Source organism: Euprymna scolopes, chromosome 7 (genome assembly GCF_053919585.1).
Source record: "Euprymna scolopes isolate OS-2025 chromosome 7, ASM5391958v1, whole genome shotgun sequence".
In the NCBI taxonomy this organism is placed as follows: Eukaryota; Metazoa; Mollusca; class Cephalopoda; order Sepiida; family Sepiolidae; genus Euprymna; species Euprymna scolopes.
In genome coordinates, this window is record NC_136488.1 from 40,156,680 (window position 1) to 40,300,858 (window position 144,179).

At 32.8% G+C, this 144,179-nt stretch overlaps 1 protein-coding gene and 1 pseudogene across 4 annotated transcripts; both read left to right on the top strand.

Moving 5' to 3' along the window:
* The first annotated feature begins 15,814 nt into the window (after positions 1-15,814).
* LOC145279689 (prolyl 4-hydroxylase subunit alpha-1-like) lies at positions 15,815-121,217 on the top strand. 4 transcript variants are annotated; one of them, XM_080130966.1, is made up of 13 exons: positions 15,815-17,240; positions 62,007-62,158; positions 69,943-70,104; positions 74,047-74,207; positions 87,676-87,727; positions 88,743-88,936; positions 91,193-91,366; positions 92,292-92,362; positions 93,185-93,284; positions 94,223-94,276; positions 104,069-104,131; positions 110,499-110,567; positions 120,538-121,217. In XM_080130966.1, the coding sequence occupies exons 1-13, from the start codon at positions 17,071-17,073 to the stop codon at positions 120,703-120,705; spliced, it is 1,590 nt and encodes a 529-aa protein (XP_079987092.1). In that variant the 5' UTR covers positions 15,815-17,070; the 3' UTR covers positions 120,706-121,217. The 4 variants fall into 4 exon arrangements, with proteins under 4 accessions (XP_079987092.1, XP_079987090.1, XP_079987091.1 ...); XM_080130964.1 differs by lacking the exon at positions 104,069-104,131 and adding an exon at positions 105,148-105,213; XM_080130965.1 differs by lacking the exon at positions 74,047-74,207 and adding an exon at positions 81,296-81,456.
* Positions 121,218-131,081: 9,864 nt separating this feature from the next.
* LOC145280495 (U2 spliceosomal RNA) lies at positions 131,082-131,208 on the top strand (annotated as a pseudogene).
* Positions 131,209-144,179: the final 12,971 nt, after the last annotated feature.

A 144,179-nucleotide genomic window follows, 5' to 3' on the forward strand; every position in this document is an offset into this window, starting at 1 on the left:
ACACAGGTTAGATCTGGCAATACAAGACTGCTTTGTGGCCCACTGCGCTGCTGAGTAGTCTGGTGGCTTATCAGCCCAGCTCTGCTCAGACATAATCTTCCGCACACTTCACCCTCCAGACCAATTTGGCGCACCCGCCCATCCACTGCTCCTTTCACCCTCCCTTTCCAGATATCACGTTTCAGCCGCTCGTACTAGGTTCGATCTGCCTCAAACTTGCCCACACCTCCCCGCAAGGTCCTTCTCCACGATCCAAAGCAAAACTCTCCCAGGTTCTTTCATCTGTTTCACATTTTTTTTAAGGTGGACCTAAAACAATCTTTGAATCTCATATTTTCAAATATATATAGTTATGTATACATACACAAACCCAAATATATTTACCGATGTTTCAAAATCCTTTAATATTTATACTGATAAGCATCTGGAGTCTAGCTTAGGAAATTTATTATGCGATTAGATAAAATCTCAAGAGATGTATATTCGAAGCACACATACTGGAATAAATGACCAAAAAGAAATTCACTAGATTAATTCAAACAGACACTGAGAAGGCAAGGATTCCAATGAATTATAGATCTATAACCTGCCTACAACCCATCTGGAAAATCTTAACAGCACAACTTAACCAAAAGATTTGCCACTCACTTAATAACTGCAGTTTTCACTCCAAGAAACAGAAAAATGCTCACAGGTGACAAGCTAGAAAAATAATCGGTGCAAGTACACTTTAATTTGCCGGAAGTATTTGTTTTGTTTTCATTTTAGGAAGACTTACAATTCTTAAGATTTCTAGTTTATTTAATTAAAGAAATTTACGTTCAAAACAAAAAAAACGTTCTGTAAAGAATACCCTCCATGCATTATATAATATTATAAACTAAATGTTATAATTAGTTGTGCATTTGAACATCATTATTTTGAAATAGAGGTGATTACATTTCATTTGTAAATTTTAAATATGATTTATTTTAAAATATACTTGCTAATTTTTTTTTTCAACAATTTAAAGTAAATTTTTTTTTTTTTAAATTCATGATTTAATGTTTTTCTGTTGTGAGATACTTTGTTAATTTATTGAACTTGTTTTGAATTACCAGAAAAGTTTGGTTAGAAAACAAGCACTGATTTTGAATTTTCTTCCCTTTTTCGCTAGTACAACTCTTCCAAAACTAAACACAACAACAACAATAATAAAAAAAAAATACTTCCAACGAGTTAAACTACAGTTGTGCTGAATAATCTGGTATACATCAACACAGAATTACTGAAAGAAATAACAAATAAAATAAATAAAAAAAAAAGAATATAAAAATAACAGGAATCGACTACAAGAAAACATGCAATACAATATCCACAGCATGGATAAATGAATGCTTAAAGGTGTTTTAATTACTTGACAAAACTGTCAGCTTTGAAACAAAGCAATGGAAAAATGGAGACAGGAACTGACAGCTGAAGGACAGCACTAGGTAGCAGGAAATATATAGAGAGAATTTTTCTAGGAAGACTTCCTTTATTTCACGACTGTTCATTTGTTTTTAATGAGTCATCACTTATCAAGACTCAAAGGCAAAACGATTACAGAGTTTATCAGACAAAACTAATGATTGCTGGCTGAGACTATGTTGTAGTCAGCTGGGAAGTAACTCTGCAGTATTCTGTTCCACAGAGTAGCAGTTTTAGAAAAGAAACTTTGCTCAATGAAATTCCATTTAGTTTTACGCATACAGAAGGAGAACGGGAAATTACTGAAAGTGGTTGTTGTGAATGCTTTTCCAGATGAACCATAGATTGAAGCTCAGTCGAGTACCTATTATGAAAATAATGATAGAGCAAAGAAAGACTAGCAAAATCTCTTCTGTGAAAATGATATCTACCCACTAGATTTCAAAGTCAGTTTTGTACTTTTTCAAGTCAGAAAAGTGTGCTCTGAGTGGCACTTCTGACAGATGTGCCAACAGTACTCCTTCTGAAGACGTATATGACTCGGGCAGGAAATATTTTCTTGGATGGTAGAATGATCCAACCAGTTTTCTAATGACCTTATCAAGAGATTTGATATAAGTCTACCATTTCAAGTCTGAAGCGAAGGTGAATCCCAGAAGATTATCAAAGCAGGGGTCTTTCTCAAAGAGAGAGCCATTCATTTCAGTTTTAATTAAATTAACAAAGAGACCCTAATACTTACAGTCTTTTTCACTTTAGTCAGAATTTTTTTTCATTCTCATAGTCAGTATCGTCTATCTCTACAAAGCCACCCTTCGCCCATGTATGTTACCACATCTGTGCTGGTGCATCAACCTCTTGGACAGGATTTTAAAAAAAGTCTTTAATCTAATAGATTCTACACTATCTAACAAGCTCCAACCTCTGTCCCATCACCGCAATATTGAATCACTGTTCTTGTTTTACAAGTATTTTAATGAAATGTGCTCCAACGAATGTATTGTATTGATGCCTCCTCTACGAAAATACCCACTAATAAATCGTCAAGCAGTAAGACTCCATCTTTTCACTGTAGAGGTTCCCGCCTCGTTTTTGTTTGTCAGATGTTGGTTTAAGGAATAACATCCGAACAATGCAATATACCTCACCACTGCATAACAAACTCCAGTCCAGATTAAAGTATTACTCATTTTTACTGCCTTTCCATTTTGTTCCTTTTCTTTCATTTTTTTTAAATTTTTATTTTATGAATAAAGTAGAGAAAAACCTGCTGCACATGGTGTTGCAGTCCTTAAAGGAGCAACTGGGTTAATGAAAAAGAATTTCAAAACTATCTGGCGAATATACCCAGTGAATCAAGTGCAAAAGAAATACAAACAATAGCACTGAAAGGGACGTTTAGAATCTTAAAAAGATCTCTTGGTTGGAGTAAATAAACTTATGGAAGAATATTTGGCATCTGGTAGAATGCTCTATCCCCAGGAAAAACAAAGTGATAAGAAAATTGAAGAGGGCGCCATGATCTACCAAAATCCATTTAGCATGTAGATCCAACATTCTTCCATTTATCTATTCAATTTTCTTCCAGTGTAGATACAGGAAACCGATGTCATATAATATAACCTTTCGATTAACATGTCAAGCTAAACCATCCATCAACATTTATGCTGTTATGTAAGTGCTTGGCTATTGCGCATTATCTATTCATATTTATAAGCTAAAATACCCAATGACTGCCCAGATTTTATAAACTACTCATAAAATCTTCCCATCTATGGAATACATTACCAGGGAACTGCTTCCCTGCAGACTATGATATAGTCATCTTCAAGTCTCATGACAACAACTACTTATCAAACGGGTCCTCTTAAGTAATCAAATTTTGTCTATTCTATTTATATTCCTTTTATAATAATTGTAAACAATCCAACTAACAATCTCATTAACCTTCATCCTTGATTGGTTTTTGGCCTTAGTAAGTGATAGGGACATAAAGATGCCCAAGTTCGAAAAGATGCAGCTGAAGAAGACCGAGGGTTAGATGCGATAAAACTTTGTAAAAATAACAATCCAGATGAGAATAGTAGTCTGAAAAATCCAAATATTGAAAATCACTAACCGCCATCTAAAAAATTCTGAAACATTTTTTTTATAAACAAGTCACAATGCTGATCAAGGTAAGGGTTATTGGGTTAGATAGGTAGATGGTGAACTACCAAAAGGTATTTGTAACAATGGTTCTAACTGGTGGAGAAACTGTTTAAGAAGACGGTTCAACAAAGATTTGTTTACATTGGATTTGAAAACGGCAATGTTATAGTCAGCTGGGAAGCAGCCCAGTGGTACTGTATTCCAGACAGATGGTTATAGGAAAGAAATTTACTCATTCAAGTTTTGCTTAGTTCTAGATACACAAAGGGAGAAAGAGAATTTATTGACAGTGGTTGAAGATAGACAAGATATTGTTGTAAATTTTTTATAGGGAGGGGAGGCAGGAAGGGCATAGAATTGAGCTCAGTTGAGCATCTGCCATGAAATTAACGATAGAGTGGAGAAAAACTAACAACGTCTCTTCTTTAGGCTGTAGGATGGAGGAGATTTCAAAGTCGGTTTTGTACTCTGTCAAGGCAGGAAACGTGCTAAGAGCGGCACCTCTCCAGATGTGGCAACAGTATTCCATCTTAAGATGTATTTGAATCGTATAGTGGTTGATGATTGTGCTAGGAGTGAGATACTTTTGAGAGCAGTAGAATGGCATACTATCAAATCGTATCGATTTGCATAATCATATTAACACACCGATTCTTGTTGCGTCACTAAAGTTAAGCAATGTTGAGCTTGATCAGTACCAGATGGGTGACCATTTAGGAATACCAGGTGCTGTATGTAAGAGGACGTCGACAACTCTTTGCAAGAGCTGCAAAAACCTAACATCATCATCTCACCTGAAGGGGATATACATACAACTGGGGACCACTGGTGAATTTCATACTTTCATGAAACTTCCTCCTTTGGAGGAAACTGGTTCAACCCACATAGAGCAAGTGTCATCAGTACAGTAGTCAGTAAATAAATTTTCCCCGCTGATATTTTTGTAGATGATATAGACTTTCTGATAAAGTAGATTTAAAAAAAAATGTTTTCGTTTGCATAGAAATTGCAATTTTTTTTTCTTACTTTGTGTACATAGTAATTGGCTTCATAAAATAAATAAATAAAAACTGAACTTAAAAGTTTGACTTAATTTTAATAGTGTTATAAAAACAAAAATAACTTCTAGTGCCAAACTGGCAAACTTTTAGGCATCAGCTGCTAACTGAATATTTCTTCTTTATTTAAAAGACTAACACAATTACAAATTAATAAAAGAGTCAAAGTGTGCCTGCTTTACGTCTTTCATTCAAAACTTCTTTCTCTATCTCTATCCCCTTCCCTCTTCCCTACTAAAAAAGTATTTTTCTCCTCTAAGCAATGATGTAACAGGTACTACACTTTAAAATATTTTTAAAATTATCAAAAATGAACATTTACAACAAATTAGGTACAAGACCATTCAAAAGTGTGAGGAAAATGGGTTATTGATCGGCCTTAATCACAAATACTTACAAATGTCTATCCTACTCTTAACTAGAATCATCTCAGTCACCATAATACAACATTTACACTAGCGTCCTTCCTACTTAAGATATCCCAAAATTTATTTGAAAATTTTAATTTTTCATAAATATAAATATGTACACACAAAGATTTCCTTGGAAGAAAACGGAGAGTGGAGAAAAAAAAATTTCGTTAGTAAGACCCTTCCAACTATTTCTAAATAATAGAGCACCCAGTGTTTGTTTTTCGGTTTGTTCAGAACCGAAAACAAGGAGGTCAGTCCCAAAGTGGGCGATGCATCTAAGTGAGAGAAAACAGACAAACCAGAGAATAGAGTTTGGATCATGAGTAGTGCCCTTCCAAAAGAAATACAATTTGGGAGAGGCCAAGAGCAAAAAATTTAAAGTGGGGAGTGGGCGTCTTGGAGGATTTCTATTAGCGGGGGGAGTGGGGGGGGGTTCATCCACTCAACTAATTAGGAGGCTAAAACTAACTCGGAGGTCTGGGGTTCAAAAGGACCAGGAATTATACCATACTTCAGCAGAAAGCACACACTTATACTTTAATCATTTTCGTATGCACAAGCTTGTTTCTTGTATTCAATTAAAAAAAGAAACAAAACAAAAACAAAAAAACAAAGAATGTAATCTTTTCCTATTACATTTGTTGGGGTAAACACAAATTCATGAAAATAGATATCGAGTTAATTTATTTACAACCGTAGACTTTATTTCAAACGAGTAAAAAACATCTATACATTTTTGATACAGACAGTACATTTTTAGTGGAAAGTGTATAAGACCAGGTGTGTGTGTGTGAGTAGAATTAGATGCTATGATAGGCGTCAGAGATTCAATGATTCTAAGCCCAAGGAAATAAGTTGCTTAGGGTATGGCAAGTCTGTGATGGAGTGTGTTCACTTGGTTGTATGTCTAAGGGATCACTTTTTTAAAATACATATTACGATCGGACGATTCCAATATTTTTTTCCGATTTTGATACAATTATCAATTCTGTTCTAAATCCCTAATACCAATATAATTACTGATCCCAATTCTTTTAAAACTGAAAAGTTGTTGTTTTTTTTTGTGGTGGTGGTGGTGGGGGGGGGGGGTTACCGGAAAAAAAAAGTAATATATTCGTAAACGTAAAAATATACTTGTGAGGATGATCTATAGATTTTAGTTTTACTGATAGTTTAAAATCAATAAATATTTATCATTTCATCATTAATACAAGCCATGGAAAATTAAGTTTTAAACAAAATCAAAAAGATAAAAATAATAAAAAGAAACGTTTCCAATTACAATATCCTAAAAGCTCCGATTTTTTTGATTCCCAATTCCGATTAATGATCCTAACACTAACACATATACATATATATATATATATATATATATATATATACTCCCACACATACATATATGTTAATAACAAACAAATTAACACAACATTTTAGATATTTTTCATTATGATTTATTTCGTCTCACCAGGATCAGTGAGCTTCCTCAGACGAGATTTAGGCTAACAGTATCTGAACTGAAGATATTTAATAAAGATATACAAGGTGGTGCAAAAGTCGGTACAGAGTAATAAAAAAAAGGAAAACACGTGCATATTATTTACTGCATTTATTGTATAAACATGTAATAAGAAACACTATTTTTCAGATACAAAAATTAAATTTCTAATTGAACTAAAAGAATAAAAGAAAAAGAAAATGATTAAAAATAGGATGTGTAGTTTCTCATCCAAAGTGTGATATCAATTAATAATAGATATCGAGTTAATTTATTTACAACCGTAGACTTTATTTCAAATGAGTAAAAAACATTTATACATTGTTGATACAGACAGTACATTTTTAGTGGAAAGTGTATAAGACCAGGTGTGTGTGTACATGCGCATTTGTTGATCGCTGCGATGAGTGGACTGAGATTAACTTGTTTTGTTTAATGTTGTTACAGAGTTGATTCATGGATTAAAAGTTCATTCATGATTTCATAACCTGGAAATAAAGAGCGATAACCATATATGTTTCAAACTAAAACAGTTGTGCATTGTGTTCGTGTCTGCGCTGCATATTAAATAAGGCTAGATAGTAGTTTGACAACACGTCTCTATACATCCGATTTTGACCTTTAGCTGGTGCTTGAAGAAAAAGATCAGATCCTGGCCAGCAAAATATTCACCTCTTGGTCATCTCTTAGATGCGATGCCCACACTACAGCTAGGATCACAAGAAACACCATTTGTCTTTCCCTAACACAGGTACTATACTTATATATCCTAGCTTTAAGGCTAAGAATGTGTATCTTAGTTTTAGTTTCACACCAAAGTTTCATGGAAAAATAAACTACTTTAAATGTCGACTGGATTAATTTTATTCTTGGCATGCATTTAACAACAACAGCCCACCTTGAACATAACACCACAAGGAGACGGATTTTTCTTGGAGAAAAAAAAAAAAAGCAAGCATAGGAACTCTTTCTTTCTCTAATGATGGATTTGATATGGTCTAAAATTAATAAATGTTTCAACTTTAAAAAAAGATAAAAAGAAAAAGAAAATATAGAAAAAAAATGTTTTTCTTTCTTTTAATAACATTTTTGCATCTTATTGTGTTCCAAAAAGCAGTTTTGTCTCTTTATTCAAAGTTTTTAAATTTTTAATGATGCTTCCAAGTGCTTTAATATCAATTTTTATATATTAGATGTGTGCATATTTTGTATATAATAATGCTGAAAAAGAATATATCAGCTTTGAGGTTTGTGGGTTTGTCTGCTGCAATTTCTGAACACACACACACGCCCTTTATAGTATAAACTAGCTGGCTTTGCCAGATCGCTTTGCAAATTTTATTACTTAAAATACTTGAGACCAAAAAAAAAACGTTTCATTCATAAGTTTCTTGTAAACATAAGTAATTTGTATAAATAGGTAAACATTAAAATCTTGGTAATGTTGATATAAATTTATTTATCTTTTAAATAAAGCCATAACGAAATAAAAAAAAAGAAAAAATCGATTCGTCTGAGCAATGGATTGGGCAGGGGTGGTAGCCTCCAATTTTTATTTACAATTTAGGAACAGGAAGCAAATTGTTGAAAATCAGATCAATTCTCCTAAAGATCGGAAAGGAACTAAACACACATGTGAAACATTTTGTCTACAGGATCAAAACAATCATTGTTTACAGCTCAGGTGTTTTACATCTCATCGAAAGTGCATGTACACTACATCGGATAATGTGCAATCTCTATATAAATAAAATGAACTCATTTTTTCCCGTCTGATTTTGACATTAATAGAATTAAAAATCAAGATATTTCATGCAAATATAATATGCACAAACGGCAGAACAATATCTGAGGTGTGTTATAGGCTTATTATTTCTCAAATTCCTCGATAATCTTAGATTTCTATACTTTTTCTGCTGAGAAGTCACGGCCAAAATCGGTTAAGATCAATGGAAGTGGTAAAATATTTTCTCTCTAATAAATTCCTCCTCCCCCTGCCACCACTTAACACCGTTTGGGGATCGTTCACAAGGAACAGTTGAGAAGAGAACACCGGTTTCGCTTCGTAGTTCTTTCATGTGAACTTATTTAAAATCACTAAACTAAGCTGCAGTGCTCTGTGGCGTAGTGGTTAGCGTGCTGGACAATTCACATTATATTTTCACGTTCGCGCCGACCTACCGTAGTCGTTTTTTTTTTTTTTTTTTTTTTTTTTTACCTAAACAACTGGAATGGACTTTTCTTGGTGGCCGAACTGTTAACGTTGCAGATGTTTTTTTTTTGTTTTTTTTTTTTCACACTTTATTTTCCTACTTTTACTCATGACTCCGGGTTTGATCCTTCCTACTTACCTACCATAACATTTTTTAAAACTCCCCCCCCCCCCGTCCCGGAAACAAACACTCGGGCAACGCCGGGTACCCCCGCTAGGAACCCGGATGTACTCATATTTATTACATCTATATGCACATATGTGCATCTTTAATCATACACAATAAATGAACAGTGTATGATTAAAGATGCACATATGTGCATATAGATGTAATAAATATGAGTACATCCGGGTTCCTCCTTAGAAGAATATGATTGGTTGGTTAAGCTATAATATCGACTGGTAGAGCTGCCTGAGAGAGACGTTGAAAGATACACCAAAAGCCTCATGCTAAAGAGTACTAACTCTGAATGAAGACTCCAATAAGATGACTTAAAAAATTATTACTAAAATACTGTAGCCAAGATCATTCAGCTGATTCAAAAAAATATATCCATTTCGCATGACATATCATATATGAAGGAGATCATCAGGTGTAGTTCTGGCAATTTTCAGAAAGCATGAAGAATTTACAAAATGCAGTGTCTCAACAGCCAACAAATGCTTGAGGCAGTTTATTCACTGTTTTAGCAATTCTGAGCGTGAAAAATGTTTCGGAAAGTTATAAGAGCTGTGCTGTCTTGTTTTTTTTTTTTTTTACTTGGAATGTATGTCTGTATGTGTTAGATGCATGGAAGTAAAAAAAAGTGGTTGTTGTTGTTGGCGGCAGGATGGTTAATGATTTTGTGTGTTTTACAAAATTAGATGATATGATAGAATCATTGAATCTCTGACGCCTAAGCCCAAGGAAATAAGTTGCTTAGGGTATGGCAAGTCTGTGATGGAGTGTGTTCACTTGGTTGTATGTCTAAGGGATCACTTTTTTAAAATAAATATTACGATCGGACGATTCCAATATTTTTTTCCGATTTTGATACAATTATCAATTCTGTTCTAAATCCCTAATACAAATACAATTACTGATCCCAATTCTTTTAAAACTGAAAAGTTGTTGTTTTTTTTGGGGGGGGGGGGGATATCCGAAAAAAAAAAAAAATGTAATATATTCGTAAACGTAAAAATATACTTGTGAGGATGATCTATAGATTTTAGTTTTACTGGTAGTTTAAAATCAATAAATATTTATCATTTCATCATTAATACAAGCCATAGAAAATTAAGTTTTAAACAAAATCAAAACGATAAAAATAATAAAAAGAAACGTTTCCAATTACAATATCCTAAAAAGCTCCGATTTTTTTTGATTCCCAATTCTGATTAATGATCCCAACACTAATATGTATATATATATACATACTCCCACACATACATATATGTTAATAACAAACAAATTAACACAACATTTTAGATATTTTTCATTATGATTTATTTCGTCTCACCAGGATCAGTGAGCTTCCTCAGACGAGATTTAGGCTAACAGTATCCGAACTGAAGATATTTAATAAAGATATACAAGGTGGTGCAAAAGTGGGTACAGAGTAATAGGGAAAAAAAGAAGGAAAACACGTGCATATTATTCACCGCATTTATTGTATAAACATGTAATAAACACTAATTTTCAGATACAAAAATTAAATTTCTAATTGAACTAAAAGAATAAAAGAAAATGATTAAAAATAGTATGTGGAGTTTCTCATCCAAAATGTGATATCAATTAATCGTCTGCTAATCTAAAACGGTTCTTAGTTTACAGGTAACAACTCATAAAATTTATTATGATTTCAATTTTATAATGAAAATAAAATCTGCGTTTTTATAAACAGTATTTTCTTTCCAAATTATTAAATAATAAAATCATTGTTTTTAGAAACAGTATTTTTTCAAAATTATTAAATAATAAAATATGCGTTCTTATAAACTGTATTTTTTTTCAAAATTGTTAAATAATTTTTTTTTCAAACAGTATTTTTAAGATAAAAATTTTACAATGTAACAAACCTATTCTTCTTTCAATTTAGCAATTATTCTTTTTCAAATTAAAAATTTAGAATTTACTTTTCTCCTACAGCATAGTACTACCGTATCCCATAAAGTATATTCTCAAAGAAATTGTTTTGGGGCCATTGAGAGCAGGTCTACAAAATCGTATTTGTATTTAACAATATTGGTATTATAGGCTCATCAGCCATTAGTCACTATGCGAGTTCCTGGCAGTACATACTGATCAATTATTGGTAATAGTGTTCCTGCATCTCGCTTTTTCACAGACACCACTATTGTCAGATTTGTATTGTGTCCGCCCATCCCAAAAACACACTGGCCATTTCGATTCATAAATTTGCTTTTATCAATTTCCACAGTTTGACCATGTCTGCCCATCTCCAAAGAGTTGTCAAGAAAATGAAGTAAGCAAATGTCTCAAATGAAATTGTACCAATCCACCATAGCGTGGGTTGATATGCCATTTTGCACACATTTACCTGAGGCTCTTCCATAGATCACCAATATATTACTCCAATAAGCTTTTCTAATTTGACATAAAAATCCCACACCTAAAACCTTGTTCCGTAAATGATTTAGCTGCAGAGAAAGTTGTGAAGTTTACGAATCTGTCCAAACCAGAACAGTTTGTAAATTACAAAATATCCTACTAAAATTATAAAAATAATTTGAGATTCATCAGTAGAGCTGGCAAAAGTCACAGGTGCCAATAAATATTATGTAAATGTTGCTAAAGATGATAGTAGAATATTTTGCCTTGACTTCCAAAAATCTGTGTCGAACCAGATACTGAGAAATCAATAGGTTCAACAGAGGCTCTTTTCTTGTCTATATTAGACCCTTGTATTGAGGAGACAAAGCACTGTCAAACTAGATCAAAAGCAAGGTGAACACTGTTGTTCTTGACATAGATCAAAGTAGGATTACCACCAAATATGATACTTTTCACAAAATAAATTGTGAAAAGTATCAAATTCATTAAGATCAGACTCGTTATCTGAGGGTCTCAGGATGAGGAAGCAGATTAGATTCTCCCACACTTTGATAGGGATGGTATTGTAATTCTTTTAATATAAAGACGGCATTTCTTCAAGACATGCAAACTAACAGACCAATTTCATTTACTACCTCCATATGAGGCTGTCAGTAACCGGGGCAAATTTGGAAGCTCTTAAAGTGTGTATATGTTCTGACTGCTGCCTCAAGATCCAGGTATCTTACAGTGAAAGGTTCGTTACTGCCAGTATAAGCTGAGGTGTCAAAGTATGGATCACACTACCTTCACATGGTATCATAATGGTAAATTTGCAAGAGATCATCTTTATACATGTCGAAGATTTTTGTTAAGATGGCTATTCAAGATCTGTTATTGTAAAGATCAAAAACTCTTTTGTAGTGAAATCTGAAGATTCTTTGAAGTTCAAATACCTTGGTTTAGATGTTCAGCAACACAATAATTAACTATTGTCTCCCATGACAGGTATGTGCAATATCTGCAGACTATCCCTGTATCATCGGCTTTCAGAGATGGAAGATGGAATTCAACAGAGGAGACAACCATGAATAAGCATATGACAGGTTGAATTGGATAGCTATACAGACTAAGACTGGTCTCAGCTTTCATGTCAGCAAACTCCCTTCATTTATGAAACAAGGCACAGTAGAATGCATAAGATTAAGCCAATGAGAACATCAAGAAGCAATCTTCAGTTTTCCTAATCTTGGCAATCTACTTAAGATTCATATAGTGGTTTACAGTAATGTGTTTTTTGTCAATTTGGAAGGTGATGGTGATGGCTCTCAATATGGCTACATTAGTTTTGTTGTGGGTAGCAACAGTAAATACTTTCCAATCCATTAACAATCAAGTGAAATTAAAAGAATTGTGGAAAGCACACAAAGTACAACATCTTTAGCAATTATGAAGCACATACAGTTTTATGATATACTAGCAGGCTACCCAGCGTTGTCCGGTTGTAAAATACTCTTAAATATGATCATCTAATTTATGCAGATTTCATATCTATTATTATAGAGTCAATTAATTAATATAAAGTAATGATTTCAAAAGTTTTTAAACAAATGACTTGGGTGCCATCAGCTAGAATTGAAACCAAAACATTAAGCTCTCCAGCATTATTTGCTACCATCTGAGCTAGGTCCACATGCATATCAAAACTTTAGAAATTAACGCATTTAAATGTATAAATGTATATTTGTGCAGGCATAGAGAATACACATTAAATCAACTTACGCTTGCCAAGTTCCACTTTTAAATTATAACCGCTTAGCAGGTATGTTTTGCTGGCTAAAAACTAAATTGAATTTGTACTACAGGTCTGAATATATCAAGTTTCAAGTCTGTAGACCTAAAATTGACAGAGTAGTTTGGTTGAGAATTCTGTACACACATACAAGGTCACATATTTATATAAATATTTTGTGGAATTTTGTATATTGACATTTTATTGAATATTCTTGTGATTTGCATGATAAATAATAAAGTGTATAATGCCACTCATTCCAATACCCAGATTTTTGATACACGAAGAATTGTCATTCTTGGAGAAATGTTGAACAATGAAGCTAACTCAATTGGCGACTATGAACTGTTAATGCTATCTCAATTAACAATGACGTCACGAAACAATAAGGTCATCTAATGTGCATAGAGACAAGCAAGTAAGATTCATAAAATTGCAGAGGGAATTAAACTCCACCTGTTTTATGGATAACGCTATTTAGTGTGAATAGGGACAAGGCAACAACCAAATAAACGAGCTCCATAGTTTTATTATATAAATTAGTTAGAATATAAGTAATAGAATTAATCCCTGGATTTGTATTCCTATAACGTCTTTTTGAAGAGGAAAAAAATCGAGTCCACTTTATTAATATAGAGATAGGTTACTGAGAATTAACAATCTTGCATTAAAACAAAGAATTCAAGCAAAAGAGAATAAATAGTAAATCTCGGTCTTTTGCTAATTTTATTTTCCTACTAAACGCCTCGCAATATAATGAGTAAATCATAGATGCAAAACTATTATAGCATGATGTTGATCTATCCTATTTTGAGTGTAGATGGACTCTTCTAGAGACTATGAATAAAGTTACAATTAAATGTCATGGCAGTTATTGGTGGCAGCCTTTTTGTTACATACTATTTCTGTGAATACAACCTTGTAAATATATTGTAGCAACAGTGGCAGTTGTGAACGACTGCAGCAGTTCATGGTTTCTGAGTTTGAATCTGTGTTTTGCTTATAAGCTCAGTCCTGATTGGTACAAGCATTTAACTTTTCTTCTGGTTTATCCAATCAGAGACTATCTTTCAGGCAAGCTGAGAAGGTGATAGAAGTTAATAAAAAGGATTAATACACGGCTTACTTTCTCTTTTCTTGATCAGAACATGTTACCAACAACAACTCCATGTGGCTCAAACTAACCCACAAATTTCTCTGTTGGGGAGCAACTGGGCTCGACTTTGACAAGAAGATATATAATCATATAATCTATCACGGCTACTGCTGGACTGACATCAACACCTGTATATGGTAAATGAACTCTTTTTTTCCTCAAACAAAACTTTATAGCTTATTGTCTTCTTCCATTTTTATGGGCTTATTCCATTACTAGCACTTCTTTTTTTTTACTTCCTCTTTTATTAACATCTTAAAGATGGTTCAAGAAAGTTGCTTTAAAGTTGCTTTGTCTTTCTATTCTTCAATACTCTGTTGTCTTAATTATTATCATCACTTCAAGGTTACAACAGAAATATAGTAGATGCTCGACTGAACTCCAATCTGTGGCTCTATCCTGTTAAACATTCACAGAAAAAACTCGTCCAGCTACAACCACTGCAAAGAACTTTTATTTCTTCCTCTGTATACCTAAGACCAAACGGAACATCCATGAATAGAATTTTTTCCCAAGAATTTTGTATTTGTGGAACATAATACTGCGGGACTGCTTCCCAGTTGACTACAGCATGGTCTTCTTCAAACAATGTCAACAAATGCTTGTCGAGCTGTAAGTAATCAAATGCGACCACCCATTGTTTTCAATCCTCTCTTAATATTGATCATCATCCGACAATCTCATTAAGTCTTATTCTTGATTGGCTTGATAAGTGGTAACTCATCAGTATTAAAGAACAATAAAAAAAAAAATAAAAAAACAATACATGACATGACACAAGATAAATTTTACAGTAAAAAGTCCAGCTCCCCCACCTATTTAGAAAAATGGGAGCACTTTGGACAGGTATATAAAAAAAATTAGCCATGTTCACAGCTGGCGGCATTTTCTAGTGAAAGCGTCTCAAACAACAAGGAATGAATGCACCCTCCCCCTTTCTGGGAGGAGGAAAAGCATAGGAGGATGGCCAACGGAGCAAAAGCAAAACATTTTTTATGACTCCTAAGGTCCAATAGGCTATCAATTCTGATTAATTTGCCAGCGTAAAAAAAAAAAAAGAAAAAAAAAAGAAAAATGAACGATAGATGACAAAACTAAGATTGCTTAAAGAAATGCGAAACAATGTCGTCTGCAATTGGAAGTCACACGAAACGAAGATGCGAAATGGCATCTCTCTCCGAGAGGAATGCCAGTTTGTATATAAAATTGTCAATTCTGGCTCGCTAATTTTTTAATAATAGAAATGAGATTTTTATTGTTTACAATTATGATTTCTGCGTGGTGTATATACTTGAAGGTTATATTGCTCAATCACCCATAAATAAGTTCCTTTCGAATTATAGTGTCCTCCCTCATTTCGTTGCAGTGGAGTTTTCCTCTGTTGAAAGTTGTCAGCCCTTCTTCGTAGTTGCATACAGGCTTGGGCGTATTCCTCGCGAGCGTAAGAGTGAAATACTATCTGATCGTAGACCAGGCACAGTAGTAGACGAAGAAGCTCGGGGGGGGGGGGGGTAGACGTTATTCGGGTAGCGCTGGCGGGGTGGGGGCATTTTCTACCGCTGCTACCGCCACCACCACGGAGCAGAGCAGCACATACATCCAAACTATGTGGTGTGTGCGCGATTGACGGCACGTATTTCTCAAGAAAACGTCGACGTTAGCAAGAAATACTTACTCTATAGAAAAACCACCACCACCACAACCGCCACTTTGGGAGATCCTCTCGCCCGCCTCCTTCTTCACGCATTACTATTTAGTGAATGTTGTTTTAACGTTTCTTTTACTATCCAAGTCTCTCGTGTCTCCTCCCACTCATCAAAAGTCTATTTTCTTTTCCTTTTTTTTTTCTTCTCTGAACCATAACCTAACCAAATCAGAAATCTATTTCCTTCTTATTTTGTAGAAAAAACTTCCACTTCTGTGCCATCTATCGTATAAACACTGCTACAGAAACTTACGCACTGGCGCACATACACACTCTCCTTCGGTTCTGCTTCAACTGTATTTAAAGAAAGGACACTACGCACTAGAACCGTCATTATTATTTTATTTTGTATAAATAAGAACGCACAGAGAAATTTCTTTGAAATTATCATTATTATTGGTGTTCGAGTCAGTATTAAAACTCAGGTTGCCCGACAACACTTACATATATACAGTACACACATACGCGCACGCAAATATTACTAGAAATTCGAGGCCAGGGGATATAAATACATGTATATACGCGGTTAGTTTCCTCTTGTGTTGATATCCGGTATAAAAAAAATAGTTGCCATTCTTTTCTGGCGCGTCGCTCGGCAAAAGAAGGGAAATAAATATTTCTGTATTGGCAAAATAGAATCGAAGAAAGACTAATTTTTTTTTCCTCTGCATGCAGGACGACTGTTGACATTTCTTGTCTTGTAAACGCTTCCTTTTTCTTCTTTTTTCTACCAGTAGAAAAAAGTAGTTGACAAGTGTTAACCCAGAGATCTCTCCCTCTTCTTCACAATTCCAGAAATGGGACATTAGAAAAGAAAAAAAGCGCTGATTATTCATTGTTGTTATTAATAGCAGCGACTGAGCAGATCGTATAAGGACGAAATAGACTTCTCTTTCTCTTTTTTTTTTTATCACAAAAAGAAAAAGAAAGAGACCTCGCAAAAAGCAACTCTTTTGTCGCGAGAGATTTTTTTTTTCTTCTCTTTTACAAAACAAAACTAAACTCCGTCCATCATCACTCGTCGGATGAATTTATCTCCGTGTAAGAATTTTTAATTTCTTGAATTTCTAACCAACGTGTTGGAATTCATCGTGATTTTAAGAACAATGTTGTTACAGAATATTTGTTTGTTTGCCTTGTTGGCGCAACTCGTTCGTTCAGAACTTTTTACAGCAATGGTCGACTTACAACAAGCACTTCATGCCGAACACGACATTGCAGAAAAACTAAAAATGTACATTAGCCAAGAAGAAGCGAGATTAAAAGAGTTAAAAAGGTAAGAGAAAGATTTTCCTTTCGCAACTCCTTACTCTCGTCCGTTTCATTATTGCGTCCTTCGAAATCATGGCTACTTCGTCTTTGTTTATGCAGAATACGGACTGTGAACCGTGCTTTTTCTTAGATAGGATTTTCAAGTTAAATTCAATTTTTACACTATCTTTCGGTTATTAAATTGTTAGTGAAAGTACAGAGTAGTTGTAAAACGAAATCCCCTTTCCATATTAAGAATGGGTTTCTAAATAATGTTATTATTTCAGCACGGTCCGTATTCCAAATAAGTACCCTTTTCTTTTCACTTTTTCACGTGATTTTTCATCAATTCCTGGGGATTATATTATTTGACACCGGTTCTGTCGGACTTCGAGTCGCCCATTATTCTGTTTCGCATTATTATTGTTATTAACTATGTTTAATCGGCGTTGGCTAGGTGGTGGAGGACTGGAGGGTTTAAAGAGAAATAATTTCAAAATATAGTCTATTTACTTCTCTATCCACGAAGACACATAGTCAGTTTTTAATGTTAGGAAAAATCCAGCTCCTAAAAAAGGGGCGCTGGCTGGATTGGTAAACATTTTTTTAATTGGCTCAGTCTAGAAGTATTTCTATTTCATTGATCGAGGTCAGAAAAAATTTAAGTGTAACAAACACAACAGATAATCCACTTCGCTTTTAGCCATGTTTACAATTTTTCTTAAATAGTATTTTTTTTAATCGTTTAGATTTTACCCTTTCATTGTCAATAAATATTCGATTAAATAAAAGTATAATAAAAAGTCTATGTATAATCATTAACGTTAAGTTATGGGCTAGAAACGCATATACACGCGCGAGGGAGATTTTAATCCTTTAATCGAAGTCGCGTTCAACAAAATCCTAAACGAATTTAGAGTGTGCGTTCAGTTTTACGCAATAAGAAGTTCGTCATTAAAAAAAAAAAAAAATTATTTCAATAAGTATTATACAAAATAAAAATGATAATTCAATGTGTATTTGCCAAAGTTACGAACAGGCGATAAACATACACACCAAGATCTTAGCTGGTTGTTTTGTAATTTGTCGTTCGTTGGTTATTTGAACCAACAAACACTTCCTTTTTTTTGCTTGATCAACCATGATTCCATTTCAAATATATCAAGTCCCTGTCATACATTTGATAGTCTAAACATATATGTTTCCTTTTCTTATTTTATGACTATACACCATAAACAATGTAATGTTTTTGAAATGAACTCCGTTTAACACGTAATTTAATTAAATTAAAATCAAAACGACCTATTAGCAAATAAATTGGATTTCAATTCAATATCATTTGTTAATCGAATAAATCGACTCGTGTAATTCGTAATGTTTACATTTGACAATGCTGAGAATGACACTTCTGTCAATTATTTAAAAAAAAAAAAAGAAAAAAAAAACAACTCTTTTTTTATTTTAAGCAAATTCTTGCAAGGATTTAAGTAATGTAAAATGTTATATTTTAATGAATAAATTATTACTTATTTTCAAGTAGTGATAATATTTATTGTTTAGCTTATATTTTTGTTAAATGCACTAATTCGGATTTCCAACTTGAAAAACTGGAATCTAGAAAAAGAAGTACCTGTTGTTGGTGACCTAAATTAATTTTTTTGCTTCTTACACACACACACACACACACACACACACACACACACACATCACAATGAGGAAGATCGAAGGATCTGTCGAAATTTATGTGCTTTTGAAAGAAACATTCTGTTTTTTTTTTTTAAAAGACTTTGTATTCCTACACGTCAACACATAAATACAGAAAAGATATAAACATTTATATATTTTTCGTATTGATTTTTTATTCATACATGATGATTGCAACGTCTTATCAGACGAGTGCCACTCCCCCAGACATTTAAAATCCATGAGCCCAAACGTCTGAGGGAGTATCTATACAAATATGATGTTACAGAGTCTTAGCTTTGTACGACAGCTAAGTCTCTCTCTCGGTTCAAAATGTTGAGATCCAGCAACAAGCAAGAGCAAGATAGCCAGCAACAAACTGCAGACCAGCTTAATGCGGGTACTGGTCTTCCGCTTTATGGTTTTTTAAATTAGAGATTTGCTTCTCCAAATTCATACATACATACATACATACATACACATATATATCTGTACAAGGATGTGTCAGGACAACCTGACATGAGGATATATGTAAGATCTCATTATAGCTAACCAACACTGGCTTTTACGGAGAATGGTGCACCTTCTCCAAGTGATTTTACCTCAAGTAACAGCATGAAGCTGGATACTCCACCAGACTAGATGAATTCTTGACCAGGAATTCAGTAAGACTAAGAGACCAACAGAAAGATATACTATAACATATTTAAATGGTCAATTCGGGAGAGGAAGATTATGTTCTCAACTTCTTTACTAAGTGTTTAAGAAGTTTAATGGAATATTTAAATATTTATGTATCTCATCGATCAAGTGTTAACCTCAGGAAAGGAGCCCCTTGATTTCTGAGAACTTTAACTGAAGTAAAATGAAACACATAAGCAAGAAACGCGCGCGCACACACACACACACACACACACACACACACACACACAAAAAAAAAAATATATTTTAAGCCATTTTTAAAAAGTTTTATATCACAAATAAGAACAGGAAGATTATTTGAAAATATGTTGATTTAAAAATACGGCCAGAATCACTTTGACCCACCGGTAAGATTATCTAAGTGACGTAGAACCATGCCAACATTTAGATGAGTGACCATTAAAGAATACCAGATGCTACTGGTAAAACCCTATTCTAGTGGCCTTTGTAAACTGAAGATCGATACCAATCTACAACTAGACTATTCGTTGTGATCTGCTATGGCCAGACACCGAGTGGCGATGATATCAATTTCAAATTTTCAAATGTTGATTTAAATAGTAAGTCTGTATAACGAGAAATTAGAACTTAGAAATTTATTTGAAATTCAGTATGATAGCTGTGTATTCTAGTTTTGATTAAGTTAACCCTAACAATAAGTTATTTGCAAAGAAAAAAAGGGCTCTTTATGGTCCTATTTCTTTGTCTCCCTACGAGGGTAAAGTTAGACATAGGGTCGGCTTTTAATGTGAAGAAAATTCAGCTCCTCCAAAAGGGGCACTCTCGATTGGAACAAAAATAAAAATTTCCTAAATTTGTAGATTTTTCCTTCATTAACCGAGGACAGAATAGACTAAGTATGGCATCAGAACACTAACAGATACAACACTTTGTCCCTAACCAAACGGCCAACATTTAATGCGACAAAGGGCGATAACTTATGTTTTTAATTCTTAAATATTATGATTTACGGTTTGTTTGTTTTTTATTTATTTTTTTTTCCCCAAAAAAAATATTATCTAAATAAAGGAAAACAACTTTTTCAATTCAAATGCAGGTTTGTGTGGTCACTCACAAAGAAGGAAAATACGGAAACTGTTATGAATTTGACAGGACATGTTTCCTTTACACTTGATCGAATTCATGTGGGGGGGGGGCGAGAAAAGGACTAGTTTTTTTTTGTTTTTTTCTTTCTTTTTGTATTGTTCTAGAGAAAAAAATATTAATTTTGTATCTGGGGTTTAGTTCATTAATATTTCTGTTCGTAAACACACACAAAAAAACTTGAACTTAAAAGAAAAAAAAGACAAAAAATGAGGGTAAAAAAACTTATTTTAAAAAAGTAATTCTGAATTTTTGAATTCTTATAAATGGAATTTCGAAATAAAATCATATTTATTAGTAGAGGAGGTGCTTTAGGTATTTGACTCCTATACTCCTCAGCTTACATATTTTTAAGCAGGTCAGTTTGCTATTAGACATCGATTGTACAACGAATAATACCGATTTCAATAATTTTTTAACGTCTCTATTTACCTGCCTTCAAATGAGGGCAAAGTTCGATACAAGATCTTTTTTCTTTTAGGTGGGAATTATCCAACTCTCAGGGATACTCTAGATAAGGCAAAAATAAAAATACCTCAGTGAATTTCTTTTTTTTTTTTTTTTTTAATTTTAATCCATTAACCAAGGGCAGAATATACACTATACTTGAATTATTTGTTTTCAAATAAAAAATATATAATTCATTTATAAATTAGACATAAGGCCATCAAAAGTATAGTGTTTGGTGGTCATTCTCTGTCTATTCTACTCTTAGCTAGCCAACACAATACCACATTTATGCTGCCCCATAGCCACAATGTTGCATCTCTGTACTTGTAAGACAAGTAATTTAATGGAATGAACTCATTGCACTTGCATCTCCTCGATGTACATACTCCCGACTAACCTGTCAAGCAGCAAAATCTCACCCCTTTACTGTAGAGGTTGGTAGATGCCAGAAAGCCTTCTACTATAATAATTTCTTCCCTCGGACTGCTACACTTTGGAAGTCCCTTCCTGTTTCCTGCTTTCCTGACTGTACTAACCTGTAGAAATTTAAATATAATGTGAACAAACATTGTGCTTCTTAACTCCTTACATAGTGCCCCTGTAAACATGATACCAAATAGTAGTACCTTACATCCAAGTGGCAATTTGCCTGGTTTAGAGTGAACAACAGTTAAAAAAAAAATGTAAAAGGAGCCACTTTACTTAAAATATCATCAATTCTAAAACTAAATTTTTGTCCCTGTCTAAATAACATGGGATTTTCAAAACTAAAGTCATGTCGATGTTGACAACTTCCTTAGCTTTTTTGCAAGCAGCAAAGTAGAGTCTTATTTTTCATATTGCACTTGATCTCTTCTGTCTCCAGTCAATCAAGGAGAACTGAAAGATAAGGTGAATTTTGCTTTTTTGGTATCAATTCAGAGTGTCTCTTTTGGAGGAAGACGAATTTTCTCCACATTAAAAAATCAACATTGTGTCTAATTCTACTCTCATAAGGAGGCAAGTAAAGAAGGTCAATAAACGGAATAGAAATTTGCACTCAACCTACACTGCATTGAAAACAATGTTTGAAATCATCTAATTGTAAGGTGAACTTAAAATGAAGACCATATCAAAAATGGTAGACTTCACTTCAAAACTTGACCAAAAGAAAAGTGCTTTTTTTTTTTTTTTTTGTGCTAAACATGAAACTCTCTTTTCTGGAATCTTCGAAATTTCTGTAGAGAAAGTGTTAAGCCTCATCCCACCAACTTCGTCCCTTCCTCCAGCCTCAAAAGAAAGAAATGCTAAGTTGGCAGATTTTTTTTTTTTTTTTTTTCTCTCTCTACATCAGCCGGTCGCTTTTCTTAAGAAATCCACGTCATTATTTATAGGAGAGAAAGAGGGAGGAAGATGTAGATAGATTTCTTAAAGTAATATATATATATATATATATATATATATATATATATATATATATATATATATATATATATATATATATATATATATATATATATATGCCTTAGAGAATTGTTTTTCATTTTATTTATTATCAACTTTAAGAAAATTAGTGAGGTGAAAAAAATCGAAAAACCAAATGATTTATTTTGTGCCAACCAAAATTGGCCATGTGTGCATTCTTCCTCTCCCTATATATATATATATTGTACACGTGTAAAGTGTTTACACAGCGGAAGTGACGAGGTGATTGGATTGAAGGAATGGCAAAGAATTCTTACTCAATACTCTCAAGTATCTTTCACTTATTTTCTTTTTTGCCAGTTTTACACAGATTGTAAAAGGCATCGCTAAACATTTTCTCACCATTTTACAAAATGTGTCAATAATAATAATAATGATAATAATGATAATCGGTTTGATATCTGTTTTATATACTGACATGCATTGGGCATCTTTTAAGAAATTGATCTCCAAACTAACCTATCTCTGGCCATGTCTTTATCCCTCTTTCCCCTCATATCGATTTTTATCACTTCATCCCATGTTTTCATTGTAAACTGAACCTGCTCCCTAAACTGTTCTACCTTTACTAATCCATTCTTTAAACGTGACCATACCATCAAAGTCTTACACACAACTCCTTATACTGTTGAGATTAAATCTTTTGTGGTTATCAGAATTAAACCCGTTTTCATTATAAACTATTTTTAAAGTAATATGTCTATATATATTTATACATTTATTCAATAAATGACAACAAATAATAATAATTAATAAAAAATGTGTCCTTTTTCAAAATCAATATGCAAATATCAGATTTTCATTGGATGTTCTGCTGGCTTAGCAGGCTGAGAACATACTTGAGGCGTTTCCATAAATGATAAATTATAGTTGCAATATAACAAAACTATATAAATGGATAAAATAAATCATCTAAAAAAAATATCCATTAAATTTTGTTACTTTATCTTATGTTTCAGTGGAAGGCTGTAAATGACAAAGTTCTCTCTGATTCTCTCTCCTCTGATCTTGAGCGCGTGGTTCAGTGGGGGAAGATGTGGCTGGTTACCTTTAATGCATCCAAAACCAAACTCCTATCCTTACATCATCAACGCTCTGATCCCCATCTGGCATCAATTGTGATGGATGGCTCTCGTCTGGGTGAGGCCCCGTGTTTTGACAAGCTTCTGGGTTTGACCTTTACTCCTGATCTGAAATGGAACACGTACATCAAGTCTGTTGCCAAGGTCGCTGGAAAGATGGTGGGGTCCTTCTACCGCTCCAGAAGATATCTCACTACGGATGCAATTCTCTATCTATATAAAAGCCAAGTACGTCCAAGGATGGAGTACTGTTGCCATATCTGGGCCGGAGCTGCTAAGGACAGCCTATCCTGCCTTGACAGAGTACAAAATAGACTTCGTGGCTTAGTGGGGGATGCCCTTTTCTCTACCCTGCAACCTCTCTCTCACAGAAGAGACGTTGCGAGCCTGTCCTTGTTTTATCGTTATTTCCATGGCAGATGCTCGTCTGAACTCCAATCTCTGGTCCCCCCTCGCCAATTTTTCACGAAAAACACCCGTCTAGCTGAATCCACTGTGAAAAATTTCCCCCACTCTATATCTGTGCCTAAATCAAAACGCAGATTCCATGAACAAAGCTTCTTTCTTAGAACTGCACGCCTGTGGAACTCTGTTCCGTCTGCCTGCTTCCCTCCGGACTACAACTTGGTTGTCTTTAAGTCCAATGTTAACAAATTCCTAATGAACCGCCCCCTTAAGTAAACATTTCAGCAAATTTCCTCACTAACGTAATGTACTTGCAATAACCCTTATCCCCGAGTGGCTTCCGGGCCTTGATAAGTGGTGATCACTGTGTAAAAAAAAAAAAAAAAAAAAAAAGTGTTACAAATAGAAGAAAAATAACTAAACTAGTAAAAGAAATCAGGGATTTCAATTATAAAAAAGTATATCAGAATCCTTAGGTTAAACTACTTTACTAGAAAGAAAAATGAGAGGTGACGTAATGGAGACTTTCAACAATGATCAGATTATATTTTTGGCATAGTTGTTAGAGTCTTTGCTTATGAGCTTGGAGACCAGATTTCAATCTTTGGTCGAATCATACAAAAGACTCAAGAAATGGTACTTGATGCCCTCACTAAACACTCAGCATTATAAAGTGAAAGATCAAGGCTAAGTGAGTAATCCTGGGGAAAGATATGACGCCCTTCCCTACATCTTGTTGTAGTAGCCAATGAAAAATAAACCTTTTACTTGCGCTTGACTATGGTCAACCACTTTAGTTTTTTGATACTTTACATATGGAATACTCTCTAAAATTTTGCCACACAATTGAAATTTATTGACAAGAAAGTTTTCAAAAATTAAATCTACCAAAATTATTATTTTTTTTAAATAAAGCAATATATTTGAAACGAATTGGCTAATCAGATTTTTTTAAACTATTGGTGAAGAATATTTTAAGAGTGAATGAATAAATGGTGCTAAAAAATGAATTTATAAGGACATGGGAGGGGTTATCTGTTAAAATATTTAAGAAAATTTGATCTATATATTCATGTTATAGATTTTGTGAAATTGAAGGAAATTAAAGTTGTAATTGATTGTTCACAAACTCCTGATGAGGTTTGGGAGATAGATCCTCATCCCTTTATATATTCTGAAAATATATTATCCATGTTACCTGGAGAAGTGTATTTCATTTTGATCAAAGGATACAACATTATCGTGGCGTCTGCATTGAAATTGACATTCACAAAAAGGGAATATGTCTTACTTTATTTTATTTATAACTTGAAATAATTTTTTTGTTGTTGTTTCATGTTTTCAGATATAACCTTCCACCACAGTTTTGAGTCAGAGACACAATATAGCCAACTCCTCGTTGTGAATAAAATTTTATTTTTTAATTTTAAAAAAAAAAAAATCACTTTAAAACTGTCTTTTAAATATGTTCTTTAAAAAAAACTAACAAAAAAAAAAATTATGTCATTATAAAACAACAATATTTAAGAATTAGATATTAGAATTACATTTTTCAATTTTATAAAGGACAACTGGACTGGTATTTTTACAAAATGTTTTTTCTCCTGTTTAATTTCTGAAAATTATTGTCCATATAAATATCTTAGCCAATCAGAAAAGAGATTTATTTTAGCCAACCAGAAGAAAGATTTAATTATATACTTATGGCTGACAATTCTTTAAATTTTTACAAAAATCATGGTAATGAGCACTGTATTTTTTTTTATGTCTTTAATGTGAGATTAGGGAATCACATCTAGTTATTTCTCTTTGGAAAGGAGATTTTTATTCATGATAATTCTATAGACATCAGAGATTTCTAGAAACATAAATTTTATGAGTAAAATTGAAAAAAATATAATCCATGAAGATGCATCCATTTAATCTGCAAGCTTAGCAATGAAAAGCCTATTTCAAACCAAAATAAACGTTAAGTTAGCTAACTGAAACCGCAAGAAATTTCATTACCCCCCCCCCCAAAAAAAAAAGAAAGTACATACTATATGATGACACCAGTCTCGACTTATACAAAACAAAACGGTCATGACAGATCCAAGAGAATAGAAAACCAAGAAAGGAGAGCATTTCCGAGTGTGGAAAGTATTGGAAGTTTGGGAAAGCTTATAGGCTCAGAGAAAACCAATGTTGTTGCCAGTGATAAATCAATGGTAAGCAACTGTTGCAATAAAGCAAAATCAGTTACAAATTCTATCAAAATAGATGAAGAGTGCTGGAAATCTGGGATGACTTTGAGAATGCTACCGGTTATTGTCAGTGAGTAATTACTAATGATGATCTGTTTGAGAACTCCTGGTGAGTACATAATAAATAATGATGATGAAATCATTGTGTGCAGTACTCAAGTGTACTACAACTCATCAAAAGTATGTATAGTAGATAAGGTAATGTAGGATTATCGGGAAAATGAACTGTGTATGGCGCAAGAACCAACAACCGATGCAATAAATTTGTTCCATGCTATAGTAATTCTAAGTGTGAATAAATTTTTCCAAAATGTTTCATGGGGAAGTGGTGCTACTTTCTGGCTTTGTAGGTATGTCTATGTATGTTCAACACGTGCAAATCAAAAAGCTATTGTGGGCTGTTGTTGGCGAGATGGTTACAAGTGTTTACTAAGTTCCTACTTACTTGCCTCTCCACGAGGGTAGAGCTAAACACAAGGTCGGCTTTTAATGTGAGGAAAATCCAGCTCCCCCCCCTCCCAAAGGGGCACTATGGATAAGAACTAAAAAATTGCCTCAGTCTATAAAGATTTCTCCTCCACTGATCGAGGTCAGAAAAGGTGACGTGTAGTTTCAGAACAGATACTACACTGATCTTGGCCCGGTTACTAGACACTGTATCCGTTGATGAATCCAAGCTCAGAAGAGCAAAGTAGGTTTCTGATGGTAGGAGAGGGAGGGGCGAACTATTTACTGGCTTGCACATCTCTAACCGGTTTCCAAGTAATATTCTGAGCGAAAAGGAGCTTCCAAGCGGATAATACACATTCTGTGTGGTCGCATTATAGCTGTATACAGTTTTAAATAAATGCCTGCCGAGCAGCTAACAAAAGTTTTGCTGGGTTATACCAAGACACCTTTGACTTTCTTGATAATTTTAGACATTTAACAAATAATGGGTTCCATCTTGAGAGAAACTAGATGCACCTGCAAGAGTTTCACCTGTGTGTGTGATTGTGAAGTAAGGGTTACGCAATCCCAATCACACCTCTCCTACGTTGGCACTGTCTGATTCCAGTGGCAAGGAGAAATCCAGGACGACTGGAAACAATGCCAAGATAAGCGGAGAACACATGATTTTCCCAAATGGTCACCCATTTTGAATACTGATCAGGCTTAGCAATGCTTAACTTTTGACATCTAATGGGAACTGGTTTGTCAGCGTGATCATGCAGTGTTTCGGGAATATTCTGAAGTTCTTGCAATTAAAGACAGTGTCGTTTTTCAGTTACAATTCTATTCAGCAGACCCCACTCACAATTAACAGCTTCCAACTGATAAATCACACTAATCATGACATCGTATCAGATGAGCGAACTTATCATTAATCAGAAGGTTCCACATTTGATACAAGTTAAGAAGGAGCCATAGTGGGCGATATCCATTACAAACCTGCTCCAACTTTTGTGCACACCCAGTTTTCTGCTCTTCTCGCATGCCAATGCCAGATTAATAGACTGCCATTCAACACACGGTTTTATTTATGACTTTACAACTGCTTTGGTTGTAAGTGCTCGTCTGAGCTCCAATCCATGGTAGCCTTTAAGTCCAATGTAAACAAGTTCTTTGTGAGCCGTCCCCTTTAATAATCCAAATGCTATCCAATCTACAACATTAACGATTACTAAACTACCACCTTCATTAACCCTTATCCTCGAATGGCCTTTGGGTCTTGATAAGTGGTGACTTCCTTGTAAAAAAGAAAAAAGATAGACTAAACTTGTCTTACAAATTAGTCTATTTGCCTTATCTAAGGATGAAACATCTCATTTATAGCAGCAGCACAAACCTCCCCTTTCCTCATCGCTCCGAACAATTTTTGTGGCCCTCTCATCAGTTTATAGATTGTTTGATTCCAATCTCACAAGTGTCAATTGGCAGAGTCCATATTCTCCTGTTAACGATTAGAATGTTTGGGCCTCCACTTGGCTAATGTATCTTTTACCATTCCTCTTTGATACGACCACTATTAGTTGTCAATGCAAACCTGAAGATATGCCTCTAATGGCAATAATTCTCACTTTCTTTCCAACATTCATATTTTCGCTTGTGATTTTGAATCACAGTCATTAAGGAAAACAAGTTTTGTTGGGCGAAGGGGCAGCCATTTATTTTTTTATCAAACGTTTGAGTTCTTTAGCCATAATATTTCACGTCTGAATTACTAGTTATTTCAACTTGAAACAACAAGGCATCCATTTTGGACATTTCTTGGAGAAGGAGTTTGATGCACTATGGTAGTTCAGATTAGTGTTCGCACAATTAATTCGAATCAACTCCGGAATAGGTACTGGAAAAATCTGCGCCTAATTTCCAATTCCGCAAACGATATTTTAAATTTATTTGTTTAAAACTTAATTTTATATCACTAATATTAATGATAAAATAATATTTATTGATTTTAAATCTACCAGTAAAACAAACATTTATAGATTATAATAAAGAATTTGAGTAAAATGGCACTAGAAGAAATGGCATGGTACAAATGATACAGATAAAAAATGGCACAAGTGGATAAATGAATTGTTGTTTTCTAACACTTATCGTTGACAAGTTTTTGACCTTGAAGTAATTATTTTTTAGCTACTTGCATCAAGTGGCTTTATGCCTTGTATGGAGCAATTTCTATAAAAAAAAATAGGGGGAAAAATGACCTATGTAAAAAATGTAGATAAAAATATCAAGAGTTTTTTTTTTTTAATCTTGGATATAACAGATAAAGTGAAAACATGAAGTTTGTCAAATTCAAAAGAAAATTATATCTGCATTTAAAAGTAGATGAACATTGTCTGCTATATCAGCACTTAGAAAAACAATGAAATCATGCTTTTTTTTTAAGGTGATTTTAGAATCAGAATCAAAAATTTAGTATAGAATAAGTAATTGCATCAAAATTGAGAAAAATATTGGAATCATCTCATCGCAAGTTCAGATACATATGCACAGATTATCTGCTAATCTACAACAAGGAGACCAAATCATAAACCTGCTAGATAATCATTCACCGTTTTTATCCAGACAAAGTCACTGGGCTGTTAATTGGTCACGTGCAATGAGCAAATCTGGAGTGGAAACATCAGGTGTCACAAACTTTTTCTATTTTGTTTCATAGATACGAGAATAGTTTTGCAGTAGTATAGTCTTGATATTCATCTTCATTAGCATTGGGACGATTAATAGGAATCAGAAAAATACCAGAACTTTTGAGGGTATCGGAATCAGAAAAATTTGTACCGATTATCCAATGCTAAAAATGATTCTTTTAATTGTTTTTTTTTTTATTTGATTTTGTTTAAAGCAAAATCTACTGTTGGCAGTAATGATGAAATAAATATTTATCGATTTTAACTTAACCAGTAAAACTAAAACCTGTAGATCATCTTCAACAAATGTATTTTTACACTTGAGAAAATATCTGCATACTTAACCTATGATTTTATGGTAATCGGAAATAAATAACTCTGTTAAATATTTAGAGATTCATAAAGAATCAGAATTGATAATTGTATCAGAATCAGGAATTTAGTATGGAATTGGTAATTGTATCAGAATCTTCCCATCACTAATCGTCATGCAAAGTTTGCAGGTCATGCTATCGTACTAAATTGACTGGTTTATTTGTAGGACCATCACCAATCTCTGGAAATATTTGATAATCAAATATTTTTCCCATGACAAAGACTGGAAGAATCCGATTAGCCAAAACTAGTTTATAGATAGTAAACAAAGAATCTGGTTGCCTTAAAATGTCAGTCTTAGAGTCACACATCTTGAAAGAATTAAAACTAAAAATGTTATTTGACTGAATTAATGCAAAAAAAAAAACAAAACAAAACAAAAACGCTGTAGTATGGTGAAACAAAGAATGGGAACAAGAGAAGATGGAGAAAAGTTGGTAGTAATGAATGCAAAAAATTATTTTTCAGTTAGTCATCATCATCAGTTTAAGGTACTTGTACAGTTTCTGAAATATTTAGAAAGCTATTCTTAACATGGAGAATAGGAAAGGCATTTTAATTCTTCTATAATTTCACTTAGTAATTTAATAAACAAAAGGTATAGTAAAAATTGAATTTAACTTAAAAATCCAATCTAAAAAAAAAATAGCATGGTCTGTAAACTGCATAAGCACCCAGTTTAACATCTATTTTGAATGATGGTATGTGTTGAACCAGTGTAAATAATAACAGATTTTTCTCCAAGAATACATTCGGCTAGAATACGAATAATTTCTTTCTGTATAATATATTTTTTTTTCAATCTTATAACACTCAAAGACCTTTAAGGTGTTGGCATCCAATTCATAAAATCATGTAGACTTTTTTTTAGACTGAAAATGATATTTTCTTTAATCAATTTTTTTCTAAACAATTATATACTTGCTTGTCATTCTGTCTCAGATATGCAAATTATGGTAAGTTTTTTTAGATGTAAATGGAGTATTGTTGCCACATCTGGGATGGTGCATCTACCATTAGGTCTCTCCCTCTTGGATAGCGTCCAAAATGAGTCTTCAGTCTAATAGATCTCACTTTATTAACCAAGTTCCAACTCCTGTCCTTTTTTTTTTTTTTTTTTTTTTTTTTTTTACACAGTGATCACCACTTATGAAGGCCCGGAAGCCACTCAGGGATGAGGGTTATTGCAAGTACATTACATTAGTGTGGAGATTTGATGAAGTGTTTACTTAAGGGGGCGGTTCATTGGGAATTTGTTAACATTGGACTTGAAGACATCCAAGTTGTAGTCCGGTGGGAAGCAGGCAGACGGAACAGAGTTCTACAGGTGTGCAGTTCTAAGAAAGAAGCTTTGTTCATGGAATCCACGTTTTGATTTAGGCACAGATAAAGAGTGGGGGAAATTTTTCACAGTGGATTCGGCTAGACGGGTGTTTTTTGTGAAAGATTGGCAAGGGGGGACCAGAGATTGGAGTTCAGACGAGCACCTGCCATGGAAATAACGATAAAACAAGGATAGGCTCGCAACGTCTCTTCTGTGGGAGAGAGGTTGCAGGGTAAAGAAAAGGGCATCCCCCACTATATTGCATTCCTGTGCCCGTTTTACAAGTATTTTAATGGAATGTGCTCTGATGAACTCATTGCACTTGTGCCCTTTCAACGTACATATCCTGCTTAGCAACAAAATCACACCCCTTCACTATTGAGATCCCTAAATGCCAGAAAGCTTTCTACTCTAATAGTTTCTTTCCTCAAACAGCTAAACTTTGGAATTCTCTTCCTGCTACCTGCTTCCCTAGCTGTACTGATATACATAAGTTTAAATGAAATGTAAACCAACATCTTGTTAATCTTTTCTAGGCATGGTCCCAAATAGTAGCCCCTTCTGTCCAAGTAGCGATATGTCTTGTTGGAGTGAACGTGAGCAAAAAGAAAAATAAATAATTTAGCCGAACATTCAACACAAATAAAATAGATTTAATCTTTATACAAACTTTGATCATGCACTAAATCCACTTGTTTACATTGACAGTAGAGCAATGAAAACTGTGCAATATTTTATTTCTTTATGTTGACTGTTTTCTTCCTAGACATAGCCTTGCTCTTTTCAAGACTAAGGCCAATAAGCATTTCCTGTCTTTGTGACAATCATTTTTTATTCTTTTTAACGCTTTACATCAAGTAGCTGTTTGGAGCGATTTTCATAAAAAAAATTTTAAAATTATCAAAGCTCAGAAAATACTAGAAACAATAATAAAATTCTATAGACAATAAAAGCTCAGCATTTAATGGCCGCCAATACAAGTTTGTAGAGTTCTCATGTTCTTTTTTTTTTGTTTTTTATTATTAATGATTAACCACTTACCAAGGCCAAAAGCCATTCAAGAATAAGGATTAATGATATTATCAGTTGTTGATGAACAATACCATGAGAGGATTGCGAACAATGAAGTTTGAGATACACGGGGTAGGGAAGCAAAATTTCCAATATTTTGAGGAAGTGAAAGACTGAGAAATTAGTTTCTCGAAAGTCATGAAAATTTATTGGCCACAAGAAAATTTACATAAAAAAAATGTTTCTATTCTATGTGTTCTTTCCTCCCCCCTCAATAACTTACACATTTCCTGAAACTTGCACAAGTCTTCCTCAAATATTCCAGAGACAACTTTTCTGATTCTTCTTTAATATATATATATATATATATATATATATATATATGGAAGTTTTAAATAGCCAAGAACAATGCGGAAAAGACCGGAGCCACAAGAGGAAAGAAAGGAAATACAAATAAACAAATAGGCATGTATGTCTGAGTAGAGAAGTGCTTCAAACATACTCGTCTATTTGTTTGTTTGTTTTTCCTTTCTTTCCTCTTGTGGCTCCGGTCTTTTCCGCATTGTTCTTGGCTTTTTAAAACTTTCATATATTTCTTTACCAGCAATGCTTCAAGCAAACTACCATTTACTTATATATATATATATATATATATATATATATATATAAGTAAATAATAGTATCTTTAATATAGTTGACGTTGTCGTGTGATGTTGTATTTGCAGTATGTTCTAAAACGCCCTGAATCACAGTCCACAGGATTTGGATCTGGACTAGAATGCGACCGTAAACATTCTCCAAAATTGCTGAAGTTTGATTTGCAGAAATCTTGTATTTTTCTAGTTACATTGTCTGAAGCTTCATCTATGTCCATACGTAATTACCCTCCGGGTAGCTTGCTTTAAGCAATGCCAATACCTGGTATTTCAGAGTCTTGTAATAAATTGATTTTTTTTTTCATCAGTTTTGTTTTTGCATTTTCTTTCACACTAAAGTCAAAACTTAGCAGGATGTTGTGTTCTTGCCCACTTAGCCTGTCGATTTTGCAATAAATCTTGTCATTTTTGCAGTTCAGAACAACATCAACAGTTAATCTCTTTTTTTTTTTTTTTTTTTATTACATTTTCACCCCAAACAAGCCACATTGCCACTCTGGTGTAGGGGGCTACTATCAGGGGCAACAACTACTGGCGTACTATGTTGGGATTTGGGCAGCAAGATGTCGGTTCACGTTATACTTGAACTTCTGCATGTCAGTACAGTTGGGGAAGCAGTGGCCTGGAATGGAATTCCAGAGTTTAGCGGTTCTGGAGAAGAAACTACTGGAGTAGAAAGATCTTTTACATCTAGGGATCTCTACTGTGTGGGGGTGGGATTTAACTGCCTGTCGCGTTTGTCGAGGGTGTCTACGTCGTGGGGGCACAAGTGTCTGCAGTTCGCCAGAGCATTCACCATTAAAATACTTGTAGAACAGGCAGAGGGATGCAACATTGTGTCGATGGGACAGAGGCTGAAGCTTAGATGCAAGTTCAGGGCCCATCAGATTTGCGACTCTCTTTTGAACCCTGTCCAGGAGTGAGAGACTAGTAGCAGATGCGCCAGCCCAAATGTGATAGCAATACTCCATATATGGGCAAATGGTGGCCTTGTAGAGGTACAGGATACTTTCGGGTGTTAGTAGTTTTCTAGCACTGTAGAGAGCCTACCTTCTTCGCAGCGGCCCTGGCAAGGCTTTCAATATAATTGTTCCAACTCCTGTTTCCTGTGAACGTTAGGCCAAGCAGTTTGAAAGATGTACTCTCAGACAGGGAGTCACTGGCCATTGCTATTGGTGGCAGAGAAGGTTTCTTGTAATTATTAAAGGAAACCAGTTTAGTCTTGGCAGCATTGAATGTGACCATCCATTTTTGTCCCCATTCAACTACAGATTGTAGGTCATCATTTGAAAAGAATCATTACAATGAAAGACTGTTCCACTCAGTAATCTGTTCAATGCTATTGTCTTGAAATCAGGTGACACTCATCTGATAAAAACTTGTATAATGTCTAACAAGCATCTCCAACTACAATTTTTGTCTTTATTTAAATTCTTTGATATTTAATTGTATAAATTTGAAACTTACACAATTCTATTAATTTACTTGCTGGCAATCCGGCGTTGTTCGGTCATACAATACACGTATCATATTTTAATTTATGCAGATTGCGTATATATTATAGAATCAATCCTCTATTGATTATTATATAAAACTAGGAATAATTTGTCCGCTGGACTAATTCACAAAAATAAAAAAAATAATGATTGTGTCATTCATCAAATTCTGTCTGTGTTTGTTTACAATATCACTTCAGCTGATATTAGGACTTGATGATGAATACTCTGAAAAAGTCACTTCTGATTAATGTTTAGTTTTAAAATATCAAAATGAAGAAATGATTTACAGCGATTTTAAATGGTATCTCTTATCGTAAATTGAACTCATTAATAAGATTTAAATAAAATGGTGAGGTACATCTGGGTTTGAACAGGGGATCGTTCGATCTGTAGTCGAATGCTCTACCACTAAGCTTTATCTTTAGATTATAATAAAACTCTTTTTTTTAAAAGAAGAAATGGTTTGCTGAGATTTTATTGACCGGTGTAACGTAAAACATTCCTCTGTAAAAATTATCAGATTTTTTTTGATTTTCGATACTTACTGTATGAATTTAAAAGGACGACCAGAATCTTAAAAAGATCTCTCAGTTGGATATCTGAGTGAGTGAGTGAATATTTGGCATTCGGTAGGATGCTCCATCCCCAGCTTGAACAAACTGATAAGAAAAAGTAAAAAAAAAATTTTTTTTAATTAACTTTTTAAAGAGAAAGAAACTGTATAGAATATTTATAATGAAGATTATATTTAACGAAGTTTTTATGTGAACACTGAATATTATAAAATAGAAAAAAAAATGAGTCAACACAAAAATGATAACTAGAATCAAAGTGTTTTTCAGAGAATAATACATGTTATAGAACATGGGCGCTTCTATACTATCGGGACAAAATTTCGGAAATCGTAATACAGAATTTCACATGAAAACAATGATATCTACGTATTCCTCGTATTTTTAAGATGATTATATCCAAAAATTACGAAAATCGATGAGGTAGAAAATTATTTATTAAAGAAAATAAAAAATAGAATTTGATGAAAACGATCGTAAGAGACAGGAGAGTTCAAAAGGGAGATAATTTTCCGTTTTGATTGAAATAAGATGGCGGCAATTTTTCACCTGCTAACGCGATTAAAGTTTCAGTAATTTCGACTGCATAATTTGGAAGCTACCAGTGTAACTTATTAGAATTAAAAAAAAAAAAAATCAGTTAAAAACCATTGTTTTTTATTTGAAAACTCCATTTATCGACTACAAAATTTTGTCTCAATTCTGTAGAATTGCCAAAACATGTATAAACGGCAGATTGCTTTTAAATTGCCAAGTGTACACATCACAGGAACTACAAAAAACAATGTTACCATCATCTTATCATGCAAAGACTATAATTCTAACTTGGTAGTTTTTGTTGTATAAAAATACAATCTCTGGCTATTTTCCAGGAAAATTTGAGTGCCATCATTGCTACCGTGTAGCAGGGGTGGCAAAATTTTCATGTAAAAAATGTTTAGAATAAAGATAAAATCTTTTCTTCACACCAGAAACTATTTTGTATTTGTTTGTTTTTTTGTTTTTTTATCATTTTTTTGTTTTTTTCATTTTTTTAAGTTGGTAGTATAAAATAGGCGATTTTTTAATTGATTAAAAAAACCAGCAGTTGTGGAAGAGGTTAGAGTTAGGGTTGGGAAATAGTGCTGGTTATCTTGTTTCTACTTGCCATGTGAAGAAACGCGACTGGGACATACGTAATCTTAGTGGGACTCTAAATTATTGGGGGGTGGGGTTAAATAGGCTTATAATTTCTAAACAAAATATAAATGAATTTGTTGATATTGTGAAAAACAGTTTTTTCTTAAACTGCTTCAGCAATTTCCAGAATCAACCTAATTCGGTGCTTTTAGAGACAGGGTCTTTTTTTTTTTTTTTTTTTTTTTTTTAATTGTTTAATTGTTCGATTGATTATTTAGCGTCCTGAATTGTCTCTTGCAAAATTTATTTATTTATTTGCTTATTTTTGCTTAGTCAGTGTTAGTTATCCCCCCCTAGATTAATGACCCCGATGGCATAAGCATCATGAAAAATATCTACCTCTACTTCTGGAAGCACTTTCATCTGTTCAGCATGTGGCATTGTGGCATCAGTATGGATCATTGGACGATACAGCTATAAGAGAACTTACTGGTAGTAGAAATAAAATCAAACAACCAAGAAAAAATTAGGTTGTGTGTGTGTGTGTGTGTGTGTGTGTGTGTGTGTGTGTGTGTGTGTGTGTGTGTGTGTGAAAAATTCCTATGTGATTCAAGTTATGAAAGTTCTTTATTTTCTTTCTTTGTGTTTACTTTCATTCACCAAAAACTAAGCATATTGTATAAAGAGCTACGGTGGTGGGGCCATATTTACCTGCTCGGTCAGCAAGGAAAAGTAACTGAAACAGCATTAAAAACGGAATTGAATTGACTGGTATGCAATTTTAATGAGGTCAAATAGAAATACTGCAGTTAATTTTTACTGTGAGGCAGTTTTTTTGTGTCTATTTACCCAACTTTGGTTGGTTTTGTTCCCAAGATGCTGGTTGGTGGGGGAGGGGGAGACCAGCTCCACATAAAAAGGGGATTGCCCAAATTGAATAGCTATTGTCTGATATAAGGGGTTTCCCCTGCATTGATCAAAAGCTGATTACTTTCTGGACATTCCCAGCGTGATTGCCGGGAACTGCACCTTCGCTTCAGATCAGTTTCGCTTTTATACGAAAAAGCCGAACGAACACGTGAGAAGCCGAAATAGCAAGAATTTTATAAAAGTTGACGTAAATAAATCTAGACGCGATGTGTGTTCGCAAATCATACATATTATGATCTAGGGGGTATATAAAAGTTCTAAGACATAGTAACCCCCCTCCCCCCACCTGAGAAGCCCGGCGAAAAAAGCCTTTCTTGAATATACAAAAGTGAGCACGCCGCATTTGCCTTTTATATATATATATATATATAGATTAGATTAGCGGGTGTTCCCGACGTTGACTGGGTGTTTGGAGGTGTGTGTTTAGCACAAAAAAAAGTGGTAGTAGGCAGGTAGGCTCGAACCCGTGATGCAAAGGACAAGAAAGTTATCGCTATGCTATGACGCGACAGGAAGTGAAAAGTGTTCAAATTAGTGATGTCAATCAAAAAGTTGACTTGCAGAAATGGATAGTTAAGTGAATGAGTTTTAAGTTAAGAATCAAGCAGGTGCAGAAATGAAAGTTGCTTTTATAGCTGGCTGAAGGCCAGGTAAGCTTCCCACTTTCTGCTGGTTTTATTTAAGCCGATTACCTTCAAGACGTCCCGGCCAGAAGGCGTTGACCTTGCTTAGATTATTTGACTTTGGTTCAATTAGTTTTACTTTTATAAGAGAACTAGCGGGAGGTACCTGGCGTTGCCCGAGTGTTTGGAGGTAAATCAAAACTCCGGGGGGGGGGGGGGGGGTAAAATAAAAAAAAAAGTTTTGGTAGGTGAGTATGAGGATCAAACCTGAAACCTTAAGGCAAAGTTGGAAATTAAAGTGTGAAAAAAAAAAAAAAAAAAATGTGCGACCTTAACCATTGGGCCACCGCGACATACTAACGGAAACACGTTTGAATTTATTTCATTACTTAGAATTTGCAGGTGCACGTTTTAATGACTTAATGAGGTCAATTTTAACTGCTAGGTTTTTATTTTTATTTTCCCAAGATGTTGGGGGGGGGCAGCTCCCCTTGTCCAAATTGAATAGCAATTGTCTGATATAAGGAAAATATTTCCACATTGATCAAAGCTGATTGCTTTCAGACATTTCCGGCGATGGCAACCGGAAAAATACCGCCAGAATTAGTGTTGCTTTTATTATAGGAAAAAGCCTAATCCACATGCAGCGAGCGAAAACTGTTGAATATTTATCTTCCCGAAGTCGAGCAAATTAAATAGACAGGCGAGCTCCGTTGTTAACTCGGAGATATTATGATTTATATGTGATATAAAAAGTTTTAAGAAGTTGTGAGCCGACCGAGCGCTTCTCTGAAAAAAGCCTTTCTTGGACATACACAAAAAGCGAACATACGTACACACATTTTCGCTTTTAAATATATATAGAAGACAAACACCGGGAACCAGGTATTTTTTCAAAACTTGATCAAATAAAAGATAGAGACAACATCCGTTTTCGAATCAGAGATATTATAATCTAGGGAGTATAAGGAAACTTCTCCAAAATAGTGACCTATGCAAGAAGCTTGGCGAAAAAAGCCTTTCGTGGACATACAAAAATGCGGTCACCCATTTTGCCTTTTATATGATAGACTAGTGGGGGTGGCTGGTATTGCCTGGGTGTTTAGGTGGTGTAGTACGTACCCCGAGGCGGGGGGGGGGGGGGGAGAAGGGGTTGAAGCAACAGTAGCGGGGGGGTCTGTGTAGGTGGTGTAGTAAGGAACCTCAGGGATGGGGGTGTAAAAAAGTGCTAGGAGCGGGGGAGGGAAATAAAAACAATAGTAGGCAGAGATCTTTAAAAAACAGAACAAAAAAAAAGTGGTAGTAGGCAGGCTCAATCCCATAACGCGAAACAGAATAAACAAAAAAACAAAAACAAAAAAAAAGTGACTACTTAGCCGATGTCTCCATAGCCCACCCGGAAGTTCAGAACGTTGAAATTAAGCATAGTCAATCGAAAAGAAGACGATGATTTGTTATAATGTCGGCAAAAAAAAGCAATCCTTCTTTGTAGAAAATTGCTCAGTTGAGAGTGAAGGAATGAATGCTTTTGGCCAATTTACCGATATTCGTCATTCGAAGGATGGAGCTTTAAAATGATACCAATCTCATCAGGATCCACTGCCTCTGTCGAAAGTTTTTGTGCGACATACAAACCCCCTCACACACACATTTTGCCTTTAATATATTAGACTAGCTGGGGGTGCCCGGCGTTGCCCGGGTCTTTGTCGATGTGTGTGTATGGGGAAAAAAAAAAGTTTTGGTAGGCAGGTAGACTCGAACCTGAAGCCTTGAGGCGAAGTTGAAGAAGAAAACATGATACGTTACCGCCACGCTAAGAAGGCAGAGGAAGTGAGAATGGTTGAAATTAAAAGCTTAAAAAACGTCTGCTTTTCTACGTCACGCATCATGCCATAGAGAAATGAAATCATGCAAAGCCAGTTAAGCTTTACACTTTCTGCGTATTTGTTTGTTTCCCCAAGATGTTTGGGAAAACCAGCTTTCCACAAAAAGGGGAGTGCCCAAATGAATAGCAATTGTCTAATATGACGGGTTTTCCCCGCATTGCTCAAAGCTCATTGCTTCTGGACGTGCCAAAAACACATTTTGCTTTCGATTTTTAGTTTCGCTTTTATACGGAAAAGCCAAAGAAACAGGCAAGAGTAAGAAATAGCACAAAAATAGCATGTAAAAGTCGCTCACATATAAGATAGAGACGACCTCCTTTTGTAAATCAGAGATATTATAATCTAGGGAGTATATAAAAAGTTCTAAGTTGTGGTAACCCCCCGAACGCCCCCCCCCCCCCCTACAAAAAACCCTTTGCCGGACATACAAAAAAATCGCACACACCACACACACATTTTCGCTTTTATATAATAGATGTTATCAAGACATACACACATCTTTTAATGTTATTATGTAAAGGGAAATAACTAAGATTTTTTTGCACAGAGTTATTTCCCTTACATTTTCCTTTAATCGTGTATGTGTATGTATGTCCAGGGAGAAAGAGAGGAAAGAGGTTAAGTGAAGAAGAAAACGAGGAGAGGGGGAAAAGAAAAGACTATGAGTTATGTCACAATTTTACTCCGGGCAATGCCGGGTAACCCAGCTAGTATTATATAAGTTTTAGGTGTAATAATAATAATTTAAATGTTCTCTTGGCTTTAGACTTGGGAATTAAAAGTAAGGTTGTTAAAAGACAACACGAGATATCGGACGATTGTATTTGATTTGGAAAGAATCAATCACTTATAAAATCGACATCGGTGTCAGAAATATTTAAATAGACGCACATGTTGACTTGAACATTGTTTTTACTGTTAATTTTAATACATTTTCTATGACAATACATTTCAGAAATGTAATAGGTGCTCATTGTTTAATACATATGACGCATATTGCAAGAATACAATCAACTGAAACAAATCCTACCCATACACAAATGACCTAACACTTTTATTGGTGTCTTTTACATAAACTATGCTATTGACTATAATATAAATCATAAATAAAGTTGTTGACAGTATATTCACCATGGTTTTATTTTATTTTTTAATTTCTATTAATAAAACGTCATATATTAGTTAAACTGTTGACCATTTCTAATTTCTCTTAATACTCAAATTACTATATTTGTTTACAATGAATGGGATGGCTAGTTTACGCTTCTGAAATTTTGAGATGATGATTCATTATTCATATTATTTGGATTCTTCGGACTACTGTTCTCATCTGAAGTGCTATTTTCACAATGTTTCAGTCGATGTAACTTCCAACCTTCTTCAGATGTATCTTGTTGAATTCGGAAATCTTTCTGTCAAACGTGAGAATCTACATATGATTTTAAACGGAACCTTTTATTTAATCCACGGAGGTAGCATACTTGTGTTCCATCAGCCATGACTAGGTAGAAGTCTTAAGAAATTCGTAATTGTATTTTTGATGGTCATCTGCTCTGGGGATTGGACCTTCAACCTCTAGAAGAGTAACTGTACAGCTGAATTTTACCAAGTAATTTATCCACTATGCCACGGGTTTTTATTGTATAGATAGTTTGATTTTTTTTTTTAAATCAGTTTTAATAAACAATTTCAGAGTATCAATTTCTAATTCTTTTTTTTTTTAACATCTATTAAGAAAAGCGACATCTTCAAATCAATAAAAATAACTAATTTTATTTTCTCTTTATTGAATTCAATATTTTTTACAATGAAAAAGGAGTAAATGGAGGAGTTACCGTTTTGCTCTAACATTTCATTCTATGATCAAGATATTCAGAGCAGTTGTCCTCGTCACCCTTTTATATGATTGTGAAACATGGATCCTATATAGAAGCGAGGTAAAAATGCTAGAACACTTCCAGCAATTGAAATTAAGGCAAATCCTCAACATCTCTTGAGAGAGAGCTACACCACTAACATAGAAGTGCTGGGCAGTGAGGCCTCGATCATGCACTATTGCCTCTGTTGGATAGGACTCATTCACAAGATGGATCCCTTCAGGCTCCTCCCCTAAATTCTATATGACCATCGGGACCAGACTATGAGGAGCACCTAAAAGTGTTACAAAGACCAACTAAAGTGCACCCTGACACTTACCAACATCAGTTCATCCTTGTGGAAAGAAACTGCCAAGAACCAAACAGTGTACAGGAGGTCAATACGCAATGGCCTCATTAACTTTGAGGAAAAAAGGAGAGAGAATAAATAGACGAGGCGACAAAGGAAAAGAGAGTCCTATAAACAACCCCATCTTCCCCCCATCCTCCTCTGTAAACACTGGCCGCGGCTATTCCACTACCGATTGAGCCTCATAAGTCATGTATAACATAAACCTTCCAGTTATAGTGTTGAAAAAGCTTCAACCAGAACTAGCACCCATACTTACAAAACTGTTTAAGCGTTGCCTTAAGGAGAAGTGCTTTCCAACACCCTGGAAAACCTCATCAGTATGCCCTGTATTTAAGAATTCAGGTGAAAAGTCATGTCCCTCTCACTACAGACCAATAAGTCTCCTGTGTGTCATGAGTAAGTTGTTGGAATCCATATTAAATAAAGAAGTAGTCAACCACCTCAACAGAAACAACCTTCTTAGTGACATGCAATATGGTTTCCATTCTGCTAGATCTACAGCAGATGTGCTAACGGTTATATCTCATAGGATTAGTGAATCTCTCGACAAGGCTTCCTTTCTAGGGCAATTGCTCTTGACATATCAAAGGCCTTTAATAAGGTATGGCATAAAGGCCTACTTAACAAGATTTCCAGTTACGATATAACTGGAAAGGTTTTCTCAATCATTAAATCATTTCTCTCTAATAGGCTCATAAGAGTAGTCGTTGATGGGCAGAAATCAGAGGCCTAGAGTATTAATGCTGGAGTCCCTCAGGGATCCGTCCTAGACCCAACTCTCTTCCTGATCTACATCAATGATCTCCCAAAACACATATTTAAATCATTCGTTGACATCTATGCTGATACGAACATCTATGGCAACACATCAAAGGCCGTAAATGACAAGGTTTTCTCTGATTCTTTCTCCTCTGATCTTGAGCGCGTGGTACAATGGAGGAAGAGGTGGCTGGTTACTTTTAATTCATCTAAAACCAAGCTCCTATCTTTACATCATCGCTCTGATCCCCATCTGGCATCAATTGAAATGGATGGCTCTCGTCTAGGGGAGGCTCCATGTTTTGATAAGCTTCTGGGATTGACCTTTACTCCTGACCTGAAATGGAACACGTACATTGTCAATGTCGCTGGAAAAATGGTGGGATCCTTCTACCGCTCCAGAAGATATCTCACTACTGATGTAATTCTCTATCTATATAAAAGCCAAGTATGTCCAAGGATGGAGTACTGCTGCCACATCTGGGCAGGAGCTGCTAAAAACAGCCTATCCTGCCTTGGCAGAATACAAAATAGACTTCGTGGCCTAGTGGGGGTTGCCCTTTTCTCTTCCCTGCAACCCCTCTCCCACAGAAGAGACGTTGCAAGCCTGTCTTTGTTTTATCATTATTTTCATGGCAGGTGCTCGTCTAAGCTCCAATCTCTGGTCCCTCCTCGCCAATCTTTTACGAAAAACACCCGTCTAGCCAAAACCATTGTCAATAATTTTCTCCATTCTTTATCTGTGCTTAAATCAAAATGTAGATTCCATGAACAAAGTTTCTTTCTTAGAAGTGCACACCTGTGGAACTCTCTTTCATTTGCCCGTTTCTCACCTGACTACAACTTGGATATCTTCAAGTCCAATATAAACAAGTTCCTGATAAACCGCTACCTTAAGTAAGACACTTCATCAAATCTCCATTACTAATGATTACTACGATATTATCCCATTGATTACTGTACACGCAATAACCCTTATCTCAGAGTGGCTTCCGGACCTTGATAAGTGGTGAAAAAAAAAAAAACCCTCAACCGCAAAGACAGGACTCATGTCAGAACTTAATACTCGGATACAAGTGGGAGTCGATGATAATGCGTTAGAAACTCTCAGTTTTACATAATAACTTTTGAATATGGATGTTTGAATGCTTACATTAAAAAAGAACAAAAGTATTTTTAAGTAATTTTGTTAACCACTTGTAGAATTTGTGTAATGAAAGAAAATAAACATTTTTTGTTTTGTTTTTTATATATTAATATTGAAATAGGATTTTGCATTTACTCCCCCACCCCCATCTTTTTACATATTGCTTTTGAGATATTCATGAATGTAGACATGAATAAAGTATTTCTCAAACATAATAAAATGAACTAAATTTAGAAATTGGCTCCACCAAGGTGATAATGCATTCTTACAGTACACCCTATTTTATATAGATTTTATTAATCAACCACATTTTTTTAAACATACTAAATAAATTGCAGCATTTTTCTCATTTCTAAGCATCAGGGATTTTGAATACTTTTAGAAATGGAAAATATTGCATAAATAATAAATCCCCCCCCCAAAAAAAAAACATGCCATGACCAGAAATCATAACTGAAACCTTGAGATTTTCAGTCTGACATTCTACCAACTGACCTATTTCGATTATAAATATAACTTTACCTTAACAAAATAATTATAGTTTTGGTGTTATATCATGTATTTATAACTTACGTCATGTTTCAAAGCATGAATTCACACCTAATCTTATAATCTATAAGCTATATATATAAAAGCGAAAATGTATGTATGTATGTACGCTTTTCCTCGATGTCCACAAAAGGCTTCTTTCAGAGAAGCGCTTGCTCGCTTCGCAACTTCTTAAAACTTTTTATATCATCCATAAATTGTAATATCTCACAGTTAACCACGGAGCTCGCCTGTCTATTAATTTTAATGACTTTCAAACGTTAATTATTCGACATTTCCCGCATCGGCACGCTTTACATTCGGTTTTCGGTATAAACAAAAAGCGAAACTCGACTCTAATCACAGGCCAAAAGCCAGTGGTCTCAAGAGAGCTAAGTAACGTTTGGTCAGCTTTCATTTCGAGACGAGAGAACAGGTTTTTAAAAATAAACAAACCGATTTATTGACCTCATTAAAAACTGTCCCGCACAAAATGCCAACTGCTAAATAGCTATCGCCGTCACGTCAATCAAAAATGCGCACCTGTTTTTTTTCACACTTTACTATTTTCCAACTGCGCGTTGTCAAGGCTTTGTTTTTCATGGGCACCTGTTTTTTTTTTCACACACACCTACAAACACCCGGGCAACGCCGGGTACCCCTCGCTAGTCTTAATAAAAAATGAATTAACAGGTATTGGACTATAAATATAATTTAAACAATTACCTTAATAAAATAATTGTAACTTTGATGTCACATCATAGATTACTGATTCAATAGTGTTGCAAATTATTTTAATCGTCTAAAATTTATTTTGCTTTAATTGCATATTGGTGTAAAAAGACAATTTAATATCTAATATATACTAGAATTTGAATGGGTAGGGCCCATAATTCTCTTGTTCCAAATAAGATTATTGTAATTAAATAATTTTAAGTTTTTTTTTTTTTTATTTAAACTAATATTTTATAATTTGTACACACTGTAAGAACAAAAACAAACAATACATTTTATAAGATGCCAAAAAATACTTGTAATATAAAATAATCCAGACATTCAACTCAAGAAAACTAAAACATAGAATTATTTTTAGGCAGAATCACGTGACTTAAAATTCAAATTTTTACACTGATAGACCTAGGGTTAGTTTAAGGGTGTGATCCTAGGAAGGCAAATCTCTAAAATTTGCCATCTTAAAAGAATGGATATCTTTCTCTTGCTCGTCAGAATTGATGGTGAAACTGTTCACTCAATCCATCATGAAAATTATACTCAGTAAGAATCAACTTAAAATGTTGATCAAACATCTCTACTCTTAACAAGTCTGCTGACCTCTTCCAAAAAATTTTCCAATTTTAACATAACAAGTGTCAATAGACAGCGTAAACGTTAACCAGAACATCAACTTCCAATATAGATCCTCACTACGAGGTCTCCTTCTCTAACATCAGTGGTCTACGTTCCAACCTTCCAGAAGCTTAAATCCAAATCACAGGAGACCCACCAACCTGATCTATTGTTCCTGTGTGAAACTGGCATTGGTCCGTTTGATCTATTGATCATTTTATGATTAATGCTTACTCAAACGTGACAGCGAAAAATATAGATAATTCGAGCATTAAACTCAATGAAACTGAAACCCAGAATTGTCTTTAAGAATCACATGATGTAAAATTCAAATTTTTACACGACTAGATTTTGAGTTGGTTGAAGGGCGCAATCCAAGTAGGGCAGATCTCTAAGATTTGCCGTCTTACAGAATGGTCATCTTTTTCTAGCTCATCAGAATTGATGGTGGAACTGTTCACTCGATACATCATGGAGATTATACTCTGTAGAAGTAGTAAGGATCAACTTAAACATGATTTACAGGTTGGAGAAAGACAACAGAAGGAGCGAAGCATAAAAATAAATAAATAAATAAGCTTGTCAAAGAAGAAAACTGTATATTATACCAAACCATTGTATTTTACTTTTCATACTTATTTCACATGTAATAATAATAATAATAATAATAATAATAATAATAGTCCCAAAGAACTTGAAAAAAAAAAAAAAAAAAAAAAAGACTAGGAGAAATCATAATTAAGAGGAAGACTGAGATTACACAGCAGACGGTGACGCTGAAAACCACTAAAATCTTAAGGAAAACCCTCGAATGCAGAAATTAACCCACATGAGCTACAAACGCTGACCAACCATATGGAAAACTGAAAAAAAAGTAAAACAAAATGATAGAGAAACCAAAAACCTGAAACCACAAAATTCTAACTGCATCCCCCTCCCCTCTTAAAAAATATGGTAGTGTCCGCATAGACTGACACTACACCAAATAGTCATGAAGAATCAAGGAGGACAGAAAGATAGAGGCGAGAAAGCAATAACCAGGTCTCTACTGGATGAGTGCAAAGAGAATTGGGACCTTGGAGAGGCTTGTTGCCACCCAAATTCCAGTGAAGACCAAAGGTCATTGCTAGCAAAAAAGTCAGTGATAAGTGTCTGTTGTGATAATGCAAAGAAATTTGTAAAGATTATCGAAAGAGGATAACAGTACTGGAAATCTGAGGAGATTTGTTGTCACTCAGATTCCAGGGAACACCACTGGTTGTTGTCAGTGGGTAATCTCTGATGATGGTCTGTGTGAGAAGTCTTAGTGAGTACAAATAATAATATTCGTTTTAACATCCGTTTTACTTGTTGATATGTGTTGGACTAAAAAATTACTTTTGTAGTGAATTCATGATTAAGTGAGGCAAAATTTTTATAGTCCGAATGCTCTTCTTAACATCAACCCAGTGAAGTGATGGGAAGTAATAATTTTATAGAGACATTATTTCTAGGAGACTGCCCACTGAAGTTAAAGAGCACTTCATCTGCCTTCTATATATATAAAAGGCAAAAAGTGTATGTGTGTGTGTGTCTGCCAAAGGCTTTGGGGGGGGGGGTCGCTCGGTGGGGTCTCTCATTCTAAGAACTTTTTATATACTGTCAAAATTATAATATTTACGATTTACGGAGGGAGGTCGCATCTATCTTTCTATCTTTTATTTGAACAACTTTTACACGCTATTTTCTCAATATTTCTTGGTCTACACATGTTTCTTTGGCTAGGATAAAAGCAAAACTGAATGTAGTATAAACAAACTCCCTGGCACTCATGCTTGGGACATCCAAAAAGCAATGAGGTTTGATCAATGCGGCCAAAACCCATCATATCAGACAATTGCTATTCATTTTGACACTCCTCTTTTTATGGGGAGCCGCCCCTCCCCCATTTTCCCCTACATTAAAAACAACCTTGTGTCTAATTTGCTTTCATGGGTGGTTTAAAAGCAATGCCATTTCTGTTAGTCATCTTGACTACATTAAATTTGAAGGCTTTTTACTTCTGGTCGGGGAAACAAAACCAAAAAAAAACTGCCTCGCAGCAAAACTTAAGTGCGGGATTTCATTCCCTCTATGGCGTGATGTTTGACATCATTAAGTTCACGCACCCGCTATTTAACTTTTTAATCGTTAAATTAAAATGCTTTTCATTCCTCTTCCTTTGTAGCCGAGTGGGTAAGATGCCGTTTTATTTTCCCTTTCTTTTCCACCTTCGCGTCAAGGCTTTGGGTTCAAGCCTAGTTTGTTACCAAAACTTTTTTTTTCTTTTACACCTCCAAAACATGCGAGCAACGCCGGGCACCCCTGCTATAAATATAAAAGCGAAAATGTATGTTTGTATGTATGTGTGTGTGTTTGTCTGTCTGCTAAAAACTTTCGACAGACAGAACAAAAATTCACAAACTCGGTATCATATTGAAGCTCCATCCTTTGCCCGAAAAATATCGAAAAATTGACCGAAAACGTTAATTTTTTCACCCCGAAATCAACAATTTTCTAGGGAGGGGGGGTCAACAAAAACCGTCCTCTCGTGATGACGACTGGTTCTACGCATGCATCAGATGACGTCATGACCTGATTTAGTTTAAATAGTTGAAGAACTCACTAAATTTCATGTACGTTGTGTTAGCTCAGTTGGTTAGCGCGTTGGTTCATTATCTAAGTGTTTTGGGTTCAAATCATGGTGTGAGATTTTTTTTTTTTTTTCGATCTTTTAAATTTAAATATTGAACCAGTGTTATTTAAGCCATTTTTCATGTAACGTTTGTTTTTCTGGGTTTTTTTTACTTCGCTTATTCTTAGGTTTTCATTACCCCCACCCCACTGACCACACACACCCAAAAACACCCACCGATTTTTTAAATTTTAATATCGAAACAGGTTTATTTAAGCCATTTTTCATGGGTTTTTTTTTTAGGGGTTTTAACGTTTGTTTTTCTGTTTTCTTTTTTGTTTTTTCAATTTGTAAAATCATTTAACATCATTCGTTTGCCTTATGTTATTTTTTTTTGTGTTTTTTTTTTGATGTTTCGATTACTTCCCCCTGGGTAACCCCCCCCCCGCTTTCTGTTTTCTTTTTTTACTTCGCTTATTCTTAGCTTTTCATTAACAACCACACACACACCTACAAACACTCGGGCAACGCCGGTTACCTCCCCCCCCCCTTCCCTGCTAAGCAGGGTTTCTTAACGTTCGTTTTTCTGGGGTTTTTTATTTCGCTTATTCTTAGGTTTTCATTAACACCCCCCACCCACCGAAAAACACCCGGGCAACACCAAGTCCCCCTCGCTAGTCTATTATATAAAGGGCAAAATGGGCGTGAGCATTTATGTATGTCCACGAAAGCTTTTTGCATAAATCTTCTCGCGTCGGTTAGATTCTGCAAGAAGTTTTCACATACTTCCCAGATCGTAATATCTCGCATTCGTGAATGGACATCATCTCTATCTTGCCGTTGTCTTCAGTGTTTGTCTTTTTTGTATAAATAAAGCAAAACTTATTGGAATGCAACCGCCTGGCCTCCAGGGTGGGTAATATCTGTTCTGTTTTTGGTCCTTGGTCAATGTAGAGGAAATTCTTCATGCTAAGACAATTACTATTATTTGGATACTGTCAGAGTGCCCCCTTTCGAGGGAGCTGGTTTTTCCCCCCACATTAAAAACTACCTTGTGTCTAATTTGCTTTCATGGGTGGTTTAAAAGCAATGCCATTTCTGCAAGTCATCTTGACTACGTTAAATTTGAAGGCTTTAAACTTCTGGTCGCGTCATGGAGTAGCGGTAAGACATCAGATTTCCTTTCACTTTATTTTCCGCCTTCACATCACAGGTTGGAGCCTGCCTGCCTACGACACTTCTTTTTTTTTTTTTTTTTTTGCTCTACACGCACCTCCACACACCCACGCAATGTCAAGCACCCAGGCTAGTTTAAATATAAAAGTAACGTTAAAGTAAAGGGCTAAGATACTCAAAAAAAAAATTACTGTCAGGATAACTAGCAAAGCCAGTAAAATTGTATTGAAAGAAAAAGGACGAGTTAAGTGAATTAAGCATCTGAGAAAATGAGAAAGCTTATTTAGACATTTATAAATACTGATAACAATAACAGAAAAACCGGAAATGGTGAAAGAAAGTATAAACATAAACAATCAAAGACAGTATTTGGGTTACGAATCTCCACAACATGTATTTATTTTTCAAAAGATCTTTCACATATCAAATCAGTAAATATGAGAATTACTACTAAATAATTATTAAAAAAAAACAAAAAAACTAGCAGAAGGTTATGAAAATGGGGTGCGAGTGTAAAGGGATAGCTTTAAACTTTTGGGGTATCAAAGCTAAAAAAAACCTCCTCAAATGAATATGAGGGGGCCTTAGTGGGAATCTTTATTCAAACAAAACGTATGAACACTAATTAGGGTTCTCCATTATAAATGACCCCCATGGGGCTTCACCTTTATTGGTATGAATGAGAGATATAACCCATAAAAACTTCCTTCTCCCCATGGTGGAGTTATCATGGCAAGTTCGGTAGCTCTACAACAAACGGTGTGAGTGTGCATATAAATAAGTGACATTCCTGGAGCCCCCACCTGTTGGAGTGGTGTAACTCATCCAAACCTCTCCTCACCCCGTGGTGGGTTATCATGCCATATTTGGTAACTTTATGAGTGTAAATCAAACGGTGTGAGCATGCACAATGTTTCCAGTTATAAGTGATCTTCCTCTGGGGTCCCACCCCATTGATGGGGGTGAGCAGTATAACCTATCAAAACCTTCTCCTCATGGTGGGTTATCTTGCCAAATTTGGTAGCTCTATGTGAAATGATGTGAGCGTGCACAGGGTTTCCCCCCTGGGCTCCCCCCCCCCCCCGTTAATGGGGGTGACTTTATTATACCTGTTTTTGCTCCTTGATACCTCTTCTATCATTGTATGTGATCAGTTTAGTATAATAGTAAACCATATAGAAACCTATTCTGTTTACACACAGACACACATACAACTTTATTATATCCGGGGATGGTGTAACACCTTTTATAATCTCGGGAGGAAATTGTCTCCCTTCTCAAAAACAATACAAAAATGGAGTCATCAAGTGGAGCAAAAAATTTAGAATGGCTACTCTTTTGAAAATATAAGGCTTGCAGACAGACAAATAGCAGGAATACAGCAAATGGAGGAAATGAAATGCTAAGTATATATGATCTTATATATATTTATGTTGATTAAATTATTTAATTTTTAAATATTTTTTTTAGAATTTATTTATAAGAGAAAGCTTATGTGGAAGAAAAGAGAATTGAAAGAAAAATAAAAAAAAAATAAAAAGAAGTGAGGGGATAAAAGAAATATATTCTATCTTAGTCAACTACAATGTGGAGATAAGTATTCTTTAAATTGCATCCATTTGTTCTGTCATAAATGGGCGTAGGTAGTCTGTTTATTTGTTTCTATTTGTGTGACCTTTCTTGGGAGAAGGGGCTTTGTAAATAAGAAATATGATGGTAACACAAAACCAATACGATACTCCTGATAATTGGTTCACTTTATATTATTTGTGCAGCAATTCTTGTGTCACATCACAGATTACTTCCTTGATAATAAGGATGAAGTAAAAGATAAGCTCAAATGTATTGTTCAGGTTTTTATCATTTATTTCTGGAAAAATACAAAAATAAGCAATTAGTCACAAAGCCAATTCAAAGAATGGGGAGCAGAGGTCTGTAATTATCCTTGTCACTGTATCTTTTTACTTGTCTAAGGGGTATCCCTAGCTAAATTTCTCACTTGCAACAATTACTGCTCCCAAATCAAATCGATTTTTTTATATAAATATATTTATAACAAAAAAACTTAATAGTTTTTATTTACATCTACATATATAAAAGCGAAAATGTGTGTATGTTTGTTTGTGTGTATGTATGCTTGTGTGTCTGCTAAAAACTTTTGACAGACACAACAAAAATTCACAAACTTGATCTCATATGAAAGCCCCACCTTCCGGACAACAAATATCGAAAAATTGGCCCAAAGTGACCATCAGAAGTACGTCAACTGATCGATTTTCTGCAGGGGGGGGCCCAAAAAGTGACATTTTAATGTTAAACATTACATATTTTTAAATCGATTTATAACTGCCCCCAAAAATATGGCCGCCAACTCTTCTACATAAAGTATACACGCGGCCGTTTATTTTGGGTCAACTTGTATTTAAAACCCGCTGAGTCATGTCACGTGATCTTGACGTCAGCAACCTCTAATGGCGGTCTTAATTTACAGTTTAAAAATGTTATCGGTAAAAAAAAATTAATTAAAGCTAAACTATGAACTTCTACGCTATGGCAACGTTACCAAAGTTATTACCACATTAAAAATAGTTAGACTCGATAGTTAAACGAAAAATAAGCCAAACATGTGAAGGAAAAAAAAAAAATACGCTTACAAAAAATATTAACGAACAAAGTTTTTAAAAATAAAAACAGCCAGACGCCATTTTCCAGTCTTTAGAGTAAGGCAGACGGAGAGAGAGAGAGATTCGACAGGGGGAGGGTCAACAATGCATGCGTCAGATGACGTCATGACGTCGTGACCTGATTTACTTTAAATAATTGATAAACCGAATAAACTTTATATACGCCACTTTAGCGTAGGTAGTTAAGGGTTGGTTCATTATCTAAACGTTTTGGGTTCGAATCGTGGTGTGAGATGTCTTTTTTTTTTTTCGATTTTTTACATTTAAATATTGAACCCTGTATTATTTAAGCCATTTTTCACGTAACGTTCGTTCGTTTTTCTGTTTTAATTTGTGTTTTACCCCCCTCCCCCGCTTAATTAAAACATTTTCTTTTCTTACTTCGCTTATAACAATGCTTACATCGTCATCGTCGTAACGCTCGACGATTTTCAAACATCTTTCACTTCTGGCTGGCCGATTTTATTTTCAAACTTCGCCTCAGGGGTTCGGCTTCGATCCTACCCCCCCCCCCCGGCTTCTTTTTTATTTAACACCACACACCCCTACAAACACCCGGGCAACGCCGGGTACCCCTCGCTAGTCTATATATATAAAAGCGAAAATGTATGTATGTATGTATGTACGCTTTTCCTCGATGTCCACAAAAGGCTTCTTTCAGAGAAACGCTTGCTCGCTTCACAACTTCTTAAAACTTTTTATATCATCTATAAATTGTAATATCTCAGAGTTACCCACGGAGCTCGCCTGTCTATTTAATTTTATTGACTTTCAAACGTTAATTATTCCACATTTCCCGCATCGGCACGCGTTACATTAGGTTTTCGGTATAAAAAAAAAGCGAAACTCGACTCTAATCACAGGCCGAAAGCCAGCTGTCTCAAGAGAGCTAAGTAACGTTTGTTCAATGTTGACTTCGTCATATCAGACTGTAGCTTTCATTTTGCTCCTCCTAATAAACAGGGAGCGGATTTTTAAAAACAAACAAACCGATTTATTCACCTCATTCAAAACTGTCCCACACAAAATGCTAACTGCTAAATACCTATCGCCGTCACGTCAATCAAAAACGCGCACCTGTTTTTTTTAAACACTTTACTATTTTCCAACTGCGCGTCTTGAAGGTTTCTTTTTTTTTTTCACGGGCACCTGTTTGTTTTTTTTTTCACATTTTCGGGGTTTTTTCACCTCGCTAGTATAATTAATAAAAAGAAAAAGATGATATCACTGGGGGGGGGCAATCAAAAAAGAAAGAAGTTGTTAGAAGGCCCTCCCAACCCTTGCTAGATGGCAGACCGCTCACTATTTTCTAGCTTGATGAAAGACCGAAAACAAGCAGGTCGATCCCTAAGGGATTTGACGAACTAAGTTTGGGACAAAATAAAAGATGGGGAAGTTGTGGGGAGGGACACACCAAGTTTGGGGAAAGAGCCGGGGGGGGGGGGCAGGCAACTTGGAACATTCAACAGCAGACAGCAAGCTTAAGAAATAGAAAGTTTTTGAATAGAGATGGAAGAGTAAAAGGAGTACCTTGGGTTTAATTTCAAAAGCCTTGTTGCTTTCACTTCCCTTGATTTTGTCTTTTAGTCCTCACATTCCCTGAGCGATGTTTCTCACAAAGAGGAAAAAATTGCTGATTTCTGGTTTGGTTGTTGTTTTCAGTAAGTGGTATGTGGAGATTTTTTAACCTTTCATAGTAAACAGCATCATTCAGCAGTCAATTTATTTATCTCATTAACCTTTATCCTCAGGTGGTTTTTGGCCTTGATAAGTAACGATTCATTAGTTAAAAGGCTCATATGCATATTCATCACATGTTTGAGATTAAATGTCGATTGTTTTGTTATGTTATCATATATGGTCATAAAATATGCAAAAATATATTTTAATTCATACAGAAACTGAGACACGATATGCTTCTTGTGAAACTGTACACATAACTATACATTCTGTTGAGTATTCATGCAAGTATTGTTTTTTTGTAAACAGTTCACTTCTTATAAGTAAACAAAAAGAAAGAAAAATACTCGAGCTGATAACAAAACCAAAACCTAAAGGTCAAGTACGATAACCATGAGGCCAACTTTACACAATCTTTAAAGTGTTTTCAAACCTACTTATTCTTAACGTTAGGAACTGTCATGTGAACGATTCACATATGCGCATTTGTGAAACAGTTGACAAACAGATAAAAATCTGATGACCCCCACGTGCCAATTTTTCAATTTTGATCCCTTAGCATTCCTTTTCTTCTAGATAAAAACCAATTAAAGTTTTCCACATGTCTGAATACCCTTTATACCAAATTTCAAGTCTGTAGATAAAAAATTCGTTGAGTATATAGGTGAGAATTGTCCTCACACACATTCTCACTTTTATATATATATATATATATATATATAGATAGATAGATAGATAACGTATGTAGGTAACAATGTACGAGTGTCTGATAGAGAAGGAAAAAGTGAATAAAAAAGACAAAAATACAAAGTTTATTGGTGAAAGCATTTCCGTTAACTCTGTGTAGCTTTTAATTAAGCTTTGAATTTCTCTTTTTCAAAACCCACCTACAAGATCAGACACAATCAGGACAAAAATATGGTCATTGCAAACAGGTTTTCCTTTGTACTATTGTCCTTTATTGTGAGTATGCAACATATTGCAGCGATTAAGTTTGCCTTGCTCATAGTGAATGATTGCCTATGCGTGATGAAGAACTGTACACTCTACAAAGTTATTAATATGCATCAGCATATTAATAACTTTGAACACACACACACACACACACACACACACACACACACAAAGTGCCTTTTATATACAAGTAGAGATAGAGATTCCATAAGTGGTTTAAGGATGAGGGGAGGGGTGATCACTCTGTATTGCAAAGTAAATCAACTACTAAAGAAGCACCATTTCAACTATTGTAAGTTATTTCCTTCAGTTCAACTTGACTTATCATTTAATTGCGACTTTAAAAGACGAAGAAATAGGTTATGTTGTTGCTTGTTTTTGATTTCTTAATATATGAAATATAACTGAATTTAGAAAAATTACTAGGTTTACATATTCAGTTGAATCTGTCATTATGTTTGTATATAATCTAATATCCATGTCGCTTGACAAATCGTCACCAAACTTGGTGAAAATATTGATCATGGTTGGACTTAGAACTGATTTAATTTTGCAATATCTTATCTTGGCTATAACTTTGGTTCTGATCATCGTATAGCCTCACTACTTGATTCATATTGTAGCCAATGAAATCCTACATTTCATATGACCTTTGACAGTGATTTCCAAGAGTTTGGTAAAGTTTGACATTTTGTTAGAATTTCAATGTACGTTGTCAGGCAGAGGTATACAATTTCACAACTGACTTCAAACTAAATAGCAAAGAAATCATAATTATGTCATCACAAAAATCCACCAAATCATACCAGCAATCATTGGCATGTAGCAGTGCATTATGGATAACCAAAACTAAGAAGCATAAAAACAAAAAAAATTGCTTAAATTTTGTGCCCATCATTGGATGTCAATATTTTAATGATTTAACTTCATCTTGCATAGCTTGAATAAAGCAACTCAGCTTGTTTTATATTTTTTTTAGATGTGTCCAAAAATATTTATAAAATGTTTGGTACATCTGTCAGTCATGCTTAACTTTAAAATAGATTTTTCTGTGGCAGATTTTTCTTCTGGACCCCCCCCCCTCCAACTTTTATATTCATTTGGTGACATTTTTTCTTAGTTTTGTTGGTATATGTGGCAACACCAGACCCAGGTATATTTTACCTGTGATCCTGCCACAGAGATAGTATCCATCTATCTCATTTGTAGAAATAACAATGCACAGTTGCACACATTGTATGTGCTAAATGTTTTCAATAAAAAAAGTTAATCAGTATTTGTTTCAATGGCCTATAACTTTCTTTTTGGCCTATAACTTTTTTTTTTTGGCCTATAACTTTTTTTTGGCCTATAACTTGGAAGCCACAAGCGAGTGGCACACTCGACGTGATTCCAACCACGACAATGTCAGACAGAAACTGGGCCATTTCAGTGGCTTTTGGCTATCAGACTGAGGCAAATGTTCTGGGTAGTCCTGGAAGGTTCACCCTCCCAGGCCTTGCCTTTTGGGGTAGCAAGTTTATGACTTGTTGTCTGAGGCGTTCTCACCGGGGAATGCTGATGGGACTACTCAGACTTATTTTTGCATGACTGGAGTGCTCCTCCTTTTGGGGTGTTGGCTCACTTATCCCACCGTCTGATTTTGTGTCATACTTTCATGGTGGAATAAAAGTAAACAGAGGAAATGAAGCATTTTGGAACAATGTTTATAGGAAATTTTGGTGCTTTTCCAGAATTACCATTATATAAAAATAACAAAAATTAAGATCTGAATAATGTACATAACCCATAAACAAATATTGCATTTCCAAAATCCCAAATTACATAAATTGTTCAAATAGTTTCATTTTTGTAAATAAGATAATATTTAAGCTGTTAATGGGAATTTGTAGGCATAACAACGAAAATCTTTCAAGTTTAAATTGTGTTAAGTTATCTTCCTTATTTCTTGAGACTATTTTCAAAATGGTGTTGCAAGATAGTAGCTCTTTGGTTAGCCATACAATTTGATTTATTTTATTTAAAAAATAAACTACTTGATCAATTTATATGATTTTTAGAATATGATATTTTCGTTCCTTCATGGATATGTACATCATACAGATTTTTCTTTATTTTCGTTTAATAACGAATTATTAGAAATAACAATGCACACTCGCACACATAATAAAAAGAGGAATTATGAATAGGCACTGAATTTTTTTTCATTATTTACACATATAGAACATAATCTCAAGGTTATTCCATCGATTTTTCAAACATCTTTTTAAAAACAAAAACTGATGATTACTATTGGACATTTTTTTTGTATTTTGCAAATTATTTTCATTTTCTTTTTTTACTCAAACTGATACTTTCTTAGATACAATTTGATATTAAAAAAATTTTTTAAAAATAAAACAAGAATCATAATTTGGTAAATTCCGAAAATCAATGACTAATTATTGATTTTTTATTTATCTTTTCAAGAACCTATATAGTTCCAGATAATCAGGCATTCAAATCTCATGTAAGTAATTTAATAGAAATGCAACCAATGTATTGTGGCCTTGTAGTAATTAAGACAAAGTGGTATAATTATCAAAAAGTGTATTAACAAGCAATAAGAAATAAACTCACTCCACCTGAAAGAAGGAATAAATGTCAAAGGCTTCCAAAATGACCCAGTTTCTAATATAATTGTCTAGATTAGAACCTTGACTGCACATGAATGGCATGAAGCGCTACCCACTAACATGTTAAATGCAAGTTTCTGGGTAAGTCCATTATTACTAAAATGGTTAAATCGGTTTACCTCTTAACAAAAACTTATTTGACCTTGAGGGAATTTTAAATGATAAATTGCTCTCACAGATCTGAGGCGTCACCTGAAAAATTGGAGTTAAATTCTGTGGATTCCTTAAAGAAACATTTTTCAGTAATAACCTATTTTTACTATTTACAGAATATTATAACTATCAAAATAAATGCGATATAATTAAACAAAAAAAAGTACTCTTATAGAGTTTCACCTGCAAAATTGGAATTGTTATTCTAGAGAAAGTGTTTAGATTCCTGCAAGATGACATTCATAATCTGAAGCAGTTTAGAAATAGTTTTTTTTTTTTTTTTTTTTTAATAAAAATATCTTGTGGTGTTTGTCTTCCCGCCTCCCTTTAGATTTGTTATTTCTCTTTTTGTTCGTTGTTGTTGATAAAATATGCAGACTTCTGTAGCTGTTCTTCATCTACAGACCTCTAGTGGATTCTATCCTAATACTTGCGAAAAAAAAGTCTCACTCATTGGCTTAATTTATTAAACAGATATCAACTGACTCAGATTCTCTCACACACACACACACACACACACACACACACACACATGATGAGGTATGTTAGACAAAATTCATAGTCGTTATAAAATGAAAAAAGATATAAGTAAAACAACAGGCTAATAAAACAAAAAGGAGATTTATCCATGGAAACATGTCATAACAAATGAAGGCATTGATTGGGCATCTAAGTTACAATCTTTCATAGGTTGTAAGTTCAATCCTTACTACAGGATAATTTTTTTATGAAAATCGCTCCAAATCAGGCATGAAACCATTTGATGTAAGGAGCTACAAAAATGAAAAACTACTACTCCATGGTCAAAAGTTAGTCAACAATAAGCGTGAGATAAGTAGATTCTGATCCAGAAAACAGCAATTCCTCCTCCTTTGTCAGAAACCTCGCTCACAGAACGTAAAGATTTAAAGAACCAAACAGAGGAAGAAAGACTTATGCGACTGTCGAAAGTAAACCTATGGTTCACTTTCTATTCTTCTAAATAATTTTATATTTAATTAACATTTTTACCTGATCATGGCTGACAGAACAAAAATAGTCTCATGGACTAAATAAAGAGTTCAGTTCAATATTCCATATAGGTTACCAATTTTGACATAAAATTCCCTAAGTTTGGAAAGATTTACCTGAAGAATATCAGAAGTTACATCGGCTAAAATGTTGTGAATATAACAATCAAGATAAAAATAGTTGGCTGAATAATCTAAATAATACAAGTTCTAGTTTCACTCAATTTAACGCATAGCAGTATCATGTTTTAAAACTGCATTGAAGTATTTTGGGGATATTCTGAATTTTTTTCACTTATTAAAGAGTCCAAGAGCGTTTCAATATTATGAAGCAATCCTGGAATTGTAAAAATCTCTAAATTTTGCACTAACTTTTTTTATATCTTTGTAGAGAATTTTGTGGAATTTATACATTGTGTAATTGCTATAATATAGAGGCCTGTATATGTTTTAGCAATCTTTGGGCATTCTTTACACCCAGACAACTTAATAACTACTTATCTACAATTTTTTTTTATTAACAATAACGCCTGTTTGTTGCTTGATTTTTTTTTTTAAGTTCCATATTAAGACAATATATACGAATCACCTAAAGCTCTCACTTCGCCATTCTTTTATTTGTTTGTGTGTCTTTCTTAAATGTTTTTAATTTTATGCTAATTTTAAATGTTTTATTTAAATCATTTCATTAAAAGAATTTGTTTCAAATTATCTATCAACATCACTGTTAATTACCTCTTAAAATTTTTCATGAAATAAAAAGTCAAATATACAGTAGCTTAATTAAAATGCTTAACCCTGACCTCACTTTACAATTATGATCTACAGTACCATACTAAAATTTGATTGGATATAATTTGCTGTTTGGGATTTTTCTTCTTTTTAATGCGTCCAAGTCAGGTCTGTCAGTTGTTCTACTTGAGTTTGAAATCGCATTTCAGGCAGATTAAAGAAACACATCTTGAAAATATCTGTTCTTGTTTATCACTTTCAGGGTTTTTTCTCAATCCTAGACATTGCCAGAAAATTTTGTCACTAAAAGAAATGCAACAATTAAATCATATATATATATATATATATATATATATATATGATTGTTGAGCTGGATTAAATCCGACGATATGAAATAAAATGGAGGTGGAAGGACCTGGATACTCAACGTTTCGCCCGATTTATGCGGGCTTCTTCAATGACCATCCCTCTTGAAGAAGCCCGCATAAATCGGGCGAAACGTTGAGTATCCAGGTCCTTCCACCTCCATTTTATTTCATATATATATATATATATATATATTAGTGATGGGATTTCAATATTTTTTGTACTGATTTCGCACTAAATTCCCGATTCCAATACAATTACTGATTCTGATTCTTTATAAATCTCTGAATATTTATTTTGTCCCAATTACCATAAAACTCATAAAATGTGCATATATTTTCTCAAATTTAAAAACACAATTGTGAGAGGGGAGAATCTTTAGATTTTAGTTAAACGAAGTTTAAAATCAATAAATATTTTTATTTTATTATTACCACCAGCAGTGAAAGATTTTTTCTTAAAGCAAAATCAAATAAAACAAAAAAATAATAATAATTAAAGGAATCGTCTTTGGCATCAGAAAATAGGCACCAACTTTTCCGATACCACAAAAAGTGCCAACTTTTCAGATTCCGATTAATCATCTCAACACTACTAAAAGATTACCAACCTGGGAAAGGATAATAAAATTAATTTCTCAAACAGAACAGTTTTACACCACTTTTATGTCTCTTTACAAAGATTAAAAGAAAGATATAATTATAATGTTACTTCACTTTACGTTTAGAATCCTTATTCCAATTTTGATCAAAATTCATTAATTCTGGTTCTAGGAAATGTCTGAAATTTAAAAAGAAATTGGAATTTAGGGAAACTTGCTTAATTTTTGTCTCATGACTATAAATAAAATAATTCAATACAAATCGGTTATATTTAAATTTTTGAAAAGCGATCATGGGACAAAATTTAATCTGAGAAAATTGAAATTTATCAACTGAGTAGAGCTATGTCAGAGAATGTATAGCCAATTTAGAAACTTGTCCATAATTTACTTCCAAAGAAAAATGTGGTAATGATCTTAAGAGCATGTTTAAAAGAAAAAAATCCAACAAAATGAAAGGAAAAAATATCAATACTTCTGAAAAAAAAAATATATATATATAAACTTTTAAAACATTTTTAACTCAAACCGTTAACTAAGATAAACTTTACACTTAATACCCAGATGGCTAATTATATAAAAATGCATGATACTAGATCTTTTATGAATTCCTTTTTTTTCAACATTAGTGTCACGCATATTTCTTTCTAAGCAAAATAAATTTATATTTTTCAGAGTAGTATATGCACAAAAAATGTCGATATTGACATAATAATAATTGATTGTTTCTGCATGGTAAAACAGGTCTGTAAAAAATGTGCCGAAATTGTGGCATGCCAAAAGAATTGTTTGGTAATAAAAATAAATATTTGGAACTTGGAATGTAGCTATACTGTTATTATTTTATATGTGCTCTGTTATATCTAACTATCATTGAGCTTCTAAACTAACAGGATTGGTATACACAAAGAGTGTGCAAGCACTTGTACCCCCCTCGACGTAAATACCCCTCGACAAACCCGAGAAGCAGCTAAATCCCACCCCTTCACAGTAGAGATCCCTAGATGTAAGAGAGCCTTCTACTCCAGTAGTTTCTTCCCTACAACCACTAGATTTTGGAATTCCCTTCGAGGTCCCTGCTTCCCCAACTGTACTTACATGCAGAGGTTCAAGTGTAACGTGAACCGACATCTTGCTGCCCAACTCCCTATATAGTACCCCTGTGGCTTATGTCCCTGATAGTAACCCCCTACAATGGCAATATGTCTTATTTGGGGTGAAAATGTAATTTAAAAAAAAAAAAAAAAAAAAAAAAAAAAAACGTGTGTGTGTGTGTGTGTGTGTGTGTGTGTGTGTGTGTGTGTGTATATATATATATATATATATATTTATATATATATATGTATTGATGATTCACCACTTTTCAAAACTAAAATCCACTCCTATATAAGGGTTAATAACTTATGAGGTTGATTTATAACAAATGTTTGACATTAGATTTATGGAAGACCATATTGTAGCACTTAAGGAAGTAATCTTGTGGCAACATGTTCCACAAATAGGAAGTTCTTGAAAAAAAAAAAAAAAAAAAAAAAAAAAAATTGTTGAAATTCAATTTTCATGTTAGGCACACTGATGAAGAGAGGAAAGTTCTTTACCATGATCGTGTCTCCAATAATCTACTAATTTTTGCTTTTGTGATATTTTTAGTAATAAATCTGATTAACCAAAACAACTTTTGTTTGATTAATGAAATTCTAGAAAATATTTTAATCTCAGTATAAACTTCCTTTGATATTTGTTTCAAACTGCCCATAAGAACTATTGCCTGCACTATTCAAATGTTTGTAAAGATTTTCTTGAATATAAATACTTACATTTTCTTCTTTTTTTATTTTAATTTTCAGACTTGCAGAAGATTATGAACTGCATAGTGCTCATGCTTTAGAAAACCCAGACTTTTATCTTGGTAATCCTGTAAATGCATTTTTACTAGTAAAAAGATTTACTTTAGACTGGGAGAAAACGCACCATTTACTGAAAGATAACATCACAAATGGTGAGTGCTTCCTTTTTGCTTTTTTCTTTATTTATTTAATTTCTATATTTAATTTCTTTATTTATTTAATTTCTATATTTAATTTCTTCATTTATTGCAAGCGAGGAAAGCAAAAGCATCCATCTTGTTCACTCATCAAAAGTTGTCATTTTTGTTTCTGAGGACGAGGATGTCTACTTTTTGATGAGTGAACACACATTTTAAATCTCTTATTTTGTTTAAGCTAGGGATGGGGCATCCTACCGGATGCAAGACATTCACCCATTATCCCATATATTTCAACTGGGAGATTTTTTTAATATTCTGACCGTTCCGTTATGTGCAATTGCTTGAATCTTTCTTGCACTTTGTCCATCGGGTATATTTGCCAGGTTGTGGGGGAAATTATGCCTTTCTGAATGATGTACATAAGAAAGTATGTTTAGAGGTCAAGTTATTAAGACTGTCAAGAAGTCTTACCTTAGCGATAGGGTGGAGCAGGTACTAGCATGATTGCAAGAATTAGGGGAGGATGGAGTAAGTTCAGGGAAGCTCTGCTATTACTAACCAGCAAAGTGTTACCACTGAATCTATTAGCCATGTGTACACAGTGTGATACTGTATGGAAGTGAAACCTGGCTAGTGAGAGTTGAGGACATGTGTTGCATGGAGAAACATGAGATGAGATTAATACAATGAGTGTGTAATGTGAATCTTAAAAGACATTGATGACATCACAGTAATATTAAATTTGGACAGTATTGAGAAATGTTTGTAGACAAGTACATTTTGATGGTATGGTATGTTGAAAAAATGGGTGAGTAGATGTAGAACTGTTGAGGTAGCAATTTCAGTTCACAGAGGAAGAGCAAGGGACACATGAGAGGAAGTGATAAAAATGTACCGGAGGGAAAGGAGGATAAATAAAGGCTGGACCAGAGATAAGTTACTTTGGAAGTCAATTTCTTAACTCTGTCCATACACATGCCAGTATGTAAAATGGATGTTAAACAGAATATGATAATGATGATACCTAATTCACAAATAGAATTACGTTTATTCAAATTAAAAAAACTTTTTTTTATAATTGATTAAATTAGAAATGAAACTTGATATTTTATGTATATTTTTTTATTTTGTATTAATGTTAAATATAAGTAGAGATATTTAATATTTTGAAACCCATTAATTATTTTGAAGGTCTGAATTAAGGGTTAATGAGATGTAGAGATTAACAGTTGAATGATGATGAATATTATGGAAAGATTGCAAATCTACACATATCACACACTGAAAACAACCACTGACCCAAAAAACAGCAATTCCCCCCCCCCTCCCTTTTTCAGAAGCAACACTATGGAATGTGAGAACTAATGGATTAAAATAGGGGAGGGAAGTCAAGAGTTACGAGGCCAAAAGTAAACTAAAAGACAACTTTATACTTTCATCAATATGGATGAATGTTAGATCCTACAGAGCTCATTCGCCCTTTGATAGTTCTTGTTTGATTTTCACATTATTGGTTATCTACACATTCACCTTGTCAAACAAGCTAAGACATCTATGATGGAAGTATAAGTTTAGTCCCTGATAACCCAACCATGAAACAGGTAGTATATGTTTATATGATACTAGAAGGTAAGAGAGCAGACCTGAGAAAAAGTAAAGTAGTCGAACATAAAGTTTCCAATTTAATTTTATAATTGAAAATCCTTCTTTTTTTAAATTTTTCATTTTAGTCACTTTTATGCTTAAATTCAATTTCAATTATTATGACTGATTACTTGTGTCCCATTTACGAGATTCTACAAAAGATTTTATTAAAGTCTTGCATATGTTTAAATACAACACCAGTTGCTTCCCTTGAAATAAAATTTCTAATCAACTAATCATGTAATGAAATAGACGAGATTATGAGATTAAAATTTCTTTATAATTCACTCAAATACTTATGAATCTCCTGCGTTAATTGGAAAGGCTCTAGGTTTTTGTCATTGTTCATTTATCTATTTCACAATCTTCTCAAAACGGGCTTGTTAGCTTTTCAAAGAATTTGCATAAAGTTCTATTGTAACAGTGCTAAACATTGCTATCCATTTCCTATTTTTATTTTTTTAATCATTATTTTACCCCAAACAAGGCATAAGGGATCAAATTTACAGGGATATTAGGTAGGGAGTTGAGCAGCGAGATGTCTGTTCACATTACACTTGAACTTCTGCAATCCAGTACAGTCAGGAAAGCAAGGACCTGGGAGGAAATTCCAAAGTCTAGCAATTCAGGGGAAGAAACTATTTGAGTAGAAGGTTCTTTGACATCTGGGGATCTCTACAGTGTAGAGGTGGGATTTTGCTGTTTATTGGGTTGATCAGGAGTATTTACATTAAGAAGGTACAAGTGCTTTCAGTTCATTGGAACACATTCCATCAAAATACTTGTAAAGCATGCACAGGGATGCAACATTTTGGCGATGGGACAGAGGTTGCAGTTTGGTTGATGGTGCAGGACCTATTAGGTTGGAGACTCTTTTTTAGACTGTCTAAGAGCAAGAGACTAGTGACAGATGCACCAGCCCAAATGTGGCAACAGTACTCCATGCATGAGCAAATATTGGCTTTGTAAAAGTACAAGATATTCTCAAATGTAAGTAATTTTTAGCATGGTAGAGAGAGCACATCTTATCATAGCAGCATTGGCACTGTTCTTAATGTATTTGTTCCAATTCATGTTGTCTTTGAATGTTAAGCCAAGGAGTTTGAACAAAGTACTTTTCATCATTAACCATGACAATCAGTGGTTGTTTCTTGTAACTATTAAAGGAAAGAAACTTAGCGTTGGCAGCATTGAATGTTAACATCCATTTTCGTCTTAATTTCACTACAGACTAGAGGTCTTCCTCTAAGGTTTTACCCCTTTTCTCAGATATGTGTTCATTTGTTTACAACTCAAGTCTGTTATAGAGTGTCATCAGCAAATATAACCATCTTGAAGACGATTTTCTTAGGGAGGTCATTTCTAAATATCAGGAATGATAAAGGTCCAAGGATTAATCCCTGTGATACACTCACATTTATGTCATGTTTTAACGTACAACCATAGAGGACAACATGGATTTTTCTATTATATAAGAAGGATTCTTTTTTTTATTTACATAGTCATCACCATTTACCAAGGCCAAGAGACCACTCGAGGATAAGGGTTAAGAGTGTACAGTAGTCAATTGGACAATATAGTAATTGTTGATAATGGAAATTTGGTAAATTTGTTAACTTAAGTGGAACAGCCATCAAGAACTTGTTTACATTGGACTTGAAGACAACCATATTGTAGTCAGCTGGAAAGCAGGAAAACGGAAGACAGTTCCACAGGCGTGCACTTCTAAGAAAGAAGCTTTGTTCATGGAATCTACATTTAGGTTTAGGCACAGATAAAGAGTGGGAGGAATTATTGATAGTGTTTTCAGCTAGAAGAGTGTTTCTTGTGAAAGTTTGGCGAGGTGGGACCATAAATTGAAGCTCAGTCGAGCACTTGCCATGAAAATAACGATAAAGCAGAGACAAACTCGCAACATCTCTTCTGTGAGATAGAGGTTACAGGGAAGAGAAAAGGACATCTCCTAAGAGACTACAAAGTCTATTTTGAACTCTATCAAGGCAGGACAAATCCTTTCTAGCAGCTCCTGCCCAGATGTGGCAACAGTACTCCATCCTTGGACATACCTGGCTCTGATAATATAGATAGAGAATTGCATCAGCAGGGAGATATCTACTGGATCGATAGAAAGATCCCACCATTTTTCCAGTAATCTTGCAAGTATTCATCCAGTAATACCATATGATTTAATTTTCATAAGACCATTGTATAAAACCCTGTCAAAGGCCTTATATATATTTAGGTCTATTTACCTAGCCTCCCTTGCCTTATCCAGTGCGTGGTATACACATTCAGAGACTAGAGTTAGGATATCGGCAGTAGAACAGGCTTGCTTAAATCCATACTGTCGATCAGAAAGTGTATTTTCTATGAGGTTGTGGAATAGTGCTTGATTGATTAAGGGCTCAAAGATTTGGGTGAAGTGAGGGAGGAGGCTAATGGGGTGATCATTAAGTGGATCAATTCCTTTGCAAGAATTCTTGAAAGCTAGTACAACAGAAGCAATTTTCCAGCAGTCGGGAAAGCAAGATTCGTTAAGGCATTTGTTGAAGAGAACCAGGGCAGTCTCAGTGGAGCATTTTCTTAATAGTATAACAGATATGAGATCAGGCTCACACACCTTTTTTATGATATCAGAACATGGGAAGGGGTGGTTTTCAGATCACTGAGTGTGGGTTCTGTCAGCAAAGGGAAATTTAGGAGAGGGAGGTTGGGGTTGTTGAGTCTAAAGTAGAGTTGGAGGCAAACCGTCAGATTTGCCTTCTCTGTTGCAAACAACTTCAAGGTTGTTGGATAGAGAGAGAACTGTTAACTGATGGAGAATAAGCATAATATGGTTGTTTTGTTGGTCACATGATGCCTAACCAGTCTATTTGGTGTAGCAATTTCTACCAGACTTTTATATAACACAATCTTGAGACTTTAGGGTTTGCATGAAAGAGTTTCCAGATAGCCATAAAATGCTCACCCTTTTTCTTGTCAACTGTTGACTAGATACACTAAATATAACTATCATCACTTGATGATATACAGGTCCCCAAAGAAAATCAATGTATTTACATGTATTGTTTTTATTTTTATTGAAAAACGTGGCTTTTCTTTTTTTTTCTTAAACAAAATATGAGGGTTATTCCAAAAGTAAGACTTCCTATTAACAATTTGTTTTACAAAAGTAAAGCCTCCTATTTTTTTTTTTACTCAAAAAATTACGAAGATGGGAGTGATTCCATTAAAATTACCAAACTTTTGTGCTCCAGAATTTATTTTTCTACATAGTCACCACCATTCTTAATGCACATTTGTCAGCAATGAATGACGACAGTGCTTGTCATACAAGAATCGTTCAAAAAATAAAGCCTCCTATTTATTCTCAATGGACTTTTGCCAAAAATTCAATGGCACATTTCTGCTTTTGATGCACATTCATGACAGGGGTTGCTTTTTTGGAGTCTCATATTGTCAATATCTGCAACAGAGATGAAACTTTCAAGTTATAAATGTATAAGTACAGTTATCATAATACAATCCTTTATGATCCATTTAGATGGAATAAAAAATGGTAGGCATTACTTTTGCAATGCCTTTTGTATGATGGGAGAGAGTCTTAAAATTTAGATAATAGATTTAACCCGATAAAATGGTGAACCCCAACATGACAATGACTACTTTTTCTTTTTCCGAGTATAATATACAGATTCAAATCATTATAATAATAATTATTTATGACTTGTGCATTGATTTAAGATTTTTCAATTTTTTGAATGGTTACCATTTTATAATATGCAACTCCCCAAAGAAAAAAGAATTATCAGCAGTCAACGCATACTACTTAATTCCTTTTAACAAAAAGCTCAATTCATAGTCCTTAATTTTGATCACATATGCTCAACTGTGTCTGCAATATATATTTATATATATATTTCATAGAAAAACTTTGTCCTGTCTTCTTTAACAATTCTTTCCTTATAAATTATTATTGGAGTCTTGTTATTCCCATAAAGATTTGTCCCTATAAAATGACCATGAATATTCCCTATATGATGGAGTGTAAAAGATCCAACTTACATATTTGAAGAACTTTAGTAAACACTCGACTCCATTAAAACATCTCAGAAAATTTTAAGAAATTCAATTCCCCCGCCCCCCAATTTTATGAAATTCCAATTGTTATTTATTTATTTTTTTTATAAAATCAAAAGTTGATTGAGTGTGGTTTATCAATCTTGATGACCAGTGAGAAACTTTGGTTTTGTCAGTTTTAAACAAACCAAAATAAAACTTAAGGCTTACACTTAAGTGATTTGTTTATGTGTTTAAAAATAAATCTATAAAATTAGTAAATGTTTTCAAACCTATTTTTGAAAAGGATCGCTTTTAGGAATCAAAACTCCTAATTATTTCCTAAGTTTCAATATAGATAAAAATTCTCTCTCTCACTCTCTCCAGAGGTTTGACATATTTTGAAAGTTTACTCTCGTCCTTATTGGTCAGCAGGTCAACTGTCTCCAAATTACACTCTATACGGTTTTGTCATCACTTCTAAGTTTTCCTTGGCTGACCAATCTTCTTACAATTCAAGACATCTATGCTTCTAGAACGGTTTATCGAGAAGGATGAACACCTCACATGATCGTACCAGTGTAACAGAGTTGTTCTTGCGATAAATTTTGTTAAATGTCATATTTTCAGCTATTTCTCTGGCATAACATGTTGGGTTTGATCAGATTTTACATTACAGATCTATCTAATCATGGATCTTTCATTGTGCAATAGTTGGGTGAGAAAGGACTGTGCGAAGGCCCAACATTCGTTGCCATCTAACATGAGGATCCTGGCATAACTGTGATACAATTTGCTTGAATGTAGAGAGGGACAATTCTCAATATCATCAGAGGCAACAGTCCACAAAATTTTACTCTTTATAGAACTTATTAAAAAATATTCAATTCTCGATTCCAATTATTTATGGCTTTTCTGAAAGACAGAGAAATCTTTCTTGTAGGAATGCTGGTCACAAACAAAATGGTGAACTAATGTTGTGAGTTTAATCTTTACAAACTAATGTCATTACTTAGACTATGACTTGTTCATATTTATGATTAGATCAAACATTTTAAGAATTTGATTTTCAAATATATTAAAATAATTCTTTGTTTAATTTGCTCAAACCACATTAATGTCAAGGTTGTGGAACCTTGTACCAGCAGCAGAGAAACAATCTTTGTAAAATATTTGATTATTAGTTCAAATACTTAATACTAGTTGGACAATTCTATCAAAATACTTAACCACAATTGGTTGTTACTACTGTACTTCAAACAATAAGACTTGTTGAGTACTGAGCATCTGTTAGTATTTTCTATTTAAGCGACAACCCAAGCGCAGTCAGCCATTAGAGACCCTTGTCAGTCACAACTACACAGATTCCTTGTGGGAAAATTAAATATTGTCTTTGTTGCTAAACTATAGGTTCTTGACAAAAAAAACGAAACAAAATCATGAACTACTAAACATAGCGACAGCATATACACACGGTTTTACAAACTCATTCACGCACATACAAAACACATTTTTGAACTCTTATTAACTTTTTACTTTTGTTTTTTTCTAACAAGTTGTGAATAAAATCAATCTATGCAAATAAACTTTATTAACTGATAATCCCTTTTCCACTACAAATTAATTTTCTACTTAAAATAATTTAAGTTGGTTATTTCATATCAGTTTTATTTCCAGCATGAAAACATGATTTATGGTTGGTTGGTTGTTTTTGTTTTACGGCATATCAACCCTTTTGGGTGATTTAATGCCAATTCCAGTGATTTTGAAGAACAATTTTTTAATGGAGTATATTTGTTTTATAAGTCGGTTTCTATTTAACCCATAGTTGGGACCCTAACAGGTACTGCCACTCCGGATCAGAGTGGACCTGGGAGCAATGGCAATTAAAGGGTGGCTCCACACTCCCCAAAGCCCACAAGCTGGGGCCTCACCATCGGATATAGTTTAAGGTCATATGATTTATGGAGAAGGAGACATGTTTTTTTTTTATTTATATAGTTATCTTTTGTTTACTGTGTTATAAGAAATGTATGATTCAGATGAAACTTTATTTTGCCTTCATTCCTTACATTGTATTTTGTAACTTTCAGAGGTTGCAGCCACTATAGATGTTAAAAGACAACAGTTACCAGACTATGAAGATCTCAATGGAGCTGCTGCCGCTTTACTCCGTTTACAAGACACGTATCAGTTGGATGCTTCTGAAATTGCCAAAGGAGAATTGGGTGGTGTAAAATCAACACAACTCACAGGTAACAACGTTGCTTTCAGATTTTCTGATAGCTAAAATCAAACATGGTGGCATAGTAATTGTCAGCCTTTTACCTTCCAGTGTCATCTGCCTTGTATGATTTATCTGGGATATTTTCTAAATACCAGTTATCATTTGGAAGCCGTTGTATGTTGGTAATCTTCTCCATAATGACATTACTAATGATTTCAATGGAATCATTTTTTTTTAAATTGTATATACGAATATTTGGCTAAGTCATAAACTTTTCTTTGGAATTTTATGAGCCAACTATCTACCTAATCACCTACCATAATTCATTTTTTTATTTAAGAGAAAAAATCTACTTGGTGATGGCTTCTCGTTTTGAAATTGGAAATTTTTTTAAACCAGTTTGATTTTCTTATGCATTAATTATTGAAAAAAAAAAATGGTGGAGAAAAAGTAATCGCCCCTCCCCTCCACTCCTTAAAAAAATCATTCAACCTAATGAACAACTGTTTTTTGATAAACTTTGTTTATCAATTTCAGATATTTTAAGCCAGAAGTTATCACGAGAAGATTTTTTCTCTTTAACCAATCTTTCTAATAAAATAATTACATTTTCTGTCTACTAATATAAATTAGATTAATCAATGTTAATATTTGTAAACTGATTTACACCTGCTTTTTAAATTCCTTGATTAGAAATTCAGGTTTAAAATCAGAACAATTTAATTTTTCTAATACAGCTCCGATGTATTTAAATAATGTAACCATTACGTTGATTTACCATTTCACTGATTTTTTTTTTTTTTTTAATTACAAAAAGAAAAATGGAACATCAAAACATAATTTCTTGAATTCTTTTTACTAATGAAGAACAAAGTCTTGCCAAATTGTAAATGTATTTATAAATAGTTTCCTTTGAAACCTTAAAATCTAACTGGATCTTTTTTTAACTTCATGCAAATTGTTATTTTAAATTGTATGAGAATTAGTTTTGTAGAAAATAAATATTTCACTGTATATCATTTTTGTATTAATACACCATTTGTGATCAAGCAATATTTATTTTTTAAAAACTGAAAGTGGAATTTTTTTTACTTTGTCAGAGTTTAGTTATAATGGAAATAAAATAAAAATTGAAACAAATATGATTAAAACTTTTTTTTAAATAAAAAATACAGTATAGTAAGAAATCTTGTGAATACAAATTGAATAAAACTTTTGGACTATTGATAATGTCTACACTTTCTCACCATTTTATTTTCATGCTTTTCTTTTTAATAATTATAGGCAAGAATTGATTTGTTTTTAATCATTTGTAATATTAAGCTATTTTTCTTTTCTTATAAAAATTGTGGCCAGCATGATAAAATTTTTCCATAATTGTATGTTCACTTTTTGCATTGTTAACTTTTTATTTGTGGTAGAAATGTTGTTCAACCCTTTTCTAAAATTCATATCAAATTTAATCATTTTGCACAATGCCTGTTTCAAATATTGAAACCATACTATTAATGTAATTCCTACTTATTTAAGTCAAAAAATAAAATTAAAAAAAAAAAAGATTTTTTAAAAAAGAAACAAAATGGGAATTGTTTGAAAAGTACGACAAAATACACAAATATTAAATGCATTTGAATTTTCAGATTAGAAAACTTTGAACTAAAAGAGTATTTCAATATGTCTTCATTTATTCGCCTCCACACAAGGACAAATGCTTTTAGTTTTCTTCCTCAAAACTTAGACGTTTGCATTAATAATGTATAATATTTATTTTTGATGCTTGCTATATTTTTTTTCTTTTTTAAACAATGCATGTGATTACTAACCATATTGACTCTTGTTGAATCTTTCAAACCGGAAAGAGCCTGACTATTAACAAAAAGTATTTTATTGTCAGCTCATAATATATTGGAGGGAGGGGGGTAAGATTAATACATGCATTTCCCCTCTCCTGTTTCCATTTAAACGCTACTATCCAAAAAGCCATCAAGCAGCAATTTTTGCTTAGCTCTAGAAGCTTTAAAAATTAATTTAAATAATTAGTACTCTTAACTTTATTACATTGGGCTTACCAATGGCTCTTTACGCCAAATTTAATGTGATTCTATCCTATAGTTTTTGAGCCTATAAGTGTTTATAATTATTATTTGTATTAAATGTTAATTTTGATTACCTCATGACACCCCGAGTATTAAAAGATTTTTTTCAGTGCAATTTTACCAAATATTTTTGGAGGTTTTAAGTATATTTTTGTAATAATAATATTATTTGCATATTCTATATGGCACTTAGCATCCCAAGAGTTCTTTGTATCAAATTTAGTGTAACTCTAACAGATAATTTTGCAGTCTATAAGTGACTCACTAGCAGAGAAAAAAAAAAAATTATATGAACTGAAAAAAAAAAATGTCAAGTGATACAGTGTAACTGTACACAGTTTGAATGTCTAAAAACTAAAATTAATCTTTTTTTTTTAGCAGAAAAAAAAGTTTTATTTTAAGTTTGATAAAAAATAATATCAGAAACGATAAGAACTCCTTTTTGTTTTCACATACACATTTTAACTAATAACTTTGAATTTAAAATGTCTATTAATATGATGTGTTATGAATGACCAAATTTTGCTGGGCATTGTCAGAGTATTCTGTAAAGGGAGATAACTACTGCTATTTCTTCTTTAATCAAGGGAAGCAACTTCTGCTGAAACCATGATCGATTTTTTTTTTTTTTTAAATCATCAATTAAAAATGCTTGATAACAAAAAAATAAAATGGCGAAGAGGTGAATACAATCGAGGAAGAAAAAAAGTTTGGCGAAAGGTAAATCTGGATAAAAAAATCAAACATTTTCTGATTGATAAAATAGTAACTTCCATGGCAGTAAAATAAACTTGACGGTAAAAACGAATAAAACAAACTAAATATCTTGCTTTTATTTTATTTTAAATTTTGGCCAGTCTCTTAATTTCTTATAGATCAATTGTGGGCAGATGTGTGTTGAAGGGGATCCTTTCTGATGCTGAAAATATACATTATAATATGTTATAAATAAAATTGACTAAGTTTCTAACCTCTCCTCCACACACACAGACCCACAGAAACCTGCTCACCAAAATAACTGCGCATCTAGCCAAATATCGTAAGTGTTGATCCCTTTATTCTATAGTGGAACGGACTCCCACTTCACCCCATCCCACTTCTCTATACAAACATACACTTTTCTGTTCTCATTTTTATGAGCCATGTCCTATTTTTTTTTTTTTTTTTTCAGAAGTTCATTCCTAGATAATTAATGAGTAACCATATACCTAAAGTAAAAAAACAAAAACAGCCCAGATCTGCATATCCTTATACAATAAATAGACAACATTATTAGAGATTTTCCTAGTTTCTTTTTTGGAGAATAATCTTTTATTAATGAAGTCGTCATTACCACCTAGTAGCCCAGAAGTGGGTTATGTTGAATTTATGTGCCAGACTTATCCTCCACTTTAAATACTAAAATAATTCATATTTTATTATTGCCAATATTTTTTATGTAATCGCCTAACAAAAAGTAGAATTTCGGGGTAGAGGTAGTAGTATAGTGTGTAGATCAACAATTTTACTGAAAGAAAACGAGCAGAAGCTTTATATTAAGCCCCCCCCCCCCAATAGTTTTCCTCTCCAAGAATAAACTGAAAATATTTTACGTTTGACTGAATTATACTCGATACTAATTATTTTTATTCTAAAATGTAAAGATAATAATAATTAAATAATTAAAATGTTTTGTCTTACATTAATCAATAAATTTCCAATGCTTATTTTTATTCAAACTGTATGCAACATGTTTATTTCAGCAGCATTTCAGGATTATCTCCCCTTAATTTTTTTTTTTTTTTTTTTTTTTTCAAAACCTTTATTTTTTTTTTCCTCCTCTAACCTTCTCCCTTTTTCTTCACTAACCGCATGACACTGATTGCTTTTTCCAGCTGCGGACTGCTATGAGCTGGGTAGAATAGCATACAATTCTGACGACTATTATCACACCATTCTGTGGATGGAAGAAGCTATGATACGTTATGATAAAGAGAAAGATAAAACTATCACTAAAGATACTTTATTGGATTACTTGTCATTTGCTACTTATAAGGTACGTACAAAAGAACAACATGCTCACAAATTGGCTGAAATGTTTTTCAGCAGTTTGGGGGAGTTTCTTTTGGTCTATATTGATAATAGAATAGTATAGTACAGAAACAGACTTAAGTTTGGTATTAGAAAATAATTTTCTTTGCTATGTGTAATATGAATATTGTACATGTTTTCTTTTTCTAAGATTAGTCGTATGTGAGCTACAAAAAACTATTTATTGTCAAATAAACAATTTTCTTCTAACATGAGTGAACTGATGATACCATTGTCAATTTATTACTATTTCATAACTTATTGCTTCATGAAACAAATGAATTATATATATGCAACATATTTGGATGCAAGTTCAACCTAATTAAAAAAAAAAGAAAATACAGAAAAATCTCTGATATACGTACTGTTTTGGAACAAAATGTCATAATCCATATACTGATTTGCTATATTCCAAAAATCACGTAAAAATCATCAAGTAGTTTTTTTTTAACTAGGAAAAAAAAATGTTTTGAGGAAGCAAGAACAGTGTGGCGTGACATCCCATACTTAAATTACTTAGATTTTTAAATCAAACTTGTAATGGCTACAATATACTATTAATCATTAAAAATCATAAAAACCAAAACTAACATTTATTTATGTTATTTTCATTTTGTCACAGATACATATCATACAGTTTTTATTTACATATTTATTTTTTTTATATATAAGGGTAATTCTGGATAAAAACTAAAAATGTCTACATTTGAATCAAGAAAGAAAAAGAAAGCAAAAAACATAATTGAATTATAGTCTGTAATTTAAAGTTTTTAAATTTTATTTATTTTTTTTTTTTTTTGTTATTCTTTTGATAAAAAGATAAAATTGTTTTTTCTTAAAACTATTTGTTTTATGAAATATTTTTGATATTTTCCTATTAAGCATTTCTTCGGTTAAAAGGGATTTTTTTCTTAAACATCTTATACCAATTGCTTGCTTTTGTCTTGAATTTCAACAGCAGCCACCTAGCTCTTGGCTAGTCTTTTTGGTAACTAACATGATTGTACTTGTTTTTGAATTTTGTATGCATTATTTAAAACTTTTTCTAGGAAGCATATTACTATATTTGATGGATCACTGAAATTTCATTTACATTCTCTTCAGATTTGAAGTTTTAAAATAATTTTGTTTTTCCAAGATTATATGAAAATCTTTTGATAGCCTTCTAAAATCTCTTCTACATACCTATTCCCACACAATACTTCAAGCAAACTACATTTCATTAAAAAAATTTTTTTTATTTGTTAAAACAAGTGACTTATAATCAAAGGGAGGTAACTTTCAAATGAATGTTAAGGAGTTTAATAAGTGAATTTGATACATGCTAAAAGCGAGGAAAATTTATACCTAGTAGATTAATGTTTCATGATACTTTTAATATATTTTTGTTATATTATTAAATTTATACGGCAAATAGGTTTTTATTTCATAAAGATGATTTCAGAATATATTCTGAATGTCTTTAGAATGTCTGAGAAAACATTCAGTGTTTTTAGTATTTTAATTATTTGAGAAAAACCTTAAATCCTGATAAGATAAGAAAAAAGAAAAAAAAGACAGCAAATAAATTTTATTTTAGGATAGCAACTTGTGATGTCAAGGGAGATACTTATGTCAACTTACTTTTAGACTTTTAGCAATTGATTTTAACAAAAAATTTCTATATTTCTTTTACATTGACTTTTTATTTTTAATCTCAACTTGGATTTTTTTTTTTTTTTTTTTTCAAAAAGATTTTTTCTCAACAATTGATTTTTATTTAAAAAACAGATTTTTTTTTATTTGTCAGAGAAAACATTTTTTATTGGTTAGCTAAAGGAAAACAAATTTTACATTGTAAGAAAAGAAAAACAATTTGTATTATTTGGATTCTTTGGACTACTGTTCTCATCTTGAGTATCATTTTCACATTTCAGTCAATGTAACCTCCGACTCTCTGCATGGGTATCTTGTCAAACTCTGAAATCGGCATGGAATTTTGAACCAAATATAATTCAACTAACCAATTGTCATCTCCAAAATTTAGAAACGTAAAAAAAGAACACTAAAAATACAAGGGTCGAATTACATAGTAAACATGGAGAAGCTGTAGGTGTATCAGAATTTTTTGGGAATTTTTGACACTCCTAACACGAAACTGCGAATAAAATAAAAATAAAAAACTCGTAATTTCTCTTTTAAAAGTGAGTTGTTTATTTTCTTTATGGATTATACTTCTAAAATAAACTATTAAAGTTGTATAACAAGTAATAGAAATATTTTTTTATTTAAAAAAAAAAAAAAAAAAAAACAGTAATAAAATCAATTGATTTTTACGAGTTAAGTATTTTTCAATTTTTAAACATTAAAAATCTATCAAAATTTTTCTATTGATTTAATTTTTACGATATTTTCAGGGTCAATGTAAAATCTTATGCTCTTTCCAATAACCGAATATAATATTTTAGACAAACGTTTTTTTTTAATTCACGCCCCCCCCCCCATTTTGAAATGTCTATTAAAAAGTAAATAATTTACTCACCAAAGTTTTATATATCACAAATTGAAGATAGAAGATCAATAAATAATATATTCAAATTTAAAACAAACAAACAAAAAAAGAAGTGTTTTTTAGAAATTTACCTGTAAAGTCCGAAGTTTAAAACCTTTTTTTTTTTTTTAAATGAAACCCTGGTCCTTGCTCTTTTAATTGAAAAAAAAATTAAGGGTTGAATTACATTTTTCGAGTAGTTATAAGCTTGGAAAGACAGGGGGTCGAATTATTCAATATATTTCACGCATTCGTAAGGTCAGTTTCTGACACACCTAGAAAAGATGTGATATGAACTTCAGTTTCTATGAGTTTTGGTACAAATGACAAAAAAATCGAAATCTTTCGTTTTGACTCGATAGAATATATGGTTTCAATATTTCTTTAATGGTACGACAATGTTTAAAATCTGAGATTTCTTTTTACTTATGAATTCAAAAAATATTAAATTCCATTTTTTTAATGTTTAGTTTAATCAATCGATGAGAAAAATATATTTAAAATCGTTGAAAAAATATATGGTGGTAAATTGAGATAAGTTATCTCCCTTTAAGTTACAAGTATCTAGTTTAAAGTAAAAAGGGCTGCATAAATAATGTTGAAGAATCTTGTTAAATTTAAAACTGTTAGAAAAAAAGGAGTTTCCTTTGTCTAACAGTAGAATCCTTCGAATCCTTTATTATTTCTGTCAAAATTCTTATTGAATTCAGAAAGTATATCCTATGCAGTTTGAGCATTATTTTTCAAAATGAAGCTAAAATAATGGACCATTTCTTTGAAAATATAGTTCAGCTTTAAAGGGCGAGTTCTCATTTAAACTTGGTTGAATCTTTAATTGATAGATATTCAAAATGATTACACTTCTTTCGTCTTTTTTTGTTTTTTCATCGTTTCTCTTAATTCATTCTGTCAATACAGATACTAAAAACAAAACAATATATACTTTGTGTTCAGTTCTATTTCTTTTCTCATTTGGTTATAATTCCCACGATAAGGACTCACCTTCACTGAAAAATACATACTATATTTCTCCTCCATAAACTGTTATGAAATCATGATGGTAAATTAGTTATGCAAGGCTTAAATTTAAGCACACACACACAAAAAATAAGATAATAAATTTATATTAGCGGCAATAGTTGATTTAAATTTTTTACTATTTTGGTTCATTTGAATATTAAAATATTGCAGAATATGATTAACAATTCTTTTTAATAATTTTTATTAACATTAAAAGAAGAATAAAGGTTGCATCGATGCATTTCTTAAAATTTTCATAATGAAATTGATCAATTCCCGCTCTCTCTCTGTTATAGCAGTAGGCTATCCAGCATTGCCCGATCATAAAATATGCTTAAATATAATATTTTAATTCATGTAGAGTTTGTATTTATTATAGAGCCAATTCTCTATTTATTATTATATAGTATTGATTTCAAAAGTTTTAAAAAAAAATGACTTTGGTGCCATCAGCTAAAATCCAAATCTAAACATTTAGTGCTCCAGCACCGTTTGAGCTATCAATAAATTGATAAGAAAACATTAAAAGTGACTTTAACATATAAATGTATATTAGTGCATGCATTAAAGTAACAGGTTTATCACCTTACTTCCGCCAAGTTCAATTGTTTTTTGTTTTTTTTAATTTTGAACCCTTAGCAGTTACTTTTAATGGCTAAGATCTAAATTGAATTTGTTCCACGGGTCCAAACCTCTTACATATCAAGTTTCAAATCTGTAGACCAAAAATTAAGAAAGGAGTTTGGTAGGAACTGTTCCGCAAACATACAGACAAGGCCGTGTGTGTGTGTGTGTGTGTGTGTGTGTGTGTGCTAGAACTTTTTCATCCTAAATGCTATGCAATTATGAATAATGTAGAAAATACTCATAAATAGAACTGATTGTAAGAGTTAAATTAAACCAATCATCCCATAAGAAAAAGATTTAAAAAAATGAATAATTGATTAATGAAAATTCGTTTTTCAAAGTAATATACAAATTGGTTAAAATTATGAAGTCACTTGCATATCAATGCCGAGTATATTAAAAAGTTTGTTTTAATAATTTTTAAATAGAAAAGGTAATCTTTTAATACCAATGTCAGTGCGACAAAAATATGTAACTATATATATGTGTGTCAAATTAAGTCAGTTAGGTTTTAGAAGTTAGACCTAAATAGAATTTTAACTGGCGAATCAATATCTTATTTTAATTAACCAATTCTTATTGGCTATTGTTGTGTTATATTATTTACACTTACAAAAAGTACCTTGCTATAATTTCTTTTAAAAAATTGTTATTCTGGCTGGGAAGATTGGAAGTCTAGAGAAATTTTTAAATTAAAACCATCTGTCAGCTTACATCATTACTAATAAACCTAAATCTACATTGCTCTATTTTTCTAACAGAAAAACAATTATGTGTTTATATTAACCCTGAGATAAATTCAAGAAATAAGTAGTGTAATTATTTGTAGTTAGTTGTTAGTAATAAAAACAAATTGCGTTTCCTTTCTCAATCTGTTATTTCAATTTTTTAGGTATATGCCAGGAATGAAAAGTTATGGTGATTCAGAAGACTAGAGTAGACACATTTGATCATTTGCATCTTTTACTACAAAGTCACAAATTACAAAATTATTGCAGAAATTCAGCCAATTTTAATTGTGTTATAAACACAAATTTATTTTGAAAAATAAAGAAATCCTCCATTTCAGGAATTTTTAGATGATAATTTGGATTATTCTGTTTATTTGGACTATCATTCTCATTTTGGTTGTTCTTTTCATAACCTTTTAGCTGATGTAACCTGCAAACTTCTTTAGGTACATTTATTTAAACTTAGGAATCTTTATCAAACATTTAATCCACGGGGGAGTATATTATTCTCATTCTGTCAGCCATTCAATCCTCACTACACATGATAATACTTCGACCCAGTCATGGCTTATGGGACAAGAGCTATCTACCTGTGGATTAAATGAAGGGTTCGGTTTGGAATTCCATATAGGTTTACGAGTTTGAAAAAAAAAATGAACCTGGAGACGGTTAGAGGTTACACAAGGCAAAACGTTGTGAAAATAACAGAGATAAGAATAATCATTGAAATAAGACTAAGGAATCTTAGTTGCATGGATTTTGTTTATTTAATAAAAAATTTTTTTTAAAAATGCATGGTCAGAAGAGATGGGATTTTTAATTATTAGAATGTTAGATAATGTTGACACTTTCCAGTTACAGAAACAAAATGGATATCAGAATATAGTTTTTTGTAAAAAACGGAAACTGACTAAAAGTAAAACTAATACGAAACCAATACACTAATAAATAAACTGAATGAAACTGAAAATTTATTTTTATTTATATTATAAAAAAACATTAACAGTTTTATTTATTTTAAACTAGCGGGGGTACCCAGCGTTCCTCGGGTGTAGAGAGGTTTTATGGTAAGAGTATTGAGCAAATTTTAAAAAAAATTAGCTGTAGTAACCAGGCTTGAACCTGTAACGCGAAAGAGGAAAAGGTGAAAAAAAAAAAAAAAAAAGCCAACCGTTTAATCCCCATTTCCACTGCAACAAACAATGTCGGCAGGTTTAAAAATAAGGCTAGTCATGCAAGGCGTATGATGACATTGCAAAGAAAAGTGACCCCTCCTTGTAAAAAACGGCCCAGAACAAATGTTTTTGGCCAATTTTTGGATATTTGTTGGCTGAGAGACTGAGCTCTCAAATGATACCAATTTTGTCAGTGTTGGTCATGTGTGTCGAAAGTTTTAATGAAACATATACACACACTAACAGACGTTTGAGATTTATATTATAGAAGAAGATTAAAAGTACTTATGCAGAATATGGGCCAGGCTTCTGTACTTTCACCCAAAAATTTTTTTAAAAGATGGCATAAAAATTGAATTGCACTTGAAAATACTATCTGAAAATAGTATTCTGCAAAAATACCTTTAAAATAAATAAAACTGCTAGGATTTTTTTTTTTTAATAAATATTTTTAAAAAATAAAAATATTTCAGTTTCATTCAGTTTTTTTAGTAGTGTGCTGGTTTCGTATTTTATTTTATTCAGTCATTTTTCCATTTTTACTTAAAATTCTATTCTGACTTCTTTTTTTTTTGTTGCTGTAGCCAAAAGATGTCAACATTTCCGAATGTTATGTTTTGCCTCCTTTTTTCAGTTAATGCTTAACACCACTCACATTTATTGCACTCTTTCACTGCCTTTATGAATTGGACACTTCTCACTAATGCTGTATTACTTGACTGATTATAATGGTACTAGCAGACTCCACTTGTGCTCTCCGTTCTACTGCCCTTTCTCTCTTTGAATCTTGCGGTTTATGTCTTTCTATTGCACTCAGTTTTATATCTCAGCAAAAGTCTCTTCACTGCCGAAACACTATTTGAGGCGTTACTGTTTTGATTTTTACTTTGTTTTATATAAAACTTGCGGATCTTAAAATATTTCCCAAGTAAGATATTAGAATTTTACATGAATGAATATTGTCTTTTAGCGGAAGAATGCTTTGAGCTGGGGCGCTATGCTTACAACCAGCAAGATTTCTACCATACAATCATGTGGATGCAGGAGGCATTGGAAGTGGAATCCCAAGAATACAACAAAACGGTTGATAGATCGTTAATCCTTGACTACTTATCATTTGCCATGTCAATGGTAAGGAATCAGAATTTAAATATTTTCTTATTAATCAAAGACAAAGGGGGAAAACAAAAAGTCTGTAACTCACTTATCAAATCATAAATTACAAACCACTTTTTAAATCATAAATTACAAACCACTTTTCAAATCATAAATTACAAACCACTTTTTAAATTATAAATTACAAACCACTTTTTAAATCATAAATTACAAACCACTTTTTAAATCATAAATTACAAACCACTTTTTAAATCATAAATTACAAACCACTTTTTAAATCATAAATTACAAACCACTTTTTAAATTATAAATTACAAACCACTTTTCAAATCATAAATTACAAACCACTTTTTAAATCATAAATTACAAACCACTTTTTAAATCATAAATTACAAACCACTTTTTAAATCAAACTAAAAATCACTTTTTAAATCATAAATTACAAATTAAAAATAAGTCTTAATTTATATTAAAATTTCGTTTTCACACACACACACACACACACACACACACAAATTAATCATCATAATTTTTGGAATATTTGCTCTTCAAAAATCACTCGTGTACTGATCCTATTCACTGGGTGGGCATAGGTTAGTGATGACGGTTTCATACTGGCTCCATACATACATTACTAAATATATATTTCCAATGATTGCTATCATTTTAATAATAGATTAGGTGTCCATATAATATCTAAGAATACGGTGTGCATGTTTTGTAATATTATGCGTATGAAATTGAATAAAAAGTCAAAAGTTAATTGGCGTATCTCACGTTTTCTTATTCAACTTTTGTAGAATCTTAGCATTCCAGGGAACCCCAGTTGAAAAACACTGAACTAGAATATCTAATTATTTGGACTACTGTTCTCATCTTGAACGTCATTTTCTCAACGTTTCAGTCGATGTAACCTCCAACCTTCTTCAGGTGTATCTTGTCAAACTCAGGAATTTGGACAGAATTTTGAACAGACCTTTTATTTATTTCACAGAGGTAGCATGCTCTCGTCCTGTCAGCCATGACTAGATAGAAGTCCAAAGTAATTCGCAAGCATATTTTGCGGTTGTCCAAACTGAAAATTGAATCTCCAGCCTTTAGGAGAATATCACTTTTTACAATTGATTTTTCCAAGTAATCTAACCACTGCGCCATCGATCCTTGAAGCCAAATAATATGAATAACCAATCCTCATCACAAAAATACTATTATTCTCATCTTTATTGGTTGTTGTTTCAATGCTCATCTGGAACCGTAGAGATTCAACGTCTCTATCAACTGCGCCACGGGCCCCGAAGGGCGATTAAGGTCGGATTTTTGATCTTATAAATCCATGTTTATTTATTATCTGGCCAAAACATGGTGAGACAACTATGGATGGCAGTGATTGCTGAGAATGCAGTTAGGAGATTCAAAGTTCTTACCTGTTGCGGTTACCACCTGACGAAGGCCAGAGGAATAGTTGGCCGAAACGTCGTGAAACTAATAAAGATGAGAATAATAGCCCACAATAAATAAAAATTAATATAAATAATACTCATCTCAATAACAAATTTTAATTAAAATAATATATATACCATTCGGTACGGACCCGACCATGGAAGATCAGATAATAAATAAACGTGGATTTATACGATCAAAAAAATCCTACCTTGATCGCCCTTCGGGGACTGTGGCGCAGTTGATAGAGACGTTGAATCTCTATGGTTTCAGATGAGCATTGTCTGAAGATAGCGGTTTCAATCCTACCCAAAGCCGGCCAGAGGCTTACTTCGCCAAAATGCAGTGAGACGACGATAACAACTACAGATGGCAGTGATTGCTGAGAATGCAGTTAGGAGATTCAAAGTTCCTATCCGTCGCGGTTACCACCTGACGAAGGCCAGAGGAATAGTTGGCCGAAACGTCGTGAAACAACAACCAATAAAGATGAGAATAATAGTCCGCAATAAATAAATTAATATAAATAATACTCATCTCAATAATGAATTCCAATTAAAAAATAATATAAAAATTATTTATTCTGATTTTTTTCTTTATTTTAAAGAATCTGAAATATTTTTAGAATGGATTACTTGAGTATCTGAATGATGATTTCAAGTCTAAGTTTCTTTTTTAATGCCTTCATAATTAATATTTGGCATATATTGTGATTCGATTGTAAAAATGATAATTATCCAATGAATTGACATTTATCAGTGCCGACATGTAAAACTAAAATTCTTTAATAAATTATCAGGTTTCTAGAAATTAACTAAATAGTAAAACTTTGGTTCAATCATGGGTACTTCTACACTATTGGGACAAAATTTCGGAAATCGTAATATTGAATTTCACATGAAAACAATGGTCTCTATGTATTTCTCATATTTTAAAGATAATTATCTCCAAAAAATTACGAAAAAATTAGAAAATAATTCATTAAAAGAAAATAAAAAAGTAGAATTTGATGAAAACGATCGTAAGACACAGGAGAGTTCAAAAGGGAGGTAATTTCCGTTTAGATTCAAACAAGATGGCGGCAATTTTTACTTGCTAACACAATTAAAGTTGTTTTTTTTTTTTATAATTCAGTAATATTCAGATAATTTTGACTGCATAATTTGGAAGCTACCATTGTAACTTATTAGAATTGACAAAAAAAATCAGTTGAAACCATTGTTTTTTATCTGAAAACTCCATTTATCAACTGCAAAATCTCGTCCCAATTCTGCAGAAGCGCCAAACTCATGATTTCAACTTCATGATAAAAAGAGGTAACATTTAAAATTCAAAAATATATCATAAACTTAATTTCTTCATAATTCTTCAGATTATTGCATGACTTAAGAACCATTACAATTAAATGTTTTCTTGTATGGAAATTGTAACTTCTCAGACAAATATGGATATACTCAATTATAAAATGTTTTTTTAGATAAATCTTTTATTAATAAAAGATATTTGACCAATTCTGCTTTTTTTAACATTTAAATAAATAAATTCTTAAGTTAGGCACCAATTGTTTGGTTAAATTTCTAGCTTAGTACGTTTTTTTTTTTAAACTATTTTTTACTCCTAAAGATAAAACTGCAAAATAATTGAGAAATGTTACTTTGTTTTTTTGTTTGATTACTATGAAAAGTTTTGCTTATCTAATTAAAAATTCATTTTTTATTAAGTTTGACCTATAGATATCAAATTTATTCATTGTTAAAGGGATGCATGAGTAAGCTAATTGGGTAGTAGGGTTAATTTTTCATCTTCAAACTAAAAGTCTCTATAAAGGGATCCATATATGTGTCTGGCTAAATCTCCAAGATCAAAATATTTAAAATTCAGCATCTTTGTTGCAAGGTTTTCTCAAAAATATTAGTCTCTACTTGTATATAAAAGACACTGTGTGTGTGTGAGAGAGAGAGAGAGAGAGAGAGTGAGTTCCCTATAGACTCTAAAATGGCGAAACTGGTTTTCTTTTAATTTCACACAAATGTACTTTGTGTATCTGAGAGTGTATTTAGATAGATTTTGTATTGGCGGTGTTCTGATAGGTATCGATAATCGGAAATGTCCAGCTAAAGAAAGAACAGTCTAATTTTGACCAAAACATCACAAGTGCATTTAAGAAGTTTTATCACCACACAAGCAAAAGGACCAGTCATCTAAAAATCAACATTAGGTTCTTTGATATGACAGGGGCACATTCAAAATTAATGTTTCTGTTTAAATCACAATTGAAGCATGATATTTGACTTTTACATTTTAAACTTTAATTCAAGCCATTATTTATAAAAAATAATTTTATAAAATCAACAGTAGGTTCTCGATAGTGCGATGTAGACTACAATGTATTGTGGATTGAGTTACTGTGGAAAGACATGTGAAGCTTCCTCAGGGTGCACCACGGTGTGTCCCCAATCAGCAGGCAATCAATAGATTTGATTGAAAAAGGGGGGGGGGGTTGATGGCAATAAAATTATTGAAATTGTGAAATATTTGTTAATCTTCATTTAATCCCGGTCAACGTCGGGTTTCTCTACTAGTAAATAAATAAAAAAAAAACTATATCTGTAAACTTTATATGAGCAATGTTTGTTTTAGCCAAAATTAAAAAAAAATATATAACAAAAACATTAAAAATAAACAAAATGATGATTTCAGCACATCAAATGTAAGATAGTAGGGTGGTAGGGACATTCACAATGAAGTAGGTCTCTATAGCAAGAAGTATTATTATTAGAATAGAGGTGAGTGAGGAATCTATATATAAATGAATCAAATCTATTTTCTGCAATATTTATTTGATTAGAAAAAGTTAACGGAGATGGATGCTTAATCCAATAAGTGTTACAATTGTTTGTTTATAGATACAATATATACTGTTGATTATTTGTGTTATGAATATTTCTGGTTTTACATTTTTTTTTCCTTATAGCTATTTCTAATTTTACATTTTTTTGCCTCATGGCTAATTCTAGTTTTACATTTTTTTGCCTCATGGCTAATTCTAGTTTTACATTTTTTTGCCTCATGGCTAATTCTAGTTTTACATTTTTTTGCCTCATGGCTAATTCTAGTTTTACATTTTTTTGCCTCATGGCTAATTCTAGTTTTACATTTTTTTGCCTCATGGCTAATTCTAGTTTTACATTTTTTTGCCTCATGGCTAATTCTAGTTTTACATTTTTTGCCTCATGGCTAATTCTAGTTTTACATTTTTTTGCTTCATGGCTAGTTCTAGTTTTATATTTTTTTGTCTCACGGCTAGTTTTAGTTTTACATTTTTTGTCTCGTAGCTATTTCTAGTTTTACATTTTTTTGCCTCCTAACTATTTCTAGTTTCACATTTTTTTTGCCTTACGACTATTTCTAATTTTATATTTGAGTAAAATATAAAATATTTTTTTAATTTGAACAAAATGATTTTTTACATTTTTAATTTTATTTTCACAAACTGAACTAGATTTTACATTTTTGCCTGATGGCTATTTGTAGCGTTACATTTTTTTAAATGTATAACTAAAAATAAATATCAGGAAAAAAAAAGTAAAACTAGAAATACCCATCAGCAAAAAAAAAAAAAAAAAAAAAATTGTAACCATGAGACAAAAAAGTGTAAAACTAGAAATAGTAATGAAGCAAAAAAAAAAAAAAAAAAAAAAAATTAAAAACTGGAAATAGCCATAAGGCGAGAATGTAAAACAAGAAATAACCATATATTTCTTGTTTTACATTTTCGCCATATGGCTATTTCTAGTTACACATTTTCGCCATATGGCTATTTCTAGTTACACATTTTCGCCATATGGCTATTTCTAGTTACACATTTTCGCCATATGGCTATTTCTAGTTACACATTTTCGCCATATGGCTATTTCTAGTTACACATTTTCGCCATATGGCTATTTCTAGTTACACATTTTCGCCATATGGCTATTTCTAGTTACACATTTTCGCCATATGGCTATTTCTAGTTACACATTTTCGCCATATGGCTATTTCTAGTTACACATTTTCGCCATATGGCTATTTCTAGTTACACATTTTCGCCATATGGCTATTTCTAGTTACACATTTTCGCCATATGGCTATTTCTAGTTACACATTTTCGCCATATGGCTATTTCTAGTTACACATTTTTGCCTTATGGCTATTTCTAGTTACACATTTTTGCCTTATGGCTATTTCTAGTTACACATTTTTGCCTTTTCTAGGTTTACATTTTTGATTTAAGGCTATTTCTAGTTTTACATTCTTGATTTAAGGCTATTTCTAGTTTCATATTTTTGATTTAAGGCTATTTCTAGTTTATATTTTTGATTTAAGGCTATTTCTAGTTTTATATTTTTGATTTAAGGCTATTTCTAGTTTTATATTTTTTGCCTCATGGCTATTTCTTTCATTTATGTTTTATATCACTTAATCTTTATACTATGAAGCCAAACTTTGAAAATAATAATCAGTTACGTTTTACACATTTTTTATACACTTTTTAATAAGAAGAAACAAGAAAACTTTGCCAAAAACTAGATGGCTGCTTTTAAGGCTTGCATTTAAATTCTTTATTTAACTTTAAATACCAATAAATTATTTTGGAGAAAAGTTAACTTACGTTTCTCTTCCTCTGTAATTTGTCATGGAATTTATATTTTTAATATATGATTGTCATGAAATTTATATTTTTAATATATAATTTTAGTATCACACGTTAATAATTGTTACATTTAAAAAAAATAATCTTTTTTAATTTTCCAGCAAGGAAATGCTCGTCTTGCTTTAGTTTTAACCAATGAATTACTTGAACTTGGTGAGTAAACTGTTTCATACTTTTGATTTCACAGCATTAGAGTAAAATATAAATGTTTTTGTTTTTTTAATTTGAACAAAATGTAATAATTTATTTTTTATATTTTTCAATTTTATTTTCGCAAATTAAACTAGATTTTATGATTTCCGCATTGTTATGCAAAAAAGTGACTAACAATAATAATTGTTTCCATTACATATATTTTTGCATAAATTGAAAAAATAATGTTTTTGTTTAGTTTTTAATTTTTGATTTAAATATTTTAATTGGGGGGATTGGAGGCTTTCTTAGATCCCATTTTTGTATATACAGTTTTTTTTTATGAAAATAAGGCTGTAAAGAAAATGAATAAAGTTTGAGTTTTAGCATCCGTTTGAAAATTTGCTTGATTTTGTTTTTCAGTAATAATGAATTTGTGATCTGGGTTTACAAAATTGACTATTTTAAAAATTAAAAGAAATAATTTTCATACAAGACTTTCTTCAATTTTTCTTGCAGATGTTGAATTATTTCATTTTTACAAGTTCTTAAGTTTTAGAGCAATAACTAAGAGTGAATGTAGCAATATCATATGTAGAAATACCTTTTTACTGGGAAACAGAAGAATTTAACACACACCATATTTTTATTTATATTATTTAATTTTTATTTAAGCGTTTGTAGGTGGTGATGGTGGTGGTGGTGGTGGTGGTCATAGAATTAAATTTTTTTTATAGTTTTTATATTATCTAAGTATCAGTTACAAATGCAACCAAATGTGTTCATTTGAAGTTGTATACTTGGATATTTTAAATAGGGATAAAACTGGAATATATAAAATGGGGATGGATTAACTCACTTTTTAAACACATAATATCAATTTATAATTAAAAAAAAATGGGTTTGAATTAAAAAAAAATATTTTTAAAAAGAAAACCATTACAAAAATGTATAGAAAGTATTGTTTCATCCATATAAGACCTGAAGATATTTTCTTGAATAAAAATTAAATTTTGAAAAATTTGATTAATTTTAGTTCCTGACCATCAACGAGCAAAGAACAACAAGTATTACTTTGAAAAACTCATTGAAGAAGAACACACAGGTAGTGATCAGCTGAGAGGAGAAACTGGAGAACCTAAACTCAGGAATCCACGACATATCGATGACTATAGAAATTCGGAGGAATTTTATACATATGAAAGACTGTGTAGAAATGAAGAAACTCAGGTTAGCATTTCTTTTCATCACCATCATAATCTTTATCAATTTAACATCCATTTTATATGCTAGCATGTGCTGGACAGCTTGTAGAAACCGACTTTCACACCAATTATTGTCTTGAGTTTCAACATTTTGGAGATGAGGATTGATAATTTGTATTATTATTCAAACTATGGTTCTCAGCTTGAATATTATTACACACAATGTTTCAGCCAATGTAACCTCCAATCTTCTTTAGGTTTGTCTTGCCAAACACGGGAATTTGCATGGAATTTCGAACAGAAACCTTTATTTAATCCACTGGATTAGCATGTTCTTGTTCCATCAGCCATGATGAGACAAAAATCTTAAATAATTCTTAATTATACTCTTAGTATCGAATTGAAGATTGAACCTTCAACCTCCAGAAGACTTTCTTAGAACCGATTATTACTTTGTACTTATATCCATTGCACCACAGGTAATCAGTTCTAAGAGATATAGTTTTCTGAAGATTTAATTTTTTTTTTTTTTTTTTTACTGTTATTATACCCTAAATAAGGCACAGTACCACTTCGGTGTAAGAGGCTATTATTTAGGATCAAATCTACAAGGATACTACATAGGGAGTTGAGCAGTGAGATGTCTGTTCACATTGCATTTGAACCTCTACATGTCAGTACAGTAAAGGAAACAGAGATCCGGGGGGGAATTTCAAAGTCTAGCAGTTCAAGGGAAGAAACTGTTAGAGTAGAAGATTTTCCAGCATCCAGGTATCTCTATAGTGTTGCTTGTTGGGTTAGGTATTTACGTTGAAGGAGGTACAAATTCATGAAGTTCGTTGGAGCACATTCCATTCAAATATTTGTGAAAAAGGCACAGGGATACAACATTTCAACGAGGAGACAGAAGTTGAAGTTTGGTTGATGCTGCAGGACCAATTAGATTAGAGCCCTGTCTAAGAATGAGAGACTAGTAGCAGATGCACCAGTCCAGATGTAGCAATAATACTCCATGCATAGGCGAATGGTGGCTTTGTAGAGGTACAAGATACTCTCAGGTGTGAATAATTTTCTAGCATGTTAGAAAGATCCCATCTTTTTTGCAGCACCCTTGGCAATGTCCTCAATGTATTTGTTCCAATTTATGTTGCCTCTGAATGTTAAGTCCAGGAGTTTAAACAAAGAGCTTTCAGGTAACATGTAATAATATGTACAATACCATTAATACAATTAAGAATTACTTAAGACTTCTATCCAATCATTGCTGACGTAATGAGAACAATCTATCTTGTATTAAATAAAAAGTCGTAGGAAATTAGTGAAAAAATAAAATGCATATTATTGTTGGCACAGAGTATTCAGAGTCATGTCCCTTGGATTAATTTCGAGTTATCTCCCCTGAACAATACTGGACACGGTGAGAAATGAATCTTCAATTTTGAAATACGAAAAATATTTGAAAATGAGATGCCTCTTTTTCAACCTTGAGTTAGAGCTGATCAGACGTGCTTGGTCAAGCTCTGCTTTTATATGATCACACACAATGAAACCAACAGATCATCGCTCTACTTAACCCTTCATCATCTAGATGAATCTAACTTCTGCAACTTGAGACTAAACCCTTAGACAGCTAACCATTTTGACATGGCGTTTTTTTTTTCTGTACAAGAAAGTTGTATATTATTTTTACAATTTCAAGGATTCTCCATGTTTATCCTGGCATTTCAGGTCTACTCTCAACTATGTCTATGAATTGTTAATGTAAACTATTACATTAGTAATTAAGTTTTTAAATTGTATCATCTATTTGTGTATTATGTATTCCGTGTGTTGGTCTTTAATAAATTTTCTTTGAAATAAATACATGTTTATTGGTATAAATACAGTCATCTCCTTATCAGTAGTGCTTCATTATCATTGTCTATTTTTGTCATTTTATTTTTTTTTTACAACTATTATGTGAAACCATAAAAATACTTATCCAATACAATTGCACCCATGATGGAGATGTGGTAGATCATGTGTCACCATGACAACATATACAATGAAATGTCCAATATTCATTTTGAAGTTATCTATTAGCTGTTCCAAATATTTATTTAAATATTTTAATTTTTAAAACTTGCTTATTTTGCTGATATATACTGATAATTTTTTTTTTAAATATAATGGACTAAAAATCGATTGGAAACATTAAATAAGTTCCTTAATAGCAATTTAAGTTTTCTGTTTTAATTTTTTTTATGAATCCTGTTTTGTAAATACTCCCTTTATTTTTCAGCCAATAAAAAACAGACACAAGCTGAGATGTCGATATGCTTGGTATGGAAACCCTTATCTATTCTACGCTCGTGTTAAAGAAGAGGAGATGCACTTTGACCCTTGGTTAGTGATTTATCATGACATTGTCTCAGATGAAGAAATGGAGGTTGTCAAAAACCATGCACGACCAAGGGTATACCTTGTTTCATTCCATTTTTTTTTTTTTCTTTTTATTATTAAAAATTTCTAATTCTTTATCAGCCACAGCAAAGTATATCAGTTTCCTCATCTAAAAATATCAGTTACTAAGAAATAAAGAAAAATGTTTATTATTAATAAATAAATGACTTAAAGATTTAGTTTAACTAAACCCTCCAAGTGTTCATGGTTTGTCTAGTATGGACAGAAATTCCCAGGTTGGTATCTTGGCGTGCATTTAATCAATGAGGAAAGATGCACCAGTCTTCATTAAGACATGCATCGAGGAGAAGGAAAACTGTTCTGTGGCAGCCATTGCACCAACTGAGATTAGCAGTTGTACTAAAACGTGTAGTTGGTTCTGCACAAAGCCTTTACCACTATAAACAAATCATCTGTTTTGATTTCCGAATAACTTCTTCTGGATGAAGAAGTCTTACAATAAAGACGAAACGTTGATGGACATTTAAATTTGTTTGTTCCTTTTTCATCTCTCTATTCTCATCAGAGTGCTTTTTCCATTATTCTCATCATATATAAGAATAATATGAATATATTTTATTAGATCTTGATAAAGAGATTCTTAATATTTTAAATAGGGCATTAATATAAAACAAAATAAAAATGTTATATTATTAATTCATCAGAAGTTCACAAACAAGGAATATAAAGAAAGATTTTCTTTTTATTCCATGGAGTTTCAAAACTGACATTTTTCTAGAAGTTTAAAATAAAGTTTTTTTTACACATTTTTAAGTGAAAAAATAAAAAAAAACTTTATTTTGGCAGACTTTATTTTTAACACATGCTATGATGTATTAGATTTCTTGCTTAATCTACAATATTTAAACTGAACCTTATTACAATGCAATTAGTTTTCATCTTTTATTTTAGTCTTCCTCCATCTTTAAATTTTCCAGTTAAATCGAGCCACTGTTCAAAACTCAGTCACAGGAAGATTGGAAACGGCAACATACAGAATAAGCAAAAGGTGAGTATGTGATTTGTGCGGCTTGAATCGCCTATCCAGTTTTTAGGTTAGGAGCAAACCTTAGTATAAAATTGAATTAAAATGATATGTGATATTTTAAATAGGGTGGCCGATAGAGTAAGTGTGGTATTATGGTGACTGTTAAAATGAAAGTGTGAAAAACAAGTGAAAGAGAGAAATGAACAGTATTTGAACAAATGGGCCGAAAGGCATAAAAAATTAGTATATAGAGAGGATGAGCACTCACCTGCTACACTTTTAAGTGCCTTGTGCCTAAATATATATTATATTTCTGTTTGTCTGTTACACTTTTTCTTGGAAATTACTGGGCTGATCTGGCTGAAATTTCATATAAACCTTTGTTATGATTAGGTGCAGCAAACTAAGTATTATGGTATCTGTTTGATTCACTGTAACATGTGGGTTGAACTGGCTTCCTTCAAAGGAGGAAGTGTCTAGGGAATATTAAATTCACAGGTGGTTCCTAGTCGTCTGTCACGTTTGCTGCATTTTGATCAAGAAGTCAGTATCTTCAGACTGGCCTTATCTGGTAGCATCAGATGTCCTAACCGGTATTACCACTCTGGGCTAAAGTGAACCTGAGAGCAATGGTAACTAAGGGGCAACTCCATATTCCCCACAGCCCCTAAATGGGGCCTCACCATGGGATGTCTTTCAAAGTCATACCCAGGACCATTTCTTAATTAGATACTCCCTCTTCCACCCTTACATTTTCATAATTCAAAAAATTTCTGATAAAAGCCATTTTCTTTAATCTTTAGTTGGTTACCATATTTTTTCTCTAAATTCTTATTATTTCAGTGCTTGGTTGAAAGGAGAAGACCACCACGTATTTGCAAGGATTAATAGAAGAATTGAGACAATCACAAACCTAACTGTTAGCACCGCAGAAGAATTACAGGTAAATTGAAAATTGTTAAAAGAAATATTTAGCTTTGCTTTGTTTTAACCTGCTGGAGAGGGAAATAAAATAATTTATAAATATCTAACGTTCGCAATCATTTATACAAAATTATAAAATGTTGCATGATCCACTTTAATTCTTTAATATGAAAATTTAATTGTGTATTCATGGATATAATTTACAAAATTTAATCACGTCATTTTTTTTTTTTTTTGTGGCTTATTCAAATTGGCACTTATGAAGGCAATTAAAAGTAAAGAAAATAGACAAAAGTCTGTATGATGTATGTACCAGTCATGTAATAAAAACGAAATAATCAAAAAATTTGATCAAGTAGTTTCTTTTTTTAATTCACGAAAATCAAATTTTGATCATTCACAATAAGTGAGAAAAAATAGCTTTCATACTTGAATGAAAGTGAGGTTTGACAAGGGCGGACAATCCACATGGGAAATTTTTTTTTAATACAACATAAACTTACGAATTAAAACAAAATAATTTATTATTAACATAACGTTTTTTTTTTAGTTTTTTTTAGTAGACAACATTTTTTCAGAAAATAAAATATGCAGATTTAAACAACATTTATATACAGTTTTAATAAGTTCAGAACACAAATTGAGATTACCATCTCCAGAAACAACAAGTTACTGCTAAAAACTTAAAATTTGATTTTCTTTGATAAAAAATACTTGACTAATTTTCGTAATTTTTAAAATGTACTATCTTTATTTATTCCATGGCAAGTAGGTACACAATAAAAGTTTTTCTTCATTTTTGTTTATCGCCAAAAGTGCCAATCTGAGTTAGCACCATTTCTTTTAATACAAATTCCATCTCTCCATCCTGAAAAGTTTACTTCTCACTAGTATCCTTAATGTATTTAGAAGAGTTAATATAAAGGTTATAAGTTTTTGGAATGCTTTATTTTTCAGATTGCTAACTATGGTATTGGTGGTCATTATGAGCCTCATTTTGATTATGCCCGGGTACGTATTTTTTATTTACTATGAAATCTTGTCTTAATTTAGGAGTTAAAAAACAAACAACAAAAAATATCTTTACTTTTTAATTGAAAATATATTTTCTACTCCTGCTCGTTATTTTCCCCAAAAATTGATTTTCTTTAAATTAATTCTAAATATAAACTTTGTCTTTGTCACAGAAAAAAAAAATTAAAAAATGTTTATGGTATTAATGATTTCAATTTTAATTTTAATAAAAAGCTAAGCTTATTTTTTAGAAATAAATGCTTTGTATTTTAAATAAACATTTAAAGTCTAAATAATCTTATGAATTATATCTATTTCAAAATTAGAATCAAATGAATTTGGAGGTACCCCTGATTAAACAATGACCAAAAGAGCACATTTTGCCTTAGCCCTGTTTAATATTAAAAATTTTTTTTTTTTTTTTTTATTTCTAGTTGAATTATAGACAAAGCAATACAAAAATTTTAGCCAAGGTTTTTCCTCGGCATCAAAACCAACAATCTAGGCCATTATTGAGGTGATTTCTTTACTGAGATATGCAGTACCAGGAGGTTCACTTTCCCAGGCTTTAGCTTCTCTCTTTGAGAATGAGTTAGTTTATTGCTAATCCCCTGGCACACCTCTACCGGGGAATGCTGAATTGCTTACCAAGGCATTTTTTTTTTTTTTGCAGACCAGAGTGCTTTTCCTCTAGGGTGCTGGCTCTCCAAATCCTACTTTCTGACACTTGTGTCACATTATCCAATCATAGGAAGGAGATAAATATCGATATATACATTTGTAACTTTGCTTTCACAAACTTTTTCATTAAATTCAAGTAGAAATAAAAAAAAAAAAAGCCTTGTTAAGGTAAAATGTGTCCTTTTGATTGTTGCTCATTATGGGGGTGCTTCAACTCTATTTGATCCTAAAATTATCCTTACACTGTTTTCTTTTGCATTGCTCAATTGAACTTATAGTAGATTGGTATGGTGCTCAAATACAGTCATTTACAAAAGTTTAAAACCAATCTCTGTAATGTTACTACATCAGGGTTAAAAACAAAATAATTTCAATTAAAAATTAAAAATGTAATAGGTTAATTTTACTTTCAGTTTTGTATATTCTGCTGTTTTAATGCAACTAAATAAGTGAAAATGTCAGTATTTTGTAGTTCACTTATTTGCTTTCTATTTGTGATTAGAAGTAGAAAGACAACATGTAAACAGTTGTTGCAAAAATCAACGGATATTTATTTTGATCTGCACTTTTTTAATAGCTTTTCTCAGTGTTTCAACATTTAAAGGTTGCTTTTTCCGAGACATTTTTTTGGGGACTATTTGTCCTAAGTATTTTATGTTTAAGACTTTTGCTTTTCTGAAGCCAGTACAGTGTGGTCACTTTTTAGACAAAAAATGGTGCATGGCTGTCGAACAATAGTATAAACACTATCATGCATGATAATAGAGCACTGATGAATATGCATATTCTCTCATACTTGGAAGCATTCTTCCTTTTCTTTTTTTCTGATGAGGGACTACTTATCAAGACTAAAAGCCACTTGAGATTAAGGGTTAATAACTTGTGAAGATGATTTATGACACATGTTTATTGACATTAGATTTCAAGTAGACTATGTTGTAGCTCTCAAGAAAGCAATGTTGTGGCAACAGGTTCTACAGATAGAAGTTCTTAGAAAGAAACTCTGTTTATGAAAATTCTGCTTGATGGAGAAAGACAGGAAAGTTCTTTGCAGTGATTGTAACAAAAATGAAGGAGGGACCAAAGATCGAGACAAAGATCATTCTAGACTAGATTACAAAAAAGAAATGCTCCTCTGAATGACATTTTCTCAGAGTTGGCACTTCTTACTCTATCTTATGATGCATCTGACTCTTATAAAGATAGAGGGTTGCATTGGAAGTCAGATACTTTCTGGATTGATAGAATGATGCAATCATTTTTACAACAACTTTAGCTAAAGATAAGTTTTTATCTTTAAAATCTGGAGTAAAAAATCAGTCTTATGAGCTTATTAAGACAAGAGGTTTCCTGTAGAAGAGAACTATTCATTTCAACTGGAATAAAATAAGGATAAGTATTGGTGGTGAAATGAGAGTTTCAGTTTTAGGTGTTAAGAGAAACTTTTTCTACTTTTCCATGTTGCACTATATACTTCTGATCAAAAGAGAATTTAATGTTATGAATAAAGATTTAAAAAAAAAAAGACAAAACTTTTAAATTGGCACAAACTTTAGCACTGACCACATACTTCATATCAAAAGATAGAAAAAAATTAGCAAGATCACTAATACTCTTTGATGTGCAGCCATAGAAAGTTGTATCATCTACATTTCAATATTATGTGCTTCAAACTTTTGACCATCAAGAACTACTTTTATGGAATTATTAGAAAGAAAGTCATTGCAAGATATTCCCTCACTAGCAAGTCTATGTAGTAATCCTTTGTGCTATATAAAAGGTCTTTGATATTACAAAAACTATTGCCTTACAAACAACGTTTCCATTGAGAGATTCACTAATCCTATACAATATTACAGTTAGCATGTCAGTAGTTGATCTTACCGTATGAAATCCACATTTTCTTGTCACTAAGTAAATTGCTTTTATATAAGTGATTGGGGACTTCTTGATTTATCACCAATTAAAATAACTCAAGATGCAAGGGTACTGATCAATCTGTTTTAAGAAGAAATAGAATGTAGCAGTTCTAGGTTTGAATATGACACAACTAAATCATCTAGCTTGCTAAGCTGCAGCATTCACTTGCAGTAGGTTGTGGTTGTTCCAAATAAATTTGCAGCATTGTGAGATAAGGATTCATCTAAGTCAGTCCATAGCATACCACAACCATCAAACTCTGAACATGTATAAACTGACTATTACTTCCAAGTCGGCTTTGACTGTTATAAACCAAGTACTTGGTTGGTTTCCTCTCCTCTCTGCCATCCCTGTAGTAGTGTCAGTGCTATTGCCTTGTGAATCAAATCAATTCCACAAGGACTCCTAGTGTAGTGAATAATGTACTTAGTAAAACTCAGTTGTGATTTACACTCTTCTAGAGGCTGAAGGTTCAATATTCAATGCAAGTGACACTCAAAATACAATTGCGAATTACTTTGGATGGATGACAGTATGAGAGCATTGGATTAAATGAAGGGCTCCATTCAAATTTCCATGCAGATTCCCAAGTTTAACAACATATACCTGAAGAAGGTTGGAGGTTTCATTAACCAAATCGTTGTGAAAATAACATTCATGATGAGAACAGTAATTCAAAGATTCCAAATGATACAATGAATCAGTTAGATAATAATGAAAATTTGACTAAATTATTGGAGTTTCCTTTCAGTTGACACCGGTTTAACCTTGACCTTCATATGCATACATGTCATTCTGTAAACTAATATAAAAAAAAAAAAAAAAAAAAAAACCAAGTTGTTCAGTTTTTTGCCGGTGGATTTATTTTTTAATGTTGGATGCATATTTTTTTTTTTTACTTGTTTACAAAACATTTGAATAAAACAGCTTAAGCAAAACATTTGAATAAAAAGCTATAGTAAAACATTTGTTTATTAAAATTGCTTAAGCAAAGCATTTTAATAAACAAATGATGGATAATTATTTTACATTTTAATAATTATATTATAAGTTGGTTTTAAAGCCAAACCTCACCATTAGTTGGCATGAAAATATAACATTTTTAAGAAACGTAATTATTATTTTTAGCATTGGCTCATAAAACTCATGTCTTGAAAAGTTCTTTATTTTAATTCAAAATGACAGCATTCACAGCAGCTTTTTTTTATATATAGTTTCATGCTAATTGCATGCTTGAAATCGTTGTTAACATGTAGAGCTGCAAGTTGTGTATTCTATGTATTTATACCCAATTCTTAAACTTCACTGACAGCACATTAATATATTTTTTTTTTTTTTTTTTTTGCTGGGGGATTAGGCATCCTATCAGCTGCCAAACATTCACCTGCTATCTTAGACTCTCCAATCGAGAAATCTTTTTATGATTCTGTCCTCTTAAGTGCAATTGTTTGTATCTCTCTTATACTTGATTCCTTAGATATATTTAGCAGATAGTTTTTCAAATTCTTTTTCATGTATCTAGTTTCTCCTATAATTACTAGATTGATGAAAATTCTTCTAAGATTCCAAAGACCTTGGTATTTCATTATCTTCTCCCTCTCGGCTCTGTTTAAATGGTTCATAGAGTGACTTAACAAAAACCTTTTGATGCTAAATGATGTATTAATAATAGCAGATGCAACACAGAGTCATTGACTTATGCAGAATCATATGTAATACTTTTGAAAATATTTAAAAAAAAAAAAAAAAAAATTTCTAGTTAAGTGGTCTTAAATTTGAGTCCATGTCAATAGCATCCAAGATGGCCTAAGATCAAATCTATCAAAATGTTTTTACTATGTTTGAAAATTTTGTGGAATATAAATTTCATTTGGCTAATTACTTTAAAATATGTGGTCAATAATTTAAAACTTTAGTTGTATACAAAAAAAAGAAAGAAAAAAAAATTAAATTTTTAAGTTTTAACCTCATAACTCTTCCGTAAAAATGAAAAAATTTAGACTTATTTAGAATAAGATTGACATTCAAATTATTCAGACTATTATTTGATCTGAATAATAGTATGAATGTTGTTGGATATTATTCTCACAATGTTTTTGTCAATGTACTATATGAACTTCATGCGCATTTTTATGTTGAACTTTGAAATCTATACAGAATTTCAAACTGAACTCTTTATTTCATCCATGGGTGTAGATTGTTCTCGTTTGTCAGCCATGATTATATAGAAATCTTAAAAAAAAAAAATAAATAATAATAATAATAATAATTACTTCATTAAGATTTCAACCTGGTTTTGGCTGATAAAAAGAGAACAAATAAAATAATTTCTATTCAATAAAATTATTAAATTAAAAAATAACCGGTTATTAAAAAATAACACTGAGATAATGCTTCAAGCCTGCTCTCAGTTGGGATATCCAATAAAACTTGCTGATATTCTGGATGTATTCACAAAGACTTTTCAGACTTGATAGATGAAGCAATTATTTAGAATAAAACTGCAACTAAGTAAATCTTTACATTTATTAAAATGTAAAGATGTAAAAACAAAATATAAATTAGTGTTGAATGATATGAAAATTATTTTTAAAAATTAAGATTATTTTTTTAATACTTTAACATTTAAAGAAAAGAATGTTTTAAACTTGAAAAAAAAAGTAATGAGAAAAAAAGTAATGAGAAACCAGTAGATAATATAAGAATCTTGTCCAATATTTCACCAAACTAATTTAAATCTGAACTTAAGTTTCTCTTTTTTTAATTTTGCTGATCAATGTTGTATCCATTGTTTTCTTGTTTTGTTTTTTCAACCCAATGCACTTGTTAACCTCTCTGCTTCTGCACAACTAATAACTAATCTCGTTTGCATGGACTGAAGATATTCTCGAGGCATGTTCCAGAATTTTTGAGATGGGGATTGATTATTTGTATTATTCAAACTATTGTTCTCATCTTGAGTGTTATTCTCACAACGTTTTGACCGAGTTAACCTCTAACCGTCTTCCGGTGAATTTTTTTGAACTTTGGACTCATTACGTTGAACTCAAAAACTTACAAAGAATTTAAAACTAAACCATTTACTCAACTTTTTTCTTTTCACATTCTATGAGCAAAGTTTTCGATAAAGGGGGAAAAAAATGCTGTTATTTTTGGTTAGTTTTTGACCTTGAATTCATTTTTTTTTACCTCCCAGCTACTTACATTAAGTGGCTTCATTGTCAGAAGTAATCCTCCCTGCCAAAAAAAAATTAATTGAGGTAAACTATTTTCATTCTGCTAGCCATGATCGAGTAAAAGTGCTTAAGGAATTTTTATTTTATTATTAGAATCGCCTGTAGTGAGGATTGAAGCTTCAACTTCCAGAAGACTGTAACTTAGAAGTCATTGTTATTCAATACCTTTATCTATTGCACCACGTAGAAGAATAACAGTCTATCTTACGTATTAAATAAAATATTTAGTTCAAGAGCCCATATAGGTTACAGGGTTCAATAAATATTCCTAAGCTCGGCAAAATGTAGCTAAAGAAGGTTGGAGGTTATATCGGCCAAAACGTTGTAATAATAACATCCAAGATGAGAATAATCGTCCAAATAATACAATGCATTGGTAAACCTGTATTGATGATAAATTATTTTAAAGAAAATACAGTTGGGAAATTAGTCAAAAACAATTAATTTTACTTTATCAGTAAGTATGGTCCTAGACCAGAAATATGCCCCTTTCATATCAAAGAACACACTTTTAATTTAATGGTTTGAATTAAAGTAATATCCAGCCCTCATTTTAGGTCCAATCTGGTACCTTACTTCCTGAAAATGTAAGATGGCTCCCACTAATTATTTTACTCACAACTAATATTTTTGTCAAACAAACATGCTTGGATTTAAGATAAAAAGTTAAGCATTTTTTTTTAATACAAATAGAATAGAAATTACTAGGTAAACTAAAATAAATTTATTTTGACTAATTTCCCAACTGTATTTTTAATTTATATAGCCAATAGTAACATCTACCAAATTATTTAGGCATGTTATCATCTGGTACGTTTGCACTTTGTGCACTGGATTTCCATAAATGTTAGCTCGGGCTCAACCAGAAGCTAACGTAAACCACCATAATATGCTAAGTGTTGATCAAGTTGATCAGCTAATGAAAAGACGATAACAAACGTGCTTAGCCAATAAAAATCGATGCAGACAACTTTTAATTGGAAGAAAAAAAAAATTAGTTTTTAATCACACACAAATTTAATCAGTTTGACCCTAAACCCTCTGTTTTTGTTGTTGTTGTTGTTGTTGTTGTTTTATTCTAATTAGTATCTGATAATGTAATTTTTGTTTCATAGCATTTTTAAATTTAATTGGCGCTTGACATATTTTGGTAGTTTACGTCAGCTGCCAGTTAAGCTTGCGTCAACATCATGGAAATCTAGTTCACAGAGTACAAAAGTATCCATCATCTTTTATAAATATATATATTTGATTTTTTTCTGTAAAAACAAAACCTTTAACATTCTAAACATCTGGTATCATTCTGTATGACAACAATATGCTTACAATTAAAGACACTAATTTATAATGTAAAATATGTGTTACTTCTGTAATTAAATAAAAACTAATTGTGTTTGCAGAAATTAGTATTTACCTTTTCAGTACATTAGGAACTCCTATCTAATTGTGAGTAATGTTTTCACAAAATGCTTTCTGCAATTGAAATCATATTAAGCAAACTTATAACGTAGGATCCTTTTAAAAATATATCTATTTAATATAACTTTTTTTATTTATGCAACATTTTTAGCTGTATATGTGCATACATGTTTCAACTCAAGCCTAGGTTTCTTCAGGCCAAGTTGTTAAAATAAAAATGAGAATACTTTTTGACAAAGGAAACTTTTTAAACCAGAAAATTGACCAGAATTTCATTGTCTCAGACATCTTTAATGGCTTTATTATTTTACTTATTTGGTTGTTGTCCAGAATTTAGCCTAATTAAAAAAAAAAATAAATACAGAAAAATCTTTATGCACGTACCAGTCACGAAACAAAAATTTAATATTCCGAAAAATTATGTAAACTGATCAAGTAGTTCTGGCTGAGATAATTTTATAAATATTAATTCTTTAATATTTATAATATACTTTAATTTTACCATCTTGGATCATTTTGGTAAATTTAATTGCAATTTTTATTTTATATATATATATATATATATATATATATATATATATATATATATATATATATATATAAATAAAAGCAGGGATACCCTGTGTTGCCCAGGTCATATAAAAATAAAATGATGTTGCATTTGACAACACTTGCTAAATGAGTTTCGTTTTAGTTTAATTATTTTTACTGTGCAATAATTTATATCAGTTTTAAAAAAATTCACTGATGTCGATGCACTGCTATGAATTTGGAATATGGGCATGTGAACAAGAGAAAAAGAACTATTAAGCAGTTATGATTTAAAAAAGAAAATATTTGTGATTATATAATTAATATTTGTGTATTTAATAGTAATCTGATTTTTAAGTCAACCCTCAGCTAAATCAACCGCTGATAAAATAAAATTCGATTTCTTTTGAGCAAAGTAAATAATACAGAGTACAAAAAAAAAAAAAAATTTTTAATATCTTTTAACGTTGTTAAAATGCAAAAGCTTACTAAAATAAGCATTGTCAAAAACAAATTATTTTTAAAATTTAAAAAGTTAAAAATAAAAAATGAAACGTCCGCTGCAAGGTGGGCCAAATGCAAAAATAAATATTTCTCAGTCGATGTCTTAACTCAATAGGCCACGGCGACAGTCATACCATGACGTTGCAAATTTATGTAGTTAACGTATCAGGAAGGTGAAGTGGTTTACGCATGCGCAGATGCTGAAATCGTTAAGAAAGAAACGATTTTACGTGACTCCCGACTCCATCAGATCCTACGGTCGTTAAGGTAGAAAAAGATCAATATTTTGTTCTAAATTTCACATATGCGCCCATGTCCTTACCCTTTAAGACAGTACTGAAATCATTCTTATCTGATATGGATTTCAAAAGTTTTAGCAAAACATACAAACATACTAACAGACATCTCTCTTATTTAATAGAAAATAAAATAATTTTTTAAGATTTTTAGCTATACCCATTACAAGGCTGATTTTGATCTCTAGTTCGAATTGTTATTTTCCCCATTTTTATTAAAGACGGCGGACTGAGACACACCATCGCTTACTTTGATTTTCTTAGTAAAAAAAAAACTACTTGATCAATTTATGTGATTTTTGGAACATGATATTTTCGTTCCATTACAGGTACATACAAAAAATTTTCTGTAAGTTTGTTTTTATAATTAGGTTGAATTCTGGAGAAGAATCATTTATTTTATTTGTCACTTTGAAGTATTCAGAACTCACACTTAGTATCTTCTGATTAATACTTACATAATTCCAGTTTAATTTTAAAACTCTACATAAGTTAAAAAGAAACAGTTTAATTTAACGCAACCAGAACTTCGGTAACTATAAGGTTTTGAATTTTATTTTTATGGATCTAACCTATGTGTCTATAAAGACTTAACATATAAGGATTACTAACTCTTTTGGGTTTTATTATTTAATGAATAAAATTTGTCACTAATGAGTTATGTAAAAATATAACTCATTGATGGCCGAGTTTTTGTTTGGCTGTGAAACATTTTTCAATCTTAAAAAAAAAAAAATTATTCCAAATTTTTGTAAAGTTTGGTTGGGCTTTCTTCTTTTTTTTTTTTTTTTTTTAAATTTTTCTCAAGTGTTGCCTCAATTTAATTAGAAAACATTGTCTCACCTTTACTTTTGCTAAGGAATTTTAGAAAGAAACCAACATTGCTTAATGACAAAGTCTTTAGAGTGAAACAATTTTGGTACAACTAACTTTGAATTCGTAGGTTTCCATTCACAACTAATTGGAATCCTCTGAATTATTTTATGAAAAAAATTTACTAAAAAAATAAATTAAAACTAACTACTGCAGATTATGAATCCTTAAATAAAATGTGATTTTTTGATTTCAAATTGAAAAAAAAAAAAAAAAAAGAAACTAATTTTTCTTTTTCTTTTTTTTAAACTAGAAAAAGAGTTTTGGTCCTAAAATTTAATTTCTACTCATTGTATAAATCGATTTCATATTTGTGTCTGATGTTGCAGAAACGAGAAAGAAATGCCTTTGAGAAGATAGTGGGGAACCGAATAGCCACGTTCCTGGTCTATGTAAGTGCTCACTGTATGTTGGTCATGTGCTGAGCAAACCTGATGCAAAAAAAAAAAAAAAAAAAATCTTCCCAGATAAAAGAACTCCAACTAGTAGCTCCCCATTCTCTACTTATTATCTCTATTATCTCCCTTTAATGTAGCATTGTTAATTCATAGTTGCCAATTGAGGGTAGATAAAGAGGCACCACAGCATGAATCACTAACCACCCAACCAAGCTAGGAGTGGTTTACAAAATGAAGAGGAGTTCAAATGGCAGACTTTCCACTCATCACTTCAACAGCATTTACTTCTTATTCACAAACTAACTAAAACTGTAAATGACACAATATTATTATTTATCTTTCAAGTTTGTTTTTATTTATTTTTATTTTAATTTTACAAAGAAAAGAAATTCAGATATTTTTTCTCACACTATACATTCAGCATATTATAAACTAGTAAAATTTAAAATTCTACTAAAATCTAAGTAACATAAAATTATGAGAGATGTATTAAGGTAAACACTGCTTATCCATTTCAGATGTCAAAACTGGAAGCCATCACCAAGTATAATTTTCTCTTTAACCCAGACCAGAGGATAAATCATGAATTTTTATCACCTAATTATCTAATAGAAAGCTGAAGTTCTCTTAGAGTGTCTCTTTTTTATACATACATTTTTAATTCTTACCTAACCTTTGACCTACACAAATCTATGATCATTTGCTTTTAAAGGCAGTTAAGCAGCATGAATGTTCCAATTGATCAAAAGAAAAGCAAATGTTGTCAAAAGAATTGTGAAACTCATAAAATTGTTGTCCCTTAAGTCAAATGTGTTTGTGATGTGAACATTTGTTGTTGTAAGGTCTGCCATACGTGTGTACGTGTGCACGCCCATATGTACACGCGTTTACCTTCACTTTGTGAACCACCTCCTCTAGCACTGCACTCATCACTTCTATGTTTATCTTGACATATTCTTTCCTTGATCCAAAACTGAGTCTATAGCCCTTTTCATTCATTGATCAACCAGAAAGAAGAAACAAATGCCTTCAAGAGATTGGGTACAGGAAACCGGATAGCCACGTTTTTAACTTATGTAAGTGAATCAACTTGTTTTGTTGTTCAGAGTGAAGGTGATACAACTTTTGTTTTACGGTTTAACATTTAATTTTATCTTTATCTACTACTTTGAAAAAAAAATAAAAAATAAATAAATATATACATATATATATATATATAAGCACACTAAGTTGCACAATTTTTCTTTGTACTCATGATTCACTATTAAGATTAAAAGCCATTTGAGGATAAGCATTAACAAGATGAATAAATTCAAAGTTGAATAATGAATGTTATTAGATGATTGAACATAATGAACGGAATGAATAAAATTTGATTACAGCATAATGACATACCCATAATTAAATAGGTATCAATATGTCTATTGATGTATGTTAGGGACAATCATTGTAATATGTTTTAATATGTCCATCTTTGTATGTATGAATGACTGAGTAATATGTGTCCTATTTGTATTGTTTCTTAGGAAACCTGCTTCCATTATAGCTATGTATGACTTCTCCGGAATGAAGGAACATGTAGTTTTATCTTTTATTTATCATCCCTAAAGATGATGAAAGCAGGATTCCTAAGAAAACATTGCAAATAGGGACCAATCACCTGGGGAATTTTAGCCGACTCTTGGGTAGCGCCAGTATATCACTTGGACAGCATCGCTACTCCAAATGTTGGGATGATCGATCTTAAAACTAAAAAAGTAGACACAGGCTAAAGTAACAACAGTGACAAAGAAGAGAGGTCAAATGCAGATGACCAATTGTAAAATAGAGGATGCATTTATTGCATCATAAGTACAAGAAATGATGAAGATGAACCAAAGGAAGACGATTGATTATGTCTATGAAGTAAGAAGGTTAGACCAACAGGAATGATGTACCTGGACAACAGTTAAGGCTCAATCGACAGGAATGAGAGAAACTGGAACCTGGACAGCAGGAAGGGCTGGATCAACAGGACTGGAGAAACTGAAATCAGGAGCTGGAGCAGAGGTTGTAAGAATGAACTGGAGAAAGTGCTGCAGGAAGGAGTTGGAGTAAGAACCATTGGAAAGATCTGAGTAGGATCTTGAAAGGCAAGCTGCAATCAGATGGATGGAGCAAGCAGTAGTAAACTGAAAGTTTTAGCGCATTAAGTAGTTTGAGTTTCTCTGAAAAGGGCAGTTTGACTTCATCTAGGCTTGGAAACTTGTCACAGTCGGAGATGGGGGCCTCTTGACCCCCCCCCCCATTCCAGCTAGAACACTCCAAATGAGGAAAAAGCTGCCGAATCCGTTTCTGAATTGGCATCTTACATTCAACAGGTTTATGAAACAAGCGACTGAAATTCTTGGACAAAAAAAAAAAAATAGCTGGGTTATTAGTTGACTGTGTTTACATAGTTTTCAGCCAAGTTTTGAAGAATTTAAATGTTTTGGTTGGAGTTAGCAAAGGATATTGTGAAGCTATAATACGTGAGTTTGTGACTGTCAGGAAAAAACCAAAAAAAAAAACCCAACAATCTTGTATTTTTCCATTGAATGGAATAGGAGCAACAGTAAAATCGGGTAGTTTTCCAGAATGTTTTGGGTATGTGGCTTATACCAATTCTTTTGATGGAGAGGTGTTGAAATTTGTAATGCTTGTAAACATGAGAGCAGCGAACAGATGAATACGACAAACTAATTCATACACAATTATGGAAATATTATCTATCTAATGATTTGATGGAGTCATAATGTGAAATATAACCAAACCCAACACATTAAGTTGTAAGATTTGTTAAAAACACTATATTTGCCCAGTATAGATATTATCCTAAGGAAGAATTGATTATGCTGGTCTGATAAGTCAGCATTCATCCACCTGAGTAAACCATTGCAGAAACATAGATGTCATCAATTGCAGGAAGGTTGACCAGCCATGGAAAACTTTGAAACAAGTGGTAACACAAAATTGTAAAGATCTAAGTTTGAAGACAGGAGAGTAAGCCAGAGAAATATTAAAAAATGCCAACCTCTAGACAAGATAAAAGTGACGTAAAATGAATAGCGAGGAAGAGATGTGAGCAGTTTATGGCAATTAAAGTTATTGACGTTAGATTTGAAGATGACCATGCTGATAGTGCAAGGAAGCAATTCCATAGTAACATGTTCCACAGATGAGAAGTTCTTGGAAAGAAACTTTTTATGGAAATTCCTTCTTTGCAATTGTGGTGGGAAGTCAAGTTGTTGCTGTGAATGTCTTAAAAAGAGGGCCCAGAGATTGAATTTCAGTTGAACATCTTTTCTGTGAGAAGGGGCTGTAAAGTATAGAAGAAATCATCTCACTAGATTTCGAAGTCCATTTTGTCAAGATAAGAAAGTGTTCTGAATAGCACTTCCCCCAGATATGGCAGCAGTATTACATCCATTTTCATCAGAAAATTGCTAAAAACTATTTTAGATTAAAAATAGAAATAAATTCATGATTTTGGTTCTAAACTTTGTTTAAATTTGTCCAACAAATGCAAGTTTGGGATTTCAGATGAAAATTATGGATGTAACCTTTGTTGTGGAGTGGCAAATACCCATCACTATCAGAATGAATAATAATAAGGAAGAGCGCATGAAGGTTATTTTGGATTCATTTGATGTACCAAAAACCTCAGGTGGTATCATAACAAACACTTTATCAACATTAAACATTGATCCAAAAAGAAAAAGATATGGCTTCTGGAGGAAGTGAAATTTCAAACAGGGTTGATGTTGTGAAGTGGCAAACACCCCTCATTACCAAAATGATAAAATATGTATTTGGTGTTATGTGGGGAAAAAAAAATAGTTGTTTTTTAAGATTTATCCTTATTAACAGTAACAATAACCTTATAAAAAGATAAAGTTATTGTCCAAAATTCTCCCTATATTATAACACTAAAATAAAGAAAAATCTGTATACATGATGAAACGAAAACATCATATTCCAAAAATCATGTAAATTGATCCAATAGTTTTAATTTTAAATAAGAAAATCAAATTTATGAATAACTATTTAAAATAAATCTCAAGAAACAAAGGGAGATAACTCAACAATTCAAACTTACAAAATTTATATTGCAATGCCTACAAAATTCCATTAATCACTTAAAAATGATTTTCGTTATAAAACAACTAATTGATTGATTTATGATTTTTTGGAATATGATATTTTTTGTTTTGTGATACAGAATTTTTCTTGACTTTTATTTTTAATATAGGGGGAATTCTGGACAAGAACCAAAGATATTTTTGAACTCTGATTTGGTTCAAGCTGACTTTCATACCATTATTTAAATGCAAATAAACATAAATTTCCAAGTTTAAAGGAGCAGTGAATTATTTGGTTGGTTGGTTGGTTGGTTGGTTAGTTTATCTGTTTGCTTTATGGCATATCAACCATGCTTGAGTTATTTAATACTTAATTCAGTTATTATGGTTAAAGATTTTATGCTTCAAATTCTTAATATCTTCTAATATTTATTCATGGTGCAAAAAATCTTTTATTTATCTTAATTAGTTTTACAATATTATTTTCCATGGAACATCAGCCCATTTTATGTAAGTTTATGCAAAATTATCATTTTTGTAAAAGCCCTTATCATTTAAATACTTGATCTTCAAATATTTAAAAACCAGCAGGGAGATGTGATGTTGCCTGGAATGAGGATCAACGAATGTTCCACACTTCCAATACTTTGTAAACGAAATTGATGAAATCACTCACTTTTCAGTCAAATCGATTGAGTGCACGCTCTAGTGGGAGACCCTCAAATCTATTGGATTCCTAAGGAGTGACTCCACATTTCCGAAAGCTTCCATACCAGAGCCTCACCACTAGATACAGCTTTTTGTCATACAAAAAAAATCGAGGAATGAATGCTTAGATTCCTAACAAGGATTTAAAGAATATTTTTTATCTATTTTGGCAAACCAAAAGAACATCTGACTCAAATTTTGCGACAAACTGTCCGGTCAGATTTGGTTCCTGATGACTTCCTAGTTTGGGTTGCTTACTCTTCAGGTTTGCCAAATCTTGTACTAATTTTTATTTATTAATTTATTTATTATATTGCTAGGTGAAAATACAGAATAATTAACAAAGCCTCTCCCTATGTTAGGAATAGCTTTCTACATAATTTCTGCAGTTTACTAGCCATGCTAAACTAACATTATTTAGAAAGTCATTCTTAACATGGAGAACAGAAACCCTTTTAACTATTCTGTGCTTTCACCTAACAATTTAATAAATAATTTAATAAATTTTGGAAAATGAAACTCTTGCAAGGAGTTATATTATGAATGGAGTTTAATATTAATAACCGAGCCTGACCAGACACCGTTTACTGTGGATTTTAAGTCGGACGTTCGTATGGCTTTCCTTATTTCCTTATGATTGTATTATTTGAAGTGACAAATTTCTAGACTGTGTGCGTATGAATATAAAAAATTAAAATATTTTTACAGGATTTGGTAAAAGTGTAATCGATTTTTTTTCTTTGTATTTAGCTTTTATATTGCCAAGAAAAGATTTGGAACGACTGTTATAGACAAAGAATTATATAACGTAGCAGTTCTTTGCCTAAAAGTGATCGGGGCTTCTTTTAAGAAAATGATCTCAGACTTTTACACCAATATTAATGCATAACAGCTTTGCTCAGTAAATGATTCTTTTCTAGTAAAATTAAAGTGTTTATAATTCATAAAATTAAAAACTCAATGTTTTAACGATTTGCTAAACTCAGACATTGCACTTTACGATAAATTAATTTTTTTTTAAGACTTTAGAGGTCTTTAAATTTAAATCATACAAAAACATCTTTCTTGTAAATTGTCTCGTAGTTCTTTTTCTAAAAATAATGTTTCAATTTAAAGTAATCTTGCAGTATTGTTAACAACTAATAAATCAAAAAAATTTAAAAATACAAAAAAAAAAAAAAAATTGGCTGCTTTTCACTTTGTTGTCTGCTGTCAATGCCATTTTTGTTCATGTTCGATAATTTAACGATAAATTCAGAGATAATAAATCGTACAATCATTTTCTGCACTTTAAAAGTATAGAAATTGGTAGAAAATGAAATTTTAATGCTTTTGGCGACAGTTATTAGTTGCCATTTGCTTTGTTTCAAATTTTTTTTTTTTTTTAAATTCTCGGCTGTTAACTATATTACAGGATTATCAAATTTTAAACTTTTTCTAAAGTATTTTCACAACAATATTTAAGAAATGTATCCATTTATAGAATTTTATTAAATTTTCCGGTACAAACCTCCTATCGTGATGCTTCACCTATTTATACTTTACTTTTTCAGATGAGCGATGTTCCAAGTGGAGGAGCCACTGTCTTCCCTTATATTGGCCTAAAATTATTTCCCAAGAAAGTAAGTATTTCAGTAGATAAATCAAGGAATTTAGTTTTCTCAAATGTGTAAATTGTATACAGAGGTACACACATACCTTTCGAATCCTGTGACTGGTGGTACAGTTATATCTAGCCACACTGATGAGTCTTGGTTATGATAAAAATTAAGTGAATAAAAAAATATTTATTACTAATCATTTAGATCTCCATACAAGTAAGAGTTATAGAAAAAGCTTCTAAAGCAATATTTAAAAGTTCCCTCCCTTTGGTTTGTCAAACACTCTATAGAAATTAGTTATGTTTGTTTGAGGAATAGTAGGAATATTTCCATTTCTCTGTCATATAGTTTTCTTCTTGGTTATGGAAGCAAAGATGTCTGACAAGTAAAAGGTGATTTTCGTCCAAGGTTCAGATCTAGCCACACTCATTAGTGTTGGTTAAGATGAAACATATTGTTGTGAAGGAACATAACTGGCTATACACCGGTTACAAACTGTATATATATATTGGACTGTTTGGCAGACAGCGGCAGACAAGCAGTCGCAGTAAGACGGATAGTCTTACGTGTTGATTATCAGACTTTCTTCCCCATACTTGTTACTATGTACTTCTATTTACCTTAGGCGAGCAGCCTTACGTTTCTGTATTATAAATAAACCCCATTACACATACCACTCGGTGTAACTCACGTTTGTCTTTATTTCCTAAGTATTTAGGAATATAACAATGGCGACGAAAGGATGTTCTTTCTCTTAACAGAGATAAATTACCGTACCAAGGACTGTGTACAATGCAAGGATTTTTTGTTTTACGAAAAAAACAAACTACACAAGGATTTTTGACCACGTGCGTCAATGAATTTAAAAATTTTTCCTACCTAAAGTAGCGAAAAGTACGGATTTTTCTTCGTAAAGAACTCACAAGAAATTATAGAAACATGTTCAAGGTAAAGTGGAATTTATATTTATTTTGACAAGTAAAAAAAAAAAAAAAAAAAAAAAAAAAATGGTCGCAAGTTGAATTCGAAACTACACTAAAGGATTACGAGTTTCGAAAGAAAAAATATAAATACAACGACTATTGTACCATTTTATGCCACGTGGGAACGGCAGCTATATATATTTTTTTTTTTGGGGGGAAAATTAATTGTTTGTTATTGCCTTTATATAAATAATTGGAACTATTTGTCGTGGGAAGTAAGAAATATTTTGTGTATGAACTTACGTTGTTGAAAAAAAAAAAAAAAAAAAAAAAAGAATTATTTTACAAAGCCTGTTGAATTACTATGGATGAACTTTGTTGAAACGTGTTGTGTCTGCATATTGCTACTAATTTACGATATACGTAAATTTACGATTTTTCTTTGGAATTATTGTGTAGAATTCGAAAAGACATTTTTGTACTAGAAGCTAACATGGAACAATTAGCAGAGTTAACTAAGGCTCTAGCCCTTAGCATCCAGGAACAGACAAAAATGACTCAACAATTTTTAGCGCAACAACAACAACAACAACAACAACAAATTCAACAACAACAGCTACAGCAACAGCTGCAACAACAACAAGAAAGAACACAAAAAACTTTAGAGGCACAACAAGAACAAACAAACATACTACAACGACAAATGTCGACACAGCAAAAGAATTTAGAAAAGCTAATTCTAACGTCGACCGGGAAGAAGACTAATTTTTCTGCCGAGGGTATTTCAAATTCACTAACGGAATTTCGTTACTCCCCGGATACTGGTGTTACTTTCCCTGCATACTACAGAAGATACGAAACAATTTTTACGAAAAGATGTTTAGACTGGACCGATGAGGAAAAAGTTACCCTGCTACTACAAAAACTGGGTACTGATGAAAACACCAAGTATGCAAATCTAATTCTACCAAAAAAACCGGAGGAGGTTTCGTTCGAGGAAACAATTAGTACCTTGTCGAAAATATTTGATAAAAGGGATAGCCTATTTCACTCTAGATACAAATGTTTGAACATTCAGAAGGCAGAAGCTGAAGACTATCTAGAATATGCTTGCACTGTGAACTGTTTATGCGAATCATTTAAATTGAATGAAATTTCCGCAGACCAATTTAAATGTTTAATCTTTGTACAAGGTCTCACAGCACCAAGGGACAAAGATATACGTTCACGGATCCTAACAATTATGGAGGCGGATCCTAACATAACATTGCAAAAAGTCACTGAAGAGTGTCAACATCTGATTAACATAAAGAAAGACAACACTCGCATTGAAGAGAAAAATATTTTTAAGGTGCAGCAAGTAAAAAGGCAAGGGACCACAAGAAAGTCCAGGTTCCAAGAACACAGGATCCTTAAAGGATACAAAGACCCAAAGCTAAAGTGTAAATGTTGTGGTAGTTTAAGACACAACAATAAGACCTGCTGGTTTAGGAACAAAATATGTTATGAATGTGGTCTCAGAGGTCACAAGGGAGCATACTGTGCCCAGAAGAAAAGACAAGGGACCGATAATGTAAATACGCTTCGCATGAATAAAGAAAAAAGCTGCGAAAGACGGAAATATGTTGATGTTCGGATAAATGGACATCTGGTTACATTGCTTCTGGATAGCGGTGCAGATATTAGTATTATAAATGAAGATATATGGAAAAGGATAGGTCGACCTGAATTAACGAAAACCAGAAAGACGGCGAGAAGTGTGTGCGGCAAAAGATTAGAGTTCAAGGGAGAATTAAAATGCAAAGTGACATTCGCTAACCAGACTCATAAATCCAAAGTGTACGTCGTACCAGGAAAGAATACATGCCTGTTTGGGGTAGATTGGATTGTCCTGTTTAATTTATGGGAGAAACCCATAAATTCGTTTTGTAACGTTTTAACTGCAGAAAAAGCAAACCAAAGGGAAGACTTCCTGAAGGATTTGAAAACTGAATTTCCCAATGTTTTTGCCGAAGGACTAGGACTCTGTATTAAGACAGAGGCAAAATTTGAATTAAAGAAAAATGCCACTCCAGTATTCAAACCTAAAAGGAATGTGCCTTTTTCAGCGATGGACGCAATCGAAAAAGAGTTGGATAGACTTCAACAACTGGAAGTCATTGAAAAAGTTAACCACACAGATTGGGCAAGTCCAACCGTGTATGTAAAGAAAAAAAATAACAGAATAAGGGTCTGTGGAGATTTTTCAACGGGTTTAAATGACTGTCTATTGGACCATAATTATCCCCTTCCGTCCGCAGAAGATCTGTTCTCTAAGCTTAACGGAGGAAAAATTTTTTCTAAGATAGACCTCTCAGATGCTTACTTGCAAATTAAGATCAGCGATGAATGCTCCAAATACTTAGGCATAAATACTCATAAGGGCATTTTTAAGCTAAAGAGGCTTCCTTTTGGATTAAAGGTTGCTCCTGCTATTTTCCAGCAAATTATGGACACGATGCTGGCAGGGTTGGAATTTTCAATGGCCTACCTTGACGATATCCTAATTAAAAGTGAAAATTTGCAAGATCATAAGAAGCATGTAAAAGAAGTATTCAAAAGAATACAGGAATTTGGTTTTAAATTGAGCCCAGAAAAATGCGATTTTTTTATGAAAAAAATTAAATATCTAGGTCAAATAATCGACAAAGAGGGTCGAAGACCAGATCCACAAAGGACTGAAGCAATTGAAAAGATGCCTGCTCCAGATTCAGTGACAAAATTAAAATCGTTTTTGGGATTAGTTCAATACTATGCAATTTACATCCCTAACATACATAATTTAAGAGCTCCTCTTAACGAGTTACTGAAAAAGGGTGTTAAATGGAACTGGAATAAGGAATGTGAATCTGCTTTCCAAAATATCAAAAGATGTCTACTGTCAGACTTAGCATTGGCACATTTCAATCCAGAAAAGGAACTAATACTAGCAACGGACGCCAGTGATTACGGTGTTGGCGCTGTATTACTTCACAAGTATGAGGATGGTAGGACAAAAGCTATCGCCCATGCTTCAAGAACGTTGGTTGCAGCGGAGAAAAATTACAGCCAAATTGAAAAAGAGGCGCTGTCGATAATATTTGGAATTACAAAGTACAATCGATTTCTCCATGGACGATCTTTTATTTTGCAAACCGACCATAAACCCCTACTTACCATATTTGGATCAAAGAAAGGCATTCCCACACATACTGCGAATCGATTACAGCGATGGGCTGTAACCCTCTTAAACTATCAGTTTAAGATGGAACATGTATCCTCAAAAAAGTTAGGACACGCAGATGCATTATCACGGTTGATCCCTAAAAGAAGCGAAAGTTTCGAAGAAACGGTAATTGCTGCGCTTAAAGACGAAAGTGAATGTACAAGTTCAATGTGTAATATGATACGTGAACTTCCGGTAACTTTCGAAAAAATAAAAAAAGAGGCAGTAAATGACATTTTCATTAAGAAAATGAAAAATCAATTGGGATGGATAAAAAAAAATAAAAAGGTAGATCAAACAACGCCTTTTTCCATCTGTGAAGATGTGCTCATGTATGGTGAGAGGATCGTAATTCCACTAACGTTACAGAGGAAAATTCTGAAGGAATTTCATACAGGTCATCCGGGCATTTCGAGAATGAAATCCCTTATGAGAGGATATGTGTACTGGCCTGGTATGGACAAGGAAGTTGAAAAATGTGTCAAGACATGCAGAGGATGTCAATTAGCAGCTCGAGATCCTCCAGTAAAAACGACGCCATGGCCAAAGACGGACCTACCCTGGTCACGTCTGCATATTGATTATGCGGGACCTATAAATGGTTATTTTTACTTGATTATTGTAGATTCTTTTTCAAAATGGCCAGAAATATTTAAGTTTAGACATCCAACAGCAAAAAACACTGTGAGTGCGCTTAATGAAATTTTTAGCCGTTTTGGAGTGCCAAAAACCTTAGTGAGCGATAATGGAACAGCATTTACTGCTCATGAATTCAAAGAATTCTGTGACTCACTAAATATTCTACATATGACAACACCTGTGTACCATCCACGATCGAATGGGTTGGCCGAAAAATTTGTAGATACGTTTAAAAGGGCACTTAAGAAAAATCTTACTACGGACACAGACGAACAATGTATTCAAACATTTTTAGCAATTTACAGGGTGACACCAAATCCTAATAATAATGTCAATTCTTCCCCGGCTGAGCTAATGTTTGCAAGAAAGATAAGATCTGTCTTCGATAGGCTGCTACCAGAGAAAAAGAAAGTTTTCAAAAAAAGAAAACCTTAATACCAAGTGCTTCTCCCCAGGTGAAAATGTATATTTCAAAAATTTTCAAAATGGACGAAATCAGTGGGTTGAAGGTATTATCAAAAAAAGGATTGGGAGCATGGTCTATACCATCCAAGGATTAAGTTTTGTCTGCAAAAGACACAGAAATCAAATACGTCCCAGACTGTCTCCAAATGTGGAAGAGACACCAATGGAAACATTGTGCGATATTTTTGATATACCAAAACCAGCGTGTGTACCGCAAACAATGAATATTTCGCCTGAACCGACCATACGGGCTGGACAGAAACCTTTACCCCGGGTAACGCTGACCAGAAGGAAAAGCGCAAGAAAGAGAAAAATTACCAGGAGATTAAGCCCTGACCCTAAAAGGAAGAGGTATTTAAGCTAAAATCAGGAAGATTTCAGCTTCAGGGGGAGGTGTTGTGAAGGAACATAACTGGCTATACACCGGTTACAAACTGTATATATATATTGGACTGTTTGGCAGACAGCGGCAGACAAGCAGTCGCAGTAAGACGGATAGTCTTACGTGTTGATTATCAGACTTTCTTCCCCATACTTGTTACTATGTACTTCTATTTACCTTAGGCGAGCAGCCTTACGTTTTTGTATTATAAATAAACCCCATTACACATACCACTCGGTGTAACTCACGTTTGTCTTTATTTCCTAAGTATTTAGGAATATAACACATATCAATATGGATATTGAAAAATACTCATAAATAATTATATACATATTTCATTAAATAATATAGACAATTCCTGTATACATATTTTGGTTTTATTTCTTTTTTTAATTTTCCTATGAATTTCTTTGCTTTAGGTAAGAACTGACTGATGTAGCTGTCATAATACCTTTTGACCAGAGTATTTTCAGCTCTGTTTGATCATCAGGGATAATTAACAGAATTGATTTTAGGATATTTATAGAAGTGTGTTTGTATGTTTTTCTTTTCTCCTCAGTAAATACATTAACTATTCTTGTCACTTTTAATGGCATTTAAGAATATTATCACTGTTATTGAAATTTATAATATTTAATATTTACTTTTTTAGCTTTAATTACTAATGCTTTTAGTATATGAAGTATATTCTTATTAGTGGTATGTTCAAGAATAACAAGAAACACATATTTCTGTAAATATTCTAAAATCTGTTGTGTTAATCCTTGATAATGGATCCAAACAGATCTGAAAATATTTGGGTCAAAAGTAGACTATGGCATGTATATCAGCCAGTTCTTGCCTGAAACAAGAAAATTAGAAAGTATCAAAACTAAAATATGTACACAAAGAATTGTCTACATTATTTAATGAAACGTGTCTCAAGAAAATAATGCTGCCTAAATTATACACACACCTTATCATTCAAACACGGTAGTGTTTTGAATATATGGTTAAGTGGCAGTTTTAGTTATTTAGAATTGCTTTAAAAAGCTTCACCGCTCACTCGTTTTTCGACCAAATTTCAAACAATTATTACAGCTTATAGATCACCTTCTTAGCTATATTGTGAAAAAAAATTTTCAATTTTCGTTCAGTAAAACAAAAGTTATGAATTTACTGGTGTTAAAATCATAAAAAAAAAAAAAACATAAGGAGGTGAGCAACGTTTTTTTATAACTGGTTTCCATAGTAACCACGTTGCTTCAGTGTTGTTGCAAAAAGAGAAGTAACAAGTGAAACAGAGAGAATGAAATCAAGTGCTGTACATTGTTATTACATATGTGTTTATGGGGGGGGGGAAATAAGACTGAAATTAAACAAAGAACAAGTGAATTTATTGGATGCCTGGAAAAATCATGGATTACAATAGAAAAATGCAAGCATGAAAGATGATATGGTTAAGCTTAAACATGGAAAAGTAAAGGAATAGTTGTTAAAACTGGAAAAGAAAAGGACAAGATATTCTAGTAAAAAAAATATAAATTTATAACTTAAAATATTGCAGCATTAAGAATTTTTTTTTTTAAATTCAATTTATAACATTATATAATCAATTCTTAATGCTGCAATATTTTAAGTTATAAATTTATTATACTTTTTACTAGAATATCTTGTCCTTTTCTTTTCCAGTTTTAACAACTAGTCATTTACTTTTCCATGTTTAAGCTTAACCATATTATTTTTCATGCTCACATTTTTCTATTGTTTATATATATATATACTATCTGCACATACCTGGCATTGCCAGGTAAGAAACATATTGCCGGGCAGAGGATTTAGTCACATACTATTTAAGATACACCAAATATCCTAAGTTATTAGGATTTTCCTGAAAGTTGACCATATTTTAGAATTTTGGAAGCATAAAACATAGCCCAATATCTATGAAGTTCAAACAGGGAAATAAAATCTCATAACTTAAAGGGAAACAAATCCTAGGTTAAATGTAAACTAACTCCCATTTTTTAAATGAAGCTGATCTTGGTTATAGTAATAATTAAAACAAAACATTAACTGAAAATTAAATTAGAAATAAATTCAATTAATCAACTTTATATAATATTTCTAAATAGAATACTTAAAACAATTATATTACTAATAATTTCCATTAAAAATTTAGAACATATTGTTAAAACATTTTATTTAATGTAATATGCAAATGAGATAACCCCTTGAGTATTGATTCCTTTTGAATAAATAGTATACATAGAAATCATGTAGTAACCGTTTTCAGTATTAAAATTTATTTATGAAATAATGTAACTTTTGTATATATATTAACCAAATTGTAAACAATTAAACATGTATGTATTTACATATATATAACATCTAAATGACTACTTTAACCACAGTTCCTGATTTCAAAAAAAGAAAAATTAAAAGATTCATCTGCCTTACTTTTAATGCTAGTTTTATTTATGGTGTCTTTTAAATTCAATTAAAACCCTCCAAAATTTGCTGATGAGGAGACCTTGCTTACCAAAAAACTATATATAATTATTCTACATAACTTGATGTATACCACAATAAAAAGCATTGTTTTCCGAAACGATCGTACAGATAATTGATTTTGTTGTTGTTCCTTCTTATGAAACGGATTTTTAATTTAATTAAAATTTGATTTTTAAATTTTAAATTATAAATCACATTACTTAATATTGAATTAGCTCTAGGACATTTAACTATCGAGCTTATTATATATCTAAATTACAACGAGCACTTTCTATTTCCTGTATTTTAATTAAACTAGTAATTTCACTGTTACATTAAAATACACTCAGCTCTTTAGACTATTGTTCTAATCTCCTTTAAATTACATATATATATATACATATATATATATATACACACACACTAATCTACACGTTGATCTTTAAAGGGTAAGATGAAAAATAATAAAAAGTGATTTTGAGATTATATTGTCTTAAAAAAACATTTTTTTTAAGCGCTACGAAAAGGTTATAAATATGATTATAGTTATATCTTGTATATTTATATTTAAATTTTTTTTTTCTTTTAACTCAATGAAGTTAAATTACACTTATTTGTAAGGAAAACACATAAGTCAAAACAAAAAAATATTGTTCACTTTGTGTATGCTTTGAAAAGCAGTAGTGGCTTTTAATATCGGACTTAAGACAGATGAAATAGGTAAGCAGATGATGCACATGAAATAGGTAAGCAGATGAATTTTTTGAAACCGGAAGTCACAAACTGGATAGACGGTTTAAATGTCCAAGCAAGCAAGTTCTGAATGTGATAATTTTATAGATATATACATACTAGTGTACATAAAAAAAAAAAATTATAAAAATTATGCTTCACCAGTGTTCGCACAAAATCATAGAATTAAGTTAGTAATTTAATTTTTTTGTGTGTAAATTATCATTTCTGATAACCTAAAGAAAAGAAAACCACTCACCATTGAAATTTTATTATAGAGTGGAAGATTTCAGACTCTTAATTTATTAAAAATTTATGTCAACATTTAAAGTGTCCAGTTAGAATTATAACTTAAGATGTTGTCCTAGCTTAAGCTCACCCTGATATCTTTATCTTTACATGTTTATCTTTATATGTTTATATATACATAATTTACTCCTAAACTAACTGACTAATAATTACGAATTTTGAAACACAGCTGCTAAAATTGTAAGAAATCTAAATATGGGCTATATTTACTTTCACAGAAAGGTAATGAAAATTTAGATACCTCTGATTTTTGTGAAATTTTAACAGTAGATATTTAGATATTAATAAGTATATATTTCCCAAATTTCAATTTCTTCTCAGTATTTTTAAGGGTTTTTTTTGGAGGGGGGATCCTCAGCAAGAACAGCAGGGGAAGACAAACAAAGTTCACGGATGATCTTAAGATCACAAGATGCACAACCATAGATATCAAGGACTGAATGCAGAAGGGACTGGAAAGCCATGTTCGCAGAAATAGACCTGATACATGAAGGGGAAGTGAGAGGGGGTAATATGAGCACAATTTCTAATTTGATATCAAATTTATATTAAATTTTTACTCATACTCATTAAACACCAACAAATCAATATCCCTTGAATTTTATTTTCTTCTTTTAAGCTTAAGCTTTGAATTAGACATTTTCTACAACAAAATCGTTTAATGGATTTTGATTAAAATTGGAATAAGTATTTTAGACCTAAGGTTTAGTATCATTATAGCTCGTTTTTAATCTTCTTAAAGAAAAATAAAATTGGTGCAAAACTGTCTACTGAGAATTAATTTCTTCTTGTGTTATTATATGTAAAACTATCATTCTTTAACAGGGTGCTGCTGCTTTCTGGTACAACCTCTACAGAAATGGTGAAGGAATCTTTAATACACGACATGCTGCTTGCCCAGTTTTAGTTGGAAATAAATGGGTAATGAACAAATGGATTCATGAACGAGGACAGGAATTCCGAAGACCGTGTTCAACAAATCCAGCATTATAAAGTTGAAACTTAAAAAAAAAAACTGATTTAGCATTAAACTAATCTAAACCATAAACGAAGATTTTTTTTTTTTAAACATGAAATGTCTTGTATACTTTTTCAGAAAACTTTAAAATCCTTAATTTCTTTCTTTTTTTTTTTTCTACAAATAAATTTTTTTTTTTATAATTGATGAAAAAAAAAAAAAATTTCTGTCAATGATATAAGATTGAAAAAAAAAGAAAAAAAATTTTTTTTTTGGACATTACTTTCTTCATGGGAGAGGAAAGAGACATTTTGTTTTACCAGTATCACTTAAAAATGCCAGCTATATTTTTGTAAAGATTTATTTCTCAATACCTGGCCTCTTATCATCCTTCACCTCTTTCTTTCTCAAAACAAAAAGTACTGAGGTGACTTTCCTCCACTACGATGTACATAAAACGTTAGTTTCATGTTGAATCAGATTTTAAAAAACTTTTTGTATGAGTGCATGTTCAAAATCTAAAGAATAAATGGGTTTATGAAAGAAACTTTTTGTCTTTCCTTTTTTTTCATAAATAAAAAAAAAAAGGTTCTGTAATCTTTCTTATGAACTGGAAAAGTTTTTGGTGCCTGTGTACATTAGTCAACTTTTAAGCAAACACATTTCAGATGAAAACATTATGTACTCATGTATTATGTCGAAATTAGTATAAATTCCAAAAATTATGAAAAATGATCAAGTAGAAAAATAATTACAAGTAAATATAAAATTCATAGAATTATCAAGTTTTATTGTATATTTTAATGTGGAAGAGTTGTGCGACCAATTCAGTATTACAAAGTGACTTAAATTAAGGTTCCATTATTTTGAAACATATTTTTAAAGAACATAATTTGTAGAGGATTTTTTTTTTGTTAAAAATACATCTACCACATATTCTACTGGATCATTTTTAGTAATTGGGGGAATTTATACTAATTTTCAATATGAAATGAAAGCAAGTAATGTTTTTACTTGCAATCCGTTGCTTTAAAAGATTGCCAATCTAAACAAACGCCAAGTTTTTATCTTCCATTTTAATAAAAATTGCATAAAAATATACAGGTTCGTAAAATTTACGAAAATTTCAAACCTACCATTAATACCTTTTTAATATCAACAAATACTTGTCATACTCCGTTTCCATAAATTATCAACTTTTGTTCATTCCAATTCTTTGCATTCTTCTCAAATATTCTTCATTAAACCAACAATCCATACATCTCATTAACACTTATCCTTGCATGGCCGTTCATTTATGAACGATAACTCAGCCAAAAAAAAAAAAAAAAAAAATTAAAGAAATAGTTATATAAACTTTTTTCTTATGGGTTTGTACAGATTCAAGGATTTTTCAAAGTTTTTCAAAAGTGGTTAAAAAAAAAAAAAAAAAAAAAAAAAAAAAAAAAAATCAAATATACAACAAATGTTACCATAGCCAATAAAAGTTACTTTGCAATCTACCTGCATAATTTTTTGGGTGTTTTTAAATAGTTTTAAATGCTTTTTTATTTAATCTCAAATATGAACTCTTTTTCGCGGCTTTTAATTACCAACCAAGATGGCTGCCGTCTTGTACATTTTTTTTTTTTTTTTTTGCATGGTCAGCCTAATTTTAAATTATCACAATTTTTTTTGTTGGGGAAAGGGAGGGGGTCGCCATTGGAGAATCCCGTCTGTGCAAGGAAAGTATTTTTTACAGGAGGCGGAGGGGGGGGGTAATTTTATTTATGTCGGCCACCATTTCTCATCCCCTTTGTGCCCCTACCTAAAAAAAAAATATATATTATAAATGAGAACTAAAATAGACTTTTATCTTTATCAAAAAACTACCTTGGGCAGTTTTGTGATAAAAGGACATAACTATTATATCCACAGTATTACTATGTAATTTCAGAACAATGTATTTCAACTTTATTTTCGACATTTAAAAAATATTTTAATGGTATTTTTATTAAGACTTAAAAAATAATTAAATAGTATTTATTTCAATTTTATTTTTAATATTTTGACACAGATGTTTACTGGGCATAAAGAATACAATTTTCAAGACATTTGCCATTTTTTTCAAGGATTTTTAAAGGTAATAGAAATTAGGCCTTTTCAAGGCAAGAGTCAAATTTAAATGACTTTTCAAGTCTGTACGAACCTTGACCGTACCAAAATGACATTCACCCTAGACAAGTTGAACTAACTTTCTCTGAAGATGATTCCATTTCTAACTAAATCATACAAAATAAATCTTTTTGGTCTTAACAAATGGAAGACTATAATCAAACAGCATAAAGGGATTCAATAGTAATATCTATGTATCAATAAAAGTGAATGTGTCTGTGTGTGTGTGTACATTTCCCAATGCAATAACTTTGTCAATTTTAAATCTGCAGACTCGAAATTTGATATACAGGGTACTGAGATTTGGGAAAATCTTTGTGATCTGTTTTCGGCCAGAAATTTGGCTGTTAAGGGGTCAAAGTTCAGTGATTTGACTTTTGAGAACTCTACCAAGCTCCTCCGACAATTTTGGGTCTAAACACCTGAAATTTTAGATATAGGTTCCTTGGACATGGATCTAACTTAATAACTTGATTTTAGTCCAAAACAATAAATGTTAAGGGGTCATAATAGGGGTCAAAGTGAAACAAAATTTGACCTCTGCGGTCTCTACCAAATTACTTAGACAATTTCTGGTCTAAACATTTGAAATTTTACATAGAAGGTATTCAGAGATAGGGCAAGCTTTTTCATCAGTTTGAGTCGAAAATTTTTAGTTACTTATATATAAATGTATGTATGTATGTATGTATGTATGTATGTATGTTTGCATGTCTGCCTAAAACTTTCGACAGAGGCGACGGATTTTACCAAGATCAGTATCATTTGAAAGTTCGACAAATATCTAAAAATTGGCTAAAAACATTAATATCTTCCCCTTCGACTAGGCACTTTTTTACAGAGGTAAACGTTAGGTTTTACCCCGTTCTTTTCCTCCTTTGCGGTACGGGTTCGAGCCTGCCTTCCTACTACCACTTTTTTTTTTTTTGCTCAACATACACATCCAAACACCCGGGCAACGCCGGGCTGAAATGCTAGTATCTATAAAAGTGAACATGTCTGTGTGTGTGACTGTCTGTGTGTGTACATTTCCCTACGCAATAACTCTGTCAATTTTAAGTCTACAGACTCGAAATTTGATATACAGGGTACTGAAATTTGGGAAAATCTATGTGATCAGTTTTCGGCCAGAAATTTGGCTGTTAAGGGGTCAAAGTTCAACGATTTGACCTTTAAGAACTCTACCAAACTCCTCCGCTAATTTTGGGTCTAAACACTTGAAATTTTAGATATAGGTTCCTTGGACATGGATCTAACTTAATAACTTGATTTGAGCCCAAAACAATAAGTGTTAAGGGGTCATAATAGGGGTCAAAGTTAAAAAAATTGACCGCTTATTTTTTATTTATTTTTTTTTGCTCAACATACACCTCCAAACACCCAGGCAACGCTGGGCTGAAATGCTAATATATATATATATATATATATATATATATATATATATATATATATATAAAATGAACTCATTTTTCCCCTATGATTTTGACCTTAATAGGATTAAAAATCAAGACATTTCATGCAAATGTAATATGCACAAACTGCAGCACAATATCTGAGATGTGTTATAGGCATATTACCTCTCCACTTCCTCGATAATCGTAGATTCCTATATTTTTTCTGCTGAGAGTTCACTGCCAAAATCGGTTAAAAATCAATGGAAGTAGTAAAATCTTTTCTCTCTAATTAATTCCTCCTTCCCTGCCACCACTTATACCATTTCCGGGATCATTCAAAAGGGACAGTTACGAAGGAACATTTATGCCATTTTTTTTTTTTCGCTTTATTTCGTTTTGTAGTTGCTTAAAAAAACTGGAATGGAATTTTAACGTTCCTTTTCTTTTATGCTCTCTACTGGGTGAAACGCACCATGGACTTAACCAAATCGAAGGGTTATTTATGCCATTTTTTTTTTTTTTTTTTTTTTTTTGCTTTTCACTGTGTTTTTTTTTGTTTTTCCGAACACGTTCATTTTTTTTTCTCCTTATTTTTGCTTTTTGTTTTTCCGTAAGTGGATAATAGATTATCCCCTCACGAATTAGCAGTTACTCAGAACTCAGATAATGGACCTACCCATCTAAGCATAATGGAACGTTTAAATATTCTTACAAACCGGCTTTCTAGTGTTCTTTTCAGTTTATTTGTTTGTAGTTCAACTAATCATGTTATATATTGAGGGATAGTGTACGTGGATCATTATTCAATCTGTAACATACACATACACCAGTTTTATCAAATTGTTGAATACCTATCCCCACCCCTCTGACAACTGACCTCCTATTTCACCTAGAAAACCAAGGGGACAATTTGCATACATTTGTTTTCCTTTTAGTAATGACATCAGAAAGACTTGGGTTTTCTTCTTTCACCGCAATTTATATGGTTAAATTTATTTATGCTTTATAGCATAAATAAATTTAATCATATAAATTGCTTCTTTGATTTTTTTTTTTTTTTTCTTTTTTAATCAACAAAAATATTTAAATTAGTTATCAGTTCAAATATGTATAGCAATTTTAAGAGAACGGGAGTAAAAATAACGAAAATTTATAATTAAAATTATTATTATTATCATCATCATCATTATTTACTCTGAATAAGGCATATTGCCCCTGAGGAATAAGTGAATACTGTGATTAAGGGCCAGAGTTAGAGGGAATCCTAAGTAGTGAGTTGTGCAACAAGATGTTTGTTCACCTTGCATTTAAATTCCTGCATGTTGATACAGTTAAAGGACCAGGAAGAAAATTTCAAAGGCAAGCAGACCGAGAAAAGAAGCTATTAGAATAGAAAGTTTTCCAAATAGTTTGTTGGAGCACATTCCGTAATACAAGCATGAGATGCAACACTATGGGGATAGGACAAGGACTGGAACTTGGTAAATAGAGCAGAACCTATTCAACGAGAAACTTTTTTGTTGACATCCATAGTTATATAAAAGTTGTTTAAACTACTCTTGATTTCTCCAAATTATTGAAATAACTTGTTACAGGAGGGTTCTTGTTCAACTGACTGGAAACTTTGCCAAATATATTATAGATTGACAGAGATTTACATATATACAGTCAACCAACATCCCAGATTTGACTATAACAATTTTGATTATTTCTAATAATTTGACTACAACAATTTCGATTTTTAATTATAATTACCGAATTGTGACCCATTATATATCTGGTCATGCTCAGCCTTTTTGGGGATTATGGCAGCGTACACGCGACAATAATAATTTAAAAATATATATTAAAAAATTCGGAAGTGGTTTGTGGTTCCTAGGTCCCAATATATACCAATAAAATAATTTAGAGGAAGGGAATTCTCCAGTCCAAGACAATATAGACGGAAGAAGAAACAAGTAAGTTGGAGACAATGCAAAGCAATTAAATTACAGTTTAAATATGAATATGTATGAATGCATAAAGGGATGAACTTTCCGAGTCATTCCTTGTTTGGAACGTCATTACATGTCATAGAAAGTAGATGGTGTTAATTAATTTACCGAACCCGCCCAATTACATTCCACGCTTTTTTGCTTGTATCATTTTATTTTCAAACAATATTTTGATAAAAAATATTATTTTTAAACATAAGTAAGAATATTCGTAAACTGATTAAAAATATGTAAATCAAAATATTTGAAAAAAAAAACAAAAAAACTATATATTCTTTCTTTAAGTTATTACATGTGAAAAATTTGTTACATTTAATTTTCATTGTTTCTGTGAAAATGTGTCTGTAAATAAAAATAATTTTAAAAAATATGTAAACAAACATTTATATAATATTTTATCTTACGCAGATTTCGTATTTATTATTATAGAGCCAATTCTCTATTGATTATTATATTGTACCCAACATATAGTAGTGGCCGTCCAGCAGTGGCCCAGTCATAAAATACACTTCAATATGATATTTTCCTTCATGCAGATTTCATATTTATTATTTATAGAACCACTGAGTAGTGAATATTATATTGTACCCAAAATATAGTGTTGATTTCAAAAGTAAAAAAAAAAAAAAATTATGACTCGAGTGATATCAGATAAAATCAGAACCAAGACATTTAGCATGCCACATTATTCCATTAGTACCATCTGAGCTAACAGATGGACATTATAACCTTGCAAATCAACCGACTTTAATGTATAAATGTATATTTACGCATGCATAAAAGTAACATGTTAAGTTGACTTACATCTGCCCAGTTTCATTTTCTTTCAAATTTGATCCCTTAGCAACTCTTTTTACCAGTTAAAAACTAATTCGAATTTGTTCTATAGATCCAAATATCCTAATATATATATATATTTTTTTACTGAATCATTTTTCACAATTTTTTCAACTTTATACTAATTTCTAGATGACACATAAGTACATAATGTTTTCACCTGAAATGTGTTGGTTTAAAAGATCAACAATCTACAGAAGCTCTGGAAGTTTTTCACTTCCTATTCTCTAATCACGACCAGCAGTGACTAAGTCGTCAACATAAAAATTGTTAGTAGTTACAGAGGAAGACTCATCTGAGCTATATTTCTCTGCATGTAACTTGAGCATGTAGCTCAAAATGAAGGAGCTGGCATTAAAGCCAAAAATGATAGAGCTATACCTATAGGTACCCAATTTTTTATTCATTTTGAGAAAAAAACAAAAAAAAAACAGAATCTGTTTAAGTCCTCCTGCTCAGTTTGCAGAAAAGCCTTACAAAGATCGCCTAAATAGATATACTTATTTTTCCTAAAAGCCAATAGTAGGTCAAGCAGTTGTGCTGTCAAGTTTACTCCCGCATACACTTCATCATTAATGGAAACACCCATTGCCTTTTCAAGGAACAATTAAAAATGGGATGGATTTTTGTGGTGACACCAAGGCCCTCCTTAATAACAGGCTTATGAGGGATCCAACCATATTTTTCATACTCTTCAGGAGTATCAGAGAAAAGTTCAACGATACCAATTTGTTCACATTCTTCAAACACTCGTAAATATTTGTTATATAAAACTTGTTTCTCTAAAGAATCAGTCCCCCCCCCTTTGCATACTTTTTAGGGAAGGCACATAATTAGAATATACCCAAGACAACTTCTCCAAGTCCCAGGGCAAATCCACATAATATTTCCCATTTTTTAGCACAATGGTTGTTTTTAATTTAGCTATCTTCCCTTCATCATACGAAGACAGTTTAGCACTCACATTGATTCTGATGGAATCAAGAAAAAAAAAGTTTTATAATTTCGCGTTCGACGGAAGATTCTTCAAAATACGGCCCAAGTGTGTCAGAATAAGAGGGCACAGGATTCAACACACTTTCAACCAAATAGGTAGAACATTCCAGTAATAATTGACAAACTCGATCAAAGAGAGGCAACTCAGAGTTTCCCTATTAGATTAGGGCTTCCAAAAATTTTGCCTGTTACCAAAAAGAATCATTTTATTGGAATATTAGATGTAATCTCGTCAAATTTGTTAACTTGCAATTTCAAATTAAGACTGTCCTTGAACAGAAGCGTGCGTTCTATCCCAACTATCACCAATAGACCTGAGGTCATCTCGTCAGCATCAGACAAGGCCAGACTATTTGCCAAGAACTTTGCAGCTAATTCTACTCTATGCGACAATGGCCATCAACTCCCTGTATTTTCTCCTATAACAGACAACACGCTACGCAAAATACAAATATCTGTGCATGAGGTCGGCAAGCTACTCAAGACACTTGATGGCATTCCAGTTACAGTGCTGAAAAAGCTCTAACCAGAACTTGCCCCCATACTTACAAAACTGTTTAAGCGTTGTCTTAAGGAGAAGTGCTTTCCAACACCCTGGAAAACCTCATCAGTATGCCCTGTATTTAAGAATTCAGGTGAAAAGTCATCTCCCTCTCAGTACAGACCAATAAGTCTCCTGTGTGTCATGCTTCTTAGTAACATGCAATATGGTTTCCGCTCTGCAAGATTTACAGCAGATGTGCTAACGGTTATATCACATAGGATTAGTGAATCTCTTGACAAAGGTTTCCTTTCCAGGGCAATTGCTCTTGACATATCGAAGGCCTTCGATAAGGTATGGCATAAGGGTCTACTTCACAAGATATCTAGCTACGGTATTACTGGAAATGTTTTCTCAATCATTAAATCATTTCTCTCTGATAGGTTCATAAGAGTAGTGGTTGATGGGCAGAAATCTCTTCCTGATCTACATCAATGATCTCCCAAAACACATACTTAAATCATTCGTTGACATCTATGCTGATGACACGACCATCTATGGCAACACATCAAAGGCCGTAAATGACAAAGTTCTCTCTAATTCTCTCTCCTCTGATCTTGAGCGCGTGGTACAATGGGGGAAGAGGTAGCTGGTCACTTTTAATACATCCAAAACCGAGCTTCTATCTTTACATAATCAACACTCTGATCCCCATCTGGCATCAATTGAAATGGATGGCTCTCGTCTTGGGGAGGCTCCATGTTTTGACAAGCTTCTGGGTTTGACCTTTACCCCTGATCTGAAATGGAACACGTACATCAAATCTGTTAACAGGGACGCTGGGAAAATGGTGGGATCCTTCTACTGCTCCAGAAGATATCTCACTACTGATGCAATTCTCTATCTGTATAAAAGCCAAGTACGTCCAAGGATGGAGTACTGCTGCCACATCTGAGCAGGAGCTGCTAAGTACATAATAGACTTCGTGGTTTGGTGGGGGATGCCCTTTTCTCTTCCCTGCAGCCTCTCTCCCACAGAAGAGACGTTGCGAGCCTGTCTTTGTTGTTTTATTGTTATTTCCATGGCAAGTGCTCGTCTGAGCTCCAATCTCGTCCCCCCTTGCCAATCTTTCACGAGAAACACCCATCTGGCTGAAATTACTGTCAATAATTTTTCCCACTCTTTATCTGTGCCTAAATCCAAACGTAGATTCCGAGAGCAGAGCTTTTTTTCTCAGAAGTGCACAATTATGGAACTCTCTTCCGTTCGCCTGTTTCCCACCTGACTACAACTTGGATGTCTTCAAATTCAACATAAACAAATTCCTAACAAACCGCCCCCTTAAGTAAGACACTCTATCAAATCTCCAATACTAATGATTACTACAATACTATCTCATTGATTACTGTACACGCAATAACCTTTATCCCTGAGTGGCCTCCAGGCCTTGATGTGGTGACCCCCATGTAAAAAAAAAAAAAAAAAAAAAAAAAAAAAAAAGGGCAGCGAAAGGAAAGGATTTCTGAGATCCTAATTTTAGAGAGACATCAAGCTCCACGTTCACAGACACTACTACAGTTCTAGGTACTAATTTTTCCCTAGATCTCAATTCCTGTAAATTAGCCTGGGAGAAAAGATTTTTAACGTCCAGTGTCCAAAATGCAATGGAAAAACACTGGAGGTCCATTTCCTTCAAGGACATTTTGATAACAGGAAATATACAATTATCCTCATTAGATAAGGTAGTCCTTCCTACAAAGGATTTTGATGTTTTTGGGGACATTACAGAGAAATGGGTCCTCAACATAGGTAAGGAAATCTCTTTTTTTCCCTTATATTCAAATGATTACCAAGCCACTTAGTACAGATTTGAAGCTCTTTTGCTCGTAAAACCTTCGAGTCATAAGAATATTTGGAACAATCCTTAACTGTATGGTCTGCCACTTTACAAGATTTATACTGTTCACTAGTATTATCAAGTTTTAAAGGATCCATGCCCTTTTTACAATTAACAGTCTTATGACAAGATCTAGCAACTATAGTGGGTTGAACTTGAAGAAGAAGAAGAAGGAAAATGGCTATTTTAGCAGGCGATTTTCCTGCTACTTTACATTCACGGGTGCTGCCTGTAGAAATTCTATTATGTCAAAAAAAAAAATTGGACATCTATATATATATAAAAGGCAAAAGTGACACGCACATTTTTAGTCACGTGCAAGCGACTCTATAAGTCGGTCCGTCGGTCGGTCTGTCCGTAACACTTTTGTGCTTGGCCTTTTTGGTTAAGATCAAAAGTCTGTTATTAATAGATGCTGTTCTTACCCTTTTGGCCAAGATCAAAGTGTAGTATCTGCTGGAACAGATACTGCAAGCAAAGACCATATGTGAGGGCAGCCCCACATATAAGACCTTGGTCAATGTAGGGGAAACCTTTCATACCAATTGTCACTATTCAGCTCTCCTACTCCCCGGGGAGTTGGTCCCCATTTCCCCTTCACTCCTCACATTAAGAATCGGCCTTGTGCCTAATTTGCTTGGTGGGGGAGCAAATAAATACCTTTTTCTTGGCCTTTTGGCCAAGATCAAAGTGTAGTATCTGTTCTTACTACACGCTGTACTTATTGTGATATAAAGTGGGAGATCACTTTTCTGGATTAATTTAATGTAAAATGATCACCCACTTTAAACCAGTCAGTCTCAAAACCATTCAAGTCATTCCCCAGATCATTCAAGTTGTTTTTGAAGGATTCCAGTTATTTTTTAAGCATTCAAGTCATGCTTAAGGTCATTCAATTCGTCCTTAAGTTCATTAAAGTCATTGTAAGTCATTTACTTTTTATTTATTTAAGTCATTTCATCCCATTTTTCGGTCATTTTAGTTTATCTTTAAGAATTTCATGTCAATCCTACATTCACGCATTCATTCATTACATGAGAGCATGTGACTAATGGCTATCAGCCTTGTTGTATGCCCAAGAAAGGCTTTTTTTGGAGGGGGGGTGGCTCTATAGGGTTACTATTTTTTTAGAATTTTTTATATACTTGCTAGATCATAATATCTACGATTTGTGAAACGACATCGTCTATACATTTATTTTGATCGACTTTTATAAAATTCCCTCTATTCAATCCTCTCGCGTGTTTGTTGGTCTTTTTCATCTAAAAGCAAAACTAATTGAAGCGAAATACACTGCCTGGCTTTCCTGCCAGAAACGTCTTCAAAGCAATTAGCTTTGATCAATGTTGGGAAAACCCTTTATATCAGACAGAGTCTCCCTTTTTCGGGGGAGCTTGGTTTCCCTAACATCGTAGGGAAACAAATAAATGAAACGGCAGAAAGCTGTACTGGCTTTCAGCCAAGGTTCATTTCTGCGCTTGCGTGAACTCATTCACTTAGCAAGCCAATGTTTTGATTAACATCAACTAATTTGAACGCTTTTCACTTCCTCTTGCGTCATAGTGTAGCGGTAAGATCTCAGCTTTTCTTTCACTATCTTTTCCGTCTTGGCGTCACAGGTTCGAGCCTGTCTGCCTACTAACACTTTTTTCTTTTACATTTCCAAACACCCAGGCAACGCCGGGCACCCTCCTTAGTCTATTATATCAATCTCACATGTCTGTTTAAATGAATGTATGTATGTCTGCCTAAAACTTTTGACAGAGGCAACGGATTTTCACAAGATCAGTATCATTTTGAAGCTTGACCCTTCGGACGACAAATATTGAAAAATTGGCTTAAAACATTAATTCCTTAATCCTCAACTGATCACTTTTCTACGAGGAGGGGTTGCTTTTTTCGCCAATATTTTTGAAAGTCATCCCCTCTTTTCGATTGACTAGCCTTAATTTAAACCTTCGCCACTTCCAGTTTGGCAATGAACGTAACGGCAAAGACATCATGATTTTTTTTTTTCACGTTTTTTTCCTCCTTCGCGGTATGGGTTAGAGCTTGCTTGTTTACTACCACTTTTTTTTTTTGGCTCAACACACACCTCCAAACACCCGGGCAATGCCGGGCACCCAGTAGGCTAGTAATAGATATAAACGAAGGATAATGCTCCTTCCTACTTAACATTAATTCCCTTCTGACATTAATAGGGAACTTACAAAACAGAATGTGAGCAACCACTGATCCAGAAATAGAGCCTTCTGTGGAAAAAATCCGTTCTGAAAAATTTGTCTAATTCAGACAAATCCAGTTTAACTTGTTCCACAAATGGTTTGAGTTCTTCCAATTCTGTTATCTGCATCACCTGAGGAATAATTTCCTACAAAATTCGATAAGAAAAGGATTCAGGAATTTTTCTTTGAAACAATTTAAGGCTACAGTATAATTATCAGAGGGAACATCCATATCTGAGATGGAGTCATAGACTTCCCCCTTCAACTTAGATTTAAGGAAAAGCAATTTATCCGCTTCTCCTAAATTAGCAATGCAAAATTTAAGTCTTCTCAGGAAGGTTCTAAATTCAAATTTGTCGGCTGATGGAGACCCACTAAAATTTGGACATTCCAAATCAAATCTTAAAGGCTAAAGAGAAACTGGGTTTTTAACCTCACCGCCAGACTTTAATTCATGTAATTCCTCCCTAATATTGGGAAGAAAACTGTACTGAATCCTGACAAAATGACAGGAGGACTTTAGAATAATCTGATAAAAAAGATCATCCAATTCACCCAACCATTTTCCAATACTCACTGCACTCGACTCAATAGAGGTCAGGGATGGATTATTGTCTGTTAGCGATATCACTGTATTTGTGACAAAGTGCTTTTAGCTTCAATCTTGGCCAACGCTCTGATCCCCATCTGGCATCAATTGTGATGGATGGCTCTCGTCTGGGTGAGGCCCCGTGTTTTGACAAGCTTCTGGGTTTGACCTTTACTCCTGATCTGAAATGTAACACGTACATCAAGTCTGTTGCCAAGGTCGCTGGAAAGATGGTGGGATCCTTCTACCGCTCCAGAAGATATCTCACTACTGATGCAATTCTCTATCTATATAAAAGCCAAGTAAGTCCAAGGATGGAATACTGTTGCCATATCTGGGCAGGAGCTGCTAAAAAAAGCCTATCCTGCCTTGACAGAGTACAAAATAGACTTCGTGGCTTAGTGGGGGATGCCCTTTTCTCTACCCTGCAACCTCTCTCCCACAGAAGAGGCGTTGCGAGCCTATCCTTGTTTTATCGTTATTTCCATGGCAGGTACTCGTCTGAGCTCCAATCTCTGGTCCCCCTCGCCAATCTTTCACGAAAAACACCCGTCTAGCTGAATCCACTGTGAAAAATTTCCCCCACTCTATATCTGTGTCTAAATCAAAACGCGGATTCCATGAACAAAGCTTCTTTCTTAGAACTGCACGCCTGTGGAACTCTGTTCCGTCTGCCTGCTTCCCACCTGACTACAACTTGGATGTGTTCAAGTCCAATGTTAACAAATTCCTAATGAACCGCCCCCTTAAGTAAACACTTCATCAAACCTCCACACTAACGTAATGTACTTGCAATAACCCTTATCCCTGAGTGGCTTCCAGGCCTTGATAAGTGGTGATCACTGTGTACAAAAAAAAAAAAAAAAAATCCTTAGAAGCTGCCATTATGATTATTAGAAATGTCACAGACTGAGAATGAACGTAAATTAGCGACAATGAAATTAACGTGAAGAGCGAGAAAATTATAAAAGACCTTTGCTAAACAAGATCAGGCAAGATCAACAAGATGGAACAAGCAAGAGAAAAAATACAGAGGAGAGAATAAAACCTAACCCCCCTCTAATTATCAACCAATTTATATTTAAATAGGCAAGGCGATTAGATTAATAATAGAAGAAAAAAAGAGCAAAAAAAAAAAACCTCTTTCTTAGCGGATGGAATTATTTTCTCTTAAATTTTTTTTTTTTTTTTTTTTTTTTTCAAAATACAGGTTTGTAGTAAATGTTTGTGAAGAAGAGAAAAAAATCTCTATTTCCAAATGGCACAAGCCATCATGCAGTGAAAAATAAATGCTAGGTTAAATTTAGCGATAATGCTTTGCCAAGAATTATAATTAAATTAATTTACCACAGTAGGAATTTATATCCTTAGTCTGTGATGAGTGTTATAATTTTAAATCTGGAAATTGCCTCTTTTTTTTTTTTTTTTTAAATAAAAAAAAATTTAAATTAAGTAATATCATATTTATAATTAAAATTATTTCAAAATTGGGCAATAAGCAACTGATAGGTATGACCCTTTTTTTTTTTTTTATTAGCGGCAATTTCTAAAAGAAGTAATTATTTTATTTTGCAATTTTAGACTAAATTAAAATTAAACAAAAATCACGATCTTACAATTTTAAACCACATCAAAATTTATCAAAATCACAAGTCTGAAATTTAAAACAGAAATCTAAAGTAATTAACAATTTTACTATTTAAAGTCAAACTCGAAATATTTCAAGTCATAATTCTGCAATTTAAAATATAATTTTGCAATTTAACACTAAAATTTAAAATAACTACATCATAATTTTGTAATTAAATTATGTGAGAAATTTATTCTCACATAGAACTCTGACAGAGCAGAAAATTAAGACAACAATAACTGTTGTTTTATCTTCTTGATTGCAAAATTATATTGTGTCATTTTACTGCTCAGCCAAGCCAGGTAGTTAAGACTTTGTAAGCAGTGGTTGCGAAAAAATATTCTGTGAAGATTATCATTAGTCGATGGCTTTAGGTCCATTTAAACAATATTCCAATAGAAAAAAAGTGGATAATTCCATCAAAGAGGTAAAACCAAAATCAACATTCTTTGCTGATTAGAAAGACGATATTACGTCAAGAAAAGAACACCTAACTTAGAAGGTTAAAGTGTCTCAAAGGTACCATAAGAATATTGGACGTCAAAACCCTTAAATTCATAAGGATATTAAAAATGAGTTCGCCATGCATGAAAGATTTACTCGGACTGAAATTTTCAGTTTAAGCATGTCCACGCTTGCAGGTTAAAAATTCAAATCAACCAATGAGAAAGGCTGTAATTAAAACAATGTGTTAAACCAATCAACTAATGAATTGATGCGATTCAAGTCATGTAATTTCTCACACTGCCTGCCTCCTGGGAGACTCCCTCATAGCTTGCCACTCCAGTTCCTGAACCTGCTTCAATTCCAGCTCATTCCTGCAGCTTCCAGCATCTCCAGTGGCTCCCCAGCTTACACCTGCAGCTTCCAGTTCACTCCAGCAACAACTCTCTTCTGCAGCTCCAGCTATCAGCTCCTGTGGTCCTTGATGCTCAGCTGCCAACTTCAGGTTCCATCGAGGTCTTGCTACCAGTTCCAGTGTCCATTGACATCCAGCTACCGTACCAGTGCCCACTGACACCCAGCTATCTATTCCAGGGTCCACCGGCTACCAGCTTCTCAACTTTGTGAATCATTCATTCTCACTCCAGCTGATTTTTAATCTATTGCCGTACCTTTCTCCTTTTTCTTGGTAAACAATAAAACACGATATCTTATCGTCTTAAACTGAACATCTATGTTTGTTATCCTTATTTCTGTAACCTCTTCGCCGTGTATCGTGAGAAATTCCATTTACATTCACCATCTTTTTTGTTTAGGCCACCCACACAATTTTGATTGGTTAATTTTGAATGAGTCAAGTGAACTGCTTGGCGCCCTTTTTTGTATTATGCCTTTATTTTTCAGTCCAAGCAGGAACTCGGCAAGGGATGGACTCCAAATCAGCAGCTCCCACACATGAAGGCAGCTATGTCAATTTCTTCATTTTACGGAAAATTGGGTAAAATTGTATTTTTCTTAGATGTTGTAAAGTAGACGATGAAGAGTTCATACACAGGGGACATAACTCCAAACAAATTTTAGATTACATTTTTAATGGCGACCAACATTTTTTAGATTTTTTTTTTTTTTTTTTTTGTTACTAAAAGCAATAGCAGTTGTTCTACTTGATGAACTTTCGTACCTTTTAGATATATTACTATTTTTGACATGACAATTAAGTACGTAATATTGTTTTTGCTTAAAACGACGTATTTGAAAAAAATCGATCCGTCGCCTCTATCTGAACAAGCACGGGACATCCTTCAGTGAAGAAGAAGCACTAATGTAAAGTAGCATGATCCCTAGATGTTTTTTGTTTTTTTTTTAACTTAATTAATGATCTGCAATCTCAGATATATTTTACTAAGATACAAATCATTTTTGTATTTTACTACTGAAAAAAAAAAAAGAAAAAAAAACTCTGGCGATTGTTACGAATAACCAGCAGTAAGTATTTTTAGGCGAAAAAGTGCGGTCAAATATGTTATGTTATGCTGAAAAACGGGCGGCTAATAGACGTTTGCCGACCGTTTCCAAATTCTGATTTTTTTTTTTTTTTTTTTTTTTTTTGGTGCTAGTGCACTTATTGATCAGCGCTATTTTTTAATAGTATTTAAGTTTAATGATACGTTTTTATTAAATTGTAAGGTTAAAGTACAGAATATGTACAAAACACTTTCCCCTCCCTATGTTAAGAATGGCTTTCTAAAAAACGTTATTATTTCAGCACGGATCAATAAGTGCACTAGTACCGTTGTTTTTTTTTGTTTGTTTTTTTTTGTTTTTTATACTTTTCCGGTTTCAATTAGGTAAAAAAAAAAAAAAAAAAAAAAAAAAAAAGTGAATCGTAAATCGCTTAGAACTGTTTTTGTTGACTTTTTTTTTTTTCACCCAAAAGACTCATTACACAAACTTCGAGGTAGTTTGATTATGCTATCTTTAAAATGTAAGTGTAACGTCATCTAATTTGGGCAAATATTAATAAAAACGATTTCAAATATATTTAAACAATATTTTGAAGCAGGTAAAAAGATAACTTTTATTGTCTTTGGTAACAGTTATTTGTTGACTGTTTGTTTTCAAAACAACCGAAATAAATAATAAGAAGAATAACAGGTAAAATATTAACTTAGCAATTATCCTCAACTTCTAACAAACAATTGGAATTTTAAGAAATTAAATTAGACCAACCGAAAAGATTCAACGAATTCAAGTTTAAAGCACAAAAAAAAAAAAAAACAATTGTAATATGAACTCACCAATTATTCTCAACGTTGCAAATAATTGAATTTTATTTTCCACTCCAAGTTAGGATTGACAAATTCAAACCATGTCTTTGAGTCTATATAGTGACATTGACATATCGCTCTTTGCAACTGAGAGGTCTAGGAAGCAAGGGGAGGTAATTTTTAAAAGTTTTTTGGACAATGAAATATAGCTTCAATATGATTCCATTGGTTCATACAAGTACAGACACTGATATAAACGGCGATATATTAACAAAATATATTGACATGTATTGGCCATATTTCTATTAACAAGCATTTTATGCCCATGCGAACACGTGGCACAATGGATAAAGGCATTGAATACCAATCAATTCTGAGTGATAATCTTCTTGATCTTGAAGGTTCAGTCTTCATTACAAGCAATAGTAACTTAGAATAAAATAAAAATTAATTTAGACGTCTATCTTGTCATGGCTGCCAGAATTGGATTTAAATAAAGGGTTCAGTTCAAAATTCCATATAGATTCCAGAGTTCGACAAGAGTCCCTGAAGAAGGTCAGAGGTTACATCGGCTGACACGTTGTGAGAATCTAAGATGAGAATAATTGTTCAAATAAACGAAATATTTTATTGATGAAACTTTTATTTTACTGTGAAGAAATCGATGAAGACAATTGAATTATTCATTAAACATATTAAGGTGATGACATATGTCTCGGGGGAGGGGGGAATGGACGGGGTAAAAAGGTAAGGTTTACAGGAAATGACACCCGTGTTTGCGCTTTTTAAGAAATCCTGCCTATGCTTCAAAGAAAAACAAAGAATGATTACAAATATTTTGGGGTGCAACTACATTATAATAGCGAAATTCGAAAGTTTTAATATTGAATTTCAAGGTCAACCACAAATCTCTATTTAATTGTCATGAATATATCCAAAAATTACGAAAAACGATAAGGTAGAAAAAAATTATTGATGAAAACATTTTTTTATGAAAATTAGCGAAAATAAAATATCTGGCTAAAAGAAAAAAACACCTGAGTGTTCGAAAGGGAGGGTAATAGCATGCAATTATTGCCAAGTTTTTAATAAATTGTGTTTTGCTTTATTTTTAGCATAACTCAGTGACTTCCCTTGTTATTATGTTATGTTTTCCAAAAGAAATATGGCAACGGATTTTTACAATAAAGATAAAAAAAACTTTTTTTTTAATAATGCGGTAAAATTTAAGTACTTGTGACATGCCACTTAAGTAGACATCATTGTTTTTAGTTGAAAGGGACACAAGAAATCAGTAAATACCATTGTTTTTTGTTTTTTTATCGATTTTTTAGTTTTCCAAATTTCGCTATTATAGTGTAGTTGCACTTAATTTTGTATATGGCATTTAGAGAAAAATTTTCATTCCTAACAAATGATAACCTCATGAGAAAAACGCTTTAGCATATATATATATAGGTCAATTTTTAGATAGCACATTGAGAAAAATAAAGATAATAAGATAGATAATCGTTGAAATAGGTTTTAATTACCAAACAAATGCATACGTGGAATCATCCAATATGATGCGCCCAACTAAAATTTACCTAATGAAAAGGGGAGATAAATAGGTGTGCCCCAAAGGATGCAGCAAAATATCGAATACTACAGAATTGGTTCCAAGCTGGATGATTGTGGGAGCCTTTTCTAGTCTCACACAAAAACACGCGTTCACATCTTGAGCTATATTACTTGTCATATACATACGCGCACACAAACATACGCGCGCACGTCCACACACGCACATATATTCACGTTCGCGTACATACACTCACATTCACGTGTATACACACACATGCTAACGTACGCACATGTACGCACAGATGGACGACATGACTTCCCTTTCAAAGGAAATCCACACATGCGCAAAAGACCACCGGAAACAATTATAAAAGCAAGAGACAAGCTGCTTCCAGCCCTTTTCGGACCAGCTCTCGAGCTAATCAGCCGCCTCCCTTTTGGGAGGCGCGCGCGCGCACGCTCGCGCGCGTCACATCCCCTGCTACTATGTATGGGGCACGAGCTAACAGACAGTATGTACACTTTATACATTTTCTATCTCCATGGCCTGGATTGACTTTTTCTCATTCTCTCTCTATACTACAATAGACTTTCCTCCTCACCAGCTAACAGCGAGAGACGCACACCAAACTGGATTGACTTTCTCTCTTTCTCTCTCTATGACAATAGACTTTCCTTCTCACCAGTAAACAGCGAGAGACGAACGCGGACATGAACACGTGTTGTGCCCTTTTCTTTCATGTGTTTCTTCACGAAATAAATCCTAGTTCGTTTAATTCAAGTAAACGCATTGTTCGTTCCTTCCTCAAAGCGATTCATTTTTCCTTTCTCAATTCAAATCATTTCTCCTATTTTGTACGACTGGGGGATATGTATAATGTATCCACCAGTCCACTACATGACGATCAAATTTACAACATTTCCCTTTCAAGAAGTATTGTAGCAGGAGCAGTAATACAGAGAGTCAGTCATCCAGTGTATCTCAACTCCTGCTAACAAGAAAAAATAAATAAAAGGTTGGTGATGAACATGACAATAACAAAATGGAAAACGAAGATCAAGTGTTTTATTTCATTAGAAATAAATATATTTCTGATCAAAGTTGTTGGGGATGATGATGATGATGATGATGATGTGGGAAGGATCAGAAATTGCTGCTAGTCATAGAGAACAATTATTGCTGCTAGCTGTAGGTAGAAACAGAGAAATGATGATGATGATGATGATGATGATACTGCAGATAGTCTCGAAGCTAATACTGTTAACTGCCATTTCTGGGTCAGTAACGGGAGGGTTCAACATTGCTTCTGGTACTATGTGTAAATTGGAACTACTGCTGCAAACGGGTCCTATTAATGGTGGCTGTAGTTACTGTTACAATTCGTTGTTGTAGATTGCTGTGTTACCTTTTGGCAATCTTAAGGTAAATTCTCAAACTTACTGTTCAATGGAAAAAAGCACTTCTTTTATACTTTATTGGCTGCTTCTGATAGCACTGTTCTGTGACCTGATTGGTCAGTGTCAGAGGGACATGTGCACATACAACATTGTGTCTATCTCTGCTGCATAAATTGAAGCTACCAAAATAATATTATCCAGTTTTATTACAAAGGGTGTTGATCCATATACAAGAACATGACAGTATTAAGAAGAGGGATTGTTACCTCTCTATTAAGTCTTTGTATTTGCCAGGGGTTGTTTGTATTCTATAAGATTGTCGCACAGATGTGATGAAAGCTTAATTTTTAATGTCAACCTCATCAAGTGTGTAAGTTTCATTTGGTTTAGGTGTTAATGTCATCTGTTTTCCACTTCTAAGATTTTCATAATTATACATAGAAGGATTTGGGGGATATCTTTGGAGTTTGTAGAACTGGTACAAGTGTTTTCTCCTCTAGTAGTTTTGGAAGCTATATCGTACACATTATTTTGATGTTTGAAGAGAGACGCACGTGGTCAAAGTGAGGATTGTCTAAAAGTGTACCAAAGGTTACAGGAAGGGCATGCTTACTTGATTTGATGAGGTTTCTGATGTGTACAGGACACAGTTTTGTCCAAGATGAAATTGAGAAACTGAAATCCAAAACCTTGCCTACTGATGTTTGCTTCTGTGGTCGTGTAAACTTAGCTGACTGGTGAATCCATGTTTCATCCATTATCACATATTGATGCAAAAAGTCTTTTTTGTTGCATTGAAACAGTTGCAAACAATGCACCATCAATGCATTTTTGTTTTGATCGTCTGTGAGTAAATGCAGCATCCACTTTTGACAAATATTCATGCAAAATTATAAATACACTGTCTTCTGATATCTTCAATTGCTCTGCTTCAGCATCATTTTTTTTTGTCTGTATGACCATGTTTAAAGTCAGCAAGAGATTTTTTTACTTGGGCAAAGAAGCAAAAAAAAAAAAAAATGCATAACTCCAAGGTGTGCATAAGGACTAAGATGCAAGAGAATGCATCAGCAACAATTTTCTTTTATTGTTAATTCACCCCAAACAAAGCACAGTGGTACTTGAACATAAGGGGCTACTATTTGGGATCAGATTTGCAGAGATACTATGTAGGGAGTTGGGCAGCAAGATGTCTGTTCACATTACACTTGAACTTCTGCATGTCAGTACAGTCAGGGAAGCAAGAGCCCAAGAGAGAATTCCAAAGTCTAGCAGTTTGAAGGAAGAAGCTATTTGAGTAGAAGGCTTTATGGCATCTAGGGATCTCTACAATGTAGGGGTGGGATTTTGCTTCCTGTTGGGTGTGTTGAGAGTATTTATATTGAGAGGATACTAGTGCTCAGAGTTTGTCAAAGCACTTTACATTAAAATACTTGTAAAACAGGTATAGAGATGCCACATTTCGGTTATGAGACAGAGGTTGGAGTTTGGTTGACAGTGCGAGACCTATTAGGTTGGCAACTCTTTTTTGAACCCTGTCTAGGGGCAAGAGACTAGTGGCAGATGCACCAGCCCAAATGTGGCGACAATACTCCATGCATGGGCGAACTGTGGTGTTGTAAAGATACAGGATATTCTCACGTGTGAGTAACTTTCTAGCACGGTAGAGAGATACCGCTTTCCTTTCAGCAGCCTTAGCAATTAGCTTAATGTATTTGTTCCAATTCATGTTGTCTGTGAATGTTAAGCTTAGAAGCTTGAGGGAAGTACCTTCAGGTAGTGTATCATTAGTCATGGTAATCAGTGGTTGAGAAAGTTTCTTGTAATTATTAAAGGAAATGAGTTTATTCTTGGTAGCATTAAATGTTACCATCCAGTTTCGGTCCCATCCCACTACAGACTGGAGGTCTTCCTCTAGAGTTTTAGCCATTTCCTTAGATATGTATGTATTCATTTTCCCCTCGAGTCTGTTATACAGCATAGTGTCAACAGCAATATCCCCCTCTCAGAGACAATTTTATCAGGTAGGTCGTTTATGAATATCAGGAATAATAAAGGTCCGAGATTGACCCATGTGGCACACTCGCATTTATATCATGATATACGACCATCAAAGACAACCTGAATTTTTCATTTTATCTAAAAAGATTTGATTATGTTAAGTATGCATCCAGTAATACCATATAATTTAATTTTGATGAGAAGGCCATCATGCCTGTTAGCCTTAGATATGCCTTGCATGGTATATACATTCAGAGATTACAGTTAGGATATCTGTAATAGAACGAGCTTGCCTAAATTGATACTGTCTGTCAGAAAGAAGTTTATTATGAGATGGTGAGCTAGTGCTTGATTGATTAAGGACTCAAACATTTTGGCAAAGAGAGGAAGGAGGCTAATGGGGTGATAATTTGTTGGACCAGTTCTTTCACCAGAATTCTTGTAAACTGGTACAACAGAAGCAATTTTCTAGTAGTCAGGAAATCAAGATTCGGTAAGGCATTTGTTGGAGAGTTTGAAGAGAACCGGAGCAACTTCAGCTGAGCATTTTTTTTAATAGTATAGCAGGGATGAGATCGGGTCCATATGCCTTTGAGATGTCTAGTTTTTTTTTATGACATCACAAAAAAGGGAAGAGGTGATTTTCAGATCATCGAGTGTGGCATCTGACCACAAAGGGAAATTTGGGAAGGGGCTGTTTGTTGGGTGTAAAGTGGAGTTGGAGGCAAACCGTCAGACAAGCAAATTTGTCTTTTCGGTTGCTGTGCAGACAATCTCAAGGTTGTTTGTTGATTGCATAATTACTTACTACACTCTATATATATATATAATGTTAAAAGTCCACGTATGCTTCTAGGATAGTGATTTAAAGGTTATGAGGGTTTTTTGAAGCATGTTTCAAGCGGACCTCCGCTCTTGGTCACAAAAAAGTGTCGAAATCCGCTTGAAATATAAAAAATAACAATAAAATATTGAATACAAAAAGTAACATCGTTTTTCATGCTTCAAAAACCCCTCATAACCCTTACATCAATATATATATATATATATATATATATATATATATATATATATATATATACACTAGTGATTCCAATGTTTTTCCCGATTTTCTTCTCCACTTCTGATTTCAATACAATTACCGATTCTTTTAAATTTCTAAATATATACTTTTTTTGTTTTTTGTTTTTTTTTATCGGGGAGAAGGTTACGAATTACCACAAAACCCATGTAGTATATGCATACATTTTCACAACCATAAAAATACACTTGTTGGAAATAATGTAGAGATTTTAGTTTTACTGGTAGTTTAAAATCAATAAATTTGTTTCATTTCATCATTAACACAAGCTGTGGAAAATTCAGTTTTAAATAAAACCGTACAAACGAAAACAACAAAAAGAATAGTTTTTGGCATCGGAAAATAGACACAAATTTTTCCAGTTCTGATACAGATTCCTATATAACAAAAAATTTGTATTTTTATGATTCTTGATTCTGATTAATCGTCCTAACACTTTACAGAAAGTTGTTAGATGAGACAAGTCATTGGTATCGTCGATTTCAAGCCCGATAATTGGGACCGTTTAAGATATCCATATCAAGCTCTTTTCAGCGTGTATTGGCCGAAGAGAGCTTGATA

Bases quoted from the DNA above. Each gene is read 5' to 3' on its own strand.
- LOC145279689 (XM_080130964.1), top strand. From the start codon at position 17,071: ATGTTGTTACAGAATATTTGTTTGTTTGCCTTGTTGGCGCAACTCGTT. The intron at 93,285-94,222 runs GTAAATTGAAAA...TTTATTTTTCAG, and splicing joins GCACCGCAGAAGAATTACAG to ATTGCTAACTATGGTATTGG. The intron at 110,568-120,537 runs GTAAGTATTTCA...ATTCTTTAACAG, and splicing joins TAAAATTATTTCCCAAGAAA to GGTGCTGCTGCTTTCTGGTA.